This window comes from Dipodomys spectabilis, unplaced genomic scaffold (genome assembly GCF_019054845.1).
Source record: "Dipodomys spectabilis isolate Male_0828 unplaced genomic scaffold, ASM1905484v1 ptg000669l, whole genome shotgun sequence".
NCBI lineage: Eukaryota > Metazoa > Chordata > Mammalia > Rodentia > Heteromyidae > Dipodomys > Dipodomys spectabilis.
Window position 1 is genome coordinate 1,181,040 of NW_024871346.1, and position 123,908 is coordinate 1,304,947.

General features: G+C 49.3%; 3 protein-coding genes and 1 pseudogene across 3 annotated transcripts; 3 read left to right on the forward strand and 1 right to left on the reverse strand.

Annotated features, from left to right (window-relative positions):
* Window positions 1-12,371: 12,371 nt before the first annotated feature.
* Window positions 12,372-76,924, forward strand: Tram2 (translocation associated membrane protein 2). The gene is made up of 11 exons (XM_042671944.1): window positions 12,372-12,562; window positions 51,321-51,384; window positions 60,793-60,902; window positions 61,321-61,437; window positions 67,879-67,937; window positions 68,615-68,699; window positions 69,092-69,162; window positions 69,647-69,751; window positions 70,082-70,225; window positions 71,211-71,374; window positions 72,279-76,924. Exons 1-11 carry the CDS (start codon window positions 12,443-12,445, stop codon window positions 72,350-72,352), a joined length of 1,113 nt encoding a protein of 370 aa, XP_042527878.1. The 5' UTR covers window positions 12,372-12,442; the 3' UTR covers window positions 72,353-76,924.
* A 1,845-nt stretch (window positions 76,925-78,769) lies between these two features.
* Efhc1 (EF-hand domain containing 1) lies at window positions 78,770-101,449 on the reverse strand. The gene is made up of 11 exons (XM_042671986.1): window positions 101,297-101,449; window positions 96,166-96,387; window positions 93,258-93,545; window positions 90,029-90,178; window positions 88,768-88,960; window positions 83,857-84,077; window positions 83,282-83,422; window positions 81,712-81,925; window positions 81,241-81,388; window positions 79,970-80,180; window positions 78,770-78,955 (listed from the first exon to the last, which is right to left on the reverse strand). The coding sequence occupies exons 1-11, from the start codon at window positions 101,357-101,359 to the stop codon at window positions 78,884-78,886; spliced, it is 1,923 nt and encodes a 640-aa protein (XP_042527920.1). The 5' UTR covers window positions 101,360-101,449; the 3' UTR covers window positions 78,770-78,883.
* LOC122101600 (40S ribosomal protein S24) lies at window positions 85,815-86,327 on the forward strand. Its single transcript, XM_042671987.1, has one exon. The coding sequence runs from the start codon at window positions 85,859-85,861 to the stop codon at window positions 86,258-86,260; it is 402 nt and encodes a 133-aa protein (XP_042527921.1). The 5' UTR covers window positions 85,815-85,858; the 3' UTR covers window positions 86,261-86,327.
* A 2-nt stretch (window positions 101,450-101,451) lies between the features above and the next one.
* LOC122101530 lies at window positions 101,452-115,303 on the forward strand (annotated as a pseudogene).
* Window positions 115,304-123,908: the final 8,605 nt, after the last annotated feature.

Below are 123,908 nucleotides of genomic sequence, written 5' to 3' on the forward strand. Positions count from 1 at the left end.
TACCACTTGAGCCACAGCTCTACTTCTGGTTTTTGCTGGTTAATTGGATATAAATCTCATGGACTTTTCCGTCTGGGTTGGCTTTGAACCGTGATCCTTGGATCTCAGCCTCCTTAGTAGTTAGGATTACAGGTATGAGCCACTGGCGCCCCACAGGTTTAGCCCTCTGTTATGCATGAGGGATAGAACTAAGACATCCCCTAACTCAGAAAGAATACTGAAACCCAGGCTAGAAGTCACGAAAAGCTCATAACTGAATAATTGTATTCTTGTTCATTAGCATGCTCACCACCATTCCATGTGTATTAAAAGCAATGTTATATTGGAATCTAGCAGTAGTGCGAGAGAGATCGCTCAAGCCAGTTGGCAAGTCTACCTGCTCAATTTTCAGGGAATTTGTAAGCCCGTTGTTAACCATAATTATTAAAAATGAAATAATATTACAGTTGAAAAAATTAAAAGTTAAACCAGAAATGATGTGCTGGGTACCAGTGACTCACACCAGATCTGTCTCAGTAGTAGATAACTACTACTCAGGAGGCTGAGATCTGTAGGATCACCATTTCAGGCCAACTTGGACAGGAAAGTTACTGGATTCTATTTAAAAAATGGCCAGCAAAAAGCTGAGCTGGAGGTATGGCTCAAGTAGCAGAGTGCCAGCCTGAGTTCAACTCCTAGTACTTCCAATAAATAAAATAATAAAACAGAGACATTATATACCCCAACTCTTCACCGCCTAGTTAGTTCACTGTTGATGCTATTTGCTGAATGATATTTGTGTGATGGGAATGAATAGCTGGGATCAAAAAACACAGATGCAAAGTGTCGGGGGAGGGGGAGCTACCTGCTGTTAGTTAACTTACAGGTCCAGCAAGAGCATCTTCTATTTGCCTCTTACAGGAATACCATACACTGCTGTGGTGCTGTGCGCCTCTTCCCAGCGCCGTGCTCCAGGAGGCTCTGCTGATCTTACTGGCAGCTGGAAGCCAGCAGTGATAGAAGCATTTACCCCATGGAACTCAGAAGTATGGCTATAGCTATATGTAAAGGCATATTGGGCTTTCTCCTTCCTCAACAATCCATTGCTAACTGTTTGTAACAGCACGGGCTGTAGTCTCTAACAACGGAGGCTCTGTCTGCCCTCAGGGTGTTTGTAAGGCAAGTGTTCCAAGTCTTGGGCTAAAGAAAGGAGCGAGAGGAGCAGGAGAGTCAGAGAGACTCACCTCTGCTTCTCACTAGTGGAGTCAGGTCACCCTAAATAAGCAAACAGCATGTGTTCTAACCATCTGAAAAAGAGGGGCAATAGCATCTCCTCCCAAGATGTTCATGAGAATTTAGTGCTAATGACAAAAGGGGGCTGGGAAATTGCTTCTGACTGAGGGCTAGGAATGAGTAGAAGCATAAAAGTGGGAGGCCTGGATAGAACGATTTATCTGGTTTACTGGATATTAAGATGTATTGGGAACTTGAGTTTGGCAGAAGGGGACCCTGGAAAGGCTGGGCGTGGCCGGGACAGGATCGGGGAGACCGAGCAGCTGTGAAGGCAGCCAGTTCCCAGTAAGCATGTGCAAAGGATAGCAAGATCAGGCCCGTGGCCATCCTCAGGACCAGGAGGTCCCATCTGCAGGCAACATCCTGGGCAGTGGGAGCTCTTCTCAGCCAAGACACAGTCATAACAGGAAATCGAGGGGTCTCACTCAACCGCTAAAGACGCCAGCCGGAGCCAGGCCGGAGGTCAGAGCCTTCACTTAAAAGGTTAAAGCCTGCGATAGAAGTGGTATCCATGCTGTCTGGGAACCAACATACTGTGGGGTTGAATTTCAGAAAGGATGCATTTCAGCCACCAGTAACAGAATATTGGACTAAAGACACCTCTGGCAGATACCTCACAAGAAGCCTGCGGTGACGTTCTGGGGAAGGAGAGGCAGCTCGGTGTTTCTCCACACCGCCAACTGCTCCCTGTCACCTTTCACGCCCGTGTCAGGCCTAAGGTCTCGGGACAGCTGCCACAGCTCACAGTACCCGAGTCGACAGGAGTGGACTTGTCAGGCTCTCTCTCTTTATAATCAGGGAGCAAAATCTCTCCAGACTCCAAGAGATTCTCCATTCCATCTCATAGGCTAGAATGGGTCACTACTGTAGCAGACAGAATGACGCACCCGTTCAAAGGCTTCCGCCCTCTAGTCCACCTCACACAGCAGAGAGGCTCTGGATGAAAGGCCCGGCCCTGAGCTGAGCAGGCGCTCCAGGATTATCTGAGGTGTCCCATCGAAGCCTATCAGCCCAGCCAGCAGAGCAAGGTGAGAAGCTTACTGATCTGAGATGGGGGAGGAGGGGACCAACACGTGAGAATGGGAAAGAGGCCGCCGGATCCACTGGAGGCCGCTAGCAGACACGCCACAAGAAGACAAGGACTTCAGTCCTATAGCTTTAAGCAGCCAACACTTGCCAATGCCCACGAAAGCCAAGAAGCAAGTTATCTAGAGCTGTCAGGAAGGAACCCAGGCTTGCCCGCACTGACTTGAGCCAGAGGAGCTCCACACTGGACACTGGAGGTACCCCTCCATAACAATGTCAGACTGTGTTGTTTTAAACTAAAGATACACTGGTTTGTTACAACAGCAATAGAAGACAGAAAACCAGAGACCGCCCCATTATACATGGGGCCCGGTCTATTTGGGGGAGGAAAAGACTCAGAGATGAGCCTACAGGTTTTCAGCCTCTGCCTGAGCTGCTAGAGATGGAATCTAAGGACTGCTATTCGCACTCTATCCAATCTGAGACATCTTCAATTATTAGACACATTAGTAAGAAAGAGACAAAATGCTGTCCAATAAACAAGGGCATGCTATCAATCATAACATCAATGTTAAGTGACAACGATGTTAAGATCATAACAGGACTATATCTGGGAGTCTACCAGCTATCAGAGTTTGGCACCAAATGGGCGTAATTCTTGGGCTGCGGCTAGCTCAGTGGCGGTCTGGGTGCCTGTCAGTTCTCAGGAAAGCCAGCAGTCAAAGTAGAGAAAGAAGTACCCAAGGGAATTCCTTGCAGCACGCTGGGGGGTGTGGTGTTCTTCTGTACGCCACGGGCAATCACAGAAGGCGTCCTAGCAGAGCAGCGTGATGCTGGTGTTTCTGAGAATGTGGTCCTGGTTTCTGAAGCAGGGTTCAAGCCTTCCATTGCATTCCAAAGCCCGAAAGATCTCTCTTCCATCTCAAGGCAGTTGAGATGGAACCATTTCTGGGGTTACCTTTCACACTGCCCAGGGGTGTTTACCTCGGTTCCAAAAGAGGATCTGACGAAGGCTAGCCACCAACATCTCTTCCTCTGCCTCTGCCTCCTCCTCCTCCTCTTCTTCCCAGCAGCTTCATCCTCTCCCCTTTTCTTCAGTGTGGGAGAGCTAACTCAGGGCCTCAGGCTTGCTAGGAAAGCAATCAATCCTGAGCCATACCCCTAGCCCCTTCCTCTTGTTACCAACCAGAAGCTCTAACTTTGGCAATGTCAGAAACAGCCCTAACATGCAGATGTTACCTTGCTGATTCTCTAAGAGCATTTACTTCCTGACTGCTGCTCTTTGGGGCTCTTTGGGGCTCTGCCTGTCTTCGCTCTCCACACATTTAGTCGCTTATGACCCGGTCAAATCTATGCCCTTAACTTCCACACCTGCCTCATCAGCCTCTTCCCTGTCACTCTTTGTTTCTATGTTGGAGTTGCTGAGTTTTCTGTTCAGTTCCCCTTGAACTTGGAATTTCTCAGCAGCTGCTTGCTGAGCTAAGCCCTGGACGTTGCCTTCCCCCAGCTAAGCTGGGCTCTTGTAGACATTCAATTCTGCAGTGACGGGTGGTGACACTAGTACCCCTGTAACTATGAAAGACCACTTTGGACATTATCTTTCATACCTTCTTTTTACTCTGACTCTTTTGTTTTGCTAACTGGTTCTTCATCAGTTTCAGCTGCTGCGGCCCGCAGCAGGGGCAGCTTTCTTCCAATAACGAGCTCAGGTTTGCCCAGCTGGAAATACAGAGCACAAGTCACCAGATGATGGGCAAGCTCTCTGCACGCCTGCTTGGGGCTGCTGCCTGGGTCCCAAGGCAGCAGCAGAATCAGAGCAAGGGCTTGATCTGGACAGAGCCATGTGCTACCCAGACCGGGCCTGTGCGGCTCATCAGAGAGCTGTTGGCTTCCTACTTCATCCCTTTGCTTGTGTTTGGTCCTGAGTCCAGAAAATCTGTAACTCTTTCAGAGTTTTATAATTATATATATTTTTATAATTCAGAGGGGGAGGGGAATCACAGTGTTATCTGATGGAGAAGGCTCTTAAAAAAATCACCGCATGGGGCTGGGAAGGTGGCTCAGTGGTAGAGTGCTTGCCTAGCATGCATGATTCCTTAGTACCACATACACAGAAAAAGCCAGAAGTGGGGCTGTGGCTCAGGTGGTAAAGTTCTAGCCTTGAGCAAAAAAAAAAAAAAAAAGGCAGCTCAGGGAGAGTGTGTGGGCCCTGAATTCAAGCCCAAGGACTGGGAAAAAAAAAACCATTTTTCTGGTTAGAGGCTTGGGGAAAGAATATTCTAGCCTAAAGCAACTCACCTGCCATCCTTGGGCCAGGCCAGAAAGGTGTTGGTTGGGTGGTGAAGATGCTTTCCCACCTCAGGCGGGCACTCTGGGTCTGCCTTGTGAGAAGAGATCTTAGGCGAGGTCCTTGACTATAAAGAGGAGCTACGGACAGCACCCAGTGCACAGTGTTGTGAAATTCAACTTGAAAACTGATGAGAAGGGGGTACTGGAGCCACACCCAAAGGCTGAGCTCCGATGATGGGGTTCCAGGCCAGCCTGGGCACAGGGCTGAGAGATTTACCTCCAATTAACTAGCAACGAAAAAAGCTGAAAGTGGAGGAACGGCCCAAGCAGTAGAGTGACAACCTTAAGTAAAAAAAAGGCCAAGAGTGTGGGCCTCTGAGTTCAAGTCCCAATGGGGGCACAAACCTCCCCCAAAGGGAACAAGCTCGTGTGAAGGGCTTCCACCGCGGCGACCTGCGAGGGGCTTCTCTGCCGAGTGCCTGCCTCCTGTCCTGGTCTTGGTCTCCTCCAGCTCCTCGGGGCTCATGCTGTCACACTGGAGGGCTGAGCTTTAAGACTAGGGGACAGAGGCATCTGTGGAATTTGCTCTTCTTTGCTAATCTGGCAAAGTCAACAACTCATTTCTGTTCACCCCGCAGCAGAGCCTCTGGAGATGATGGCGTGGAGCAGTTTCACGCGAGGCCCAGCCTGGCTGTCTCAGCCCTGGGGAGCCGGTGCGTGTGGAGGGCATGTGAACAGGGTGCAGAAGGCGGGGGTGGGGGGGAGTGGGAGGTAGGCATTCGGGCTGGAAAGGAAGGAGCCTATGAAAAGAACTATTTTTCTGTGGGCTCAGGAAGGGCCCCTCGCCGGGGATTTCCTACACGGATCCCAGGCTTTGGCTGCCTTCTCTGGGAATGGTGGAGATGTACACACTGCAGGGCTGTGCTTCAGAGACAAGTGGTGCCTGCTCCCCTTCCTGGCCCTGCGGTGCTTCCCAACCTCCCCAGCCTTGTCCAGCTGAACACAAGCACATTCATTCTTCTCTTTTTCCCTGAACCACTCGCATCAGATACCTCTGCAGAGACACTGGATCAGGGCAGACGTGGACAGGAGGGGTGTGGAATGTAAGAGCAATGTGGGAGGAAAGGGAAGAGAGAGCCCCAGGGGTGGCTATTTCAAAGGAGCGGGGCTCAGCCACACCCCCAAGATTGTTTGGCCAGCCCAGACCTCCCTCAGGTCATGCTGACACGGCTGTTCAGAGAGCTCAGTGTGGCCTAAAGTAAGATCACCTTGGAGAGGAAGAATTTCACAATGAAAAACAGAACACATAAGGAAGCACAGCCCCCTTTCTTCCCTCTCCCCCAACCCCAATCACAACTACAGTACACAGTGAGTGAAAAATCTCATCTCAGAAACAATGTACACTTTCTGACAGTATCTGCCAAGGTTTCCGATGGCGTCGATTGAAATGTGTTCCATTTCCATGTCATCTAATGAGTGGATGGGAATCTTTGCACATCTGTTCAGGCAAGATAACGATACTATTATTACTAGAGGCTTTGTGCTGCAATGCAGTTTTATTATTATTTTTTTTAATCTCTCCAGTTCCCTGCTTATACCCAGCTATGTTCCCGCTCTCCCTCTGCTTCTCTCTTGACTGCTGGGTGCTTTCCTTCTTGTATTTCCTTCCTTATACTCGTCTGCATCCCCCCTCTCCTGGTTTTTTGTTTGCTCCCTTTCTGCTGTGCTGGGGCTTGAACTCAGGACCTTGTACTCTTGCTTGGCTTTTCTGCTCAAGGCTGGTGCTCTACCACTTGTGCCACAGCTCCACTTTCAGCTTTTTGGTGGTTAATTGGAGACAAGGGTCTCACAGAGTTTCCTGTCCAGGCTGGCTTTAAACTGCAATCCTCAGACCTCAGCTTCCTGAGTAGCTAGGATTATGGGTGTGAGCCACCAGCACCCAGCTCTCTCTTCATTTCTTTCTACACCTCATTCCCTTGTTCAGTGAGCCAAAGAGAAGTTTCCATGGAGTCAGGAGCAGGAGCTGCGGAGAAGGCATCGTGGAGATCAAGAGAGGGGGCATTTTGGGGCCATTTCTCACAGCTCTGGGGGCTCCTACAGAAAGCCTTTTCCTATTGGTCAACATGGGCATTCCAGTCAGAGAAACCTCTGGAATTGCCCACGCTCAACCTCATTAGCAAAGAAACAAGACAGACAGTAATGTGACCTGCTGATTCTTGCCAAGGGAAAAGCAGATGGAAAGGACTGAATGGTTGTTGCAGCCAGGAATATTTTGCAGCATAATAAGACTCTTAATTGATTTATGATGAGATTTCAGTGCTGGAGTAGGATCCAAAGAATCAGAATGTTGGGTTCAAGTTCAGGGTCCTTGGGAGCCACCTTGTGTTTTGAAAATCAATAAATTTACTTATTTTATTTTCCCCGTTATCATTTGTTCAGGCTGTTTGGCAAGGAATGATTTGGCTTGTGAGGCAGAGTTCGAAAGCTACAGTTCTCACCTTCCAGCATCTTAAAGTCTGCCCCAAAGGCAAACTGATCAAACTTAAGCAGGGTTTTGGTCCTGGACATGCCTTGTGCATACGCAGAATCCTTTGGGGCAGCTTCACTATGGAATTGCTTTGGCTATCAATATACTGATGAAATGGTAAAGATTCCTATACATTGATCCATTAATCCATTCAACCTTTCACCTTTCATCTATCCATCTTTCAATCACCTGTTTACTCATTCATTCATCCACTTACCCCAAATCTACTTATCTATTCATCCATGCCTCAATGTCACCAATTCATTGTTTATTTCTATCCATCTATCCATCCTTCCACTCATATATCCATTCACTCATCCATCCATTCACCAGTCTGTCCACTCATCCCTCCATCTACTCATCTACCTACTCACCTGTCCATTTGTCCATCCATCCACTCTTTCATCCATCCAATCATCCATCATTCACCTGTCCACTCCACTCATCTATCCACTCATCCATTCATCCATCCACTCATCCATCCATCCTTGGATTCACTTAGCCATTGCCCTTCGAAGCAGGTGGTAAGAGATGAATTATTAGTCCAGTAAGGGCCAGGACATACCTATCTGACTGCTCTGGGAAGGAGCACTGTAAAGACAGACCCAACTGAGAATTCACAAGTGAAGAGTTCCTAAACACAGGGCTGAGATTTGAGAAGCAGAGATGGATGAATTTAAGGTTGGTGGCCAGGTCCCACAGGAGGTGCCTGAGTGGAATCAAGGCAGTGTCTGTTTCTCCTAGTCTAGCATGGAGCTGCTCAGACAAGGAAGGCCTGACAGTCAAGTAACAGGAATTCTGGAGTTGCATTCTATCTCATGCAAATCATCTTTCCATAGCTCTTCCTCAGTGCATTCTAGCAGTGTCTTAACGCTATGTGCATTCTTGCTTTCTTCTTGTGCATGGCAAGACCTAAGAACAAACATTTTCATGGGCAGTTTAGGTTACTGATTTCTTTTTGTTGTTGTTTTGTTTTTTGTCAGCCATGGGGTTTGAATTCAGGGCCTGGGTGCTGTCCCTGAGTTCTTTTGCTCAAGGCTAGTGCTCTACCACTTTGAGCCACAGTTCCACTTCCGTTCATTGGAGATAGGAGTCTCACAGACTTTCCTGCCCAGGCTGCCTTTGAACTGCGATCCTCAGATCTCAGTCTCCTGAGTAGGGAGAATTATAGGTATGAGCCACCAGTGCCCAGCTGCTTGATATCTTTTACTATTCAAAAACCTGCTCAAAGGCTGGGAAGGTGGCTCAGTGGTAGAGCACTCGCCTTGCATGCCTGGGGCCCTGGGTTCGATTCCTCAGCACCACATAAGTAAAAAAGAAAAAAGCCGGAAGTGGCGCTGTGGCTCAAGTGGTAGAGCACTAGCCTTGAGCTAAAGAGCTGAGGGACAGCGCCCAGGCCCAGAGTTCAGGCCCCACGACCGGACCCCCCAAAAAACAAAAACAAAAACCTGCTCAAATTGGAGAACTCAGTGTGTGAAAATCCCTCACTTCCCAAAATATTGTAGCTTAGTATTTTCTGGAGGAGAGAAGGGTGACTGAAGTTTGCTCATCTCTAATGTGCACTTATGTCTCTTTCCAGAAACGTGGCCCTCTTCCCATACAGAAGTCAGGAGCATATGCATTAGTCCTCTGGAATTAATCTGGAAGGGGAAGTGGAGTGCAGTGGTAAGAATCCGGGAGCAATCAGGAGTCCAGGCTCCTTTGCCTCACTGTGCTTCTGCGTCACTAGCCCACAGGGCACAAGGGCTTTGTTTTTACCAGTGTTTGTCTGTCTGCTGAAGGAAAGCCACCAGAGTGTGCGGAGAGTGCCAGGAGCCATAGCCCTGGAGCAGGGGAGGGGGCTGTCTTCTATCCAATGCTCTAAGTCATAGTGACAGCTAATTCAGGACCTTCCTTCCTTTCTCTCTAAAGGGAGCAGTAGACATGTGATCTTTAGGGTAGCTTCTAACACACAAAATCCTAATTTCACAATTCTCTGTGCTTAGCATATTGGGTATGTGAAGACTTGCATCTCTCTCTATAACAAGCAAGCACAAATTTCCAGAAATAAATCATGCCATGAAACAAATATGAACACTAATGAGATTGTGCATTCTATTTCACTTTTAAATCTTCGATACAAATGAAATTGCGGTCACACAGAAGAGAGAACTAAAGGACCTCAAGTTCTGTTTTCCCATCTCCACAATTAAAATTGCTCAATTGTGTTTCTTTCAAATCTGTGGTTCAGACACAGCAGTACTTTATGTTGGAGACACAAACCCAAACAAAACTGGATAATTCCAATCAGATCCAAACAACGTGGGTGTCTGAGATTTCATGGATCAGGGCTAACTATATATATATGAGATTCTTAGGAAAAATTTGCCGGCAGATTACAGTGTGTACTAAGAGATAAATAAAAATGTGCTAAATAGAAAAAAATAAAAAATAAAAATGTGCTAAATTGAAGATTACATATCTATTACTAAGACTCAGCAGTTTTGACAGCAATTGTTTAGAAGTAAGATGGAAAGATTTGGGGGTGAGGAATTACTTTATCACTGACATTGCTTGTGTTGGTGCACAAAGATGAGAAAGAAGACCAAATCCCATGGCCAGCTCAGGCAAGTTTGAAAGATCCCACCTCCACAAAAAAGCTGGGCATGGTGGTATATGTCTATAATCTCAGCTAAGTTGGAGGCATAGATAGGAGGGATGTGATCCAGGGCATGCCCAGTCAAAACAGGCACGACTCTCCCTGAAAAACAACCTTAAAAGGGGGGGGGGGTTGGGCTGGGAAGGTGGCTCAGTGGTAGAGCGCTTGTCTGGCATGCATGAGGCCCTGGGTCCATTCCTCAGCACCACATAAGCTGAAAAAGCTGGAAGTGGTGCTGTGGCTCAAATGGTAGAGCGCTAGCCTTAAGCTGAAGAGCTGAGGGACTGTGCCCAGGCCCAGAGTTCAGACCCCACAACCGACCAAAAAAAAAAGGGGGGGGGGTGTTAAAGTGTGGCTCAAGTGGTAGCAATTCTGCGTACTGACCAAGTCCCTGTACTGACCAAAAAAAAAAAACAAAAAAAGGAGGGCAGGTTTTAATTTTAACTTTTTTGTATCTATTTTTAATATATATATTTATTGTAAAAATACTGTACAAAGGGGTTACAGTTATGAGTAAGGTAATGAGTATACTTCCTATTGAGCATGGTTACCTCCTCCTTTGTTTTTCTCTTATGATCCCTTTCCTTCCCACCTCCCCAGCTTCTCCCTCCCTTCGCCCCCCCCAAGCTGTGAATTTTTTTTTTCGTTTTTTGCTGGTCCTAGGCCTTGTCCCTGAGCTTTTGTGATCAAGGCTAGTGCTGTACTATTTGAGCCACAGCTCCACTTCTGGCCTTTTGTGCTTAATGGAAAATGAGTCTCATAGACTTGTCTGCAAGGCTAACTTTAAACTGAGATCCTTAGACCTCAACTTCATGAGTAGCTCAGGATTACAGGCGTGAGCCACTGGTGCCTAATCTAGGTTGGGTTATGGAGTTTATTACATCTTTGCCCAAGGCTTGACACCTAAAGTTTCAATGCTAAGAGACTGACAACAACTTCACTTTATGGAGGAAAATTCCCAGCACACTATCTTCATCTGTTAAGGCAAACAAGTGTGCTGTTAGGAGGAATCATCTGAAATACAGATACTCAGTTTTGACCCATATGAAGAAGCCAGATTCTTAGGGCTCAAGGTAACTGACGTGTTGCAAGTTGAAAATCTGGATTCATCTGCCTTCAGAAAGAGGAAATCCAAGTGTTGGGGGGTTCTTGATCTTTTGATTCTTCGCTGGACTTTGAGCCAACCCTGAGCAACGCACTCGCCACGGTCTCATATCCCTGAGTCAGTGAGGGGGAATGAAAGACCTTCCCCCAACGATCGTGGAAAATGGAACCAGGCAAGCAGGAAGGAGAGCAAGTGCAGAAGGAGCACCCCCGGCAGAAGGAGCACCCCTGCAGGAGGAGCTCCCCTGCAGAAGGGGCACCCCCACAGGAGGAGCACTCCTGTAGAAGGAGCACTCCTGCAGAAGGAGCACTCCTGCAGGAGGAGCACTACCACAGAAGGAGCACTCCCGCAGGAGGAGCACCCCCGCAGAAGGAGCACCCCTGCTGAAGGAGCACTCCCGCAGGAGGAGCACTCCCGCAGGAGCACCCATGCAGGAGGAGCACCCCTGCAGGAGGAGCACCCTTGCAGGAGGAGCACTCCCGCAGGAGGAGCACCTCCGCAGAGGGAGCACCTCCGCAGAGGGAGCACCTCCGCAGGGACGCCACCCAGCCTCAGCCGCGCGCCCCACGGCGGGAACTCGTGTGCACGCAGAAGTGACGGCCGCGGACACCGCCCGGCTCGCGTCCGCCCCGCGTCCCCGCACACTCGGCGCTGGCAGGACGAAGCCCGCCTTTGTCCCGCCGGCGTCGCGCGGGCTCGGCGTCCGGGGCAGGCCCTGCTCCGCCCGCGCCGCGGCTCCCCCGGCCCGGCCCGGCCCGGCCCCGCAGCCCGCGCCCCGGCGACCTCGGGCCGCCCGCGGCCGCCGAGCCTCCCCGGCCCGGCCCTTCCCCGGGAGGAAGAGGCGCGGAGCGGGCGGGGGACCCCGGACCCACTTCCGGGCGCCGCCGCCTCCGTCTCGGCCCCTGCCCGGCGCGTGCGGCGGCCGGCCCGGGCTCCGGGGCGTGCGGCGCGGCGCTGGCGCTGGCGCGGGGAAGGGGACCCCGGGACACCGGGCCCAGGCCGCCGCGCTAGGCCGCCCGCGAGGGCGTAGCGCGCGAGGGCGGGGCGGGAGGGGCGGGGCCCGCTGCGTGTCGGCCGCGGTTGAGGGAGGGGGCGGGGCCAGGAGGCGGGGCCTGGCGGGCCAGGCGCGCGGAGTGCGCGACGCGGCTGAGAAGGGGCGGGGTCGGGCCAGCCCGGCGCGTCGAGTGCGGGCCGCGGCCGGGGAGGGGGCGTGGCTTCGAGGGGCGGGACCTGAGGGCCTTCCGCGTTGAGCGCGTTCGGCGGCCGGCCGGGAAGGAGGCGGGGCCGGGCGCGCCGGCGCGCCGGGTGCGTGCGGGCCGCGGCCGAGGAGGCGGCTGCGGCCGAGGGCGGTTCCGGGCGGCGGGGCGGAGGCGGGCGGAGGAAGGGGGCGGGGCGCAGAAGTTGTTCCGCGCTGGGCGGGCGGACGGGCGGGCGCGCGGCGGGGCGAGCGGGCGGCGGGCCGGCGGGCGGGCGGACGGACGGTCGGACGGACGGACGGACGGACGACGCGGCCGGGGCTGGCGAAGTTTGCGCTGCGGCGGGGGAGCGCGGGTGCGGGCCCCGCCGGCCGCGCGCGCCCGCTGCCATGGCTTTCCGCAGGAGGACGAAAAGTTACCCGCTCTTCAGCCAGGAGTTCGTCATCCACAACCACGCGGACATCGGCTTCTGCCTGGTGCTGTGCGTCCTCATCGGGCTGATGTTCGAGGTGAGCCCGCGGCCCGGGGCCCCGCGCCGGCTTCGTGCGCGGCCCCGGCGGCCCGAGCCCGGTGCGCTCCGCCGCCGCCCGGAGCCGGCCTCGAACCCGCGGCCGCCCGGCCGCTCCGGCCCCGCGCGCCCAGGGCTTCCTCCCCCGGGCCCGGCCCGACGGCGGGCGCTGCCCGGCCCGGCGCCGCCGCCGCGTGGGGCCCGCCGGCGGGAGGGCCCCGGGCCCCGGCCCACTCCCCTCCGGGCGCCGCCCGCGGCGCCCCGGGCGGGCCTCGGCCTCTCCGCCGCAGCCTGTTGCACCCCGCGGCGGCCCTGCATCCACGTGCGGGGAAGGGGAGGCCCGCGATGGGCCGGCAGCTGGGGGCTGCGGGGCGGCAGTGGCCCGGAGCACCGCGCTCCTCCGGGGAGGAGGAGGAGGAGGAGGAGGAGGGCTGGGGAAACTTGGGTGTGGGTTGGCCGCGGCATATCTTGTCTCCCAGTGAGATATGTGGCGGCACTCCCCAGTCTCCCGGCCCGGCTCTTCGGAGGAGGCTCCTTGCTGGTCGGGAGACTTGCTTATCTGCGTCCTGGGGCCCGTGTCACCACGCTGCAACCGCCTAACAGCCGGGGTGGAGATGGAGGGGCCCTTCTCCCAGGCCCCCTGCCCCTTGGGTCCCTCATCTCCGGTCTAGGTCAGCTGGTGATGAGCTGTCCTCTACCTGAGGACATTCTTGTGGCCGGGTCGAGGTTGGACGGGGGCGTGCGTCGTTGGCCGAGCCTCAGGGTCTGTAGGAAATACCCTGGGACTGGGACTGGGGTCTCCGCTTGCTTCTCCAGGGAACCTCCCGCCCCCCCCCCCCCCACCATGGCTGTCCCAGGACAGGACTGTGTTCCACTCCCTAACCTCTGTCCCTCATCTCCCAGGAAAACTAATCACAGCCTCAGTTTCCCTATCAGTGCAGGAGTTGGCAGAGCCTGCCTTCCTCGCAGGGTGATTGTAAAGTTTAGCCCAGATCACAGCAACAAACGTTGTCATGCATCCTATCAACGTGAGAAGCAATTTCTTGCCTCTAGAACACTGTTACTATGAAGTTAATGAGAAATCAGAGGGTTGATTTAACCCACTCGGTATCTTTCTGTCTATATTTACCATCCTCCACTCCAGTGCCGGACCCCTAGTCTGGAGGATATGGTTACAAAGACACATGTGTTGGCCATGAACTTCATAGCCACCAGCTTGCAGCTCGCCAAGTTTCTCACCTGGTCTGTGGCTGTCCGTTGTACTGTAGTATTTGTTAAAGTTTTTGGCTATACCTGCTTTAGTCTGGTGCCAAGAGAGCTGCCTAGCAATTGAATTCCCCACCTCCTTCCTTTTCTGCCTTTCTTATGGAAAGCCTTGCGCTTTAAACCTTCCAACCTGTGGAAGTTGAGATGTGTTAGGAGGGAGGAGAAAGGACCCAAATGAGAAAAACAAAAAAACAACTGCTGTCCCTCAGCGCTAGGAATGGGCCAGGGAAGGTGGAAAGGCGCCTCTGTTCTCACAACACCTCTGCCCCATGGGACTTGTAGGGCTGGCATCTCCTGCGAGATGCCAGGGTGGTCAGGCTGTAATGTCCTGGCAGGAAGAAGGCTTTGTCTCGGATCTCCACTGGGAAGAACTCCTGCTCGTGCTGGGTGCACGGTAGCTCCTCACTGTCCATTCCTGCTGACCACCTCCGTTCAGAGATACTCTTTGAGGGGAGGTGTGGGCATGGAACTTTGCCACCCCTCCCAAATGAGAGCAGAAACATGTAGGAACTTCAGAGGGACCAGTGGTGGGGCTTAAGGGACTGGAGGGAGGAAGACTGAGTAGGTATTACTTAGGGTCCGCCAGGTGCCCCCTGGAGGTGTGTGTATGTGTATACAGGGAAGCATACCGTGGAAAGGTTGGTCCAGGACCTGATGTGGGGTTTCCTAGAAGTGGGGACAGAAAGAGGCGCAGGAGGAACGGGGAGAAAGAGGAAAGAAAACCATCCCAGCATCGGAGCTTCTGTCTTGAGCCAGGCTAGGGCCCCTTTATTCAGAAGCTGGGTGTGGAAAGCTCAGTTATGATTCTTCCCCTCTGGGGCTCCCGCCCAGCCTCTGCCAGTGAGCTGAGCCCCATCTCCCCCAAACTGTTCAGGGCCACGTAAGCCTTGCCTCAGTGATCTCTGCAGACCTTCACAGAGCTTCCGTTTCCCTCTCAGGACCTCTGGGGCTTTAGCTTTCTGTCTGGGAGATGTTGACTTTGAATTCCTTCCCTTGGGATCACTTCCTCTTGGGAACGCACATGAAAGGCTGTCTAGACTCCACAAATCACACACACACACAGAGGCACACACACACTTTTGGTTTAGTTTTGGGCCATCCAGTTCCCAAGGCAGGGGCAGGTTCTTCCCCGCAGCCTGGCTTTCTCTTCGTCCTGGGGATATTTGGAATAGAGCTGTACTGTTCAGCCACAGCGCTTGGCTAAAAAATGTCAGGAATGTGGAACTTTATTTCCCCCCCTCCTTTTCCAGCTTCTCTTTCTTAACTCTGCTTTTGGGAGAGGTGGTGGCCCAGGTTTTCTCTACCTTCAGTCCTCTCTTAGGTGGAGTGTGGCCTGCAGGTCCTCTCGGTGTGGGGTGAGTTGGGGTGTTGTGTAGGTGTCACACTTGAAAGTAGCCCTCCCCTCTCGTTTCCCCTTTGCTTTCCAGTGTCCTGTGCCACGTTTCCGACTGAAACAGGCAGGGAGAGGAGTACTTTTTTCATTAGCCAATAGAGAGTGAGCAGAAGAGGCCGTCTGGAAGAAAGAGGAAGCGATTTATACACTACCTTTAAAATGTCATTTTTCAGACAGAAACTTTTGTTGATTTTCTTCCTCCCGTCTCTGCAGCTGTGAAGAAATGTTGCTGAGATTCTGAGCCTGTCAGTTGTAGGTCTATGGTGACTTAAGGATTTGGGACCCAGCAGCGAGGGGAGGGAGAGGGAAGTGGCCGGCTTTTGCTTTTTAATTGTTTTGGAAGCAGGTTGGTTCTCCTTTGTCCAGCAACCACCTTCTTTCCCAGCGGGACTGTGATGGACTCTGGAGGATGAAGTGTTTGTAACTCGTACAATGCAAGCCCATCGCGTAGGTCACAGCCATTAGTCCACAGGGCTGGGGGCACGTTCACATCCTCCAGCTACCTGTGAAATCAACCTGTTCCCCTTGTACTGATGCTGGGGCTGCAACCCAGGGTGTAGGTGCCGTTCCTCAGCTTTCTCCCCTCAAGGCTGGTGCTTTACCATTTGAGACATAGCTCTTCTTCCAGTTTGGGTTTTTTTTTTTTTGCTGGTTAATTGGAGATAAGAGTCTCACAGACTTTTCTTCCCCAGCCTGGTTTGGAACCTTGATCATCAGATCTCAGCCTCCTGACTAGCTGGGATGACAGGCCCAAGCCACTGGTTCCTGGCTTGGTCCTGTCTTTTAATGTTAAGTTGCAGAATGATTGTGCTTTAGCCAGGAATGGTGGCTTACACTGGCTACTGGGAGGCAGAGATCGGGGGTTCTCAGTTGGAGGCCTGCTGGGGCCTCCAAGCCTGGCCTGGTGATTCCTGCCTGTGATCGGGCCACAGTCTAAGGGTGGCTTTTGAGCAAAAAAAACCCAAGAGGCTCTATCTGCAAAGTAGGAGATTAGAAAGGGCGAGGGGAGGCAGAATATGGCAGTAGAGTGTCTGCCAAGCAAGCATGAGGCTCTGAGTTCAGTCCCCAGTACTTAAAACACACACACGCACGCACGCACGCGCACACACACTTTTTCTATTGTGTTAATAGAAAAAGAATGTTAATGGAATGGACATATACATGCCGATGTAAGTTGTTTTTCTGTGACTAACTTGTGATACACTTCGAAGAAGTTCATTGGCTACCCCCCTGGTTGCAGTTCATTGTAAGATGACAAGTCCTCCAGAACTAGCCGTCTACTGTCTACTCTCCATATGGGACGGTCCTGATGCTCTTCCTCCCCAGGGAACGCTGGTCCAGCTGCCCCCTGCAGAGCACTGACATTCATCTTACTAGGACCCAGCCTTGAGTAGTGGGCAGGTCTTGGGGCTGCCTCTCGTCAGCTTTGTGGAGAAGTAGAGACCATGAGGAGACTGCCCTGCAAGCTAACTAGGTGCCGCTTCTCTTGCCTGCTGTTGTCTGCACCGAGTGGCTCGTTTCTCAGAGGCGGGATCCAGACTGGTCCCAACAGTGCGCCTTAGTCCTGACTGTTTGTAGAATAACATGTGTTGCTATGGTGAGAGTTTCGCTCTGGCAGGCACGAACTCTTTTTTGATCTGCTTCTTCACAGGCAGAGGCCCCAGAAATCACTCTGTTGCATAGCTGATGTACCTTGCATTCCCACCCTGATAAGTGATGTAGGCAGAGGGTTGATAAGAGCGGATTCAAGTTCCCAAATGACACAAGTGCTTTCTAATCAGCCAGAGTGCTATTAGCCGGGCTTTGGTGGGGAACTTTGCCGATCGTATCTCTGAACCTCTTTGTCCAGTGCTTTGTATCTGGTATCCATTCCTACCTAATGGTTAAAGAAAGGAGGAGGGGAAAAAAAAAGAAAACAGTAAAATGAACACAGTTCCTGAACAGCCCGTCTTATTTCAGGAGTAAACCTTTATCTGTTTCTTTTTTACACTCGGTTACTTTGCCTTGATTTACCTGCACTGTCTCAAGTGTCCTGCCGTAGGGGAGAGCCGGGCCTAACTTATTCACAGTTAGTTAATGTTGGGAATTCATCATGTGTTTTAATGAGCTTTGCAAGGGGCTCTTCTGGATGGTGTAAGTTTCTCCTGGCTTTCCTTGCTTTCTAGCACAGGAATTGGGCCTAGAGTAGAGAGCCCGGAGGCCTCTGGGCCCTCCACCCAAGCCATATTGTCTCCTGATGGCTTCATCATTTGGGTGGAGGCGTTGGCTGCGTTTTACGGCTGAGAAAGGCCTTACTGTAACTGGGATGGTTTATGGAAGGTGTCATGCCCATCTAGAACTTGGCTTCAAGAGAAGAGGCTTGGCCAGGGACCATCCACTCCACATTGAGAGTCTGAGCCAAAGTAAGCATTCAGCAGTGTCTGGCTCACGTTTAGAGCTCAGACCTGATGGCTTCCAGGCGTGAGGAGTCTATGGAATGCAGCCCCAGGTTGCTCTTCTTTATCTGAGTAGAATCTGTTTATTACCTGGAAGTAATATCTGGGGTCTGTTCCACATAGAGACTTTTCTGCCTGGCATAATAAAATCATTGAAATTTACTTCTCCAAGAAAGAGACCACAGGGAATGAATGACCCAGAGACAGGTCATCGGAAGTGAGCCTAGGCGAACGGACAGAGCTTTACCTACCACTGAAATTACTGCCTGCTGTTACCCTTCAGTGTCTGTCCAAGATAAGGGGCCTCTGAAGGCCCTGGGTCCACTGCCCTTACCAGGTTGATGTCCTGGTTGTCTGCAGAGCTGAGCTTCCAGAAGAGGGGAAGTTGGTTCCCTGCAGAGGGGGGGAGGTTTGCCCAGGACAGTAGAGTGAGTTTTTGGCAAAACTGGGGCCATGTCTTCTGATCCATCCTTCATCTACTTCCTGAAATCTAGACTCTCTTGGAATACCAGTCTATATGTGGACGTCTTAAACTTGGTGTATCTTTCTCCAGAGCTCTATGCTCGTTTATTCTGCAGCTGTTTGTTGGGTGTCTGTGCACTTGCTGTGTGCCTGTGTTGAGCCGTGGGAATGCAGAGGTGAATAAGTGGGGTCCTCACCCTCGGAGAGGTCACTGCGTGCCAGCTTGAAGCTGGGTAGGAGTCAGGTCTTAAGCTTGACCCGAGTAGCCGGTGCGACCTCAGACCCTTGAGTCTAACCTGAGCCATTGCTCCTGGTGAAGGGATGGTTTGCTTGTTTATCTATCGGTTGTGGGGCTTGAACTCTGGGCCTGGGTGCTGTCCCTGAGCTCTTCAACTCAAGGTTCTACCACTAGAGCCACAGCGCCACTTCCCATTTTCTGAATTGTTTATTGGAGATAAGAGTCTCATGGACTTTCCTGCTGGGGCTGGCTTTGAACAATGATCCTCAGATCTCAGCCTCCTTAGTAGCTAGGATTACAGGCGTGAGCCACCGGCAGCTGGCATAAGGGAAGGTTTATTAACTTGAGACTTAACAGGTTGTGCTGTCGAGATTCAGAAAAGAGCATTGGTCATTCCTAGAGAGCTTGCCAGGCGCAGCTGGTACTTTGGTGCATATATTACTTCTTAAAGGCAGTCTGCTGGAGTGACTGGGGTAAGTAACCAACATTTATTGCTTACGCAACTGGCATTTGTGCAAGTCTAAGACAAGGCCCTGGTGGATTCGGCATTGGGGAGCATTTACACCCTGCCTCTTGGTGGCCATCTTTTCTTCGCATCCTCTTGGACCACAGAAATGGAAGGGAGAGAATGGGGAAGAGAAAGATTAATATCCCAGCCGTGTTGTTTGTATGTGCGTGTGTCTGTCACCCCTCTCCCCTGCCCTCAGTACTGAGATTGAACCCAGGGTCTTATCAGTCCAGCCAGGCCCTTTAGCTCTTAGATTTTTTTTCCCCGGATTTGTTGTTGTTGCTGATGTTTTGAATTTAGGTAGAGTCTTGAGCTAGGTGCCTGGCCTTGACTCAAACCTTGATGCTGCTAGTTCTGCCTTCTGCATAGCTGTGTACCTCCACGCCAGGCCCTCCAGGGTCTCCGTTACAAGGACAGTAATCCCATTCATAAGTATGCTGCTCTCAGGACTGATGACTTCCCACTAATGTCATTGCATTGCAGATAAAATTTCAACCTGGGAGTTTGGGGAGTGGTGCCGTGCAAACACCGTGTCCATAAGAGGCAGTGTGTGTGTGTGCACACGCATGTGCAGGCTATTTTTAGTCCTGGCAAGCCCTTATTGATCCAGACCCTGGCGGAGGTTAGGAGAATTTGGCTGTGTGGTCTCTGAAGGTTTTAAACAGCAAGCCTCAGTGTGATCACAGCGATCCTCTTGGGTGGGTGAGTGATGATTGTACCACTGGGGTGGGGACATGCTCCCAGACACCTGTCCCACGTTGGAATAGGGAGAAGACCTCCAAATGAAGCTCCAGAAATTTGCAAGGGAAGAGCATTGTTTCAAATAGTTTGATATGCTGTCTTTGTTGGAAAGGTGTATAGACATAGATATAGATATAGATAGATAATCGCTCCTAGGGAACTGTTAACTTTTCTTTTTATAGGGAATTTGAAAAATCGTATTATTTGACCTAATATCATTAGGAAGACTTGTGTGGCCGTTGAGAAGGGAGAAGAACATGTCTCCTTTGGGACCGTGGATAGAGAGAGAATTCACACTGCTGACCTCCATCTCTGTGGAAATACAGCCTAGGACCAGGCTCCTCAGTCAGCAGAGGTGGGCATCTGGCGGGTGAGCTTCGTACAGTGCCAGAGGAAGTGAAGTTGAGTCTCAGTGAAAGTCTGCCGTGGGTTCAGAGGTGCCAGGGATGTCTGGGCACTCTTGACCTGGAAGTGCAATCCTTGCATAAATAGCCATGCTCCCAGCAGTCCCTGGAGCCCTGCAGGAAACCACAGGTCCTGTTCCACAATGCCTGGTTTCCGGCTGAGAAGAATTCCTTAGAACTTGGAGTAGAATTGAACTCTTAGACCTTCCACTTGTGCAGTTGGGAGTATGTTTTTTAGCTCACAGTCTGACTTTGTACTGGATCAACTTTTGACCTCAACGGGCAGGGAATGGCTTGTTTGTACGGATTTTGTGACTGCTGTTTGGAAGAGGGATGTTGAAGTGGGAAGGAATGGGGGATTTTCTTTTTAATAGCAGTTTTGTCTCTGGTTTGTCTGTGAAGGCTAGAACATGTGCACTTCTTCTAGAATCTTTCAAGATTCTGGAGTGAGAGCTAGGCCCTGGATTCTTTCAGTAACTTGCTGGGTGGCCTACAAAAGATGCTTTATTGCTTTGGACTGCTTCATGGGTATGTCTGTTCCCTTGGTGGGCAAGTGTAGCAGGGACCGGGAATGTGCCTGGGATTCAAGGTGCCGCCAGTAACAGGAGAGTAAGGGAAGAGCCTCTTCCAACACGCACACTGAGAGGTGCCGCTGAAGCTGTGCGCTACATCACATCTTGACACCTCTCTCTCAACTTAAAGTTAGTGCTGTGTCACTTGGGTTACAGCTCTGCTTCTGGCTTTTTGCTGGCTACAGATAAGAGCCTTTCTGATTTGTCTGTGCCAGCTTTCAGACCTGCAGATCTTAATCTGCAAAGCTGGGATTTCAGGTGTGAGTCACTGATGCTTACCTTGACTTCGTTACTTATCTGAGGTGAAGCCAGGTTTGAGCCTAAACTTGGGTTTGGCATCTACTTAGTGGAACCAGGGTTGATAAGGAGAAGATCCATTTATTAGAATTTTGTTTGGCTCGGGGATGGGGAATAACTTTGAGGCCCTTTAGCCTCTCCAAGGCTGACCAGGGGCCAGGGAAGAGGTCATACCTACCTGGGCAGATTGGGGAAGAGGTCATATCTACCTGGGCAGATCAGGGAAGAGGTCATACCTACCTGGGCAGATCAGCTCACGTCTTCTGGTCAGCCAGGTGAAGTTTTGTTACCTGCTCTCTGAATGTCTGATACTCTGGGCTTGAGATTCTTTTTTTTTTTTTTTTTTTTTTTTTTATTGTAAAGCTACTATACAGAGGGTCACAGTTACATGAGTGAGGTTATGAGTACACTTCCTCTTGAACATTGTTACCCCCTCCATTGTTTTCCCCCTACCATCCCCTCCCTCCCTCCCTTCCCCGAGGTTCTTTTTTTTTTTTTTTTTTTTTTTTTTGATTGTGATTAAATGATTACATAATTTCAAAGTCACAAGTTCATTCTAACTTCCCTGGAGCAAATTGTCTACCACAGTCTGTAATATATAACAGTGTTCACATGTTATATACCATATTTGTGATCAGCAGCATGAGGATATTTAGTAGTGGTTCAACCAGATGAGCGGGAGTTCTTTGTTTCTTAAGTCCTGTTAGTTTTGTCGTATCACTAACCTTTTGGATTTAGCATCCACTTATGAGGGAGACCATGTACCGTTTGTCTCTTCGTTCTTGGCTTACCTCGCTCAACATGATTCCTTCTAGCTCCATCCATTTCCCTGCAAATGCCATTATTTTGTCATTTCTAATGGCTGCATAATATTCCATTGTGTATAGATACCACAATTTTTGGATCCATTCATCTGTGGTGGGGCACCTAGGTTGTTTCCATATCCTAGCTATTGCGAACAGTGCTGCAATAAACATGGAGGTGCACGTGTCCTTGTATATTGGTTCCTGTTGTTCAGGGTAGATGCCTAGAAGTGGTATGACTGGGTCGTAAGGGAGGTCAATCTTTAGCTTTCTAAGGACCCTCCAGACTGCTTTCCAAAGTGGTTGTATAAGTGTACATTCCCACCAGCAGTGTAATAGGGTTCCTCTTTCTCCACATCCCCTCCAGCATTTGTCGTTGGCTGATTTGTGGATGTGGGACATTCTGACTGGGGTAAGGTGGTATCTCAGGGTTGTCTTTATTTGCATTTCCTTCACCACCAGGGATGATGAACATTTCCTCATGTGTTTCTTTGCCATTTTTATTTCTTCATTTGAGAAGTCCCTCTTTAGTTCCCTTGCCCATTTAGTAATTGGTTTGTTAGGTTTGGGAGGGATTAGTTTCTTGAGTTCCCTGTATATACAGGATGTTAACCCCTTGTCTGATATATTGCTGGTAAATATTTTTTCCCAATTAGTTGGTTGTCTTTCTAGCTTAGTTGCGATAGATTTAGCTGTGCAGAAGCTTTTTATTTTAAGGTAGTCCCATTTGTCGAGTCTCTCTCCAACTTGTTGTGACCCTGGGACTCTGTTCAGGAAGTTCCTTCCTGTGCCTATTAGTTCAAGTGTCTCTCCTACTCTGTCCTGCAGTAGTTTCAGAGATTCAGGTTTAATGTTAAGGTCTTTAATCCATTTTGAGTTGATGTTGGTGCATGGTGATAGGCTGGGGTCCACTTTTAGTTTTCTGCATGTGGCTGCCCAGTTTTCCCAGCACCAGCGGTTGAAGAGGCTGTGTTTCTTCCATTGTATGTCTTTGGCTCCTTTGTCGAATATCAGCTGGCTGTAGGCCTGTGGATTTATATCTGGATCTTCTATTCTGTTCCATTGGTCTTCGGGTCTGTTTTTGTGCCAGTACCATGCTGTCTTTGTGATTATAGCTCTGTAGTAGAGTTTGAAGTTCGGCATGGATAGCCCTCCCATATTGTCTTTATCCCCTAGAATTGTTTTGGCTATTCTAGGTCTTTTGTTGTTCCATATAAATTTTTGGACTGTTTTCTGTATTTCAGTGATGTACGTCATTGGGATTTTAATAGGAATTGCATTGAATTTGTATATTAATTTTGGAAGTATCACCATCTTTACTATATTAAGTCGGCCTATCCAGGAGCATGGGAGGTCTTTCCATTTCCTAGTGTCTTCTGCAATTTCTTTCTTTAACTTTTTATAGTTCTCATTAAATAGTTCTTTTACATCTTTGGTTAGGTTAATTCCTAAATATTTTATTTTTTGGGAGGTTATTGTGAATGGGGTTGCTCCCTTTATTTCCCTCTCTTCCTGTGCGTTATCAGTGTATAGGAAGGCAACTGATTTTTGTGGGTTTATTTTGTATCCTGCTATTTTGCCGAAGTGACTTATGATTTCTAAAAGTTTGGGGATGGAGTTTTTGGGATCGTGGAGGTATAGTATCATGTCGTCTGCAAAAAGGGATAGTTTCACTTCTTCTTTCCCTATGCGGATCCCTTTAATGTCTTTTTCTTGCCTTATTGCCCTGGCTAAGGGTTCTAGGACTATGTTGAAGAGGAGTGGAGACAGTGGACATCCTTGCCTTGTTCCTGTTTTTAGGAGGATTGGTTGTAGCTTTTCCCCATTAAGTATAATATTGGCTATTGGTCTGTCATAAATGGCTTTTATTGTTTTTAGAAATGTTCCTTCTATTCCTATTTTCTCCAGAGCTTTTAGCATGAATGAATGTTGAATTTTATCAAAGGCCTTTTCTGCATCTGTGGCGATAATCATGTGATTCTTGACCTTGGCTCTGTTGATATGCTGGATTACATTTATTGACTTACGTATGTTAAACCATCCCTGTGTCTCTGGGATGAAGCCTACCTGATCATAGTGTATTATTTTTTTTATGTGTTTCTGGATTCTGTTAGCTAGAATCTTGTTAAGGATCTTTGCATCTGTGTTCATCAAGGAGATTGGCCTGTAATTCTCCTTTTTGGTTGGGTCTTTGCCTGGTTTGGGGATGAGTGTGATATTGGCTTCGTAGAATGAGTTTGGGATAGCTCCCTCCTTCTCTGTTTCTCTGAAGAGCTTGAGGAGTATGGGTATTAGTTCTTCTTTAAAGGTCTTACAGAATTCTGCTGTGAATCTATCTGGTCCTGGGCTTTTTTTTGTTGGAAGACTTTTGATAGCTTCCTGTATCTCATTATAGGATATTGGCTTATTTAATTGGTTAACTTCTTCTTTGCTCAGTTTGGGTAACTTGTATTTCTCTAAAAATGCATCCATTTCCGCCAGATTTTCTTCCTTTAGAGAGTATAGCTTTTGAAAGTAGTCTGTTAGAATTGTTTGGATATCTTGGGTACGTGTTGTGATGTTTCCCGTGGCATCCCTAATCCTATTAATATGGGTTTCCTCTCTTCTTTTTTTAATTAATCTTGCCAACGGGCCATCAATTTTGTTTATTTTTTCAAAGAACCAGCTTTTTGTTTGGTTTATTTTGGTTATGGTTTTCTGATTTTCTAATTGGTTAATCTCTGCTCTCAATTTGGTTATCTGGCTTCGTCTAGTAGCTTTAGGTCCCATTTTTTCTTGTTTTTCTAGCTGTTTTAGTTGCAACATGAGATTATTTACTTGGTCTGTCTCCATTCTCTTGATGTGGGCACTGAGGGCAATAAATTTGCCCCTCAGGACTGCTTTTGCTGTGTCCCACAAGTTTCTTTGTGAGGTGTTTTCATTTTCATTGAGTTCTAGGAAATGCTTTATTTCTTCTCTGATCTCTTCTGTTACCCAGGCCTTGTTAAGGAGTGTGCTGTTCAGTTTCCATGTATTAGAGAAATTTCTGCGGTATGCTTTGTTATTGAGAGCTAGCTTGATTCCACTGTGGTCAGATAGGATACAGGGGATTATGTCGATCCCTTTGTATTTGCTTAAGTTCCTTGAATGAACTATGATATGGTCTATTTTGGAGAAAGTTCCATGAGCTGCTGAGAAGAATGTGTACTGTGTTGTTTTAGGGTGAAATACTCGGTAGATGTCAGTTAATTCCGCTTGAAGTATGGCCTCACTTAATTCGGTAGCTTCTTTGCCAATCCTCTGGTTGGTAGACCTGTCCTTTGGTGAGAGTGGCGTGTTAAAGTCTCCTAGTATTATCGTATTGGGATCTATTTTATTCTGTAAGTTTGAGAGCATTTGTTTAACATATCTGGGTGCACCGATATTTGGGGCATATAAGTTGATGATGGTTATATCCTCCTCTTGGATTGTTCCCTTTATTAATATGTAATGTCCGTCCTTGTCTTTCTGTACTGATTTTAATGAAAAGTTTATTTTGTCAGATATCAGGATAGCTACACCTGCTTTCTTATTGGGGGAATTTGATTGGTAGATCCTTTTCCACCCCTTCACTCTGAGTTTGTTTGTATGTTTGGCTGAGAGGTGGGTCTCCTGAAGGCAACAGATGGATGGGTCTTGTTTTCTGATCCAGTCCTCAGTTCGTTTTCTTTTAATTGGCGAATTCAGCCCATTTATATTAAGAGAAAGTATAGAGAGATGCATTGTTGTCCCTGCCATTCCGTTTTCCTAAGTTTTTCTTCTTTCCTTTCCTCCTGTGCTTGCTCAGTTAGACTTTGAGTAATGCCTGTTTGGGGCGGGTCCCAGTTCCTGGTTGCTTTCTTCAGGTTGTGTCCCCCCTCTTAGAATTCTTTGTAATGCTGGCTTAATGTTTATGTATTCATTTAGTTTTTCTTTGCTATTAAAAGTTTTCAGTTCTCCATCGAATGTGAATGCTAGCTTTGCCGGGTATATCAGTCTGGGTTGGCAGTTATTGGCTCTCAGGGCTCGTATGGTGCTTTCCCAGGCTTTTCTTGCATTCATTGTTTGTGTGGAGAGATCTGCAGTGATTCTAATTTTTTTCCCGTTGTAGTATAGCTCCTTCTTCATTTTTGCTGCATGCAGGATTGTTTCCTTATTATTCAGATCCATCATTGTTACTATTATGTGCCTAGAAGTGTTTCTCCTGGGATCTTGCTTGTTGGGTGTTCGATAAGCTTTTGTGATGTAGTTAAGATGGTCGTTTTTGAGGTGGGGAAAATTTTCATTGACTATCTTGTTAAATAGGTGTTGCATTCCCTTGCTCTGGAATTCCTCACCTTCGTCCACTCCGATTATGCGAAGGTTAAATTTTTTAGCATTATCTGCTTGCTCTTGAATTTCCCTTTGGTTTAATTTGAGTGATTTTTCCATATCTGTCACTTTTTGGTCCAGTTGGTGTATTCTGTCTTCTGTATCTGACACTCTACCTTCCATTTCATTCACTCTGTTGACCGTGGCTTCTATTGTGGTTTGCATGATGGAAATGGATCCCTTTATGGATTCAATGTTGGTTCTCAGAGTACTGATCTCACCTCTCAATGAGGTGATATCAGTATGCATTACCTCTAATTTGGCGTTTATCTCACTTCTTACTGAGGTTTGTGCAGCTTCTATTTTTGCATCCAATTTTTGTTTGATATCCTGTATATCTTTTGATAGTTCATCCTTGTGCTCTTTCAATTTCTGATCCATTTCTCGCTTTATTTCTTGAGTCATTGCCTCCAGCAACCCTTGGATGTAGTTTTTGTCTTCCATTCCTGCTTTGCTCCCACTGGGGCTCTCCCCTGCGTGGCTGCTGGCTTTTGAGGTGAGCTTGCTGTCCTGGGTAGTGGTAAACCTTGTGATTTTTCTCTGTGATTTTCGCATGGGGGTTCAGGAGACTGCTCTTCAATCTTGTTTTGGTGTGTCTGTCTTTGCTTGGTTGCTGATTCTCTATTGGTAGAGAGAGTCTGTGTCTGATCTGGATTCTGTTGGGAGCCTATTTCCAGCTGCTATTCACTTAGGATTCTCAGCTCTCTGCTGTAGCAATTCCCGCCTTTGGAAGGGTTGAGCAGCCTAGACTGCTTGTGTTTGCTCCTGCGGGTGCTCTTGGGAAGATCAGATGCTCTGGATGCACTCTCCCAAATACTGGAGTCTGCTATGGGCTCCTGATGTGTTTTTGTTTGTTTTGGGCTGGTTGTGGGCTTGAACTCTAGGTTTGGGTGCTGTCCCTCAGCTCTTCAGCTCAGGGCTGGCACCCTACCATTTGAGCCACAGCCCCACTTCTGACCCTTTTTGCTTTGTTCAGGCGCCGGTCCCCTGGCCTGGTTCCGGCCCCAGCCTGGAGCGCGCTCGTTAGGCCTGTGCTAATGTGTATACCACCTTGGTTATGCAGCCTGGAGGACACAGTTCAAATTTCTTCTACTGTTGGTAGTCTTGACCCAGGGGCACTGTTCCTGGCTTGAGCATTTAAGCTCCCTTCCCGGGGCGCTCTTGCTCTGGCCTGGCCAGCAGAGTGTGCTCCACCGGCTGGTGGGGCTCTCGAACAGTTCCCAGTTTTAGTGGGTCCTGTGGTCCGGGTGTTGGGGTAGGGAGTCTAGGTCAGGGTCTGGGGATTCCCTCCAGCTCTGGTCTCCCTTGATGGATTCCCTGTCCCCTGATGGGTACTCACCCTGTAGGTCGTCAGTTGTTGTTGCAGTCCGTCAGTTGTTGTTGCAGTCCGAGTTCAGTTGGGGTGGTTGGGGGCTGGGTTGGGCGGCCCCCCGCCGGGTCGTTGCGATCGCGACAGGTCCCTTTGTGGCGCTGCTGGTGCCGGGCGGCTTTGGCGGGATGGAGCCTCTCCGCTCCGGTGGAGAGTGATGGGTGGGGTGGGATCCTCCTGGAGACTCCCGGCTGGTAGGTTTCTCTGTTCCTGGCGATCCGCTGTTCTGCAATCCGGTACCTGGTGATCTGCAAGCAGCCCCCTGTGTCTCTGTGGCTCCGGCAGCCCCCGCCGGGCCGGCTGGCCGGCGGCTTGGCGCACTGCCGCGCGGCCAGTAAAGGTTGGGGGAGGGGTCTTCGCTCTTCTCTGTTCTGAAATTCTTCTTTTCCTCTCTTTCTTTTTTTGTTATTTTCCACCTCTGGTTTTTCTCTGAGTGTTCGTCTTTTTGTTGTTGTCGGTCTCTTGGGGAGATTAAAGGTTGGAACTCGAACTCTCTTTTTGGTTGGAGAGAGCTGTGGCGTTTCCCTACTGCCCCGTCGCCATCTTGAGAACCCCGGGCTTGAGATTCTTTTTTCTTCTTTCCATATTTGATGCTGCAGTAATCATATATGCACAGATGAACTTTATAGATATGCCTTTTTTTTTTTTTTTGTCAGTTGTGGGCCTTGAACTCTGGGCCCAAGTGCTGCCCCTGAGCTCTTCAGCTCAAGGCGAGCGCTGTACCACTCGACCCACAGCACCACTTCCGGTTTTTTGGTGGTTAATTGGAGATAAGAGTCTCACAGACTTTCCTGCCCAGTCTGGCTTTGAACCATGATCCTCAGATCTCAGCCTTCTGAATAGTTAGGATTACAGGCGTAAGTCACCAGGGCCCGGAGTGTGGCTTGTTTTTTGAGATCAGTAGTTGAGCCTAGCGTCTGAATCTGGCTGTGGCACACTTCCCATAGCACTCTGCAGACTTTGCTCACCAGTGAATAGTGCCATTTTGGTGAGTTTTCACCCTCAGCAGCCCTGGCCAGCAGTGGCATGCTTTCTTCTTCATAATACTGGAAATGCACTTAAAGCAACCTGTGGAGCTGTGTGGAGGTGTACCAGTATCCAGTTATGTTATTCTGCTGCCTAGTTTCAAGTAGGAATTGACCATTAGTTAATTCCCAAATTTATTCAATTTTTTTACTTACCTGTGCTAACTTGATACAAGGGATAGTAGGCCCTGTTTGGCTGTTCATTGCTGTAAAGGATTTAAACTCAAGTAGTAGATAGATAATTATTTTGATGACCACGGAAAGGTCTATTAGGCTGTGCTGATGTGCAGTCACAGATAGTAAGAGGCCCTTGTGATCTGGCCATGTTAGGAAATCGTAAAAGGATGTGGATTACAGAGGTTAAGGTCATACATTGCCTTACAGCTATACTGCCCAAGTCTCAATTTTGTCCTGGCAGTACCTCTTTGGCATATTATTTAAACACCTTTGTGCCTCAGTATCCTCATCAATAAAATGGAGTTAATATGAGAGATTGAGCTGAGAATACTGTAAATAAGAATATAAATAGATGGCTGGAAATGTGGCTTAGTGATAGAGTGCTTGCCTAGCATGCATAACCCTGTTTTCGCTTCCTCAGTACCACATAAATAGAAAAGGCCGGAAGTAGTGCTGTGGCTCAAGTGGTAGAGCGCTAGCACTGAGCACAGAGATGCTCAGGGGCAGAGCCCAGGGCCTAAGTTCAAGCCCCAGGACTGGCCAAAAAAAAAAAAAAATATATATATATATATATATACACACACACACACACACACATATAGAACATTTAGGAGCGGGGTTGGTACAAATAATGACCCATAGGGGCTGGGAAGGTGGCTCAGTGGTACAGCGCTTACCTTGCATGCGTGAGGCCCTGGGTTCGATTCCTCAGCACCACATAAGCAAAAAAAAGAAAAAAAGCCGGAAGTGGCGCTGTGGCTCAAGTGGTAGAGCGCTAGCCTTGAGCTGAAGAGCTGAGGGACAGCGCCCAGGCCCAGAGTTCAGGCCCCACAACCGGACCCAAAAACAAAACAAAACAAACAAACAAAAAAAAACCAAATAATGACCCATAGATGTTACCTATGGTTATTAAAATAAAAATTAAAAATATGAATAAAAATATGTAAAGTGGATATGAACTGTGCATGAATTTTGGACTTGGGTCTCCTTTTAGTATATCATATTATATATGTATGTGTGTATATATATACATATATATATATATATACACACACATATATATATATACACACATATATATATATATATACACATATATACATATATATATATATATATATATATATATATACAGACATTCCAAGTTCTGAAAGAATCTGAACCCAGAACACTTTATTCTACATATAGATTATTATAAAGATATATATCCACAGTTTGAAAGTTTCAAACTTATATCTGGGGTAATATGGAAAATTTGTCTATCTGGAATGATTCATCTCCAAAAATTTCTGGGGAGTATTAGTTTTATAGCCCTGACCCGAAAGACAGGGTTGATTTACTCTATAGTCATGTTCATTATGGAAGAAAATGGAAAAGAGCGTTTTCTACATTCTCACCTCAGTCTGCGAAATACCAACACTCTCCAGTCACCTGGCCTTTCAAAAATTAAAAAAAAAAAAAAAAAACAACTTTGCAGTAAATACACTTGCTCTGTGCACAGTTCTGAGATCTGACATGGAAGCAGCTGAGATATTTATGGGTATAGCTTGCTCTGTGTGGCCATCGTTGGAGCTTGGGAAGGGGAAAATGTCATGCCTCTTGGCCACTCTTCTCTGAGTTTCTCGGGTCAGGATCATGCCAGGCATGACAGTCACAGCCTTGTCAGATGATCACTGGCAGCCTCTACACCTTTAGCCTTTATCTGTAGGGGAGCGACATATAACTTGACCAGTGTTGCTGGCCTCTCCTTCTCACTCTTCCTGTTGTGGCTTACATGGCCTTAGGGGAGAGTTTGGACTGAGCTCATTCTTGCCCCTCATTCTATAAATATCGATCACATATGTTTTTGTGAGAGCTGTTCACCATGAGAAGAGCAGAGGGAAAAGCACAGTGCTTTATCTCAAGGATTTTCCTTCTGTCTAGTGAGCAAGACAGAGGACCAACAAGTACTGTCATTACAGAGGATGCTCCAATTGAGCCGTCATATTGGTCCTGTGTCTGGTATGCAGTGGTCTTCAGTAGGTGCTGAGCTTCTAGTGGAGATAGGTACTTTGGTGTGGGGCTCCTAATTCCAGATTGGGTTGGCAGATCCTAAGGCCAGAGATAGAAATTGTGGGAGGGTAGGGGAACCGTTTTCCTGACAGGAAACACTTGGATGTTTATGACATCATTTGAGGATCCTAGAAAATTATCCATACAGGCAGATGGCTGTGGGGAAGCATTGTATGTCTGTCCTGTCTTGTATCAAATGATTCCCCTGGCCTTTATGTGGCTCGAGGGCTGGATGCCCCCATGATGGAGGAAGCCAGGCCTTTCCAGGAGGCGCAGGGAACAGGGTAGAGCTGGTTGCCTGGTGGGTGCGCTAGGGTGGATGAGGCAGGAGGCTGTGGCATCGATCCATCTAAGAAAGTCTCCCCCACCCCCCACCTGTCTCCTTCACCTCCAGCCAGAAAGCAAGCCTGGGAAACCACTGAAGTCCACCCATCTGCATGCTGCCTGGTTGTTCTCCGCTCTTTTCCCCATACGTTGTGGTTAATGTGACACAGGTGAGCAGTGGGGCACAGGGCTTCAGTGTGCTGGGGCACAGGCAGTTTCAGGCGGAGGGAAGAGCAGCTTTTCTGCAGACCTAATTATAACCCTAAGGCTACATTGATGCGTATCTTACCCTTGAACATGAATATCTTCCTATCTCATTGTCTTGTGTTGCTTTTACATGCCTTTACCACCGAGGTATTCTTCAGACTTATTAAAAAGCTATTTGCTTGTATGTAATGTGATTCTGGATTTTTTAGAAGGGCGGACTTTTTTTGCTTGGGGTTGGCTTAGAACCTTAATCTTCCAGGTCTTAGCCTCCTGAGTAGCTAGGATAACAGACATTAGCCACCTATTTCCAGCTATAGTGCCACGTTTTGAACACACCATTATCACATTCCAGCCATGTCCATTATTCTCCCAAGAAACTTACTAGCATTACTTCTCTGCTACCCCTTTCTCCACTCCAGCAACCTCTTCAGTGGATCTACTTGTTCTAAACACTTTATGGAAGTGAAATCATACACTGGATGGCTTCTCGTTATGTTGTAGAGATTCATCCATGTTATAGCATATATCCGAACTTTACTCATTTTCATTACTAATCATTTCATGTGTGGAGGTCTCAGGTTTATTATGTGGAAGTCTCGTGTTATTTTGTGGAAGTATGTTTATGATGTGGACATCTCATTGTGTGGAGGTACGTTTGCTGTGTGGAGATCTCAGGTTTATTGTGTGTGAGTATTACGTTATTATGTGGAAGTCTTATGTTACTGGGCTGAAGTATTATGTTTATTGTGTAGAGGTCTCATTTTATCGTGTGGAGGTATCATGTTTATTGTGTAGAAGTAACATTTAGTTTGTCCATTCACTGATCAGTTGATTGACATTTGAGTTACTTCTACTGGTAATACAGCTGAACATTCATTTAACAAACTTTTGAGTAGATATCATGTTTCCAGTTTTCTTGGCGTACATAGGCATGCAACTGCTGGGTCATTAAATAATTAATATAGACAAGGAGCCAGGGCTAACTTATATTGAATTTTGCCTTTTTTAATCTTAAGTTTTATCTCACCGCAAGTATTATGAGTGTTGCTCATCGTCCTGGCTTTCCACAGCAGTTTTTGGAGTTATTTTTGATGGATTGTGGGACATAATCATCTGTGACTCAGAAGTAAATGTCAGATGACACAATTTACCAAATACTTGCCATACGCACTACGATAACTAGAGAGATGCCAAAACACACACCTTGCCCTAATGCAGTAAGTCTTTGGAATCCACCTAAATAGCCATCTGTATTGAACCAATTAGGGAACTTGTGGTATTGCCATGCAGTGGAACATCACAGCTGTTTAAAAGAAGATGAGGTCATCCTCTGTGTACTGACATCGGCTGATGTTGGAGAGAAGAGGTTACAGATTAGCATGTGCAGGAGGAGTCTGGTTTAATACAAAACTTATGTCTATGCAAAGGCAAAACTTGGCAAGAGCACAGTAGATTGTCAGCATGGGTTTCATCTCTGGTAGACAGCTTCTAGAAGATTTTAGCTTTTAATATGTTTCTTTTCAAAAAAGCTTTCTTTCTTTCTTTTAAGTAGGTGTGTATAACTTTGAAATTAATTTGACTTCCCCTAATTCTATTTCAGAAGGGAAAAAAAAAAAAAAAACACAAAGAAGGCAGGGCTGGGAATGTGGCTTAGTGGTAGAATGCTTGCCAAACATGCATAAAGCCCTGGGTTCAATTCCTTAGTACCACATAAACAGAAAGAGCTGGAAGTAGCGCTGTGGTTCAAGTGGTAGAGTGCTATCTTTGAGCAAAAGAATCTCAGGGACAGTGCCCAGGCTCTGAGTTCAAGCCCCACGTCTGGCAGGGGAGAAAAAAAGTCACGAGATAGAAATTACACCTGGAACAGTAGATACCAGTATTGCATCTGCATATGAAGAAATGCCAGCTGGGCACTGGTGGCTCATGCCTATAATCCTAGCTATTCAGTAGGCTGAGATCTGAGGATTGTGGTTCAAAGCCATCCCAGGCAAGAAAGTCCATGAGACTCTTATCTCTAGTAAGCCACCAGGAAACCAGAAGTGGTGCTGTGGTTCAAGTGATAGAGCACTTGCCTTGAGCTGAAGAACTGAGGGACAGTGCCCAGGCCCAGAGTTCAAGACCCATGACTGAACTCCCCCCCTCCAAAAAAAAGAAATTCCAACACATTTGTGGTAAACTTAACAATCAGGAATTTTTTGAAAGAGGAATGGGCCTTGGGTAGGCTCTGAGAGAGTAACATTTATTTATCTCAAAGCTGACGATGTGCGTTGTGTTTTGAGCACTCCTTTGGTCTGAGCACTGTAACCGACCCTTTGCCTGTATTCTCCTTCTCTCCGTCAGGCCTCCCAGCATCCCTTTGCATGGCATGGTGACCGTTCCCACAGTGTGACTACACAAAGGGGCCCAGGCTAGCGTGGTCCCGTGGGACCAGATGGCTAGAGCCGGAATTCAAAGCCACGTCTCGCTTCACAGCCTGAGTTTTATTTATTTAGCTTAAATTTAATTTTATTTTGTATTCTGTTTTGCATTCTGTTTTCTAGTCTCCTCCCATCCCAGCCTTTCCATTTATGTTTACTTGCTTTGCAGTCCTGGCGATTGACTCAGGACATCATGCTTGCTTAGGCAATTACTCTGCCGTTGGAGCCACATTGCCGTCCCTTTTCTTTCTGTTTGTTTTTCAGATTGGATCTTGTGTTTTTGCTGTGCTGGCCTCTACTTCCAAGTAGTAGGCTTGCACCCTGCCTGGCTTCTTTGCTCCACTATAGCGAGGAGGAGACTAAGCCCATCCCAGGCAGCTTACTTGTCCCAGGGCACACAAAGCTATGGATTGAGGAGCAGGCATGAACCTCGTGTCCTCCTAGTAACAGGTCGTGTCTGCCACATGGACATTTTCTGAGGTGGGTTTGCTGGGGTGGACAGTGGGAAGCCCAGCAGGTTATCTGGAACTTTTCTAAGAGATTCACATGTTGTATAAACTTGTGAAAGTAGTGGCCAAGTTTTCTAAGACCATCTCTTTCCAAGTGGTGTGTAGTCATATTCTGTAGGCCTCCCTGTGGAAGGAGGCATTAATGAGTGGAAGTTGTAGGGTGGGTTTTGGGCTTGTCTCTAGCCTCATACACCTTTTATTGAACTCGCTGCTTTGGAAGCACATGGACAATCTGGCATGAAAGTCACGTTTGCCATTTCTTTGTAGCTTTGCTTTTCTTGCTTTGTTTTGTTTTGTTTTTTCTCACTTTAAAAAAAGATGGTTATTATCAAGGTGATGTGCGAGGGGTCACAGTTACAAGTCAGGTAAGGAGCTCATTTCTTTTTGGACAATGTCCCTCCTTCCCTTGCTCTCTCCCAGTTCTTCCCTCCATGTAGCTTTTCTTTCAGAAAATTATGATTCACAGCTGGTAACAGTTTACCAGTTAATCCTCCCCAGAGTTCTTTAGCTCAAAAATTTCAACCTATATTCTGTTTAATTTCATATAGGGAAATATTATAAGCATCTGAGAACCGCCACTTTATTAGGAGCGTATCATTATTGTGTTTTGAAAAAAAAAATGTGGCAAAAACATATGACATCAAATTGACCATCTTAAGCATTGCAAGTATATAATCAATTAGTGTTGAGTGCATTTGCATTGCAAAGCAGTCTCCAGGACTTTTGATTGGTTACACAGCTATTTATTGAGCACCTATGGGAAGACGTGCTGCTCAGTCTAAGGAAGAAGGGACCGAGAGCGCTGGGTATAGTTCAGGGTGACTACCCGGGGTGGAATGCTGCTCCTCATGGGGTTGGATTGTTGGGGGCTTCGGGCCTGCTTCTCTGGCTTCCTGTTTAGCTGCCAGTAGAGTTTCTCACTCCGCCACTTCCTGGAATTGTACTATCTTCCTCTCAAGAGCGTTGGGGAGACCCTGAGCAGATTTTGCCTATGAGAGATTTTGCCTGTGGCTGGGCCACGTGGCCGGGGGTGGGGGCAGGGTAGGAGAAAGGCACAGCTCCAAGCCAGAACTTCACCAAACCCCAAATCAACGGTTTGCCCAAATATAGTATCCCAGACCTTCCACCCATCAAGTTTAAGCTAAATATACTATCCTTCAGCCTGCAAGCTCAGCGTCCTCTGCGGAAGACTTCTGTGATTATTCCTAAGTGCTTTCTCTCCATTTCATCTTGAAAAAGTGACCGTGGTGATGTGGCTCCAGACACAGGCGGGTCTTACACACGTCTGTTTAATTTACAAAAACGCAGCAGATTGCAGGGATCTGGCCCAGCAGTTAAGTCGCATTTGCTTTTTTTCATGGAAGAAAGTTTGTTACATTGGTTTACTCACAGGCCCTTTGCCCAGAAAAAGAGGCTACAGGTTGGCTCTGTTGCCTTTGTCTCTGAGTAAGCGCTTTGCTTCTTTGTTTCTTGTTGCCATGTTGTGTGGGGCTAATAAATTGGGTGATTCAGGAAGGCTCTCACTCTGTGTTACAGGCTAGCCTTGAACTCACTATGTAGCCTACGCTGAAAAGGATTCATTATTTGCTCCTTCACTTACTATGACACATACTTTCCCTCTTCACACTGTGAAGACCAGCAGGTTAAATTACATGGAGATCATCTGCTTGAAATACTTTATGCCAAAGCATGACCTAACCATCGTAGTATTTTAAAAAATAATAGCCATTTTGTACTTTATGAGTCCTTGTTAAAGGTCTTAGTTTTCTAAGTGACTTTTATAAGTAGATTTCTTGTAGTTTTTTCACTTAATTTAATTTCTACTCTTTTTTTATGCCCTGATACTATAGGTTTTCATGGTTGTGGCACAGATTGAATTCTGATTTTTTCTCAGTTAATATTATATCTAAATATTGTGAGATAGTAACATTCTTAAAAGAGGAGGTTGTTCCTGAATGCCTACTAGTAGGCATTAAAATGGTGTCATAAATCTGAATGCAATGTCATAGAACAATGTCTAAAACATAAAGTATATGTGTATAATGTGTATGCGTGTGTATTTGTGTGTACGTGTGTGTGTGTGTGTGTGTGTGTGTATGTGTGTGTGTGTGTGTGTGTGTGAAGCAGATTATGGAGTGTCACATTGATGTGAATGTCTTTCGCAAAGTTTGGATTTTTTTTTTTTTATAGAAATAACCATGGATGAGCCAGGCACCAGTGGCTCACGCCTGTAATCCTAGCTACTCAGAAGGCTGAGTGTGAGGATCATGGTTCAAAGCCAGCCCGGGCAGGAAAGTCTGTGAGACTTTTCAATAAAAAACCACAGAAAAGGGGCTGGGAAGGTGGTTCAGTGGTAGAGCGCTTGCCTTGCATGCATGAGGCCCTGGGTTTGATTCCTCAGTACCACATAAGCAGGAAAAAAAAAGCCGGAAGTGGCGCTGTGGCTCAAGTGGTAGAGCGCTAGCCTTGAGCTGAAGAGCTGAGGGGCAGCATCCAAGATCTGAGTTCAAGCCCCATGACTGACAAAAAAAACAAACAACTCTCCTACAAAAAAAAAAAAAAAAATTATGGATGATGAGCAGAATGAGACCAGTGAGGGCCGAGGATGTAGTTCAGTGGCCCAGGACTTGCCTAGCATGCAGGGAGCTCCAAATTTGATCCTCAGGGAGCAGGGATAGACAGAGGGAGGGAAGGAGGGAAGGGAGGCATAAATAGCCCCTGCTATTGGCTGTCAGTAGAAGGTGGAGCTCTTGGTGGTCGTGGTCAGTCAGTCCATGTGCATTTGTTAAATCTAGCTTTTGTGGAGGACAGGAGAAAAAACATTGCTTAGCTAAGGGGCATTGGTCTAGCAGACAGCGCTGAAGATCACCAGTGATAAATGTTATGTGCTCTAGTTGACCTTTTATTTATTTTTAATATTTATCTATTCATTAATTTATTACTGGTCCTGAGGCTTGAACTCTGGGCCTGGGTGCTGTCTCTGAGCTCTCTTTGCATTTTACCACTTGAGCCACAACACCACTTTGGGCTTTTTCTGTCTGGGTTGGCTAGGAACTGTGATCTCAGATCTTAGCCTCCTGAGTAGTTAGGATTACAGGCGTGAGCCACTGGTGCCAGGCTTTAATTGACCTTTTAATCCCTCTACTAAACCCCTCCTCAGTTCTTCTTTCTTAGATTCTGCTCTACACCAGAAAGTTGCGAAGACTCTTGCAGAGTTGGTGAGGGCAGAGAGGGGTTTGCACGCCAAAGCCAGCTCTTTCCCTTTGTGCCCCTGACTGTTCACCCAGGCCGGCAGGCAGCCCTTCAGGTGCAGGCATGGTGGCTGAGGCTGGGGTCCACATGGGAGGGAGAGCAAGAAGCAGCATTCAGGAAGTCAGAGATAACTCCTAACAAGTCTAACGCTGCAAAAGTGTTCCTGGGCCAAAGGGTGGTCGAAAGCGCCAGGAGACACAGGTTTCTTTTTACTACAGACTTTCTAGCACTTTCAACATAGTAGGAAGGAGTATTATATGTCTGTACCAACCATACTCATCACTGATCTTACAGAGTAGTTTAGAGAGTAATACCAAGTTATCCTTTAGGATACTCAGGATATTTGTACTGAGTTTGTTTAAGCCAGTATCATAATTTAGGATAGGAAGAGGGAAGGAGGCTCAGGAATGCCAGATTAAAGAGTTAGACATTGTCCCTTAAGCAGTAGGAGGCCATGGCAGGGGCTGGTGTGTGCGCGCGCATGTATACACATGTATACATATGTGTATATCTGTATCTGTATTTTTCCCAGTAGTTCTAGCTAGGATGGTGTCAGGTGGCTGGGGAGGTAGGCTGGGCTCTGAGGTAGAGAACCCAGCTTCTCCCACAGGCTGGTGAAATGAGGGTCTTTTACTCTCGAGTAGCACTGGGAGCGGAAACATGGACTTGAGAAAATAGCAGAGGAAAATCCCAGCATGGGGCTACAGGGATGGTGGGGGCTGCTGGACTGCAGCCTGGATGTGTGCATGCACGGAGCGCTCTGTCTCCGGGGAGCTAACGTTGCTTTAGAAAGGTCTGCACAGGAAAGGTAGATTTGCCCGTCCCTGGACCAGTGATGACTGCGGTGCAGTGATGGAGTGAGAGTTGCTGTGTCCTGGAGGCAAGTCCCTGTCTAGACGTCATGACAGAGTCCAGGGGAGCAAAGAGGAAGTTCTTCAAAAGACATCTGGCCGGGCGCCAGTGGCTCACGCTGTCATCCTAGCTCCTCAGGAGGCTGCGATCTGAGGATCGCGGTTCAAAGCCAGGCTGAACAGGAAAGTCTGTGAGACTCTTTTTTTTTGGGGGGGGGGGTCCAGTCGTGGGGCCTGAACCCTGGGCCTGGGCGCTGTCCCTCAGCTCTTCAGCTCAAGGCTAGAGCTCTACCACTTGAGCCACAGCGCCACTTCCAGCTTTTTTCTTTTTGCTTATATGGTGCTGAGGAATCGAACCCAGGGCCTCAGGCTCGCAAGGCAAGCGCTCTACCACTGAGCCACCTTCCCAGCCCCCGTCTGTGAGACTCTTATCTCCAGTGGACCACCAGAAACTGGAAGTGGCGCTGTGGCTCAAGTGGTAGAGTGCTAACCTTGAGCTGAAGAGCTGAGGGACAGGGCCCAGGCCCAGAGTTCAAGCCCCACGACCCAGATACACACACACACACACACACACACACACACACACACACACACGCATGCACGCACACACACACACATGCACGCACACACACACACATGCACGCGCACACACACGCGCGCGACATCTGGTAGGGGGAGGGGAGTAATCAGGTTGCCTGGTGGAACAGGCCCCGCAGCGGCTCTCAGCCCTGCCCCGCGTCCTCTTCTTGGTGATGATAGATGTGTAGTGGGTGTGATATTGCTGCTGGAGGAGCAGATGACGGTCTGCGGTGACCTTCCCATGTGTGGCCGCCCAGTGTCAGGACCTGACGTTCCGGTCTGTTCTTGACCCCTTCGCCTTTGCAGGGCAGTGGAGGGCTGGTGGCGGTCACACGGCCACACTGCCCACGGGGCTGGCCCCTGCATCCCTGTGCTCCGGGCCTTTGCGCAGGGAGCCAGAAGCCTCTCTCTGTAAGGCTGGAAGCAGGCCTGGCTGCCCGGCACCACTGTCCTCTCCCGTCCTCCGGGCCGGCTCCCCGCCCAGGGCCTGCTTGTCAGCGTGTAGCTTGGGTTTCCGTGTTAACGTTCCCAAACTGGGATCTCGAGGGATCAGGTGTCCTGTGCTGTCTGCTCATGCTGAGCCTCCTCAAGGCCAGCTGCAGACTTTTCAAAGGACGCTGGGTAACTGGTTTGGGAGATGCTGTGGGGGACTGAGACAGGGACAAAGAAGCCAGTTTTTAAAAGGACAAAAATAAATGAACGGCACAGCCTTGGGCCATGGCGTGGGGTGTGGTGCCCAGGCATATTGACCCTCTTCCTCTTCCCTCCATGTTTCTCCACTTGTACAGCCCCCCCCCATCCTTCCCAACCCCCGCAGACCCTCCTGTGTGAATCAGCCTCTGTCTCCCCTCCCTCATTATGCATTCCTTTAATCTGACCCATCTCCAGGTTGCCAGCTGGCAGAGACTCAGCAGATTCCAAGCCCCAGCTGGTGCCAGACTGTTTACACACAGGCGGGAAGCTTGGCAGACAACGTGCCTCCAGCTGCTCAGCTGTAGGAAAAGGTGGAAAGCCATCCCCAGAGAAGTGGCCGCTTGTTTGCAGACTTTCCCTGCCCCTTAGCCACCCTCCCTGGTGTGCACCCTCACTCCCGGGACTGCTCTGTGCTGGAAACCTACAGAAGAAGGCCTCTCTGTGGAGGGAAGTCAGTGGCTGGACAGTCCCTTCCCCATAGCCACCCGTCATGTAGCATCTGAGCTCATGAAGGCGCAGATCCTGTGTGCAAATCAAGTAGGATTTAAGAGACAGCATGGAAGACCAGTTCCCAGTCATGTGTGCGTGTGTGCGTGTGCGTGTGTGTGTTTCTATAGCAGTAGAATGGCCAGCAGTTCACTCCACTGGCTTCCTTGCTGCACAGTGAGGTCGGGAGGCTCTCAGGATCTTGCATCTCATTTTTGTCATCACTAAAGTTCTTCTGGGATAAGCAATGGGACTGCTGGCCCACACAGTGGTCTGTGCCTGAGCAAGTGGGATCATCCAGTTCTGGGTGTCCTGCAGAAAGAAAACCCTTCCAGACACTAGCGGTCAGTACTAGTCGTTCAGACTGAGGTACCTGTCTGTCTGCCAGCCGCTGGCTCTGCGTGAGTGCCCCAGCTGTGAGCTTGGAGGGAGTCGGTACTGTAGTGAGTCTGGAAGGGCATCGGTACCAGTTCCAGGCGTGGCGGGGGCTCTACCAGCAGTGAGTGTGGGATGATAGTCAGTACAGTGTTGAGTACCGAAGGGTATTAGTACCAAAGCGAGCCTGCAGTGGAGTAGTGCCAGCAGGTGGCATCTGTTCCCCCTCATTTTCTGTCCTTTGTCGGTGGGTCCTGTGACAAGGTTACCTCTGATCAGGTGTTGGTGTGAAGCCTTTTATATCAGGCATATGGCTACATCAGTAAGGCTCCCCAGAAGACAGACGGTACTGAGGACTGGTTGTGGAAGGCACCTGTAACTGACTTGGGTGTGAACGTAGTTAGGGAAATGGATGGAATGCCCAGAGGGTCTAGGTCTTGCAACCATGTTTCTATGCCTGGAGGGGCTGTGGGTTGAGGGGATAGAGAAGATGGAAAGGAGAGAGAGGAGGAGCACCAGTGAGAGCTGGGGATGAAGGAATGAGGAGCACTTGGCCTTCTAGAGAGGTCTGTGGTCACACCAACTCCTAGATCTGGTTCCGGGCAGGGGGGTCCAGTCATGGGCACCTCCTCATGCCCCAGTGCTTGATTGGAGCAAAGCCGCGCTCTGTGCTGGGTCTCAGGACGGGGTTCAAGGGTTACCAGGCTGTAGCTGCTTCCTTTTCAAATCCTGCCTCGTATATCTCAACAGGCAGGCAGACCCGACAGCAAAACTAAACTGCTTCTCCTGAAACAGTGACTGCAGACTTTTGGACAGACATTTTCTGGGTATAATACGAGGAATCGTGAAACACAATTATGTTAAGCTACCTACTGCCCTGCTTCCTGCTGCGGCCAGAACACCCTTACCTCTTGAACTGCCTCCCATCCGTCTCCTGCCAGTTCAGAGCACACACAGCACCACTTAACCCCATTTCCTTCTGGTGCCCAGGGCTCGGCACAGTCCCCCCGAGGGACCAGCAGGCATTTCCAGCACTGCACAAATGGGTTTCTGATAACCTCGTACAGTTACATTAGTCTTTGACTGTCTGTCCAACAGGAAATTGCTTCCTTGACTGCTTCACTGGGCGGAGTGGACCCACTTGTCCATTAGGCAGCTGGTTAAATTCAATTGGTAAATGGTAAAATGCGGGTGGTGTTCAGAGCTTTGTGGCCAGAGCAAAAGCCTTTGAAATGCGGTTGCAGTCTTTGCCTCTCTTACCTTGAGGGGAGCAGTCATGTTTTTTTTTTCAATCTATCTTGACTTGTGTTATTATGGGCTCCAGGTCCCAAGGGGAAGTGTTCCCTCAGGAGACAAAGTCCTCTCCTTTTGGCCTAGAAGATGAACGGGATCTGAGGGCTGCAATTCCCTTTTTCTTCCTTTTCTACTAGCTTGTTTGAGACTGAGGGCCACTGAGAGCTACAACTGAGCCCCACAGGGGGTGGAGGAGCAAGTAGCCCCATCCCCAAAGTCCTGTAGGCCTTCTTAGGCCCGTCAGCCCTGTGATGGTGCTGTTCACAGCCTTGCCCTCCTCTGCTTACTTGTGCTTAGTACATCACTTCCTTGGCTCAGCTCACTGCCTCCCAGAAGCCTTCCAGGGGCCACCCATGAGTCCCCTCCCCACCAGAGAGCACTAGTGGACGTTTGTTGAGTCCCTGCTGGGCGAGGACAGTGTGGTCACAGAGCTGAATAGATACATAACCCGCGCCAGGGCAGGCATCTGCACTTGCCCGGTGCCTGGTCTGGCCCTGACCTGTGACGGCTTTCTAACCTCCAAACCATCTCTTTCTACATGAAAGTTCACGTCCTTCATTAGGTTTGGGTACCTTGTTCAGGTGGTTCCATTCTGGGGTTCAGTCCACTTCTGGGGCTTATTAGCTGAGCCCTATGGAGCAAGTTTCTTGAGATCTTTGAGACTCCCTTTTCTGTACAGTAGGATTAAATGAGATAATTTTTGTAAGGGAGTAGAGCAGGACCCAGCCAGTGGCAGGAGCTCGGGAAAGAGGTGGTAATATAGTTCTAGAGACCCTTGGCGTCTGGGTATGTGGTTCCAAGGAGTTAATCATGGAGGAGAGACCTTACATGCTTATGGTAGACGGACTTCAGTTCTGTACTGCACATGCTCATGGTAGACGGACTTCAGTTCTGTACTGCACATGCTCAGGATAGATGGACTTCAGTTCTGCACTGCACATGCTCAGGATAGATGGACTTCAGTTCTGCACTGCACATGCTCAGGATAGGTGGACTTCAATTCTGCACTGCACATGCTCAGGATAGATGGACTTCGGTTCTGCACTGCACATGCTCAGGATAGATGGACTTCAGTTCTGCACTGCACATGCTCAGGATAGATGGACTTCAGTTCTGTATGGCAGATGCTGGATTTATTTTTCTCCAGAGGCTGCCCAAATTCTGTTAAAATACATGTTGCTCTTCAACAGATCTATTGTTTTCACTTTCTCGTTTGATTTAATCACACTTGCTTTTACCTTCCTTCATGGGTGCTGTTTGCATTGGGCGAAGCAGTTTCCAAACTTAAGAGCAGAAAAACACAGGGCATAGCTATCCCATCATGGGTGAACACAGCTCAGGACCGCCTGGAACAGAGAGATTATCTGCATCAACCAAGCTGTGTGGGTGTGCAAGAGCTTACAGTGTCTGGTTTTTAAGTTTATTTTGGTTTTTATTTATTTGTCTATGATACTTGGTCAAAATCGTATGTAACAAGTCTTGGAATAAGGCAGCTTTATAGAGTTGGCGGTTATAGAAGGTAATCTATGCGTGGTGTCCTGGGTGGTCCTCGTGTCCCCTGGGCCACCACATTATGTGGAATGATTATTCCCTGCATGGCTGTGAGCATTATTTGAGGTCATTATGTAATGAGCCTTTGCCTTGCCCAGCTTGCAGTAAATATTCAAAAAGGCATGGTTGGTTAGGTCATCTGTACAAGAAAGGGCGGGAGTCAGACTCACTTGACTGGTGGCTCTGGGTGAGGGAAGGCTGTGGATTTTCAGTGTTAGCATTGTGCCCTGCCCACAGAAAGTGCTCAGCAAGTATGTGGGATTGAAGGATTGATTCAGTTTTTTCTTTATTCCATTTTTCTAGAGACTAGATACATTTATTGTACTATGTAAAGATTGTATTTCGCTGGGCACTGGTGGCCATGTCTGTAATTTTAGCTGCTCAGGAGGCTAAGGTCCAGATGATCAGGGTTTGAAGCCAGCCTTGGGCAGAAGAGTGAGAGATTCCATCTCCAAAATAACTAGAAAAACAAAAACAAAACCCAAAGAGAACCAGCGTGGTGGTTGTGAGATCCATGAAGGAGCCGGGACTCACCCCCAGGGGCTGAGGTGGCAGCCATGGCCGCTTCAGAGCAGGACCTTGGCTCGTGGCCAGGCGCTTATCTGTGTGTCTGTGGGTTCTGATTCCAAACGAATCAGTTGGCCAAGAAGCAGTAAAAGCTGGTAGACTGACGGGAAGCTGGAGGCCTCCCGTGGCCCTCAGGACCTCGTGTCTCTCCTTTTGAGAACCAGAGAACAGTCATGCCTTATAAATCTCTCTCACTTAAAATTTGCGTTTTTTGGTTTTTTTGGGTCCAGTCATGGGGTCTGAACTCTGGGCCTGGGCACTGTCCCTCAGCTCTTCAGCTCAAAGCTAGCGCTCTACCACTTGAGCCACAGCGCCACTTCCGGCTTTTTTCTTTTTGCTTATGTGGTGACCTCCGAGCCCAGCCCAGTTCCAACACAGTGGAGCTGTGCCTGTCCCAGACACCTGGAGGGGCTGTGTCTTCCTGCGAGCCCCACCTCGGTCCTGCCGGCCTGCGGATTGGATTGGTGATGGCGGCGGTGCGCATTCAGCCATCATTTCCCTCTGTTGAGTGTGCCTAGCTCTTCCGTCAAAATACAGGAGTCCCACAGGCTGATGACCGGACCAGGCCAGTGGAGAGGTTTTGAAAATGGTCACTGAAGATCACTGTCTGCTTACCTGCCTCTCTCCAAAGTGCAAAGAGGCACATGAAGACAGGTGGACTGGGGCCCTGCCTGGCTCAGCCCTGCTGGGTCCTGGTGCCCATGAGTTACCCTTTCATTTCCTGCAGCCTGAGGAAATGCCAGAGTTCCCCGAGGAACCCACCTCAGACAGCTCTCCATGGCTGTCTGATTGGCGGCCGTCTGCCGTCCATAACATTAGAGCAACCTCTACCCTGGTACGCCCTGCTGTGGGGCTGCAGTGGCTTCAAGAACTAGGGTTGTTCCTATCTGTGACATGTCAGAGAGGCTGTTAATATCTGTGACATACCAGAGAGGTTGTTCATTTCTGCAGTCAAGTTCTCAATGTTAGCTCAACTCTTAAAAGAAGTCACCTAAACCTAACATCCTAAACTCTAAAGCCCCTTTTTCTGTTTCAATTTAAATTTATTTCAATTTTAGAGGATATGGTATCTTGCTAGATGGCTTTGGACTAAAAACGAAGTATTTTGTCATGTGTTTTACTAATATCCACACATAACTAGTGATCTGAACTGGCCCAGGTGATATGGGAGAAATATACTTAAAAAACACTGATAATCTTTTTTTTTTTTTTTTTTTTTTTGGGTCCGACGTGGGGCCTGAACTCTGGGCCTGGGCGCTGTCCCTCAGCTCTTCAGCTCAAGGATAATGCTCTACCATTTGAGCCACAGAGCCACATCTGGCTTTTTTCTTTCTGCTTATGTGGTGCTGAGGAATCGAACCCAGGGCCTCAGAGGCATGCAAGGCAAGCCCTCTACCACTGAGCCATCTTCCCAGCCCAAAAACACTGATAATCTTATAAGTTACTTAGAGTTGGGCATTATGGCTCTTTCCTATAATCCTACTTGAGAGAGAAAACGGGGAGGGGAGCGGGAGAGAGGGAGCGGAGGAAGAGGAGGAGAATGGAGAGGAGATGGGAGGGAAGAGAAAGAAAGGAAAAGACATAAAAGTCGTATTCCCCTGAAAATTGGGCATAACCTCCAGTGTTTTTCTGTCGGATTGAAAAGTTCCTGTGCATTGCTTCAGCAGAAAGACGCAAATCAGTTTTGGGAAGGGCTTCCTGGAAACAAGACGTGGCTGGGGGCAAGGGGCAGTATCCCAGCCGTGTCTTCAGTCAAGAGAAAACGGGGGTGCCCCACTTCCGTTGTGAGATCTGGGCCATTCTGTGTTTCTGTGGGACGTGGTGTCCGTGGGCGGAAGTGGTCCTGAAAAGCGTGTTGTGTGACAGGCCCTCGAACCCCATCCCAGTCCAGAATGGGCATTTGGGAAGCCTCGCTGTATCCAGTGCACGTGGCCCCAGGGGCCTGGCTTTCCTGCCCAACGGACGGGGATGAAGCACAGCCCTTGCCTCCGACGTGGAGAAGCAGCAATTCCTTACACTTGTGGAAAGACCATGGCAAGTCTGTCAGAACAGGGATGGCTTCTGGGAGGTGAAGATGAAGTGCAATCAGGAAGCGATGGCCGCCGCCCCACGCCCCATTCTTTCCATGTTATCTGTAGAACAGGGGACATCATTAGCACGAACTTTAGAGGCTGCCAGAAGTGATTACCTGTGGTGAATTACTGAGCAAGCACTTGATTACCTTAGCTGGCCTTATCGGTGGGTGAGGAAACTGGTCCGCGGAGGTGAATACCTTGCTCAGCTCTCCCAGCTGTCCACGGCACGTGGCTGCCCTGACCAGTTTACTCAGCTGCACCAGCAGTTTCACTTGCATTCTTTTTTTTTTTTTTTTTTTTTGTCGGTCATGGGGCTTGAACTCTGGGCCTGGGCGCTGTCCCACAGCTCTTCAGCTCAAGGTGAGCGCTCTACCACTTGAGCTACAGCGCCACTTCCGGTTTTCTGGTGGTTTATTGGAGATAGGAGTCTCATGGTCTCTCCTGCCCGGGCTGGCTTTGAACCGCGATCCTCAGATCTCAGCCTCCTGAGTAGCTAGGATTATAGGCGTGAGCCACCAGCGCCCGGCTTTCACTCGCATTCTTAATGAAGTTCTGTGTAAGAGTGTGAGTGTATGTGTGTGTGTAAGAGAGAGAGAGAGAGAGAGGACCCTTTTGAGTCATAGTGTCCCATGTTCTCTCTTTGCATTAGCACATGATCATTTTTAACCTTTCACCCACTGAGCTTGGCATTTAAAATGCTGAAAACTCAATAATGTTTCCTATAACAGCCTTACAGGGATGAAAACTAATTGGAATGACATTTGTAATACGTTCCTGGTTCTCAGGCCTCTCTCTATACCACCTTAACCGACACTTGCAGAGAGGACCTGAGTAGTTGTTTGGTCCCTGGCCTGAGGTCAGGAAAGGATTATGAAATGAACATGGGGTGCCCAAAAGGTTTTGAAACAAAGCACACAGTGGATTTTACCATGGATGAGAAGGATCCCTTCTTGGCTACTGTGTTTTCCTTGCACCCCCTCCCCCCATTTCCTAGTCTCTGTCCTTTACCTCCTCTTCTTCCTCCCTCCCTGGCCCACCCTCCTCCCTTGTTTACTAATGGGCATGATGAATTTAGGCGCCGAGCCCTTTGTCTCTTTCTCCTCCTTCAGATGATGGTGGAAAGCTTAGAGCTGGATTTGTGGCTGACTGAGATGATGAGAGCACTTCTCGATGCATTTTTACACTTCAGCCCCATGCCGGGCTCCTTCTTGCTTTTGGTACACGTTTTGCTGGTTTGGTTTTCTTCCAGTCTTCGTTGCCATTCTGCGTTACGTGCTGTTCTGTGCACATGATAAGCTTATCTGGTATGAGTTTGTAGGAGATTAAGTTAATTGCCGGCTTTTTTGCCTGGGAGTTGTGAGGTCTTGTCCTTTTCGGTGCCTCAGGTTTAACTTCTTCATCTAGGAAACAGGGAGAGTGAGCAAACATTTAAAAAGGATGCTTGGCTAGAGTTGGTTTGGGTGGAAAAATACTGGAATGTAGTATTTTTGCCTTAATTCAGGATCCTAGATCCTGTTCTCTTGGAGTTGTACTCAGAAAACGTGTGTTAAGCATTCATACTTGGTTATGAAATTCTACAGCTGTCTGTAGTGAGTTCATCAAATGGGTACTTATGAGACACCTACCATTTGCCCAGCACGAGAAAACAGTTACACAAAGTACGGGTGCGGGCAGGTGACAGGCCCCAGGTCAGATGACTGAACACAACTCTGGCTCTCCTGCGTGATTGCGCTGTCCATATCACGTGACAAGCGCTTGTTGCTGAGCCAGCTCTGTCCTTCGCATCTCTGAGGCTGTGCACTGATGATCAAGGCAGAAGTGCCCCCCTTCCCTGGAGCCTCGCTTCCACACGGGAAGAGGTCGTCTACACATGAAGATAAATTCCCTTCCTGGAGCTGCATACTTGAAGGAGAGAGTTTAATAAAGCTTTGTTTTGTTTTTAAGTCCTGGCTGGCATGGAACACACATTCAGATGTGCCCTAATACAGTCAGTCCTCTCCATCTATGGATTTGGTTTGGGGGACTTTGCTTACTTGCTAAAATTTGTTTGCACCCCCAGAGATCAGTACTTGGCTTCTGTTGTCATTCAAGCTGTGCACAGAGCGACGAAGACCTCTGGTCAGCCCTCACGCATGCTCAGGCAGCGCAAGGCTGCGTGCTGCCTTTGCGTCTCCTACTGAAAACAAATCTTTTTTCGCAGTTCATTTAGAGCCACAATGGTTGCAGTTTCGTTGGGATTTCACTGTGTTAAGGGACCCCCCCCCCCCCCGAAGTACTCAAGTACTATCTAGGGCTCCTGAGAACAAGAAAGCCAGTGGTGAGACTCCGGGAGGAAGTTCCTGGGTGAGGCTTGCGCTCCAGTGTTGTTGGCTGTGAGTCCAGTGTGAGGAATCAGCGTCATGGAAGGAAGGACACACAAAACAAGGGTGTTCTTGATTTGCTGGTGAAACGTGAGGAGTGGCGCAGGGTTCCAGCGTTCTCTCAGGGTCTCTCCCAGCCGTGACTTCCTGCGCATGACTCCCGTGAATAACGAGAATTGACCGTGTATGCAGGACTGCGTCTCTGTGGAGCCCACACACCCAGTGCCTGTCTTCCTGGGGAAAGCGTGTTGTGTGGTTCCCAGATGCAGCTGCACGTTGCCGTGCGCCGAGAGCGGCACAAGATGCTGCTCGCCCCAGGCTGTGGCTTACTTGGCTGGAGCATGGCTTGGGCGTAGAGATTCTAAAAAACGTTTTATTGTTGTTATGAAGTTGATGCACAGAGGGCAGTCAGGTAAAGAGTGCATTTCTTTGGGGACAGTGTCACCCCTTCCCTCACTGTCTCCCAGTTTTTCCCTCCCATCACCACCTGCCAGTTGTGTAGTTCATTTTCAACATAGTGTCCAGTGAGTGCCGTTGCTGTATTTGTTCGCCCTTTGCCCTCCATTTGTGTGCTTAGAAGCTTCTCCAGGGATTCTCGTTGCAGCCAGGTTGACCACTGGTTCTTTGTGTATTAATTTACAGTGTTTCTTGGCAATGGTTCCTAGCCAGCTCTCTGCCGGCACACACAGCTGATGACCCCTGCACTCCAGGGCCAGACAGAAACCACAGCACAGACCCCACCTCCCCTGCAGGTTTGAGGCACGGATGAGCATTGTTTCGACCTTACTGAGGAAGCCCCGCACCTAGGGGAGGGTAGCCAGTGGCGTAGGAAGAGGAACTCTTCTTCTTGTCACCAAAACTGACCCCATAATGTCCTGCCTGTGTGCACATGCACTTGGGGAAAGGCATTTCCCACAGGAACCCCAGTGCTCCTCGGAAGAGGAGAGTAGCTGTCAGATAGCCAGCACCCTGCAGAACTACCTCTGCCCCCCAGAAGACAGGTGTAAAACCAGGCCGGGTGCCACGTGCCTGGAATCCTAGCATGAGAAGGCTAAGGTGGGGATTCGGACTCTGAGGTCAGCTTGGGCCGCATAGAGAGCCCCGTCTCAAAAAAAGACGCGTGGATTTCCTGAATGACACCAAGGAGAGGAGACATAGTGGGGTACAGTGAGTAGATGCTTTCTGTCCGCCTCTGCCTGATACCAAACATCTCTCTCCTTCCTGCTCCCCATTTCTGTTAGCTCTCCTGGTCTTTCCTCCGGGAGTTGGGTATGTGAAGACAAAGCTGAACAAGTGTTAAGAATGGGTCCGGGTTAGTCGCTGGAGAGAATCGGAGGGCAGCCATTGAGCTTCTGTGGCCTGCAGGGGCTCTGGCTGAGCTAAATTCAGCGGAGCTGGGCGGGGCTGGAGCGCCAGTGCTGGCACCCAGGGCCCGCCCACTAGGGACTGGGACAGGGACAGCTGAGCGGAGCAGACCTGGCCTTTGGTTTTTCATCTGACTCAGAGTGGTTACCGAGCACCTACAGGAGGGCATAGGAGGGTGAACGGATGGCCCTGCCTTCGAGGACTGCGAGCTGACAAGCAGTGAGCCGCCGTGTAGAAAAGGTTCCGTGGCAGAGGACGGATGGCCTGCGTCCAGTGAGGGAGGGGTCCCTGCTGGACTGGCATGTAAAGGAAGGGGATTCTGATAGACACATTCCAGGTTGGGCTGTAGGAGGGGGCTCCAAAAAGAGAGGGGAAGGAGCCCCCCCCCCCCCCAAAGGAAGGGAATGGAGGATTTTGGTGCAAACCATGCACATCTATTCTCAAGAACAGGGGAAAGTACAATACGAGAAGTTGGGCTGGAGGAGAGGTTGAGAATGCTGGACAAGGTCTTACGAGATCAAATTCGAAGGACTTGGGGTGGGAAGGGGGAAAGACCTGTGTGTTTCCTCCATCGCCTCCTGCCTGATGTCATTTGGGGTTTTCCCCTTGAGCTTGATTGGACATGTTCCAAGCATTAGCACAAATACATGGAAGCTTCCTCATGACCACTGCTTGCAGGAGTGTCAGGTCTTGCTGACTGGAGAGGCTCTTTCTCTTGGCAGGGGAGGCTGAGGGAAGTCACTCCCCAGGCTCTGCCCAGAGGGGGAGGGGCTCTCCCGTGCAGCATCCACTTCCCCAGGCTGCTTTGCCCCCTCCTCCCCACATGTCTCCTTTCCACTTCCACGTTTGGAGGACTACAAGGAAGCTCTCATTGGAGGGGTGTCTCCGAGGCCCCCTGGGGGAGTACTTCCTCCTTATCCGGCCTTCATGCTCTGCCCAGGGCAGTGTGGGCATGGTGCTTAGCCGCCGCTGCACATCTGGGATGCTGTAAACAGCTCTGACGTGGGATCAGTGCCAGCTGCGGTGCTGCAGATAGATACCCCCGATTTTATACTCACGCTGTGAAATCACTTGCGCACGGCTGTGTGGCTAGCAGAACTAGCATTTGAAAACCTAAGCAGTTGATGATTCTGAGTCTAAACTTCAAATCTCCATTTTTTTTCCATCCCTCTCTTCTGGGCGGCTGTGTCACTAGTGATTTGTCTGTTAATTACCAGGTAACAGCCCCAAGTTTTCCTTTTCACAATGAGACTAAAAAAGGCAGCTTTCAAAATAAACAGCCCTTCGAGGTGCAATTCTCCCTCCCCACAAAGGACAGATATGAAATTTGCAGCTGGAGTTCTCTGTTTCGGAAGCTCCAGGTGTACACTGGGGCTGCGTCCACACTGCAGGCACCTGAAGTACTGGGGGAACCTCAGCCTGGACCCTTGAAGACTGTGACCCCATTTTCCTCAGTGCTGGGTGCTAGAGCTAAATCGCCACTCGAATGGGTGAATGAATGAATGCATGCATGATGGGTAGATCCATTCCATTCCCTTTGCTGGCTTGTCAGTCTGCCACGCATAGACTATTTGCAGGGCATACAAATCTGGATATCATCTGGGGCCTCAGGTTGTATTTTGTTTTGTTGTTTTTGTTTTTTGTACTGGGAGTGGGGCTGAAGCAGACTCTGTTGTTGTTTTGTTTGTTTGTTTTTCTGATGTGGCAAAAAAAAGTAAACTAGAACTTTCCCCTTTGTTTTCCAGGTCACAGCCAAGACTGCCTTCCTATTTATTTTACCTCAGTATAATGTTAGTGTGCCTGCAGCAGGTAAGAAAGGCCGAGCTGCCTCCCCGTCCTGCGAGCCCTGAAGGACCGGCAAACTCTCCTTGGCAACCTTTGGGTGTTTAAGCTCAGTGTCCAGTGGCCTCCCTGGTTGGGGCAGCTGTGCTGTTCACTAAAGACCACCAGGGTGTCGAGCTAGCAGGGCCTCCGGCTGGAGTTTTCCAGGGTGGGACTGGTGGATTCTGCTCTCGGAAACGCCTCCCGGCCTGGGTAAGGCTGCAATAGAGTCCATGCCTGGTGGGAGAAGGGTTCCGTTACTTTAGAAAGGAAAGATAAAGTATTGTTAAACAGTCTGTGTTGTTTAAATCTTGCTATTTGGGGATGTTGGCAATTTGACAAGCAAATAATGGAGAGAGACAACGAATTAGAGGAGCTGCTTAGTTTGTACTCAGCTCCTTAATCATCAACCCAGTGTGGTAATATTTGATTTGTAGGAACTGGAGGAAAGTAAACTTCTCATGGGGAAAAGAAAACACTTTACAAAAACAGTCTGTTACAGCTCTCCCCCACAATCTCTTTAGGGCCAGGAGGGCTTAGAAGTGTATCTTTGTTGTTGTTGTTGTATAACCAGGATAAATAAATTCTGACTTCTGAGCTTTTTTCTTTATAGAGTATATAACTTACTTAATTCAGTGTTTAAAATTGAATTTTGGTCGAGTAGCGACTGTCTCCACACAAAGCGTTCTGTGGCCTGCTCCACTGAGGTTTTCAAGTCGAGGGAAGATAGTGGCCAGGCTTGCGTGTGAGGGCTGTGTTTGCTGTAACTCCCTTTGACTCTGCTCTCTGCTCTCTGCCCTCTGCCCCGCAGTGCCCGCACTTGGGCTGCTGCGGCATAAGTACTTCCGGCTGAGTGGCTTACGTGACAGAAAAGTAATGTCTGGCCATTTGGAGGCTGGCAGTGCGAGGTTAAGGGACACAGGCTGTGCTGCCTGTGAAAGGCTTCCGGCCTCGCGCTGGCTTTGGAGGCAGTACACACATCAGCCTTCCATGGCGTGCTCTGCGTGAGGGTTCAGTCTGGGTCCACCTTCCGCAGCTCTCCTGTGGCCTGTTCTCATCTTCACTAACTACGTCTGTGAATACCGTTTCTGAATGGTCACCTCTTAGGGTACTGGGAGTTACGACTTCAACCTCGGCACCTCCAGCTGTAAATGAATGATCTTCCTGCATTGCAGTCTACAAAACGAGGCTCCAAGCAGAGGCTTGAACCTGGGAGTGGTGCTCATGCAGTGCTATCTTTGCTGGCTTTAAGGTCAGCAGTGATAGGATAAAGCCCAAGGTGCCTCTTTTCACTAAACCTTGTTTCTACTTGCTCTCCAATGGGATTGCCAGAATTGCTTTTTTGTTGTTGTTGTTTTGTAGCATAAGTATACCTCAAGATATGCACGGGACATAATTCTAACAAATTACTCATTGTTTATCTGAAATTCAAATGTTAACCTGTTGGGCTTTATCTGGTAACCATCCACCCTGCCAGCTCTGGCAAAGACTGAAATGTCTGTTTTCTGATCTTACCATTAGACCCGTGGAGTCTTCTTTCTGATTCAAATGGTGTTATGATCAGAAATACATAGGGACCACAGAGGCACTGTATAGAGACCCAGAGGCACACTCAGGCCTGCAGGCCTCTATTCTGGTGTGGAACAGGTGAGCCCCAGGGACCAAGCACTTCTGCACAGGGTTGTTTGGGTTGGACCTCTAATAGGCTGAATTATCTCAGGCAAACCATGAGCACCCTGGGCCCTTCCTCCTCTACACAATGGGCAGTGGTGGTCTCCACCTCCACGGTTTCTAAGGACAGGGAGCCTGGAGGAGTTCTCTGAACGGCCCGTGACTCAGACCAGGACCATTGGCAGGACTAGCCCTTGTGAGAAATATGCCGGGGCCGTCCCCAGCGCACCGAAAGTTCCACCTCAGAGAACACCTGTCAGTGCCCGGGGCCAAAAGGCCCCTTTGGGGTTCAAATAATCCTGTTTCCAAGAAGCTCAGAAGTAAGCTCAGGAGACCTACTATCCTCAGTAACTCATTTGTATGTTTCTATCCAGTTCCAGTTTTGTTTTTCTAGAGTTATTTGGTGGGGACGTAGGGAGTATCGGTGGGTAAATTCAGTATCCGTCTGGGGCCACAGCACCCTGAGAAGCTGTGGCACGTTTATAGCACAGCCTGGGCAGGAGTGGAGACTGATGGCTCCGTGCTGTAGCTGCACCCAAGAACTTTAAACGGGCTGAGGTGGGCAGAGCACTCTCCAGAGGAAGGTTTTGTTCTGCAGGGGTCTGAGCGGACAGAGTTCGGCTCCCAGGAGGTGGGCAGAGCACTCTCCAGAGGAAGGTTTTGTTCTGCAGGGGTCTGAGCGGACAGAGTTCGGCTCCCAGCTGCGCTGATCTCAGACGCTTTATCACTGCATCTGCTCTGTGGCGTTTTCAGTCGGAGGTGGAAAGCTGGAGAACGTCCTTCACCGTAGCTTGGCTGTGTTCTCCTGGCCTCTTCTAGGATAAGATGCCCTGCCAGTAAAGCCAGCCTCATTCATCTGAGGCCTTTGCTGGGCCTCCTCTGCAGGCAGGAATTACTGTTGTCTCCTGCTTACACCATACTGAAAGATTGCTGTCACGCAACAACTGAGCCCCTCTTTGTAGGATGAGGGGCCACCGTGGCTCTGGAGAACGAAGCGACCGTGATTGTAGATGGAAGCTATTCCACCTGGACCTGTGTCTGTTTTAGCTGGAAGCGAGTTAAGATGGGGCCCGTCCTGGCCCTTCCCCTCTCTGCCGCTCTGGGAGGCGGGTATTCCACAGCGCACTGTCTGTGTGATTTGAAGGAAGCGGAGTGGCCTGATGAAGAGTCATGGGCCTGGCATCCACAGGCCTGGCCCTTCCCTGTGGGCACAGCTCCTGCTTGTCTGAGCCCCAGCTGCTATGTCAGTAAACAGGGGTAATACTCAGGATTACAGGGAAGACTAATGAAGTTGCTCAGCAACTGTGCTCAATATATGGCATGGCCAGTAAATGGTGGCTTAGAATTGCCTGTGTGTGTGTGTGTGTGTGTGTGTGTGTGTGTGTGTGCGTGCGCGCATGCTTGTGCCAGTCCTTGGGCTTGAACTTAGGGCTTGAGCACTGTCCCGGAGCTCTTTTGCTCAAGACTAGTGCTCTACAACTTGAGCCACAGCTCTACTTCCAGTTTTTTGGGTAGTTGGAAATAAGAGTCTCACAGATTTTCCTACTTGGGCTGGCTTTGAATTGTGATTCTCAGATGTCAGCCTCCTGAGTAGTTAGGATTACTGGTATGAGCCATCAGTGCCCGGCGGCCATTTGTGTTTTGATAACATGTTATATACATAGCTTGAAGAGAATTTTTTTTTAATTTTAATTTTTATTTTTTGTGAACATACTGTACAGAGGGGTTACAATTACATGGGCAAGATAATGAGTACATTTCTTATCAAGCATTGCAGCCTCCTCCTTTGTTTACCCTTCACATCCCTTCCCGGCCTCCTCCCCCCCATCCCCCCACCTAATCCTCCCCCCCCACACCAAAGTTGTAAAGTTCATTTTCTTTTTTTTTTTTAATTTTTTTAATTTAATTTTTTTTTGTGAACATACTGTACAGAGGGGTTACAATTACATGGGCAGGATAATGCATACATTTCTTATCAAGCATTGCAGCCTCCTCCTTTGTTTACCCTTCACATCCCTTCCCTACCTCCCCCCTATCCCCCCAATCCTCCGCGCCCCCCCCCCCCCCCGCACCAACGTTGTAAAGCTCGTTTTCGACATGACCTTGTATTGAAGAGAATTTTATACAGTATTTTTATTATGTTTTTTGTGTGTGTGTGCTGATACTGGGGCTTAAACTCAGGGCCTGGACAATCCCTTAGCTATTTTGCTCAAGGCTGGTGCTCTATCACTTGAGCCACAGCTTCACTTCAGTTTTTTTGCTGGCTAATTGGAGATAAGAGTCTCACAGACTTTCCTGCCCAGGCTGGCTTTGAACCGCAATCCTCAGATCTCAGCCTCCTGAGTAGCTAGGATTACAGGCTTGAGCCAGCAGTGCCTGGCCCATGCTTGTGTTTGAACTGCAGCCTGTCACATGAGCTCAGGTATAGAATTTTTTCATTTGTGGTTTCATATTGCTTAAAATATTGCTTAAAATATTTTGGATTTTGAGCCTTTCAGATTTTGGATTTTCAGAATAGAGTTATTCAACCTGTACATTTATAGTTCGTTTACTAGTTTCCTGTAGTTTAAAATAACAGCATTGTTTTTGTGCTAGAAACAATGCTGTAGTACAAAGCCTTCAAAGCCTTGTTCATGGGTTATTTCATCTGTGGTGAGTACTAGCTACAAGATGAATTCCCAGAGCAGAACTGTGCATTGCAGGGTCCATGTGTTTGTAATCTCAACAGAAATTGCCAAACAGCTCCAAAGACGCAGTACTGTATATCTTCAGTCCCCTGACAGCATGTGTGAGAGCCCCATTCCCCATGCCGGGGGTAGGTGGTTTGGGGTGGAGAGCGAACCAGAAGTGGAAGAGTGGATGAAGAGAGGAAGAGTGGATGAAGACTGGATGAAAACAAAGAGTAGATGGATGGATGAAGACTGGATAAGTGGATGAAGACAAAGTAGATGGCTGGATGAAGAGTGAAGAGTGGAAGAAGGGATGAAGAGTGGAAGAGTGGATGAAGAGTGGAAGAGTGGATGAAGAGTGGAAGAAGAGTAGGTGAAGAGTGGAAGAGTGGATGAATGAAGAGTGAATGAGTGGGTGAAGACTGGATGAAGACAAAGAGTGGGTGGATGGATGAAGAGTGGAAGAGTGGATGAAGAGTGGAAGAAGACAAAGAGTAGAGGGATGGATGAAGACTGGATAAGTGGATGAAGAGTGGAAGAAGTATGGAAGAAGAGTGAAAGAGTGGATGAAGACCGGATGAAGACAAAGAGTAGAGGGATGGATGAAGACTGGATAAGTGGATGAAGAGTGGAAGAAGTATGGAAGAAGTATGGAAGAAGAGTGGGTGAAGAGTGGGTGAAGACTGAGTAATCACCGGCCTTTCAGGTTTTGCCCAGGTGATAGCTAAGAAATGGTATTTCAGCGCCATCTTAATTTACATTTCTGTTCTGTGTAAGCCCAAGCATGTTTTTCAATGTGTAAAAGCCATCTGTGTATTCTTTTTCTGTATTTTGTCTGTTTATACCATTTGCCCCATTTTTCTGCCGATTGTTATCCTTGTATTCTAGGAGTTTTTTTTGTGTGTGTGTTTTTTTTTTTTAATAGCAAGCTAACTGTCTCTAATCTGAATTGGGAATCTTTTTTTCAGGTGATGATTTAAATTTTTTACTTAATTTGTAATTTGTAATCATTTAATGTTTTTCTTTTGAAGGGGTGGTTGGGTAGGGTGGGGAGGAGAGCTGGGACTCTAAGCCAGGGCCTCCCTTCTGCTAGCAGGTACTTCACCGAAGAGCATCAGCCCTGGCTCCATTTGCCTCTTGGTTTTGTTCACAGCAATTTTTATTTATTTTTTTGTCGGTCGTGGGGCCTCAACTCTGGGCCTGGGCACTGTCCCTGAGCTCTTCAGCTCAAGGCTAGCGCTCTACCACTTTGAGCCACAGTGCCAGTTCCCCCCAGCAATTTTTTGTGTCTTTGTTTTGAATTGATACATGGTATAAAAGACTTGAAATAATAAGAGAAACAGCCCTGTCAGCACAGAAACCTGTGGAAGTCCGTTTCACAAATGCAGGTCCAGGTTAGGAAAGAACTAGCGGAGGGGAGATTGAAGGATGACAGGGGCCTCGTGCCAGGACTCGAGTGGGTCCTGAGGAGCAGACTGGACAGCAGCGTGCGTGAACGGCAGGGTCAGGAGCGGAGGCCGAGACTGCACAGCGTGTTTGGGCAGGACAGGGCTGTGGACAGGCAGGCAGGAGGAGCTGCTGGCGGGTGACGTCAAAAGCAAGGATGTCCTGTCCCCAGAGGCCGTGGTCACGGAGAAAGTCAAGAGCCAAGGCTCTTGCTCGTGATTCCAGGTCTCTTAAACTGACCTCAAGCAGATAGAGAAGTATCGCCGTTGATAGACGTGGAAGGGGGAGGATTATTGTTGAGGGTGCTTGCTTCCAGACTAGGTTGTTCTACGCTCAGTGAACACAAGTGTGTTGAGCAGTTGTGTAGGAGGAAGACACTCACAGGGTTTGGTGTTGGAAAGGGGTCTGGGTCGTCCTCCGGACGCTGCAGATTGGTGGCTCTGGTCACGGTTGGCCTGCCAGCGTGTTTTCTTTGGACCGGGTAGTGTTGGCTCATGCCGTGTTTTGAACAATTTTGAATTAGTCACTAATATTTAAAAATCCTATGGGTTTTTTTTTTTTTTTTGGGTAAAGATTTCTCTATTTGCTTCCAAAATACCAGGAATCGGCCCGCCGTGGGCCTTACTTTTCCCCCACCCCCCCACAGCCCCCAGGACACGCGCTCGGGAGGGTTCCACAGCGCCACTCCTCTGAGTGTGTCCCTGGGGCTGAGACAAGCCAGGCGCTCACCGCTGATCCCAGTGTAAGCTGCTGCATTTCTCCTCGGAGCTAAGCAAGAAGCGGTCACGTCTTCCGCTTGTTTCTCTCTCGAAGTGGAGATGTGAAAGGCCGGCTAAGGGGGTGACGGGTGGGAAGACCAGCAGTTACGGAGTGTGGCGCATGACCTGCTCCCCCAGGCTTGCGGGGGGGGGGGGCTGTGCCCAGGGCATGGCGCCCTTGGCGGCCTCCCCCATCCCTGCCGCCTCGTGCTGACTGTCAGTCACCCGGACTGACGGACCCGTAGCCAGCGCTCCAGCAGGCCCACACTTTCCCTTCTGTGTGGGTTTGTTGCGGTATTGTGGGAGGAGGGTCTCTCTCACTAAGTCCTTTTGTGATTGGCCCGGTTCCCCCAATGTAAGGTCCGGGCTCCGAGTGGAGTCCGCGTGGTTGCCTGTGCAGCCTCAATCTCCCAGTCTCCCTGCCTCAGCCGCTGCCTCCACTCCTGTCTCGATGAGTTTATTCTAGGATCCCACACCAGTGGGAGCCTACAGTTTTTGTCTTTGTATTTTCCTCATGATTAGAGATGGTAAGCTGCCATTCCTTGGCCAGCTGTATCACTTCTTTTGGGGGGGGAGGGAGGAGTCTATTCAAGTCTGTGACACAGTTTTTAAAAAATCAGGTTGTTGTTTTTCCTGTTGAGTTGGCAGTGGTGGCTCTTTAAGTACAGGAGGATTTGGTGTGCCCCGCTCAGCTCCGAAATGGCAGGGTCTGTGTGTACCACTCACCGCTACCTCCCAGCCCCAGCCCAGAGCCTGCGCAGGGCACGCGGTGAGCAGCCAAGTATGCTGCGCCCAGCAGTGAGGGGATTGAGGAGGGTGCTTGTCCATGCATTGGTCTTTTTGTCTGTGTGCTAGGCATTGAACCCAGGGCCACGCACATGCCAGGCAAGTTCTCTGCCACTCAGCCCCGTGCCTAGCCCCCACATGGTCATTCTTGTTTCAAGAAGAACTTGAAGCAATGGTCTTCTCTTTGGAACTGTAGCATTGGAAATAAAGAAAGGCAGATAGCCCCCAGAAAGCATTAGAATGTTTAAGGGGAAGTATTAACAAGTACTGTTTCACCAGTTTAGACTATACTTCCTTGGCTGAGTATAACATCCCATTTTGCCTAATAACAATGGCCTTGAGGATAAACCTGCATGTGTTTAGCTATTAAAACGTGCAGCCCTCTAGTGAGTCTCTTATGAAGAAGGCAGGGAAAACGTGAGATGGTGAGTGGGATTGGAGGCTGAGTTGTACCTGTGTTTTCTCCCTCACGGCTGTCTCTTCTCAGTCTGCAGCGCTTGGTTCCCACCAGTAAGTCAGCCGCCAAGCCTCCTCTGTCCTCCCTCCTGAGCAGGCCTCCTCCACCTTTCCTCTCTGTCTCTTCCTACCTGAATGCAGGTCCTGGGTGGTCCCTCACCTGGGTGACAGGGTCAGCTCTGAGGCAGATGCCTTACCTCCAGGACTCTCCCTGTGTGCTGCTAAGTAAACCTTCCAGAATACAAGTTGCATCATTTTCCTGTCTCATTAGGATTCTTCCACGTGTCCAAGTTGCCCTCAGGGTAGAGGCCACACCCTCTCTGGGCAGAGGCCACACCCTCTCGGGTGGCACCCGGCTGTTCCTTGCCGCGTGCAGCCTTTTCCCGGCGCCCTGGGCAGACGATGCTGCCTGGCCTAGGATGCGGCTCCATCGCCCGCCCATCCCCGGTTCCTGCGGCCCCATTCCCTCACCTCTGCCGCCTGGGGCCAGCCAGCCCCTTGGCTGTCTGCAGTGTAACTGGAGGCATTTGCGTTCATCTCCACGCTCCCACCCGGAGCCCAGGGCTTCTCAGGAGGAGGTGTCTGTGGGAAGGAGCCAAGAGAGGGAAGGGTAAAGTTTGTCTGGCTTAGCAGCTCTTATTCTCGGTGCTCTTGACAGTGTGAGCCACGCTGCTGCCCAGTCCAGGGTGGCTGGGGTTAGGGTGACTGCAGAGTGACCAGTTCCGCCCGCTGGGTTCCCCGGCCTACCTCTGGTAAATGGCTCATAACGGAGGGATGACTCGCGCGGGGACTCGAGCAGGCCGCGCCGCTGGAAGGGCAGCCGCGTGTCAGAGAGGAGAGGAGGGTGCTTACCTGGCTCTTGCCGCCTGCGGCCAGCTCGCCCCCCACTGCACAAGGAAGAGGAGGCCATAGTGGTAGTTTCAAGAAACTTCGATAGCTAGGATTCCCCCTAACTTATTACTATTTTTTGATAGATCCACCATTTCCAGATGCTTACTCTAAGTGGTAGGCACTGCAGTAGCATCTGGCGTGTAAAGCCGAACAGCAAAGTGAATAGCAAGCTCACACACAGCACCGCCCAGCGCCTGCCGTGCGGCGACTCATCTGCCTCTCACAGCAGCCCTGTATCCCAGGGGCTGCTAGCATCACTTTACAAATGAGGGGAGTGGGGCACAGAGCGCGGGCTCGCAGAGATCCCCCCCCAGTTGTAATGAGAAGTAAAGTACGGAGCGGTGACGCAGCCTTAGGCAGTGCGAATTCTGCGTCCACAGGGACCTCGCACGCCGGGCTTCCTGGGTGAGGTGCGGGTGTAAGGGAGGAGGAGATGGAGGAGGCATGATCAACGCGGTTCACTTGTCCTCAGTCCACACATTGCAGAGTGGCCCAGGGTGCTTACACGGTGCTCTCCAGGGTGGCACCCTTGCCTCTCCACAGCTCTCCCCGTGGGAACATCCAAGGACCACGTCCAGGGCTTGGATAGGATGCTAGGGCCCAGGCGGTCTGCTAAGTCTGGGGCTCTCGCAAACGGGGAACAATTGGATCAGAACTCCTGTTTCCCGTCGTTTTCCTGTGGGTTCTGGGAGTGCTGACGGAAGCCTCTGACCCCGCAGACAGTGAGACGGTGCAGTACCACTACGGCCCGAAGGACCTGGTCACCGTCCTGTTCTACATCTTCATTGCCATCATCCTGCACGCTGTGGTTCAGGAGTACATCTTAGATGTAAGTGACGGCTGGCTTCGGAGGTGAGCTAGCGCTGGGCCTAGCTCCGAGTCGCATGCCGCCTAGTGTGTACCTCCTGCTGACCGGACTTGGGACAGCAGTCTCACATGGGTAGAAAGCTGTTGAAATAGGACAGACCAGCATCTTTTTGGGTCTGTTAGACATAGGTTGGCCGGGGGGGGGTCGTGTTCTTTAGATGTAGGTTAAGACTTTAATCTTGTGGGTTTTGTAAAGTGTCTGTCTGGAGCTAAGCCGCAGGTTCACACAGTAGGCTTACGCTACACGGCGTGGAGGATAGCCTGGCTCCAACGTTTGTCAGTGTCTCATTTTCGTGGGGTGGAAACGGGGGACTGAAATCTGCCCAGTAGGCATGTCCTCACACCTCAGGTAATAGATGGGGTTTTCTTTTCTTCCTTAGAAAATCAGCAGACGGCTCCATCTCTCCAAGGTCAAGCACGGCAAGTTCAACGAGTCCGGACAGCTGCTTGTCTTTCATGTCAGCTCGGCGCTGTGGTGCTTCTACGTGGCGCTGACGGTGAGTAGCCTTCAGGCCTGCGGCAGGCTTCTCCCTGAGCCTCCGCGTCCCTCACATCACCGACACCGGGACTGTGAATTGCTGGTAGGGAAGAAAAAGAGGAAGAGTCATGTGTCTTAGAACTGAAATTCTGTGCCATGTTTACTAGCTGGAGGGAGTGATCGGATGGAAGTGAACACTTTCAGAGTCCTCTGACACTATAGTAAGGATCCGGGTGCGTGCATAGAGTGCTGTGTTTTGTGTTTGCAGGCCCTTTGCAAATGCAGGCCCATCAGGTAAACTTGGCGTTAATTCTGGTACCTGTGCTGGGGATGAGAAGAGTTTCAAGCTCTGTTTCATAGTTTGTCCACAGCCAAGTGCGAAGGTGGCTTGAATTTGGAGGTCTGACTCCCACTGTGCATTAGTCAGGTCTACACTGTTGTGAGTGAAGGAGGAAGGGTTTCCTTTTGGTTCGCGGTTTTACGAGGCTCAATCCCTGGGCAACTGGCTATTTGCTTTGGGCCTGCGGTGAGGTCGGAACTATATGTCTTGAGAACTTGTGGTAGAGCCAAGCTGCTCACCGAATGACAGGCAGGAAGCAGAGGGAAACAGACAGGAAAGGACCAGAGACCAAAGACACCCTGACAGGCAAGCCCCAGTGACCTCCTTCCTCCAGCCAGGCCCCACGTCCCAGCTTCTACCACCTCCCAGATGCTATCAGATGATGAGCTAACTCATCCTTGCACTAATCTGTGGATGAGGTCAGAGCTCTCGGAGCTGCTCACTTCCCCGAAATGAACATTTCTTATCTCTGAAGATTGCATCAAACACAGGAGTCTTGCGGGACATTTCACATGAAGTCGTAACAAAGGCCAGCACACTTTCCGTTTTGCAGAAAGTAAACATGAGGCGAGCCTCTTTCCCCGCACAGCAGATCTCCCCAGGAGTTCCCCCCCCCCACACACACACACACACCTCTGGGACCAGAAGTCCTCCCGACCTCCTGCTCTGCAGCACGACTCTTAATCTGAAACTACCTTTGACAGGCCACATTCCTTGGACTAAAGAAATGTAGGAGGTCCTTCAAGGTCATTGGAAGGAGACCCTTTCTGTTAGTGACACCCACCCTCACCTGAAGCCCCTCCCATCTTAAAATTGGGTCTCCTGTGGCTTGGAAAATTCGGTAGCCCTGTGATGTCTTTGAGATTTCCCTCCCTTGGTGGCTGCCAGGCTGACAATGGATGGAGTGGTGTCACTCCCGTCAGAGCCCAGCGTGGGGCACAGTCCTCTCAGCAGGAGTCCACGTAGCTTCTGTACACTGCCTTTATTCCACTACCATTTCATGGCAGAGCAGACTTGCTGAAGGACTGAAAACTTCGTCCCCTCTCCCTGGGGTGTTTCGCTTCTAGGGGACAGGGCATGATTGGGGTCCCCTGCCCTGGTGCGGCACACCGGGGTTTCCGCCTCTGCCCTCAGGCCTTCCCCGCTTCCTGAGGTTGGGTCTGTGCCCCGCGGGTGCCCCACACTGCTCTGAGGCAGACTGGCCTCCGAGAGCAGACACGGCACTTGGCTTTTTGGGGAGCATTGCCTCATCTTGAGTCACTTCCGCCCCTTCCCCCTCACCCCTACGTCCCACCCTGCGGTGCCATGTGGATCCCTCTCAGATCCCCTTCCAGCCCTTCAGGGGCTCAGAAGTGAAGATGGAACCTGGGCTGGGAGCGTGGAGGCTTCCCTTGCAAAGGTTCCTCCCAGATCCCCTCAGCCGAGGCTGGAGCTGCCCGCGAGGCTGGAGCCGCCCGCCCGACCAACTGACCGTCAGACCAGCGCCAGTGACTCCAGCTCCTGGTGACACCGCCTCCCTCCCTCCCGCCTCCACCATCCATCTGTGAGGAAGGAAGGTGGTGAAGAGGCGGAGAGTTAGTTTCCTTTTTTTATATTAATGTTTAAGTTGTTATTGTAAAGGTGATGCACCTTTACAAAGGCTACCGTTTCTAAGTCAGGTAATGCGTACGTTTCTTTTCGGACAATGCCATCCTTTCCTTTGCTTTCTCCCAGTTTTTCCCTCCCTCCCCGCCCACAAGTCGTATAGTTCATTTTCCGCAGGAGTTGTTGTTGTTGTTGTTGTTTTCCCAGTCAGTCGTGGGGCCTGAACTCTGGGCCTCCTGACGCTGTCCCTCAGCTCTTCAGCTCAAGGCTAGCGCTCTACCACTTGAGCCACAGCTCCAGTTCCAGCTTTTTCTGCTTATGTGGTGCTGAGGAATCGAACCCAGGGCCTCATGCATGCAAGGCAAGCGCTCTACCACTGAGCCACCTCCCAGTCCCAGGAGTTAGTTTTTGTGAAGGAAGAAAGCCAGCAGGTTTCTTGCTCATGGTTTTCTGTCATGCTGTGAGACGCGCGTCTTCTCTTGGGGAGCAGGGCCAGCAGGGCCGGCCGGGTCTGCCTGCAGCGTGTTACCTCCTCGCCACCCCGCTCCAGCGGCCTCCTCTCAGGAAGGTCACCCCCAGGGGACGTTGAGAACACACTTCTGGCCGCTGGTGCTGGTGGCTCACACCTGTAAGCCTAAAGGAAGCTGAAATTTGAGGCTCACAGTTTGAGTCCCCATGAGACTCTTATCTCCAATAAACTATTCAAAAAAGCCTGAGAGTGGTGCTGTAACTCAAGTGGTAGAGTACTGGCCTTGAGCACAAAGCGGCTCAGAGACAGCACCCAGGCCTTAAGTTCAAGCCCCAGGACTAGCGAGAAAAAAAAGAAAGAACACGTTCCTGGCACCTAGTGGGTAGAGGTGGGCAGAGCTGGTGCCTCCCGGTGTACAGCCATTCCCCCACGCCAGGGGGCTCACGCCGCCCTCATCCGAGGGCCAAGTTTCCATGCGGCTCCCCCACCCCACTCATCATCTGCGTGGCCAGATGGCTGTTAAACATAAACTGAGTCCTGCCCTCTCCTCTCCACTTAAAGCCAGGCCCCTCACAGCTGCGGAAACGTTCTCTTCCTCCGACATGTGACCCGGCCCCGCGGCCAGCTGGTCTCATGCAAAGGGATACAGCCCCGCTGTTCTGGCCTTTGCCTCTCTCGCTGCCCAGCCATTCCTCCTCCTGGGCTTTGCGTGGCTGGCTCCTTCCTGCCCTCCAGCCTCCACTCCAGCGTACCTCCTCAGAGCAGCTCCCCTCCTCCCCTCCGCACTGCTCTTCTCCGGCTCACGTGTGTGCTCCCTCTGACCCTCCCTCCGGACCCTGGGCTGCCTGTGGTAGGCACTGCACTTCGAGCCGATCCTCTGCACTCTGCCTGGCATGCTCTGAGCCCCCCTGAGTCTTGGCAGGGAGGATGACCCCCAAGCCACACATGCATCTTCTTTTTCTAGCTTTCCACAGATTTTTTTTTTTTTCAGTAATGAATTGATGGTTTCCCTAAGCATCACGGATGATCATTATTTAAAGAAGTAATACAGAACAGCTTTTTATAAAAAAGGAAGCAAAAAGTGTACCCCAAGTCTCAGCTGTTGGGAATACCAGTTGCCTTTGTGTGTTGGATGCAGATGATTTTCTTGGCCTCTATTCAGGTGTTGCACTAGGAGTGTGACTAGACCCTCCAGTGAGCATCTGAGCATGCCAGCCTCTAACTTTTAGTCTGTCTTTGATATATTATCCAATGTTCAAGGAAGAGAGGAAAAACAAACAAGGCCAACAACAGGACCTCGACTGGAGGATGAGGGTGGACAGGCCTTTGGACTTTCCTCTGCGGTGTCGGTCTTCGAGTTTTAGAACCTAAAGTCCACTGGACGGCAATGGCTTTGGGATGGTTTGTAGGGTGTGGTTGTTCCTGGTAAGCAAATGATGCAGGGATGTCCGAGGCTAGGTAGCAGCTACTTCTTTTCCCTCTGGATTCCACTGGGTTTTGTGGTTCTTTTTGTTTATGCACTAGAAGAGGAGATTGCTGGGGAAGCAGACGGATCTGCCATGCGTGGAGAGTCTGTTTAGCTCCTGGGTCGATTTGGAGATTCCACAGAGAACAAAGGATTTCAAGAGCCCCAGCCTCCACCCCCCGCACAGCCATCTGCTGGGGCCTGTCCGTGGCGGGGACCGAAAGGCTCCAGTGCGGGCTGTGCTGAGCTCGCCCTGGAACTCAGGTGCCTTGGCATGCCTGAGCTCGGAGGCCGCCAGTCCCGCCCTCCCTCAGACAGCTGCCCTGACCGAGGGCTGGAAAAGGCTGTTTTCAGAGCAGTGAGTCATTTTTCCTCTGGCTCCTCTGCTCCCCTCCCTCCTCCCACTCCTCCAGTCCCCGTGGACCAGACATTCACAAGCAGGCAGCATTTTTCTGGGAGTCTTCTTGGCTCTCTGTTCCAAAATCCTGACCTCTTTGTCTCCTAAGTGAAGAGGCCGCGCCAAGAGGGCCCTATGTAAAGTCTCAAGACCATGCAGGCAGCACCATGTTGAGTGCTGCTTCTCTTGGCCAGTCCTTTTATTTTGGCCTTGGCGGGGGAGGAGGGGGAAGGCCGGAAAGGCCTCTTCCTCCTCAGTCCCACAAGTCCTATTTTTCCTGCTCAATACATTGCTGCTTCCTGTAGGAAGGGCATCCCTTGGAATGAGACAGCCTTTCAGAAGACCAGGTGTCCCTGTGTCTGGCATCAGAGATCTCATGCGGGCCGATAATCCGAGCGCTCAGGAGGGGAGGGGGAACAGAGGGTAGCGATGTGAGCGTCTAAAGCTCACTGCCACCGCTACCCGCTCTACTGATCGAAAGTGTGACCTCCTTCCAATCTAATAGTCCCCATGCCTGCCCTGGTCCCTGTATCATGCTCCTGGGAGCCGAGCCAGGCTGAAACACATGCTGACAGGTCAGAGGGCATTTAGTAACTTGAGGGTCGTGGGTCAGTCAGCAGTTGGAAATACAGCTGCAAATCCAAGAGACAGTAGCCTAGAGTGCCTCCCACTAAACCAAGCCGAGCTCATTCTCCGAAGCAATAAAGCCTGCTCTCAATGCCAGGGTGAACTGTGGAGGGGTCCAGCGGGTTTTCCAACTTTCTCAAACAACTTGCCTGAAGTCCTAAGACCAAGAGGTTGGTGGCTCAGCTCACATTCCAGCTGTCTACTGGAAAACCATCTCACTTCAGGAAATCTCTCCTATCCATTACTTCATTGCTCATACTTCTCTAAGAGGTAAATATGGGCCCCGTGTTATTCTATTTGGAAGAGAAGTGGGTAGAGCATTCTCATGGCTGGAATGTGCTTTGGTGATAGAGTTTAACACACACAAAGCCCGGTTTGAGCTCCACCACTGAGAGGAAACGAAAACAAGAACTTTGCTAAAGCATTCATCATCCATCCATCCACCCCTTACTTTTGGTTCCTTCATTCATTCAACTGATACCTTCTCATTGGACCCGTGTGTCAGTTGACTTGCTGGAGCTGATGTTTCTCCTCATCTTGCATTGTAAGCTCGGGTCTACATCTCCGGGTTTTATCCTTGGGGGGTGGGGGGTGTGGGGTATGTCTGGCCCAGTGTATCTGGGAACACACTGGCCCACATCCCTGTTAATACTGACTTAGGAACCAGTGGTTACTGGGCCACACAGGTGTTCCTTGAGCTCCAGATGCTTTTGAGGGAAAAGCTGGTGCTGTGAGGTTTTACAGTACGTTTGTTTTCACGCTGGGCTTCGCTGAGCAGACTTCTTTCCTTTCCTGTGTTGGTCAGCAGATACTTTCCACACACCTCTGAGATTGCATCTCCTCCAGGGTCTTGATTTGATACTAGGGTCTTGGGTTCCACCCCTGGCCTCAAGATTGATGCCTTCTGGGCTGCCACCATGTCACCATTTTGGCTTTTGGCCCCTGTTCCTTGGGGACCAGGCTTCCCTTCCTTACCATGAGCTCAGCTTTGCATTGGAATAGTCCCTAGAGGCCTGGTGGGGGGTTCAGGTTACGTCCCCATTGCTCACAGGGCTGAGTCCTGCACACTCGAGGCAGAGAGCACGGCAACCAGGACCCTGGTGTGGCGGAGCCAGCGACAGTGGCTCTGCTGGGCGCTGGAATCCAGCCAGTGGCTCCCGCCTTCCCGCTAGTGTGACAGCTAACGCAGACTTTGGACTTTGCTCATGGGCTGGGGTTCTGTAAGCATCTCTCCTGCATACGACAGGTGCTGCCCTGTAGCCATCTCGCGTGCCCCCATGTCCCTCGCTCAAGGACGGACTCTGACCCCGTGTTACAGGGGCCCCAGTGGGGGCTCAGGGGGGTGGCGTAACCTGCTCCGTGGGGCAGCTGGGTCTTCAGGCCCCGGGGCCGGGCACCGTGCACCGCATCATGATACTTACGCAAGTACATGATGTCCCTCACCGAGCGCCCTCTGTTCTTAACGTGTCCTGATCTTTGTCCAACAGGTGGGGGCCGGGCGCCTCCCGGACCTGTCCCGGGACCCCGGCGCGTGGCACCCGAGTGTCTCTAAATGCCCTCTCCTCTCCCCCACCGCAGGAAGGATACCTGACCAACCCGAGAAGCCTCTGGGAGGACTACCCGCACGTGCACCTCTCGTGAGTACCGGGCGACTCAGTCCCCACGGGATTCTCCTCCCAGAATATGTCCAGAGTGCCCGGGCCAGCCGGCCTGAGGACCGTCATGCCCCGGGCCCATGAGGCCCCGGAGGGACGGTCAGGCTTCTGTCTGGGACCAGAGAAACCCCAAACGAAAAGGCCATCCACACGAGCTCCTTGCAGAGGTAGACGGCAGACGCAAAGCAGACAACTCAGAAAAAGCTGTCTGGCTTTGTGTCTTCCTGGCGACGCACTAGAGGGCAGAGCACATCCTCCCTGCGGTCTTCTGCTGCTGACGCTGGCTGGCTGGGGGGTGGGAGGGGGGACCTGGGTCTGCTGGCTGGCTGGGGGGGGGGGGGGACCTGGGTCTGGGTCTCGAGAGACCCCTTCACCTCTAGGCAGAGCCTCGGTAGCAGAGTCCGTGTTGCGAGCTGGGTGCTCCTCGCCGCCGCACAGCCGTCTGGTGCTCAGTGTACTGGCTTGTGGCTTGTGATCCCCTTCCTCCCGCGCTTCCCGTGCGCCGGGAGGCCACTGAGTGTGCCCGCTCCGCTCCCCGCAGGCCCGCACGCTGCCAGCCTCTCCCGCCCCTGGCCGGGCCCTTCCCTCCCCAGCCTGACGAGCTCCTGAGAGGACGTTTTACCCCGTCCCACCCGTGTGACCTTCTCTCTTGTCTGCAGCTTCCAGGTGAAGTTCTTCTACCTTTGCCAGATGGCCTACTGGCTGCACGCACTGCCAGAGCTCTACTTCCAGAAGGTGCGCAAGGTGAGCGCGCCCCCCCCCCCCCCCCCGGCCTCCCCTGCTGTTCCCTCCCCTTCCTCTGGCCCTCGTGCCAGGGTGGTCGGAGCTCATGTCCAGTCTGGAGTCGGCCCTGTAGACGCGCTGCGCACACGCTCGTGAGCCTTGGCGTGAGAGTCCATCTCTTGCCTCCCCCTGTGGCTCTGGTGGTTCCCACCGGCTCACCTCTCCGTTTTTTACAAGCACTTTCCTTCTGAGTCGCTTCCAGAGCCTTCTTCCCCAGCCCCACACGCTGTCCCCACACCCAGTGCCGCCTCCTCCTGGCAGTCCCGTGCCCAGCCCCAACGGGGGGTGGAGGGGCACAGCCTGCATCCCCAGCTGGGAATAGGCCCACTCATTGTCTTCCATCTTGTCCTCAGGAGGAAATTCCCCGGCAGCTCCAGTCCATCTGTCTGTACCTGGTCCACATAGCTGGAGCGTACCTCTTGAAGTGAGTGAGACCCGGCACTGCTCAGGTTTCTTTGCCTGTGTGCGCCACGCATGTGTCCTCACTGCTACTTGCCTAGCGGCGGCAGGCACTTAATAGACCGTCTCCGTGCACGGGAAGAATTGAGAATGCCAAGAGGGACACCAGTAAGGAAGAGGGACACCAGTAAGGACGGTTTACTGTGATAAGCATTGTGATGAGAAACGGACCCCAAGCCCTGGGAAGGCTGGTGACCTCAACCCAAGACACATCTTCCGGCAGATGTAAAGCTCTTGGCTCCTTGTCCGTCCTTGGTTCTGGTAGCGTGGTGTGGTGTGCGAAGGCACTGCCCGAGCGAGGCTCGCTGAGGGGGCAGGCAGGCACAGGCACCCGACCAGACAGGCCCTGTGAGCGGCCGGGGAGGTGTCCTAAAGGCAGACAGCCAGGTCTAGTGATGAGACAGTCCGCATGGAGCAGTGGAGAAGCTAAGGCTGACTCTCCTCCCCAGCCTGAGCCGCCTGGGCCTGCTGCTGCTGCTCCTGCAGTACTCCACCGAGTTCCTCTTCCACATGGCTCGACTCTTCTACTTCGCAGATGAGAACAACGAGAAGCTGTAAGTGGGACTGTGGAGGATGGAGGGGGGGGCTCCTGACCTCCCCCAGGCCTGGCTGGTGGAGGGGGCAGGCTCCTGACCTCCCCCAGGCCTGGCTGGTGGAGGGGGCAGGCTCCTGACCTCCCCCAGCCCTTGCCGGTAGAGGCCCGGCTGGGGTGTCAGCTGCTCACTTGTCTGCTGGGGGCAGAAGTTACCATCTTCTTCTAGATCGCCCTGGAGCAGCCTGCTGGGGCCTGGCCGGTCCTCTCTCCTCTCAGGGTGGGTCTGGAGAAGGGCAGACGTTCCTTCGGGAGCCCTGCAGGCCTCGCCCGTCTCTGCCCCTGCTCACAGGTTCAGCGCCTGGGCCGCTGTGTTCGGCATCACGCGCCTCGGCATCCTCACCCTCGCCGTGCTGGCCATCGGCTTCGGACTGGCTCGTGTGGAAAACCAGGCATTTGACCCTGAGAAGGGGAACTTCAACACCTTGCTCTGCAGGTAGGTCAAGCAGAAGCCGGGCGGGGTGTGGGGGATGGTCCATGGCTCCGAGCACTGCCAGCCCCTTGAACTTGGCCTACCTTCCATGAGGGTCAGGAGGCAGCCAGCCCCATGAGCCCTCACGCTTGGTTCCTTAGCTAGAGAGCTGTGGGTGTGTGGTGAGAAGTGGGGGGACCAGCCTGCTGTCCCTGCCAAACCCTGCACTCCTGGTTCGCCAGATGGCAGCGGGAATCTCAGTGCCAGTGTCGGGCAGCCACTTCCTTTGTGTGGCTTATGTCATCGTGTGTGAGCAGTGCTTATCCAGTCTTGCACTTGATCCTGACAGCCACATGGGGACTCTCAAAACTGTCCTCTACAGCTAGGCCAGTGGCCTACCCTGCCATTAAGAAAGATAGCAGAAGGGCTGGGAAGGTGGCTCAGTGGTAGAGCGCTTGCCTCACATGCATGAGGCCCTGGGTTCGATTCTTCAGCACCACATAGAAAAAGCCAGAAGTGGCACTGTGGCTCTAGTAGTAGAGCACTTGCCTTGAGCTGAAGAGCTGAGGGACAGCGCCCAGGCCCAGAGTTCAAGCTCCATCACCGGCAAAAAAAAAAAAAAGGCAAGCAAAGGAGCCATGTGTTTCCCTGAGTGCACGGAGCAGCGGGTGTGGGGTTCTAGGGCTGCTCGGCTTCAAGTGGAATACTAGATGGCAGCCGCTCGCTCAGTGGTGTCAGCGAGATCGTCCTTCGCTTCTTTTGAATTGCCCTGATACTTGGGGCACATTGGCCTCACCCGGGCTGTGCTGTGGAGGGGACGCTGCATTCCCGGGCGGGGGAGCACTGGGGAGCACTGGGGCCATGGAGCTGCCACTGCCTCCTCCCCCGGCGCCCGCTCAGACGTGGCGTGCTGGCCGGAGCAATGCGGGACGCACTCCCTGCTGGCGGCGTCGGGAAGAAGGGCCCAGGCCGCGGGAGGCCCGCCACGAGCCCCCTGTGCTCCCCGCAGGCTGTGTGTGCTGCTGGTGGTGTGTGCTGCCCAGGCCTGGCTCATGTGGCGATTCATCCACTCCCAGCTGCGGCACTGGCGGGAGCACTGGAACGAGCAGAATGCCAAGCGGAGAGTTCCAGCGGCTTCCAGGCTGCCAGCCAGGCTGCTCAAGAGGGAATCTGGTGAGTGCCAGGGCCTGCAGCAGGGAGGTGCGGCTGAGGCCTGTCTGGAAGGGTGGGCAAGATCCAGGCCAGCCGGAGGCCTCCACGGCCCTCCTGCATCCTGCGGCTCCTCCTTCCTTCCTGACTGCTCCCCTCCGCCTGCCCGCCCCACCGCCCGCCCCGGGCTCCTGCCTTGACGCGTGGCTGGGCCTGAGCCAGAGTCAAGAGTGGGCAGGGCCATCCCCGAGCGGAGTGGCCGCCTGGCCACTGCGGGGCGGGGTCACAATGGGTGGGGACCTCTGGCGGCCAGCCTGCCCTCCGGGTGGCTTCTGGTGCCCAGCCAAGTCCTGCCACTGCCGCCGCCCACAGCCAGGCTGCAGAGTGGCCGCGTCCTCACCTGCCTTCGCTGCCCTGGCGGAGCTGCTTGGTGACAGCGCGGGGAGGGGCGAGAGCGGGCGTGGGACCCCCACTTCCTCCCGCGGCGACCCCTCTCCCTGACTCTCCTGCCTTCAGGGCGCGCTGCTCGGCCAGGGCGTGTGTGGCGGAGGCTGTGATGGGGGGGGGGGGGGACGCGTGAGGAGGTGCTTCCGCCGTGATTTTGTCCCAGGACACACGTGTGGTCCCACAGCCTCCCGCCCTCCAACCCCCAATCCTGGGAGTTGCTGCACACACGGGTGCCCCTCCAGAACCCGGCGGGAAGCGCGGACTGAGATGGCACCCGGGAGGTCCCAGCCTGTTCCTGGGCTCCGCAGACACCCCTCCGAAAGAACAGAGAACAGCACCTCAGAGGGGCCAAGTGCCCAAGACCCCGGGAGGGCAGGAGAGCCTGGCGCCCCCACCCCGGGGTGCCGGCGCACGCGCGGCCTCCTTGGTCTCGCCTGGTCCCTGCAGAAACGCCACGTGTGTGTGTCTCTCCCCTCTCCAGGTTACCATGAAAATGGAGTCGTGAAGGCAGAGAACGGAACCTCCCCACGGACTAAGAAACTCAAGTCTCCCTAAGGCCAAAGTGCTGCGACCAGGAATCCTCTGGGTGTGGGTCTCGGGAGGAGGGGCGGCCACTGCCCCCGCCCCACCCGCCCCACCTCCACCGGCAGAACCTCCTGTCTTCAGACGGGGCTTCTCTCTCACTCCTCGGCTTTCTCTTCTTTTTCTTCTTCTATAAACCGTTCTCAATAAAGCCAAAAATCTCCCTCTCTTGCTCAGTCGGGCCACCTCTGCCTTGCCTCTGTCCTGTGTGGGTTTTCTCCTTGCAGCCTGGATTTCCCATGGAATCTTTCTCTGTCCTCTTCTTCCGCTTCCTCCACGGCTGCTGCTTTTCCTCCTCATTCGCACGCGCAGTTTTTCTCTGTGTGATTCTTACGATGGACGGGCGCCGAGACCGCGGTCCTGGCCGTCGATCGCGGGTCTGTCGCTCTGCAGCCCGCACCGAGGCACCGCGGCACACCGCGCCTCACCTCGGCCGGGCACCTCGGCCAGGCACGTCCTCCTCTTGCGGACGGCAGGAGCAGCAGAGGCCGGCCCTCTTGGATCATCGTCTTCTTGGTGCTGATAGACTGATGAGATGCATGATTCCGGTTCTCTGCCTGGCGCCCCGAGGCACAGCCTCCACCCTCGGGCATGCCTGGACACGGCAGCTTGGCCGAGAAAGGACAGTGTTAACCCCGCTGGTCCCGCGGCTCCCCACAGCTCACAGAGCAGCGCCCCGAAACCAGCCTCCCGCGCTCAGAGGACACGTCTTCCCACGTCTAGAGCAAGAGCAACGTGTTGAGCAGTAGGCTGGTCCAGAAAGATGATGCGCTGGGGGTGCTGTGGGAGCCAGGCTGGGCTTGTCCTCAGCCATGCCAGTTGCTCCTGCATCAGCCGCTCGCCAGAGCCCACCAGAGCCGGCGCCAGCCGCTCACCAGAGCTCACCAGAGCCCGCGCCCCCGCCAGCCGCTCGCCAGAGCCCGCGCCCCCGCCAGCCGCTCGCCAGAGCCCGCGCCCCCGCCAGCCGCTCGCCAGAGCCCGCGCCCACCCTCCACTCGCTGTTTTCAAGTCCACCCAGCCAGCCCTGCCCACGGCCAGCTTGCTACCTTGTCTTCATCTCTCGATGCTGCAGAAACATGAAGCCTCACGGGATCAGCCCCTCGCCTGTCCCCAAGCATCCCAGGGAGGGTCCCCTGCACCTCCCCTTGGACCTCGCTCTTCAGGTGTTCTTTACACATCTCCGTCTGACAGCAGGTGACTCTGTGTCTCTCCTGCTTGGAAGAGCAGACGTGGGGTGTCCATGCGAGTCCGGAGGCCCCTCCCCCAGTGTGCCTTCCTCTCCCCTCCACCTGGAGGCATGATGCCAGGCCCTTGTGCAGCCGGTGAGGGCTTCCGGAAGAGGGGAGGGCGCGGAAGAACTCGCTGTGCTGAGGCGAAAGCAGCCGTTCTGGTGGCGCAGGCGTGTTCATGTCGCTGGCACCTTGTTCTGTTTCTGACGTCCTAGTAGTGCCCAGACCTTGGGCCTTGACCCACGAGAGAGCAATGCTCTTTTCTCCAGGGCAGTTTCCCCCAAGCGGGGGCGTGTCTTCACACACCACTGTAGAATCTCTGCTTTATTAGGAGAAAGCATGAAGAGAGGGAAGTGGACTGCAGGCTGAGCATGTGTGTTTCCCTCCCTCCCTCGCTTCCCTCCCCCTCCCTCTCCTTACCCCGGGAGGACGCAGCAGAGCTGACCTGGAACCTCCCCTCCCCCCCGTAGCTGTTTCACCCTGATAGAGGCTGAATCGTGCCCGCTCCTTGCCCTGCCCAGGGCTCGTGGAGGGCTCGTGCCCACCAGCCACCTTGGTCCCACGCCCCCCTTCCTCCCCAGGTAACCTGGGTTTCCCCCTGGGGTCTTGCGTGCCAGCTCCGCGCAGGGGGCCTCTCCCCTGGGGTCTCGCGGGGCTGGTGTCTGGGATCCCGTGGCGTGGTCCCTGTGTAGGTGTGTCTTGCTCTGTCCCCGGTCCCTTGGTGCCCTCCGGATGTGGCCGCGTGTTCGTTGAGTCTCCCGTTGGCTTTCCACTGCCGACGGCTGGTTCTGGCTTGGATGGGTGTCGGGGACCCGCTGGCGGGTCAGCTCAGAAGGAGCTGTTTGTCCTGTGCTGGGAGTTAGTAAGATCTTGTTAAAAGAAAAAAGCCCAAGACCAGGAGTAAGGCTGGAGTCTCCACAGCCCGGGGCCACCCCGCCGCACCTGCGTGGCATCTCGTAGCCGAGCTGGGCCTGAAGGTGGGCAGCAGCTGCTTCTAGGGACCCTTGGAGCATGGCGGGTGGCCTCGTGCAAGCCCCGGCGCTTTAACCCTTCATTGTCGTGCAGTCTCCCATCTCCACACAGTGCCAAGCCCCGTGCCAGGACCAGCCGCTCGCTCTCGAGTGTGAGAACCTGGCTGGCTTGGCACCATGGGCCCAGAGCAGACGACACTAATCTACCTCAGCAGCCCCTGCGCCTCCCTGCCCCCGGTGGTGCACCTGGGTGCGATGCCAGCGGGGGTGGTGGCGGGAGGAGGCCCCGTTCATGGGTGGAGGGGGTCTCTGCTGCCTGTGCTCCAGAGAGTGAGTGAGGGGAAGGTTTTTACCCTCCAGGCTCTGATAGCTGTGCTGTAAATAAGCTAAGGAAGGGGCGGTTCTGGGGGAGTGGGGAGGGGCCGCTGTCTTCCGCTCTAGTCGGTCCTAGCCCAGCACGTGTTCCTGGCCACCAGTCCGAAGTGGTTGCTGAGAACCTGGCCTCCTCCTGTTCCCGGCAGAATTTGCACAGCTGGAAGCCAAATGATACCTGTGCTCACTCTGGCCACTGTCCCACGGATCTCCCGACGTCCTGGGACACTGGGCCGGGCACCCGGCGTAGGGGTGTGCGGGGTGCGCTTCTGGCTTCCTTTGGGCTCTTCATTCTCAGTCCCCCTGGGCCTTTCCAAGTGGCAGATGAGAAAATGGCGGAGGCCAAGTGCCTGGCCTCCAGAAAGTGCAGAACGTAGCTCCAGACGGCATAGGTGCTCCAGCTGCGCTGGTGGCTGGGCCTGGGTTTCTTGTTTCCGCCTAGGAGGGGAGTCGGGACCAGCTTCCTCCCCTTCCAAGGGTCTTGGTGTCCCAGGTGGCTGTGTCGTATCTGCAGGAGGGCCGGGCCGGCCCTGCCCTGCTCCCCTCTCTGGGTCCCCTGGCCAGCGCTGCTGTGGACAGCAGCGTCGAGCCTGGCGGGCCCTGCACGGCGGGCGGGCGCCCTGTGCTCGGCGCTCCTGGTTCTTTTGGTGTCACAAGTGCCTTCCGTGGCCGCGGCCTTGCCTTGTGCTGTGTGGCAGGCTGCCAGCAGGCCCGGGCTGCCACCCTTCAGTGAATAGGAAAGGGACACAGATGGCCAACTCCACCTCGTGTCCTGACGCCCCTCCCATGTGCGCACAGCCGGGGCGCAGCGGCTGCTCCCTTCCTTCTGTTTCTTGCCTGGCGGGGTGGTTAGGGAAGCCTGTGAGACGGCTCGCCCGCAGACACCTGTGCCTCAAGGGTACTAGTGCGCATGCTCCCCGGCCTCTTCCGGCCTCCTCTCCCTTCCCCACCCTACTACATCCTGGACTCCATGCAGAAGGCACCCTGCGCTGACCTCTTCCCATCCATTCTGCCTCCTGTTCAACAAGCAGTGTGAACAAGGCGTGTGCTCTACTTCCCTAGTCCCTGTGTGAGCGAGTGGCCTGTGTGGCAGAGGGCCTGGGCCGTGGTGGACAGCCACGTCTCCCAAGCCAGGGTCACCTTGTGTGGGCAGTAGCTCCCCCCACCCCGGCCTTCCGGCCTGTGCAATAACCCTCCGGCCAGTGGTCTTTCCCACGGGCCTGGCTGTCACCTGCGGTGCCCTGCAGTGGGGGAGGGGACGGGGGGGGGGAGTTGTCACCCTACACACAGGCCAGCCCCTTCCCTTGGTTGCTGCCATTATCCTGACCCTGGCTGGTTCTGTGGCCCTCTTGTAAAGCATGTAGAATCTTAGAAGTCTTATGTTTTGTGTTTGTTATTGTTTTAAAATCGGTTGGAAAAGAAGAGAGCCATCCACAGATGGGATGTCGGGTGGTGTCTAGGAGTGAGACTGGCCGTGATGTCTGTGCGACACCATCACTGAGAGCATTCCAGAGTTCCTGGGAGAGGAGGAGGAGGAGGTTTTCCTGTCTCTCAACAGGACGGGCTGTGGGAGTGCCACCCCGGGCTGGTCACACCAGTGCAGTGCTGGAACTAAACCTCTCTGTTCAGATCCTCTGTTTAAACTGGGTGGAGGCTGCCGGTGCCCTGAGCAACTCATAATGCAAATGTACACAAATTGTTTTCTTCTTTAGCCTGTTCTTGTTATGGACCAAATTTTAACAAGGAACTCAAGGAAAATTTGTACCTGCCGTATTTATGCTTTCGTGTAAAAGGGTTGGGGGGAGGGGTGTCTTTTTACTTTCTGTGAACTTTTTTCAAAGTCCTTTTCCCACTTTCTGTCTGGTTTTAAAAACAAATTACAGTTTTGTATGGATTTTTTAAAATGTACATTTTGAAAAAAATGATCAAATATTTTCTCAAATACCTGAATAAAAGGCATAGAATTATCCGTCTTAACTGTCTCTGATATAATTCCTTGACATGCTTTTATATGATGTATTTTAGTTTGCATACTTCATGTTCTCTTACTAAAATTTTTCACTAGTCATTTATTTTTCTCCCCTCTCCCCTCCCTCTCTCTCCCCTCCCCGCTCTCCTCCCCCTGTACTGGTGCTTGAACTCTCAGCCTCACATTCTCTCTTGAGCCATAGCTCTGCTTCTGGCTGTTTGCCCAGGTGTGAGCCACCTGCACCCAACTTCATTTCTAAGATTTCTTGACACACAGTTGTCCATGCTAGCAATGTGAATCGGGGAACTGGACGGAAGGATGGAGAGTGATCTTGACCTGACAGTAAAGCGGGAAGAGGACCTTGCTCGTGGGGCCTGCGCAGGGCAGTTGGGGAGGAAGCCCTCTTGTTTGATGGCTGCTAGCATGTGATGCCATTTAGCTTGCAGAAGGGGCTGTGCATGCAAGGCCCTAGGGGTGTGGTGTGTGCTGACTGGAAGATGTCCCAGAATTAGTAACAAGGGTGGCAGAGGGCATTGCTGATGTCATGGAGCTGGCCAGCGGCGACCTAGTGGCAGCTTGTCCAATGGCGCAGGAGAGGAGTAAGTTACAGGTGGCAGTCACCCCCACCTGGGAATCGGCTGTTTGCCTGAGGTGGCGGTGAGTGGTCCTGGCAGATGGCGGGCTCTGGTGTGGGCTTGGGCTGGAGTCGTGCTCGGCGGGGCTCTGCCGGGTGACCGCTAGCTGCGAACCGTCAGCCTGTTTCTCAGGGATGGTGAGTGGAGAGTCAGTGGCTAGGATCCTGGTCCAGGTGACACGGTCAGTGAGTTGGTTCTTAAGTGAGCACGCCTGTGTGCAGCTGGTGTTCAAGAACCACGGGCCCGCAATTCTCTAGAGGCGTGCACATAGTGACCCTGTACCCTTAAAGCCTATAGGACCCACGCACCCATCACGAGGCCCTCTAGCGGTGCTGCACGCTGGGTCCAGGCAGGGCTGGGAAGTGGTTAGCAGGCAGATATTATTAGCCCTAAGCCACCTGCCTCCTATCAGCCTTGGACGCAACCTCAGAGGGGTGCCGTGGCTGTGGCTACCGTGTAGCGCAGATGGCACTGCTTCACGTCCCTAGAGGCTGTTTTGAGAGGCTGGGCGTTTCTTCTCGCAGAGCGTGGTGCTGGTGGCACCCCTGCTGTGCAGGCCAGCCACCGTGGCCGGAGACGCTGAAGGGCTGCGTGTAGGGTTATGCTAGGAACGTGATTTGTGTGAAGTAGCAGGTGGAGCAGAGGGGGCACTGCCCAGGAGCGGCCGCGGTCCACCGGGCACCTCAAGCCTGTGAGGGCTGTCCCGTCTCAGTGTGGAAGGGGCGCAGGGTGAGGGAGGCCTGGACAGCCAGCACAGGGAGTAGGTGAGCCTTGCCAGCCTGTGGCGACTGGCAACTGACAGTGGGCTGCCAGCACTTGGATCTTGAAGGTGAGTAGAATGTTGGTTCAGTGAGAGCTCATGGTGGCCAGGAAGGACTAGTGTCTAGTTCAGGAATGGAGGCAGGGAAAAGCCATGTGTCCGTTTGAAGGCAGTCAGGCCAAAAGATGCTCTCTTATTCTGGGGAGGGTCAGCTTCCCCGCCCCCCCGTTCAGCCTTCAAATGAGTGGGTGGAGATCACCTACTCCAAGAAGGAGAGTGTGCTTGACTTTGTCTGACCGGTTCAAATGTCACTCTCATCCATGAAACCTGCCCACCCCATGGCACAATCAAGGTGATATAAAATCAGTCATCAAAACACACCTACCACCACAAGTAAGGTACAACCTTAGGTCCTACAGAAAGCAAGTTAATGTAGACTTCAGGACAGTGAGCATTAGAGCAAAAAATACGTTTATATGTAACCAGAGCACTGCAAATGCCTTTGGAAGCATGCAGGGTGGGCTTCAAGTGTAGGATCAGTGTTGAAAGTCTGTATGTCACCAGCCCATCAATTTGAGAAAATACGAATGAAGCTGCAGTAGTCAATCTTGCTGTCTCCGTGAGAGCACATCTTGATTAACTGTGGAAGGAATGAGAGCTAAGGCCGTACCATTCTGCGGCTTTACTTCAGCTCAGCTACAGAGCAACCTTGTGTGTCACCATCCCCAACTTCACGTTCTACATCCCAAGGCTCCTGGAAGTTTGGATGGCAGACCTTTCCCCCGTCCCCTAGTGGAACCAAAGCTGGGCAGAGTACGTGGCCTGCCCAAGATCCTAGGACTAACAGCCATATGTATGGGGCATTGCCATTTTTCTAAGCACTATCATTGTCTTGATACTCAAATACAAGAGTTGTCTATGAGGAAATAAGACTTAAATAACAGGCTTCCGTTATCGTAGCCTAATGGAATCTAGCTGGGTGACTGCAGCAATCGTCAGCTGTGGTTACAGTCTACGAGCTGCAGACCTGCCTTGCTCGCGGCGGGTCCTTGTCTCAATTCCCACTGGCTGCCGTCCCCTCCCACGGCCTGAAGACAAGCAGTGATGCTTGCTGCCAGGCCAAGGGTCTGGGCTCGCATCGCCTCCCTCCTGAAGAGGTCTGCAGAACCCCGCTGCCCTCAATTGGGCCTCGACGGGGAGGCTTTGTTCTAGCTTCCAAGGCAATCCTGGCCAGTGCAGTTCGCCATCAAGGAAAGGCATGGCCCTCCTTAACTCCCTCAAGAAAACTCTAGAAGAAAATCTATCGTGCCTTCTCCCCATTTGCAATGGGCTTGAAGGCAGGCTTCAGAAGCTCTTCCTTGCTGGCCCTCCTGACGGGCTAAGGTAGGTGTCAGCTGCAAAGGGCACCAAAGGCTGCCGGCCATCAACTTAACGAGGGTCCCTCCTGGGCAGCTGCCCTGCGTCAGCCCCAGCGTGCCGGCCTATCAACCACGCTATGCTGCCCAGTCCCAACCTGCTTGAAGAGATGCCCTGCTGTGACAGAGAAGACTGGCATTGCTAGAACCAAGGGGAATGGCACCGCGGGGCGCGCCAGGAGATGTGAAAGGCGATGGTCCAGCCTCTGCCGTCAGCCCCGCAGGCAGCGCTCACTGACCTCTTTGACCAAGTAGTCATCTACCGGGATGTCCAAAGACTTGCAGATCTTGAAGAACAGCTCTTTGTCCACACACCCTGTGCCCTGCGTGTCATGCTTGTGAAACTCTTCACAGATGCTGTCTTTGCCTGGGTGGTCTTTCAGTTGCTTCTGGAGTGTTTCTATTAATGCTTCCATTTCTTGTGGGCTGAATTCCTCTCTAGCTTGCTCACTGTAGAGCAAGGAAAGAAATGGTGGTTTTTTGTTTTTGTTTTTGTCAGTTATGGGGCTTGAACCCTGGGGTCTGGGCACTGTCCCTCAGCAATTCAGCTCAAGGCTAGTGCTCTACCACTTGAGCCACAGTTCCACTTCTGGTTTTCTGGTGGTTAATTGGAGATAAGAGTCTCACGGATGTTCCTGCCCCAGCTGGCTTTGAACCACAATCCTCAGATGTCAGCCTCCTGAGTAGCTAGGATTGCAGGCGTGAGCCACCAGTGCCCGGCACTGAGATGAATCATCTCATCTCAGTGTCTGGTATGAAAATACATGCACGATGCAAAACAGCCCACTTCCCCATCTCCCAGCCCACCCAGCATCCCTGGCACCTACCCTCTCCTGCAGTATTCTCCTCCTGGTCCACTTCAACCCACCAGCCAGGCAAGCCCTATGAACGCATGCCAGATCTTGCCACACCTCTACTCAGAAACTCAGCAGATCTGTTTCATTCCTTCCCGGGACCGGGTGGGTCCTGTAGGGCCTGGCCCTTGTTAGTCCTTGTGGGGAAACCTTCACGGTCCCATTCCTCTCTTCCGTCTGTCACCCTCACCTGTCTCTTCTTGCCAATGTGGGTGCTCTAGGCTGGTTTACCATGGCCCAGGGCATTTGCCTTCACCATTCTCATTTGTGACTCCTTTCCCTTCAAGTGTGTGCTCCAGGCCACTGCACCTGGGCTTCACAACCCATTGCCACCCTCCAGAATCCCTGGGCACCCAACTGGGCTTCACCGCCAGGGCAGGGGTCACCCCACAGGCTGTCTTGTTTACTTCTGTGTGTCCTGACTACCGCCCGCTGCTGAAGGGAACTCACGGAGGGCTGTGACTGCTTGACATTCAATCATTGCTGGCTAGACTCTACACCACTGCTTAGCACGCTGAGCCCAGGGGACACTGCGTACGTGGGGAGGGAAACCGGAAGTGGAAAATGTGGTAATCCATGTGTGATTGCTAAGCATGCCTTCCTAAATATCTTGCACATCTCAGAGTCAAAAAGGACCCTAAGGCAGTCCAACCTACTTTTCCACGACGGGTGCGGAGGCCTCCTGCTTCTGTGTGTGGCTCTGGATGGACGCCAGGGCTTCCTGGGTGTACTGGGCGGCGTTGCTCTCCATGTACTTCAGCACATACTCGTCTGTGTCCAGGATGGTGAACCGGTGCCCAAACACTCGGGAGAGGGGAGCAGCACCCTTAGTTTAATGATGTTTCTCTCATGCAGTCAGAAGTAAAATGCTATCAACCTTACAATGATACACCACAGAATGTTCTCAAGTTACACAAATTATTATGTTTTCTTCTCTCAAGGAAGTTCGTGTCAGCCTCTAACAAAAGCAACCAACTCAGTGCCAACATTTCAGAGTTTCATTGATAAGGAAGGCAATTCAGATACTAATCCAAGTATGTAAGCCTATTAGCTCTATCTCAGCTGTGATGCAATCTAACAAACGGATGAATGCTCAGCCAGTGGCATTCAGCTGTGCTGAGACTTACCATCGATGACCGCCCCGATGTAGAAGTCACTAGGGCTGTAGTAAACGGGGCTGTCCGCAGTAGAGTTGGGCTTAATAATTCGAGTCCTGCCAAGGTACTTGCCTCCAATGATACCAGAATTTCGAACAGGAGGCTCAAAGATACTAATCATATCAGTGGCCAGAAAATAAGAGAAGATGAACCGGCGCTCTTTGTCTTCTGCAATGGGGGATTCCTAAAAGGGTGAAGGAAAAAGCGCATGAAGGACTGGTCCGCACATGACCTGTCCAGGGGGCAGGTAGCCAACAGACGTGATGGCAAGCTGGGCCGCCTGACACAAACCAGCATGGCTGGGGACCCGCGGGGGCCCGGAGGGACGGGCCCTGTGAAGCCGTGTGAGGCAAGCCTCTTCCTCTAAGAACTGCCCTAACTCAAATCAACTCCACTGTGGTTCCTTGTGGGAATGTAGGCCAATATGTTACATCGTCCAGTTCTCTTCTCTTCTCTCAGACAGAGGTCTGTTTTTGGACTTTAAAAACATTGAGTTCAACCCTGTGAAGGCAATGTGCGGTCCTGGTACATGAGGCACTTCCGGGGTGCGCTCTGCCCAGGCACAGTTGAATACCATTCAGTTGACCCCATACTCTCCTTCATGGACTTTAGGCAAGGGCTTGTTTTTAAAAAACAAACCCATTCATATACACAATTTAAAAATAAGCTTTAAGGCAGAAGGAATGAGAAATGTAAAATCTCAAACTTGAAAGTTATTCTCAAAAGCAATCTTTTTTTTTTTGGGTCTGGTCGTGGGCCTGAACTCTGGGCCTGGGCGCTGTCCCTCAGCTCTTCAGCTCAAGGCTAGCGCTCTACCACTTGAGCCATAGTGCCACTTCCGGCTTTTTTCTTTTTGCTTATGTGGTGCTGAGGAATCGAACCCAGGGCCTCAGGCATGCAAGGCAAGCGCTCTACCACTGAGCCACCTTCCCAGCCCCTCAAAAGCGATCTTATAAAGAAACCTGGAGTGAATCACGGGCCTGGCAGAGTGAATTGCTAAGCCTCGTTGCAGACACGTTGTTCCTCACTGAAATACCACATGATGAAAATAAACTATTTTTCTATTTTGTAATAACTTATCGAGCTCATAAAACAGTGCTCGTGTACAAACTCAGAGTTTCCAAAACATGTCCTGGGTTTCTGTTATATTCAGTTTCCTAAGGACGCACTCAAATAAACGGTGAAATGCGGAGATGATGTGATCTCTCGTTATCTTTGGTACAGCTGTTCTCACTGTTTTGTCTGCGCTATGCAGGTTGTGCAGGGTCTGCTCTTACTAGGATGTCAGAAACACACTAAGGCTGGATCTACAGCAGGCAAGGGTATCCAAAGCACAGCAGCAGCCCCGGGCCCTGCCCCACTTCACCACCAGTCCATCCCACAGATGGGCATTGGAAACTAAGTTTAGCTTACGGGATAGCTGCTACCTAACTCTTTTGATGGCTGGGGCCAGATCTAGGGTGAGGAATGGACAATTGAGGGCCAGGTGCAGATCTAGGGGAGGCCCCGAGCGAATGCTGACAGGAGAAGTGGGTCTCACCAGGGCAGCCAGGTAGCGGAGCACTTTGTTGTCATTTATCAGCATTTTAACAATATCTTTTCTGGGAGGCTTCGGAATGAGAGCAAAGCAATTCTGAATGGAATCTTCAACTAGCCCGTAGCCATTATATGGAGGCAATTCCTTAAAAAAAAAATACAGGAAGCAAGAGGTGAAGCAGATGCTGTTTGTATTCAAATGAATTCTTAAAAAAAAACCTAGAAAACACTTATTCAAATTTTTCTATATACCCAAATATAACCAGAAAAATAACGTGTTGCTTATTATTCCCTTTCTTTATGATTTTACCCTTGTTCACAGGTCATATGAGAGTTTCTGTTTCCTCACACAGGGAAAGCACTGGATGTTGTGAATCCTTCCCAATGGAACAGATCGCCATTCTATGCCTTGGCTGTCAGCGGACAGAGGTCCCCTCCCATGCCGGCAGGCTATTCGTATCCGCTCTTGTGAACCACTCTGTTTACCTATGCTTCGCCTGCTTTTTACTGGGTATACACAGGAATTCCTTTTTTCTTTTCCTTTCATTTCTACCTAAAAGCATTTTTTCCCACCATTACCTGCTTCACAGGGGGTGGTTCTTTCTTGCTCACGTCAATACGTGGTAAATCTATGATTCCAAATTTCTCTTTGTAGTACTGGCGAGTGAACGGGTCACAGTCGTAGATGAAGAAAGTTCTCCCAAGGATGGTGAGTGTCTTTCCGACAATGAAGTCTTTGGCCGTGTACCACTCCAGCACCTCTTGATCAGAGATCTCCAGCACGCACTGGGGGAAGTTCTCTAATGAAGACGGAGTAGGGGGAAGAGAAGGAGTGAGTGTAGAAAGCCTGGCACACAAGAGCGAAGTATTCGTGAGAACTTGGGGAGTGCAGTTTTCTGTTCCAGTCAAGGGTCAGCTTTTCCCTGGCATTCCCACAGAAAATATAAGGCCATGTGACAGGGCCAGCTGGTTTCTGTAAAATCTTCTGCTAGTCAGCTAGAACTATAACTATGAATCACTAAGCTTGGCAGAATAAATGCTTAGAAGCAATTATTATAGAAGGGCAAATGTCCCTCCATAAGACATAGAAGAGCCTAAGGTCTAGGAAGGATTTAAAGTATTTGCTTCAATTTCCCATCTACTGAAGCATTCATCCAACAATCATTAATGTCTACCCACACACCATTCTGTAAACACTGGGCTCACAACAAGTTCCCGTCTTCATGAAGAAAAGCTGCATAGTTAATGGCTGCACTTCAGGAGTAATCACTGGCATTAGGACAGTAGGCCCCATCCCGGAGGCCAGCAGCAGGGATGGTTAATGGGAGATTATAATAATCCACTGTGTGAGAGCAGACGCGAGCAGGAGTTGCATTTCTGGAGTAAGTCCAGTTTTACCACAGTGTTTGATCAGAACTAATGGTTAACATGTGTCAGGTTGACTTCCTGCAGCTTTGCTTCCGCAGGCATCCTCCACGCACCAGAGGTTGAACGCAGAAGCCTGGCAGCACAGAAAATGAGAAGCAGCCTGGTTCTTTTCTAACCTGTCTGCTAAGAGGAGAAATAGAAAAAGACTGAAGTTTTCTACAGCAGAAATGAAGGCTCGGTCGCCAGCCTTTGTAGTTTTTTTAATGATACAAACAGAAAAAGTGTGTGTGTATATATATATATGTATATATATATACACACACACACACACATATATATATATATGAGGTATTCTGTAGTATTTAACACATGTATGTGTTCTCTATTGACCACATAAGGTTAACATGTCTGGCTCTTGAATATACATTATTTCTTTGTGGCAAAACATTTAAAATCCTTTGATCTCGCTTTGTGAAACACACAATGCATAATTGTTTCCTGTCATGTGTAAGAGTGTACCAGAACTTATTTCTACCTAATTCCAAGTTGGCACTCACCTCTAACTCATGGACATGTGGTGTTTCACACCTCCCATGTTTTATCATCTTCACTGTAGAGATCTCTCACTTCTTTCATTAAACTTAGTACTAGCTATTTTAATTTTTGTATTTGATTTCTCATTCAGATAATTAGCTGTTAGCATACAGCAATGCAACTGATTGTTGTATATTTATCTTGTACTTTGCAACTTTGCTGAATTCATTGACCAGGGTTTCCTCTGTCTTCTGGCAGTTCTAGGGACTAAAACCAGGGCCTTGTGCATGACAGGCAAACACTCTCCCACTGGAGCTGTGCTCCTGACTCTCATTTATTCATTTTTTAGTGTGTTGTATTTTTTTTGTTGTTGTTTTTGGGGTCCGGCTGTGGGGCCTGAACTCTGGGCCTGGGCGCTGTCCCTCAGCTCTTTAGCTCAAGGCTAGCGCGCTCTACCACTTGAGCCACAGCGCCACTTCCGGCTTTTTTCTTTTTGCTTATGTGGTGCTGAGGAATCGAACCCAGGGCCTCATGTATGCAAGGCAAGCGCTCTACCACTGAGCCACCTTCCCAGCTGTTGTGTTTTTTTTTGATGCTATGGGGGGCCGGGGGCATTGCTATATATAAGAGCATGTCATCTCTTTTTTTCTCCCTGGCTGTCTGAAGGTCTGCCGCCATCATGAATGACACAGTAACTATCCGGACCAGGAAGTTCATGACCAACCGACTACTTCAGAGGAAGCAGATGGTCATTGATGTCCTTCACCCTGGAAAGGCAACAGTACCTAAGACAGAAATTCGGGAAAAACTTGCCAAAATGTACAAGACCACACCCGATGTCATCTTTGTATTTGGATTCAGAACCCATTTTGGTGGTGGCAAAACAACTGGCTTTGGCATGATTTATGACTCTTTGGATTATGCAAAGAAAAATGAGCCCAAACACAGACTTGCAAGACATGGCCTGTATGAAAAGAAGAAGACTTCGAGGAAACAGCGAAAGGAACGCAAAAACAGAATGAAGAAAGTCAGAGGGACTGCAAAGGCCAATGTTGGAGCTGGCAAGAAGCCAAAGGAATAAAGATCCTGCATTGCCTTGACCTGCAGCGGTGACGAATTTTTCACGAAGGGATTAATAAACTGTAAAAACCTGAAAAAAAAAAAAAAAAAAGAGCATGTCATCTGAAAGCGATGACTATTGGACTTTCCTTTTAAGAACCTTTCATTTCTTTATTTTGCCTGAAATAGACCTTCCATGACTGCAAAAATGGATATCATTGTCTTGTATCAGGTCTTTAAAAAGAAAGCTTTCAGCTTTTTCCCATTCAGTATAATGTTAGCTAGGGTCTTATTATAAATTACGTTGGTTATATGGAGATACATTCCTTAAGTACCTTATTTGTTTAGTGTCTTTCTTATAAAGGGATGTTGAATCTAATGACATGCCTTTGAGATGAATGTATGATTCTTGTCCTTCATTCTGCTGCTGTGGTGTATCTCTTTCCTTGATTTCTATGTATTGAACCATTCTCCTATTTCTAGGATGAATTCACTTGTCTTTGTAAATAATGGTTTTACTGTGATATTGGATTCAATCTGCTAGTTCAGTTTTGAGAATGTTTTTGTCAATCATGAGGCTTGAACTTGGGGCCAGGGTGTTGTCCTTGAGTTCTTTTGCTCAAGGATAGTGCTCTACCACCATGAGCCATAGCTCAAAGTTTTTGAGCGGTTACTTGGAGATAAGAGTCTCATAGACTTTTCTTCCCTGGGCTGGCTTCCAGCTGCGATCCTTAGATCTCAGCCTCCTGAGTAGCTAGGATTACAGGTGTGAGCTACCAATGCTTGGCTGATTTTTTAAAAGAATTTTTATATCTATGTTCATCAAAGGTATTGGCCTGTGGGTTTCATTTTTGGCTTTGTCCTTGTCATGGTATCAGGAAAGGTAATGATTAGCATAATAGAATATGATGAAGAATCTCTTCTTCTTCACTTTCTTTTTGAATAATTTAGCAAGAATTATTTTTTATTTTTCTAGTGGTACTGAGGATTAAACTGAAGACACTGCATTTGTGAGGGAAACATTCTACCATTCGAGCAATGTCTCCAGATCCTTTTGATTTCAGTTTGCTTCTCAGGCTTTCTTTATGCAGGCCAGTCTCAGACCTCAATCATCCGACCTCCATTTCCAGTCAGCTGGGACCCAAGATGTGTACTATGATCATGCCCAGCTTGTTAAGATAAAGACTTGGTTGGGGATGTGGCTTAGTGGTAGTGGGCTTGCCTAGCATACATGAAGCCCTGAATTTGATTCCTCAGCACCACATAAACAGAAAAGGACTAAAGTGGTGCTATGGTCAAGTGGTAGAGGGCGAAAGAAGCTCAGGGACAGTGCCCAGGCCCTGAGTTCAGGCCCAAGTACTGGCAAAAAGAAAAAGAAAAAAAAATATAAAGCCTCATTAAATTTTGTTCAGGCTGGCCTATCTCTATCTCTACCTATTACGCCTATCTCTACCTCCCAAATATCTGGGATTAGAAGAATGGATCACCCAGAGTGGCCTATTTATAAATGTTTGGTAAAACTTAGCAGTGAAGCTAGTTATGGAATATTCTTTAATAGAAGACTTTATTATTATTATTACTGATTCAAACTTGATCTTTGCTATTAGTTCAAGTTTCCTGTGATTCACTTGTGGAAAGATGTGCGTAACAGGAAGTTGGTCCACTTCTTCTAAGTTATCCAATTTCTGACATTGAGTTGGTCATAGTAATGGCCAACAGTCATTTATATCTCTGTGATATGCAATATAATGTCTCCCTTTTCTTCTCTGATCTTATTTGAATCTTCTTTCTTTTCTTAGTCTTGCTAAGCACTTGGTAGTTTCACATTATGTAAATGCTACTGCATTGTCTCACTTATTTTTCTGTGTACGCAGACCTGTATTTCTAAGATTTGCTTTGTGTACACCTTGTTTGCTGTTTCTAACTCCTGTATATTAATCAATACCTTTACCACATTATCCACCCTAACAGTAATAAAGCTCCAACTCTTTGCCCACAATAAAATTGCATTTTGAAAAAAATTAAGCATTGCAACAGCATGTGTGAGTCGGCTGGATTTGGTCTTCAGTCCAGCCAAATTGGGCTATAGCGTCTTAATCTAGACAAACTGTGCTCAAAGGAGTTTTTCTGGTTCCCTCCAAAAGTTACACTGCATAGAAACTAGCTATTTAGTAGACAGAGGAGGTGAGAAGCAAAGTCAGATTATCATACAGAAATCCTTAGGCTACACCCTTAAGTGAAAACACGCTTGTTTGAAAGCACCTTTTAAACTAATTGTAGATTAGTAAATTGCGTTGGAATAGAAGCCAGATTCTACCTTTCTTTCAAGTTAGATCCTGCTGCCGCCTTTGTGTCATTCTCCTCTCTAGCAGCTTGTCTGAGAGGTGTGCCTGGTCCAAGGCAGGTTTTAAAGAAGGGAAGTTGTATGAAAAGCACCTCGAACATCACTGGAGACTCCCAAGGGCAAAGATAACTCCCCTGAGATCCTCTAAACATCCCAAGCAGCAGGGATACTGGGAGGGAACATACTTGCGTCTTTCACCAGCACCTTGGGCATGCGTTGACGATTCATCAGGAGTGGGAAGGGATCTCTCCCGTCGTTCCGCTCATGCACCTCTCGGATCTCCACGGTGTCATCCATGAGATAGTAGTGAATGACATAGGTGCGACACTCACCAAACATGCTGTCGGTATCATCCCAGATGGCATAGAATCGAAGAACCTTGGTGGAATCCAAAGGAAGACTTAAGCCAGACTCCCAGAACCAGAGGAACCTGGCCTGATGAAAAGATTAGCTGGAAAGCCTGAAATCCTCTCAGCCCACAAGCAAACGTTCACCAAATTTCACTAAAGATACCGAAACATCTGAGATTCTGTATCAGATACCAAAGCTGGAAAAAACAATGTAAGCTTTATAGGTTTGTGGTAAGAAAGAACTTACTTTGACCCAAAACATTAGTCACTCAACAGAAACTGAATTAGAAGGACAATGGAGTTCTTTATAAGGTAGTTCATCAGGATGAACAGAGAGATTCATGGTAAGTAATGGTGTATATATAACCGGCGTTATATATAGTCTTTTTTTCTAGTTGCACTAGGAAACATTCTCTAAATAGTATCAATATAATCTTTAAAAATGAAGTAGTAGTAGTTATACGAATGAATAAAAATATCTTTAGAAGGCCATGCTAGCATAAGGTGAAATTTTGTTGTTGGTCATGGGGCTTGAACTCTGAGCCTGAGTGCTGTCCTTGAGCTCTTCAGCTTAAGGCTAGCACTCTACCACTTGAGCCACAGAGCCACTTCCAGTTTTCTGGTGGTTAACTGGAGTTAAGAATCTCACGGACTTTCCTTCCCAGGCTGGCTTTGAACCGTGATCCTCAATCTCACCCTCCTGAGTAGCTAGGATTACAGGCGTGAACCACTGATACCTGGCATGAGGTGAAAAATTTTGAAGTAAAAGATGTTATCTTTCTAGGGGACAAAGAGCAGCAGAGATAGAGTAAAGGTGATCTCCATCTTCTCTTTTACCCTCCAGTAGGAAAGAAGATGCTATCTGTGTACATAACATCAGCTCGCAAGAGGGAGAATTAGGAAGGTTGGATCAGGGTTAGAAAATGTTTCCAACATTCTGTACACCAACATTAACATAACACCAAACAAGAAAGCAATTCTGTTTCTGTAAAGCCATTTTAACATTAGTTAATTATTAAAGACTTAAATGTAGACAGTGAAAAACATGTTCCAAACGGTTACCAGTGTAGCTCGTGCACACACATGTGTCACGCACCTGTTTGTCGAAGGTTAGGAACTGTTTGAGCTGATCAAAGTCAGAAGGGGTGACGTACTTCCGCAGAGGCTGTTTCCGGAGTTCAATGTAAGGGTCCAGAGCCATCTTCTCTGGCGGATTTAATTCTATTCCTTGACTCTCCAAAAAATCCTAAATATTTCAAAATAAATATCCATTTTTAAGGGCTTCTTTTCACTTTGGCTGCAGTGGGACTGGAACTCAGCCACTTTTCAAATAAGATCTCGGGGTGTTGCCCAGGGCGGGCCGGGCTGCAGTTTCCCAGGAGCACCTCATGTAGCAGGGGTGGGGTGGTGGGCACACACTGCCACGTGCCAGCTTATTGGTTAAGATAAGTTCTTGCAGCTGGGCATGGTGGCTCAAACTTGCAATACAAGCTCCATGGGAGGCAGAGGTCAAGGGGATCAGGTCTGAGACCAGACTAGGCATAAAAGTTGGTGCGACTCCATCTCAACCACTGGCTAGATGCAGCGGAGCATGGCTGTGAGCCCTGCTATAAAGGAAATACAGTGAGTGCACAGAGTGCATGACTGTCAGTCCCAGTGGTCATCCCCAGTGACACAGAGAAGCACAAGTAGGAGGACTCTGCCTTGAGAAAAGGGCCTGCAGCCATGGTTCAAGTGGTAGGGCACATACCTGGCAAGTACAAGGCCATGAGTTCAATCCCTAGCTCTACCACCAAAACCAAAACCAAAATAAAAACAGTCCCCACAAAATGCCCTGGAATTACCATCTTCTCTGGCCCTCAAGTAGTTGGGATTACAAGTGTGAACACTACCATCTTAGAGCTTATTACAGTACAGATAGATTGATGATATAAAAATACATTTACTAAGTTTTATGTCATTGCTCAAATTAGTCTTCGGTTTGCAGCTTCTTCATGTATGGAAATAGTATCTTCAAGTTAATACAGCTCTATAAGGCAGATAGTAATTTATAATTATGTTAAGCATTCTATGTGATAAAATTGCTAGATATGCTGGGCACTGGTAGCTCACCTCTGTAATCCTAGATTCACAGTAAGCTGAGATCTGAGGATCATGGTTTGAAGCAAACCCAGGCAGGAAAATCTATGTGACTGTTCTCTCCAATTTTTTTTTTTTTTTTTAGTCAGTCGGGGTCTTTACTCTGGGCCTGGGCACTGTCCCTCAGCTCTTCAGCTCAAGGCTAGAGTTGTATCACTTGAGCCACAGTGCCACTTCGGGGGTTTTCTGCTTATGTGGTGCTGAGGAATCGAACCCAGGGCCTCTTGCATGCAAGGCAAGCACTCTACCACTGAGCCAACTTCCCAGCGCTTGTTCTCTCCAATTTACCACCAAAAAGCCAGAAATGGAGCTGTGACTCAAGTGGTAGAGTACCAGCCTTGAGTTAAAAAGGTCAGGGACAATGTCCAGGCCCTGAGGTCAAGCCCCAAAACCAACACACACACACACACACACACACACACACACACTGCTAGATCTGTTAAGGTAGCTGGAAAATATGATGGTAATAAGATGCAAATAAGAATTGAGGCTGGGCGCCGGTGGCTCACGCCTATAATCCTAGCTACTCAGGAGGCTGAGATCTGAGAATCGCGGTTCAAAGCCAGCCCGGGTAGGAAAGACCGTGAGACTCCTATCTCCAATAAACCACTAGAAAACTGGAAGTGGCGCTGTAGCTCAAGTGGTAGAGCACTCGCCTTGAGCTGAAGAGCTGAGGGACAGTGCCCAGGCCCAGAGTTCAAGCCCCATGACCGACAAAAAAAAAAAAAAAGAATTGGGTAATTGCTAGGCTTGCTTCAATACCGGAATCTAGCCAAATTTCAAACAACATGTAGTTCATGTTTGCTAGGGGAGCAACCGCACAATGTCAGAGTAAGCTGAAGTCCTATTCCAAACTCCTAAACTCACTTAAGTTCTTCCCCTAACTGAAAAGAAAGCATGTCCCCTGGCTACTTCATTTTATTTTATTTTTTTGGTTATGGGGCTTGAATTTAGGTCCTACGCTCTGTCCCTGAGAAATTTTGCTCAAAGCTAGTGCTCTACCACTTTGAGCCACAGTGCCTCTTCCGGTTTTCTGGTGATTAACTGGAGATAGATAGGAGTCTCTTGGACTTTCCTGCCTGGGCTGGCTTTGAACTGCAATCCTCAGCCTCCTGAGTAGCTAGGATTACAGGCGTGAGCCACCGGCGCAAGGCTCCATGCTGGCTATTTTAGACTAGGATGTTTCGGCATGAGAGGAAAGCTAAACCAAGTGCTCAGATCTCAGCAGAAAAATCCAAGGAAGGTATCTGCATTTGACCACATCTCCAAATTTATTTTGCTAATGACAAATTATTTTCAGAGTCACATTTTGTTTGGGGGGGGGGGGTCAAACTAAGGGTTTTTAATTTGACTTTCTAGGCAAGTACTCTTAACACTCTGCCACACCTCTAGCCCTTTGGGGTTCAGTTGTTTTTCAGATAGGGTTTTACCAGGGCTGGCTCTGGACTACCACATACCTACCTTCGCCTCCTTTCTCTCCTGGCCAGGCATATGGGGCATTCCTGTAATCTCAGCTATAGTAAGTATAGAAGAGCTGAGGGACAGTGCCCAGGCCCAGAGTTCAAGCCCCATGACCGACAAAAAAAAAAAAAAAAAATAGAATTATTGACAGACATTCAGTGAGCCTCAACTTGAGGGACACTTCCTGGGAGGAGAAAAGATGGCAGCTGGTAGATCTCAGCCGCACCCCCACCCCCACCCGCGTGTGCCTTGCGGGACTCTGGCCCACGGGCAGCTAGGGTCAGGGCACCGTCAGGCCACAGTCGGGACCGTCCAGTCTCAGGATTCCAAGCCCTGGGATTGACCTGTGTCAAAGCATCGAGCAGACTTCCTCATCCCTGGATGCTGTAAGCCCTGTGACAGGACCTCCTGACCCAGGGCTGGGCTGCTCCCTTACCGTCCTCCCTCTCTTCCTCACTGCCTGAGCTGCCATCAGAGGAACAGGCTGAATCGCCAGCCTGGACCTGGTTTCTTACCAGTGTGACTACTTGTGAGTAAGGCCACTCTGCAACAGTGCTACTCCATAGGGTGACACGAGGTCACACACGGTCACACACACACACACACACACACACACACACTTAACAAGCAGTTTACACAGGACAGATTCCCAGTGCCCTCCTCGGGCCCGCCACAGGCCGGAGCCATGCCTCAGATCCCAGGAGTCGCCGAAGTGCGTACTGTACCTGTGTGAACCGGTCACAGTCAACGAGGCGGAAAGTTTTGCCATAAATGGTGATGTTGATTCCTCGGTTGAGGTCCTTCCAGTGGTAGTGGTCTCCCACGTCGTTCTTGGCCAGCCGCTGGCGTTTGATGAGCTTGCCCTGAGGGATCCCAGAGTTCTCCACGATGGGTTCCATGACAGACATGCTGTCATCTTCTAGGTAGTAGTAAATCTTCACCTGGCGGATTCTGTAGTGCTCCTCCATTGACATGGGGACTTCCTCTTGGAAATATGCCTCAAATTTCAGAACCTGCATTGCACAAGGGAGGCAGCAATGGTGTCATCTAAAACTTGGCAGGCATCCTCCTGAAGAGATGCCAACCTTGTCATCCTCAGTCAAGAGATGGAAACCGAACACTCCCCAGGGCTAATGTATTCTGCTACCTCCTATTTTTATATGACCTGCAAGCTAAGAATGTTTTTGTACATCTTTAAATGGTTGAAAAAGTTGGAGGAAGAAGGATGTTTCGGAAGTTGTGGGCATCATAGAGAAATTGTATGAACACATGAAAATGAAATTCAGATTTCAGTACTTACCAGTTGTGTAAATATGTAACACGTATTAGTTGCTGCTCCTCCGTTCTTTGGGTGACAGGGATAGGTTGCTACTGGGGATTGTATTCAATCCAGATGGACTGAGCCTTAGTGCCCAATGTGACTGTAACTGGGACATGAGGAGTTTGGGAAGTAACTCAGGTTCAATGATGTCTTAAGGTGGGGCCAAGTCTAATAGGACTGGTGACCTTGTTGAAGAGGACACCCAGGAGGTAAAGACCACGTGAGGACATTATGGGAAGGTGGCTCTCTGCCAGACAGAGAGTTATTGGCTGGATATTTGATTAGAGTTTAGGCTTCTAGCCTCCACACTGTTAAAGAAATAAATGTCTATAAAATACCCGAGTCTGAGGTATTTTCATTTTTTGTGTCAGCTCTGGGACTTGGACTCTGGGCTGGGTGCTATCCTTGAACCTCTTTGTGCTCTACCACGTCAGCCATAGCGCCTCTTCCAAAGTCTGAGGTATTTTATGCCAGACTCACACTGCTGCAATGCTCAACATATTGTCTGTTTAGCTCTGACAGAGAAGTGTGCAGATATCTTCTGTAAATAGTGTGTGTACATTACACTAGTCCCTGCGTGTACATTGTACTTTTCTAGCTTTGTCTTGATGTAAAAAATCCCTCACTAGCTTTTGAAGAGAATAAAAAAGAAGGACAACACAATGACTTCTGGTTTTTAAGTGAAAACAAAAGCTCCAGGCTGTTAATTTAGAAGCAGAGTCCCTTATGAGAAATATTAATGACACATTCATCTAATAGGCTTTAAATGAGCATCTCTGAATCACCAAACCACCAGTAAGTGTCAGAGAGAATGTAAATGCCCTGGCTGTGCTCAGAAACACACATGTTACATAGAGAAAGCCGTTAGGCCTCTGAAAAATATCTGCAGCAATACCAGGTCAATTAAAATTAAAAAGGAAAAAAACACTAGGGCTAGATTCAGGCAGCTGATGTATAATGTCTAATCAGTGTACTTCTAAGACACAATTACACAGAAAAGCCATTTGGAAATTCAAATCCACAAGATGAATTACACTGGAGTTTTTTTTTTTTTTTTTTTTGGGGGGGGGTCCGGTCGTGGGGCCTGAACTCTGGGCCTGGGTGCTGTCCCTCAGCTCTTCAGCTCAAGGCTAGCGCTCTACCACTTGAGCCACAGCGCCACCTCCGGCTTTTTTCTTTTTGCTTATGTGGTGCTGAGGAATCGAACCCAGGGCCTCTGGCTTGCAAGGCAAGCGCTCTACCACTGAGCCACCTTCCTAGTCCCTTACACTGGCGTTTCTTAAAGTCTCACCAGTGACATCATCTTAGTAGATACTCATGGATAAGGAAAAACAAGAAGCATGTGCAAATGTCAAAAGATGGGAATGAAGCAAGTCACACTTTGAAGGTGGAAGGGAACATGAGAAATGAGCAGATAGCCCGGCACCAGTGGCTCATGCCTGTAATCCCGGCCAAGCAGGAGGCTGAAAGTTGAGCATCATGATTCCAAGCCAGCCTGGGCAGCTGTGAGACTTTTATCTCCAATTGAATCACAGAAAAAGCTGCAAGTGGTGCTATGGCTCAAGTGGTAGAGCATTAGCCTTGAGCAAAAGGAGCTGGGGGCAGTGCCCAGACCCAGAGTTCAAGCTTCAGGACCAGAGGTGGGGAGAAAAGGCAGTGGTTGGGGCCGGGGCGGGCGGGGGGGGGGGGGGGAAGAGGGGCACAGATATTTAGTGTTGTCGATATAAATGTCCCTGAAAAACATCTTACAAGCTTGTATAGTTCAGTGACAGGTCCTGGGAAAGAAAGGGGGGGGGTGAGGGAGTGAGAAAGTGAGAGAGGGAGGAAGTAGAGAGAAATAGAGAAAGAGAAAAAGGAGGGATGGAGAGGGGGAGAAGGGAAAAGGAGAGAGAAGCAAAAATAAAAATGCAAATGAAGATGAACTCGTGGAGACAGTCTGGAGAAAATGGACAGAAGGCAAAGCCATCACTTCATGATGGTATTCTGTATTTCATAGAGATTACTTACCAAATATTTCAGAACATACTGCTTTGAAAAATCAGAAAACACAGAGCAAAACACATGCAGTATGAATCTAAGAATTTAGGGTCCATCCAATTTTTCTTTTAAGTGTATTAGGAAAATATGCCAGGGACGCCTACCGGGAATTATTTTTTTCTGTAATCGGCTTTCTGACTAGAGAAAGCCTCTTTTAAAGTCTAAGTTCAGCTATTTATGGTTGAGGGTTGAGGCATTTGGACAGTTTTCTGCTCAGAGGTCTCTAGAAATCAGCCATCTGGATTGAAGAACTCCCCTAAAATTCCAGGCGATACCTTTTTGTCAAAAGCCACATGTGCGGGAATAAAGTCTGGAGGTGGGGGATGCTTTGGTTGGCCGTAAGTTAGGACTGGTGCTTTGTTGGCCATCTCATCCAGCTCAGCCTGGGATGGCTGGTTAGACTGGAGCTGGTCCCCGCCTATCCCCATGGCTGGACGTCGGATAACCGCATAGCCATTCCTGTAGTCCAGTGTCTGGCATCGATGGAAGCTTGTTTTCTGAAGAAAAGAAGGATGGTGTTAATCACATCATTCTAATATTTGTTAGGTCAAAGAGCTTTCCAAAATCTTTTAACTTAATCCTTTACTTATAGACAAGGGTCTGTGTTTAAACTAACACATTTGGACAGGACAAGAAGGGATACATAGGAGGTACCTGAGTTTAAGATGCTGACTTGCTCTGTAATGCCCAATTTAACTACCAAGTCACACGAGATCAGAGTCGACAGTGTTCTCTCATTAATGATCTTTTCTTTTTGATCATACTAGAGTTTGAACGCAGGGCCTCATGCTTGCTAAGGCAAGTGCTCTACCACTTGAGCTACTTCACCACCCCCTTTTTGCATCCGTTACGGTAGTTCAGGCTGGCCAGGACTGTGATCCTCCTATTTGCACTTCCTCATATCACTCCTGGACTGCGATCCCTGTGTTTGTACTTACATCACTGAATGACAGGAACACACAACTGACAAGCTATCAGTTATGATGGAAGCTCACAAACTAATTTTTTTTGTCCTGGCTAGGCTTAATAACCGTGCCCAAATCCATCTATACTGTTAATTATTAGCTAGTCTTCCCATCTCATCTTCCCTTTCTTCCCTTTTTATCTTCTCTGGTGGCCATGAAGCCTAAGAAGTCTGTTCTACAAATGAAAGCTCTTAAAGGGGCTGGGAAGGTGGCTTAGTGGTAGAGCACTATCCTCAAGCTGAAGAGCTAAGGGACAGCGCCCAGGCCCAGAGTTTAAGTCCCATGACCCACCAAAAAAAAAAAAAGTTCTTGTGGTTATAATGACATTAACACATTCATTTAACTTTGGAGACTAGATAGCATATATTTAAAATCTTGACTCTAATAATTCTACCTTGACCATTTTTAAGGACATTCTCTAAAAATATGAAGCTGCCCATGTCAATGGTATTTATGATGGTAAAACATTGGAAATAATCTAAAAGACAAATATATAAAGACATGAGTAAATAGTAGAAATCTTACTAATGGACTATTATCCAGTCAGTAAAACAATAATTTTTTAAAGAGTATTTAACAACTGGCCAGTGTTTGATGTGAAAGGACCAAAAAACATGTAAAATGAAATGTACAATTATAAGCATGCAAAAAAATCATATGCACAAAAGCAGAGAATTCAAAGCATGTCTTCTATATTATAAAATTAAAATTTTTTTATTATCTTGAAGTAGTTGTACAAACGAGTTGCCATTTAACAAAGCAGTATATGAATACGTCTTGGTCCATGTCACTTCTTTCATATTATACATTTCTGAATTGTGGGGTTTTTTTGTTTTTTGTTTTGTCGGTTGTAGGACTTGCACTCTGGGTCTGGGCGCTGTCCCTTAGCTCTTCAGCTCAAGGCTAGTGCTCTACCACTTGAGCCACAGTACCACTTCTGGTTTTCTGGAATTTTTTTTTTTGTCGGTTGTGGGGCTTGAACTCTGGGCCTGGGCGCTGTCCCTCAGCTCTTCAGCTCAAAGCAAGCGCTCTACCACTTGAGCTACAGCGCCACTTCCGGTTTTCTGGTGGTTTATTGGAGATAGGAGTCTCACGGTCTCTCCTGCCCGGGCTGGCTTTGAACCTCGATCCTCAGATCTCAGCCTCCTGAGTAGCTAGGATTACAGGCGTGAGCCACCAGCGGCCGGCAGGGTTTTCTGGAATTTTATTGTAGATTAAGAGTCTACTTTCTTGGACTGTCTTTTTTTTTTTTTATTATTGTGAAAATACTGTACAGAGGGGTTACAATTACATGGGCAAGATAATGAGTACATTTCTTATCAAGCATTGTAGCCTCCTCTTTCTTGGACTTTCTTTCCCAGGCTGACTTTGAACCTTGGTCCTAGATCTCAGCCTCCTGAGTAGCTAGGATTACAGGTGTGAGCCACCCACACCCAGCTGTTTTGTTTTTTTTTATAGTGAGTATATTTTTATTAGTAGTTGAAAGAAATTAAACCAAGAGTTAAAAAGAAAATTAGAAAAAAAAGCAAATTAGAGGTAAATGTTTTTTTTTTCTGTCCTTTGTAATTTGGAATTACTTTCAAAACTTTATGCAGCAATTATAACTACATGTGTAACTTAGAATTAGGCATAAAAGCTCACACCTGTAAATATTAGCTACTAAGGAAGCTGAGGTCTGAGGATTGCAGTTCAAAGGCAGCCTGGGCAAGAAAGTCTGTGAGACTCTTATCTCCAATAAACCACTGGAAGTAGCGCTGTGGCTCAAGTAGTAGAGCCCTCGCCTTGAGCTGAAGAGCTGAGGGACAGCACCCAGGCCCAGAGTTCAAGTCCCATGAATAATATAAAAAAATCATAAAATATATTTGATGAGAAAAAAGTAGACTTATTGGCTTCCCTCCCAATTTCTTTGTGCCCAGCCTAGCAATTTTCAAGATCTGTACAAAAGGTACACTAGAACAAACTTCTTTTTTTTTTTTTTTTTTTTTGGGTCCAGTCATGGGGCCTGAACTCTGGGCCTGGGCACTGTCCCTCAGCTCTTCGGCTCAAGGCTAGCGCTCTACCACTTGAGCCACAGCACCACTTCTGGCTTTTTTCTTTTTGCTTATTTGGTGCTGAGGAATCAAACCTGGGGCCTCAGGCATGCAAGGCAAGCGCTCTACCATTGAGCCACCTTCCCAGCCCTAGAATGAACTTCTTTGGCTGAAAGAGTTATGGACTGTGGGACTCTTTAAAGCCCGTGGTGTGTTTTAGGGGCACAAGGGAGTGTAGAGGAGCTGCTTTGGGCACTGAATATTGAAGACAATAAAATAGGCCGGCTGACATTCTCGCAGAGTAACTTCTATGGCTTCCAATTCTCCTGTCTCTAAAGACAGAAGCAATGTCAGCAGTTGCTGTAATTTTTTTCTTGAGTTTTACCTAAAGAAAACACAATTGAGGGCTGGGAAGGTGGCTCAGTGGTAGAGCGCTTGCCTTGCATGCCTGAGGCCCTGGGTTCGATTCCTCAGCACCACATAAGCAAAAAGAAAAAAGCCGGAAATGGTGCTGTGGCTCAAGTGGTAGAGCGCTAGCCTTGAGCTGAAGAGCTGAGGGACAGCGCCCAGGCCCAGAGTTCAGGCCCCACGACCGGACCCCCCCCCCCCCAAAAAAAAAGAAAACACAATTGAAAATACTTAAGATTGAGGAAAGGAACAAAACCTAAACTGAGCCAGGCACCTGCGGCTCCCACCAGACACCCTAGCTACTCAGAGACCCTGAGGTCTGCTGTTCAAAGACAGCTCAGGCACAAACCTCCACTAGACTCTTGGCTCCACCTAACCAACAAAAAGGCAGAAGTGGAGCTGTGGCTCATGTGGGAGAGCACCAGACTTGAGAGAAAAAGTTAAAGGGCAGCGCGTAGGTCCTGAGTTCAAGCCCCAGGACGGGTGCATACGCACAGAAAGCAGGGGCACACACACAAATAAGACACTAAAACCAAACAACAACAAAAACCGTGGAAAGGAGGGACTGGGTGGAACCAAGCACACACAAGAGGGAAATGGGGCTGGACATGGAAGTCACTGGCCTGGGGTCGAAGAGAGGGAGTCTTGGGGACAGAGATGGGCCTGGGGAGGAAGATGGTGGGGGCTGCCTGGGCGGAAGGACGCAGATCCAGGGGGCACAGAGGAGGGGGGGAGGGGGAGGAGGAGGGAGGGAGGAGGAGGAGAGGAGGAGGATGGAGGGAGGGAGGAGGAGGCTGGGAGGAGGAGGAGAGGAGGAGGATGGAGGGAGGGAGGAGGAGGCCGGGAAGGAGGAGGATGGAGGAAGGGGGAGGGGGAGGGGGCCGAGAAGGAGGAGGAGGGAGGAAGGGGGGAGGAAGGGAGGAGGAGGCCAGGAGGAGGAGGAGGAGGAGGGGGCCGGGAGGAGGAAGAGGAGGCAAGGAGGAGGAGGAGGGGGAGGCCGGAAGGAGGGGGAGGCCGGGAGGAGGAGGCAGAGAGGAGGAGGAGGCAGGGAGGAGGGGGAGGAGGCCGGGGGGAGGAGGAGGAGGAGGCCGGGGGGAGGAGGAGGAGGAGGCCGGGGGGAGGAGGAGGAGGATGGAAGAGGAGGAGGAGGCCGGGAGGAGGAGGGGGAGGCCGGGAGGAGGAGGAGGCAGGGAGGAGGAGGCCGGGAGGAGGAGGAGGCAGGGAGGAGGCCGGGAGGAGGAGGCCGGGAGGAGGAGGAGGCCGAGAGGGAGGAGGCCGGGAGGAGGAGGAGGCAGGGAGGAGGAGGAGGCCGGGAGGAGGAGGAGGCAGGGAGGAGGAGGAGGCAGGGAGGAGGAGGAGGCCGAGAGGGAGGAGGGGGAGGCCGGGAGGGAGGAGGAGGAGGCTGGGGGAGGGGGAGGAGGAGGCCGGGAGGAGGAGGAGGCAGGGAGGAGGAGGAGGCCGAGAGGGAGGAGGGGGAGGCCGGGGGGAGGAGGAGGAGGACGGAAGAGGAGGAGGAGGCCGGGAGGAGGAGGAGGCAGGGAGGAGGAGGCCGGGAGGAGGAGGAGGCAGGGAGGAGGCCGGGAGGAGGAGGAGGCCGGGAGGAGGAGGAGGCCGAGAGGGAGGAGGAGGAGGCCGGGAGGAGGAGGAGGCAGGGAGGAGGAGGAGGCCGAGAGGGAGGAGGGGGAGGCCGGGAGGGAGGAGGGGGAGGCCGGGAGGAGGAGGAGGCCGGGAGGAGGAGGAGGCAGGGAGGAGGAGGAGGCCGGGAGGGAGGAGGGGGAGGCCGGGAGGGAGGAGGGGGAGGCCGGGAGGGAGGAGGGGGGAGGCCGGGAGGGAGGAGGGGGAGGCTGGGGGAGGGGGAGGAGGAGGCCGGGAGGAGGAGGGGGAGAAGGTAGTGGCGGGCGGCCCGGAGGAGGCGCACGGAGGACCGGGGACTCGCGGTGGGCTCCGGCCCGGAGCGGCGGGCGGGGTCGGCGGGGTCGGCGGGGGTCGGGCGCCGTCCTCACCGTGGACTCCTTAAAGGACGAGCCCGGCAGAAGAGGCAGGCCATGCACGGGGTTGGACACCATCGCTGCGGCTGCTGCCGCCGCCACTTGGGTCCGGCTTTGTCCCTTCCGGTTGCCCGGGAGACGGGCGGCGTCCGCCGTCCGTTCCAGGCGCCATGGTAACGGCGGACGCCGCCCGCCGCCCGCCGCGCGTCGCAGCCAGCGCGGCAGACACCTCTGCGCAGGCGCCGCCCGCGCGTTCTCGCGCTAGGTGGTTACGCGATGGCGATTGGGTGGTGGGCGTGGCCGGCGTGGCCCCGCCCCCGCGGCTGGGAGAAACGTCCTGGCGGGAACCGCTCGCTGGAGCGCGGTCAGTCCGCCCGCAGGCCGGCGGGTGTGGCCCGGCGCTGCTGGCCCCGCCACCGGGGCTGCAGCTTCTCCTTGAGTGTGCTTCCGTCCCTCGGGGCGCCCGGACCTGTGCGTGCTGGGGACCCTGGCCGGGCCCTGCGCTGGGCCTCGCACCCCCCTCCCCCCTCCCCCGGCCCTGCCCTGGGCCTCGCACCCCCCCCCCCTGCCCTGCCCTGGGCCTCGCACCCCCCCCTCCACCCCCCCCTCCACCCCCCCCCCCCCCGCCCAGCCCTGCCCTGGGCCTCGCACCCCTCCTCCCTCCCCCATTCCCCCTCCCCCGGCCCTGCCCTGGGCCTCGCACCCCCCTCCCTCCCCCCATTCCCCATTCCCCCTCCCCCATTCCCCCTCCCCCGGCCCTGCCCTGGGCCTCGCACCCCCCCACCCCCGCAGCTCGGGGCTCAGCACCCGGCCGGGGCCTCCCCGCGGCCCCTCTATCCCCACTGAAGACTGGGGAGCTCCTGGAGCACGCGTGTCTCACATGCCTGGTGTGTGCCCCGATCCGAACCACAACTTCTTCCAAGAGTAAGACTAGGTCGTGAACAAGAAGTAAGTGCCCCGAAATTCTGTCAGGACATACCAATTTCACAGTGGCTAAGCAGCCCAGTTGGTCTTAAAGCCAGGGTCCTGCCACCGTCATACCCAACTGCATTTGTACTTAAAAAAAAAAGTGTAGATTATTTTCCCTTAAAAATGTAATCCTGTTTGTGCAATTTTCAGAGGAAAAAAGAAATAGCAGAAAGGTTTGACATCAACACAAAAGCAAAGGAACTCTGGTGCCCAAAGAGTTGGATCTAAAGTGTGTCCTAGGAGTCTGATTTTTCTAACAGGTGTTTTGGGCCAGCCAGTTTAGGTCCATAGTAAGCCTGAAAGAGAATGCAGATCTCAGTGTCATGAAGCGCTTGCTGCCAACACAGACAATCATTTTTATTGCTATTTGTCAGAACAAATCCTGTCGGTTTCACTAATTGGCATGAAGCTCAGGGGGCCCGGGGACATGAATGCAGTGGTGGCAAATAAAGCAGTTACTGGTGACTGTTGGCCACACTTTGCCCAGAGAGTTTGTTTTCCACTAACTCCTAGCTTCCTATTTAAGCCCCTCCCCCACCCCCCATTTCTTTTTCTTTTTTTTTTTTTTGGCAGTCGTGGAGCCTGAACACTGGGCCTGGGCGCTGTCCCTCAGCTCTTCAGCTCAAGGCTAGTGCTCTACAACTTGAGCCACAGTGTCACTTCTGGCCTTTTTCTGCTTATGTAGTGCTAAGGAATCGAACCTCATGCATGCAAGGCAAGCACTCAACCACTGAGCACCTTCCCTCCTCCCCGCCCCCCATTTCATTTTGTGCTGGTGCATTACCTGAATGTTAACTCAGGAATGGAAAACATTGAATGGATTAGCGTTGTTGAAAACTTTTAATGAATCTGTCTGTCCATTGTATTATATCATAGCCACTAAAGTAGGGTGGGAATGAGCTAGGCAGGGAATTAGTCAAAATGACAAGCTCAAGATGTCACTTCCCTTCTCCTCATTGTTAGCTAAATCACTGATAACTATGGTAAGTATAACACTGATAACTATAATGTTTATGGACCTCACAGCCAGACAAACTTGGCCTTAGAGTTGCATTATAATAAAATTGAATTCCATGACACAAAGACACATTTGGAGGAGCCATTCTTGTCTCACTGTCTGGCTGCTGTAGCATCTGTTTCTATTTGAGTAGTGACTTCTGCCCAGATACATTTCTTTCCCAGAAGAGTATACTAGTTTTAAATGGTTAATGAACTATTTTTTAACTACTTTTGGACCACAGATAGTTGAAAATGGATGAAGTAAACTTGGTGTATAGCCTCATAAAAGTGCTATTGTCTCAGAGGAAGGGAATCTGAGCAGTTTTGTTTTTCTGCTGGTCCCGGGGCTTGAACTCACAGCGTGAGTGCTGTCCTGGAGCTTCTTTTGCTCAAGCTTAGTGCTTGCTCCACATATCTATTGCTGGCTTTTTGGTGGTTAATTGGAGATTAGTGTCTTACGGACTTTCCTCCCTGGGCTGGCTTTGAACCATGATCCGTAGATCTCTGCCTCCTGAGTAGCTAGGATTACAGGTGTGAGCTATTGTTGCCTGGCTAGGTGACTGTTTTGTCTCTTCTGAAACTCATGTTGAAATTTGATAGCCATTGTGATGATGTTGGAAGATAAGATCTTTAAGAGCTGTTTGCACTGGTGAATAGCTTGACTTTCTCTGAAAAGGCATTTTTCACAGGATTAAATTAGTGAGATTGGATTGTTATAAAGTAGGGTAGCATGCTCTTCCACTCCCACTGTTTTCCTAAATGCTTGGCTAGTGTCTAGAAATGAGAACTATATCTTTAGATTTTTGGGGGGAGAGGGGAGCTGTTCCTAAATTACATTTTCCTTTCACTTTTAAACTTCTTCAAGTTCATATAATGTCAGTAAGGAAAGAAGCTCCTATGTTCATTCAATTCTGGTGGTTAAGAATATGGTCTTTGGCGCCTTGAGCTGAAGAGCACAGGGACAGCGCCCAGGCCCAGAGTTCAAGCCCCACAACAGACAAAAAAAAAAAAAAAAAGAAAAAAGAAAACAATATGGTCTTTGGATACCAACAAGACCTGAAATTCCATTGCCTGATTAATAATCAGGTAGTCTGGGTACACGTACTTTTTTTCTTTATTGTAAAGATACTATACAGAGGGTTACAGTTACATGAATAAGTTAATGAGTACACTTCCTCTTGAACATTGTTACCCCCTCCTTGTTTGGTACATGTACTTTTGATTTATGTGTTTCCTCCCTTGTGAAACAGGGTACTAGTATGATCTACCTTAGTATTTGCTATGAAAGTTAGGAAAACAGCAAAGTTAGGAAAGCTAGGAAAACAGTTCAGCTTAGTACCTGACAAGCACTGTGTAGGAAATGGTGAAAACTGTGACTTGTTTGTAGACTTTGTCCTGGGAATGTCATTACACTTCTTCCGGGAGTATTACCCAGAACACACACCAGTGTCCCCAGAACGAGGAAATCATCTGGTGAGTGATCAGGTAGGGTGCTGCCATCCCCAGACCGGTCATCTGGAAGGCAGAGACTATGGGGCCAGACCCACATCTAGAATAACTTTAATAACCTACTTTTGTGTAGGGGACTTTACTGCTGGGCTGGCTTTGAACCTGGATCATCAGATCTCAGCCTCCTGAGTAGCTAGGATTATAGGCATGAGCTACCAGTGCCTGGTGAAACCAAATTTTAATATGCAGTTATTCATTCATATAGGTTGACGGCTGTTCATTTCCTTGGTCAGAATTCTTCCCTGCAATGCCCTTTGCTGTGAATGTCAAAGCCTTAAGCAATCTGCCCTCACCTTCTGTTCCTGTTCAGGTGGCTTCCTTGCTGTTCCTGGCATGCTTTGGTCTCAAGGCCTGTCTGTTTTCCCCCTGTACTTGGAGAGAAACAAAGCTGACTTCTGCACCCCTCTTTCTGTGTCCCTCCCTGGTCCTGTTTACAATGGTATACTCCCACAGCCCTCCAGCCAGCCCCCTTTCCTGCTCTCTGTTTCTGTTTCTGCTTCAGGGCAGCGGGTCTGCGTGTTGTATCATCACTGCATCCTGCCTCTTAGGCACGAGCCCACTCCCTCGCATTGCTCACTGTGCAGTGGTTCTCAGCGAATCGGTGCACTCCCAGTCCAAGAGGCTGGCTGGGTCTCCGTGAAGGCCTTTCTAAGAAAACACGTTCTTCTCTTGGGCCTTGATTCAGAAAAGGCATCTCATGCAGTTCTTTCAACATGAGAGAGAATGTGTTGTTGGCTTAGTTTTATGCGCTCATATTTCAGCCACAGCATCATCAAATTACCTCCATCATACAGCGTCGGAGGGGAGTGTAATGTAACTATCATGGTATTCCTATAAAGTGAACAAAAGACTGTTGAGTTCGTACTTTATGAAGTGAAAGTACTAGATAACAAAAATTTAGTTCCTAATTTCTGGTGGTGCAGGATGCATTGCATGGGCCTGCTAATTTACTTTTTGTGATTAATCATGGTCTTTTTTCTTTTTAGTGTACAAAGGAATTTCCCTAGGTCTTTTACATATGCACATATTGTACATTGATCAGATTAACCCCCCTATTGTTGTCTTTTTTCTATGAACAATATTTTGACAAAAGCTTATTTTTCCCCTAAGGAGGACTTTATTGTAATGATGGCCTATGGATTATCTTTTCTTCCTAGTTTGCTAGATTTTAATAGGCATTTATGGCCTTAAATGAGAATCAAGACTTTTCTACTAATTTACCAAGTCTGTATAACTTTATTTTTGCAAGTCCTGGGGCTTGAACTGTAGGCCTGGGTGCTGTCTCTAGGCTCTTTTTGCCCAAGGTTAGCACTGTACCATTTGAGCCACAGCACTACTTCCAGCTTTTTCTGTGATGAATTGGAGTTTGCCAGGCACTGGTGGCTCTAGCCTTTAATCCTAGCTATTCAAGAGGCCAAGATGTAAAGTTCATGGTTCAAAGCCAGCCTGGTCAGAAAAGTCTGTGAGACTCTTATCTCCAATTAACCACTCAAAAACAGGGAATGGAGCTATGGCTCAAAGTGATAGAGCACTAGCCTTGAGCAAAAGAGGTTAGGGACAGGGCCCAGGCCCTGAGTTCAAGCCCCACAACTGACCCTCCCCCACCCCCCAAAAAAGTCTCATGGACTTTTCTGCTGGGGCTGGCTTCAAACTGCGATCCTCAGATCTCAGCCTCCTGAGTAGCTAGGATTACAGGCATGAACCACTGGTGCTCGGCTCACACATAACTCTTGTAAGACAGAAGAACATTTTTTAAAATCTCATCTTCAAATTCTTATTTCTTGTCAGAATGTAAAGGAGAAGTAAATGTTTGAGGAACTGACAATCTAGTGAAGGATAAGAGGGAGGATTTAGGATTAGGCGAGATTATCTAGGCTCCATGCCTTTCTCATCCTAGGGTTCAAAGGCGTTTTCAAGAAGCTGACTCTTGGAGGGGCCTGACTTTGTACTCTAGGCCAGTAATGGACAGTGGACCTTTGAGGCTCTGAGAAGCCTTTGTACTACAAGAATGCTTTATTTGGCATCAACCATAGATAGGGTATTGGAGTAAAGTCACTTTAACTTCAAAAGCTATAATGAAAACTTGGCCATTTGTGGGGTATTTAGGATCAAAAGTTATATTATGTAAAACTGCACATAGTAGAGTAAAAATGTTATTAACTGTAAAGGACTCAGAAGGTATTTCTGATTAATGTTTTTGATTATAAATGTTTCTGATTAGCTGATCCTCATCTGAAGGAAAATGAGTATAGACATTACAACAAATATGACTTCAAACGAGTCACTCTACCTTTCTAGTGTTTCCTAAGGCAGTGGAAATCTTTTGGGTTTACTTACTTCATAGTCATTTAGAAGCTCAAAAATGGATTTGGAAATGATTGGGAAAACAGTGCATGATAAAACCTGAGATGTTATCCTGTAGCCTTTGATTTGGTCATGGTCTTCTGGGGTCTTAGATCACTAGCACTTTTCCTTCAACTGTACTCTTCCCTCAATTATACTCCCAAAGTTAATATGTGCATAAACTTAGTTCAGTGAAATGGTTTTCCCTTCATACTCCGTTATTTCCATAAAATATAAGGGACATTTTTGTTGGTTTTGGGTTGATTGGGTGGTCTTTTAAAGCGGTATAACATGCTGCTTCTAACATAAAATCAAGAGATTTTAAGGAACCAAATGTAGGACTTTTTACTACATCCTATTCCTGAAGGATGAGACTATTCCTGAAGATGAGACTTTCTACACCAGAGAAATCTATGCTGCTTGGGGAAACTTTGGGCTACCTTTGTTGACTCTAAGGTTCCCAAGATCTGAAGTTAAAACCACCATAGGACAGTGGAGAGAGTTGGAGGAGCAGGTGGTTGAGATATCTTTAAAATGACTAACCAATGAAGATGCGTCCAGCCTCTGTCCTTGTGGAAGGTCAGGTTCCAGATTCCCCAGGCCATTTGGTGATGAGGCTGTGATTAGAAAGAGAAGTTTGTTGTGAACCCCAGGGGATAGATGCAGTCCTCACTTAGACTTCAGACTCTGCTTGTGGATTTTACCTGTCCTCACTCCAGAAGATAAATCTTCATAACTAATATGGTACCTGCCACCAATAGGTGCTCAGTAGGGTTTTTTTGTTTTTGTTTTTTTGGTGTACTGGGACTTGAACTCATGGGCTCTGGGCACTGTCCCTTACCTTTTCTGCTCAAGTATAGTTCTCTACCAATTGAGTCACATCTCCACTTAAAGATTTTTTTTTTTTGGTCATTAACTGGAGATAAAAGTTTCTTGGACTTTCTTGCACAAGCTGGCTTTGAACTGTGATCATCAGATCTCAGCCTTGTGAGTAGCTAGGATTACAGGCATGAACCAGCAGTGTTCAGCTCTCAGTAGATTCTTGAAGAATGGCTAAACGAGTAACTGAAACTAGAAACTACCTATGGCCTCTGATGGTGGTAACCATAGAAATGCTGGGTTCTGTTTACTATTTTTCATGATGATACTGTAGCCTACCATAGTATGAACTCAGTGAATCACCATTTGTGCAACTATTCAAATCCGAAAGTGAAATCTGAAAAGGTAGTAAGGACAGCTACAAAACCATTTGGTTTACAGAAGTCACACTTTGCAACATAGGCATGCTTGTTACAATAGAATACAATATATAGGCTTGTTACATTAGAATTATAATTTGTAAGTTTTAGATATCAAAGTAAGCAATTCCTTTTAAATTGCTAGAGATATGATTCACATGTTAGACTGCCTGCCTACCAGCCATGAGTTCAAAGCCCAATACTGCAATTTTTTTTTTTTTTTTTTGGGTCCAGTCGTGGGGCCTGAACTCTGGGCCTGGGCACTGTCCCTCAGCTCTTCAGCTCAAGGCTAGCACTCTACCACTTGAGCCACAGCGCCACTTCTGGCTTTTTTCTTTTCGCTTATGTGGTGCTGAGGAATCGAACCCAGGGCCTCAGGCATGCAAGGCAAGTGCTCTACCACTGAGCCACCTTCCCAGCCCCAATACTGCAATTTTTAAAAGAAAAATGGAAATCTTTATTGTCTGTGAAAGTAAGAGTATTTAATCATTCATAATGAAATCCTTAGAGAAATGAATTCCATAGCTTTTTAGAGAGGTTTGTTCTACTCACAAGTAGGGATGAGGGTGTTATATATTGAGAATTTCATTATAGAAAGGTTGTATTTTTATGCTTTTATACTTTCCTGTTTCTGGATGGATGTGAAATATCCTGGCCTTCTGACGGTGTAAAACCTAGTGCCTTGTCAAAGAAGGTAGCTGCTGCTTTAAACTGTTCACACCACAGAAATCTATGTACAAAATCCATTTAATGGTATTTATATAAACATATTTATAGAGACAAAAATAGCTCCACTTTTTCTTTACCAAGCAATCAAGCAAAAACACATGACCAATACAATTAGTGGACAGAAGCCTTGGAAATGCTATATTGGCGCCATCTGGAGGATACATTTGGAACTTATACACTAACAGAAGACTTTCAAAAATTTAGGTACAATTTATGAACTGGTGGGCAACAGAGGCAGGAATAGACTATTTTTGTTTCAGAGTTTTGAACCCTTATTATTTCACACTTCTGATATATAACTCTAGAATATTTCTTTTAAGATACTTTCAGCCAGAATTGGGAATGAACTAAGATCTTAAGAGCATTAACATCAGTTCATTGGAGCTGGGCACAGGGTGCAAGCCTATAATCCCAGCCACTTTGGGAGGCAGAGGTAGGAGGATCTCAAGTTCCAGAACAGCTGGTGTGACAACAAAGACACATCTCAAAAAAAAGTACAGGTTAGGAAGAAGTAAGCAGGAGAGAAACAGGCAAAGGTGTGTCCTCAACTTGCTATGTTTTGAGTGGCCTCAGCCAGCGCCCGTGACTCACACCTGTCATTCTAGCTACTCAGGAGGCTGAGATCTTAGGATCACGGTTCAAAGCCAGCCTGGGTAGGAACATCCATCAGACTCTTATCTCCAATAAACCCACTAGAAAACTGGAAGTGGCGCTGTGGCTTAAGTGGTAGAGCACACACTTTGAGCTGAAGAGCGCAGGGACAGTGCCCAGGCCCAGAATTCAAGCCTCACGACCCACCAAAAAAAAAAAAAAAAAGAGAGAGTGGCCTCATACAAATCCATTAGAATTTCCATTTGCCAGATGTGACTGATAGCTTGGCTTATCAAAGGCTTTTACACTAACATGATGAAGTTCTTAATTAAAAGAGGATGAGAGGAATGGATAACTAGAATTTCTAGTAGAAGCCAATTGTAGAGGAGGTTATTGTGGATTAAGGCAGCCATTCCTTTTATGAAATTCTTAATTGCTCTTTTCTATTTATTTTATTTTATTTGGTTGTGGGGCTTGAACTCTGGGCCTAGGTGCTGTATTTTTTTTTTGGGGGGGGGTCCAGTAGTGGGGCCTGAACTCTGGGCCTGGGTGCTGTCCCTCAGCTCTTCAGCTCAAGGCTAGCGCTCTACCATTTGAGCCACAGCGCCACTTCCAGCTTTTTTGTTTTTGCTTATGTGGTGCTGAGGAATCAAACCCAGGGCCTCAGGCATGCAAGGCAAGTGCTCTACCACTGAGCCACCTTCCCAGCCCCTGATACACTCATTTTAATGACATGGCTTTTAAAGGAGTATTAACCCCTCAAATATCTGAATAGTTAAGCATCATCTATACGTCCCATCTTTATACATTTATAATTAGATGCAGATATTTTGAGAGCATATCATAGTCCTTTAGCTCAGTGACTCTAAATAATCTCATAAAATACCTTTTTCTGGGACTGGGAAGTTGCCTCAGTGGTAGAGCGCTTGCCTTGCACATTATAATTACATCATTCTGTTGATTTCGAACTTGACTAGTTGCCATACCATAGAAAAGCATTGTGAGTCAGCTGACTGTTGTAAGCAGGAGTTGGGGGGGTATGTCACTTCTGTTAATGCAACAATTGTGTTCTCTTAGACTGGGAAAGCTTATATGCCCACTGTTTTTTTTTTTTTTAAACAAGAGGTTTTCCTTTATTATTGTTGTTTTAATGTACTATGTGATTTTTTTTGTCCCTCCCTCCCCCCCACCCATGGTTTATCCTTGATTGTCACAATAAAATTTTTTTTATTTTATTTGTGAACATACTGTACAGAGGGGTTTTATATGCCCACTGTTGCCAAAAGATTTCCATAAAGCACATACACCCAAATGGCCCTAGTAATGCGTAGGTCAGTCTGTGACCCCGTGGGTTTGTGGGAAGTACACCTGTCACAGATATGGCAGGGGTGTGTCACCTTCTGATTTAAGTGATCTCTCTACCTCCAAATGCTTTTCCTCTGGCTCCTTATATAATGTTCATAAGGGGAGGAAGAAAAGACCTTAATAAGCAGCCATGCTCCCAGGAGAAAATTCCTCTGAGTGCCTTTTTCTCTTTTGCCTAGCTAAAATTTCTGATTACTCTTTGTTGACACTTCTACCTCACACATCTCAGTGAATCTCACTGGAGCAGGTACTGTTCTCACAATATATCATTACAGACAGTGCATAAATAGAATCTTTGTCTAATCGCAAGGTTGGAGAATTCAGGGTCTGCAGACCATTTACAAGAACACGTCGAGGGCTCCAAGGCCAATCATTAGTCCAACTGGGTGAGGATCATTTTTTTCTTCAGAGACTTCTTGTTTGTGTAAAATCCTGCTAATTGAAGGCTAGGGACAAGAATCTCCCCAGACTTGCCATATGAGTGTAACTGCCAGTCTCATTATGTGTGGTTTGGCTCCAGTCACACAGCCTTTAGCTAGTCTAGCCTCTTGCAGGCAAGAAGCTTCTTTCCATTGATCCCCAAATCTGCTGGGACCTGGGCAAGCCTGGGTCAATCCTAAAGAGAGCTGCCAATTTCCATGGGCACAGAATCAGTCTTCGGGATGACCTTTCCATAGCAGAAGAATCTGGTTAACAAAGCAGCAGTGAAGAGCACCACATAGATGGCTTTGTTCCCTAGCAACTTTAAGGTTAACATGAACCCTTCTGCAGCTAATAGGTTTACTCGTTTGAGGAACCCTTACCTAGCCTTTTTATTTGCTACAAATTCAAGCACATCATTTCTTTTTTGTAACAAAGCTTGTGTTTATTAAGAATTTAAAAAGCCATACTGCTTATTTCACAGTAAGCCTTTTTTTTCTTTTTGGCTTCCCCCCTTGTTTTTTTTTTTTTGTGTTTTTTAAAAAATTTCTTTTTCTCGGTAGGGCAAGATGGCCAAGAAGGAACAATGCAGCTCAAAGGGAAGGAATACAGCAATCAATCAGAGAGAAGAAGTATACAGATCCTCACTGACAGATGGGTGTGCCCACAGCAGACCCCTCCACCCCCAACAGACCCCCTTCACCCTCATGGAGTTAAAAGATTCAGCCTACACTCCCCATTCTTGTGTGGACATCTCTTAACCATTTCTCAAAAGCCCAAAGATTTTCCTTCCTATGTGTTGTTGAGGGCCCCTCATAGGAGTTGACGCAGATTGGCGGCCACCTGGGCCCAGGTGGCTGGGTGCTGTACTCTCTAATTCACAGCCATGACCCAGGAAGGAAAGTCACATCTTGGGGGTGAAGCCCACGTAGCTGATTTTTTTAAAATAAGCTAAGGGGAAGGGGGAGGCATTTCCCTTCCTCATTCAGAGCTGACACCTGTGAATTTGAACCAGGAGAAGACATGTGAAAGATACTTCATAAAAATTTCAGCCAAAAATATAAAAAAATATGTAGAATCGATTTTCCTTAAAGACGATTAGAAAAAAAAAAAGCTCCCCCTATTTTTTTAACTTGAAATCTGCCTGCCAAACAGTATTTTTTTTTTTTTGATGTTCATGTGCTTCTGTTAATCCTCAGTTGAAGCCACTGTCATGTTTCTGACAGAACACACATCCTTTCTAAAAGACACCTCAGACGGGGCGGGGCCTTCGGGAAACCCAACCCAAAGCAGAAGCAGAGACCTTAAGAACTAGCTGTGGGTAGTAATTACAAATAAGTTAACCAAGCACAGAATGGCTTGGTGTTCAGATGGCGTTTTGTGTTCTTCAGTGGAGAGAAGAAATGAGACAGAGCTGGGCGCTGGTGGCTCACGCCTGTAATCCTAGCTACTCAGGAGGCTGAGATCTGAGGATCACGGTTCAAAGCCAGCCCGGGCAGGAGAGACCGTGAGACTCCTATCTCCAATAAGCCACCAGAAAACCGGAAGTGGCGCTGTAGCTCAAGTGGTAGAGCGCTCACCTTGAGCTGAAGAGCTGAGGGACAGCGCCCAGGCCCAGAGTTCAAGCCCCACGACCGACAAAAAAAAAAAAAAAGAAATGAGACAGAGCACGTGGGAAGAAACTACCACTTTTTTTTTGGTCATGAGAAACTGGTCTTGGAATCAGGGCGCACCGTGCACACAGTTCATTTAGATATTCTTGTGAATCTTTTCAACTTTTACAAACAACCATCCAGATCATTCCTCAGGTCATCTAGCAAATGCTTGGCTGATTCTAAATTGTTCTCATTGGTTTCAATTTTGACTGAGTAAAAGACCAAGCTGTCCACGGCATTCCTGAGCAGCTTCAAGCCTGACTCCACATGACTCACCGAGGATTTTAGGTTATCTAGAGACACATCAAGCAGAAGGTGCAGTCTCTGCAAGCCACATTTGGGACCTTTAAGTTTACCTTGAGAAGCTCCCAGCATAAGCAGGACCTCACGGAGAAGGTGGTGAAGCAAGGAGAAAGAGAGATCAACCACATCAGTGAAGTCCTACAGAAGCTACGGAACGAGATCCTCCAAGACCTCTCAGATATCATCCGCGTGGTGAAAGATGCCCTCAAGCAGGACTTCAGTCCCTGGAGAACACGGGGAGGAGTGGCTGACAGAGCGGAACAAATCCATCAAGGACAACATTGCCATCTTCAGTGAAGTCTAGAAGAGGAGCCAGAAGGAAATTAATGATGTCAGGGCAAAGGTCGCCTCTTTGGAAGAATCCAAGGGGTACAAGCAGCAGCTGAAGGCCCTAAAGGAAGCAGTGGAGGACATACAGACCGCTGTGAGGTCCAGGGACAGGCACAGAGGCCCTGCGGAGCTCGCTGCAGATCAGAGTCTGACGTCTACACAGAGGTGTGGGAACTGGTGAGTCTCAAACAGTAGCAGCAGGTGTTTAAGGAGATGGTAGACACGGTGCATGCCGCCCTGCAGGCCCTTTCTGAGAAACTCTTCCAATCCGAGGAGTCCACCTCCTGCTTCCCCAGCAGATGAGGAGGCTGGAAGAAGAGCTATGTCAGCTGAAGGCTGAGTTTTAGAGGCCCCAGGAAAATGGTGATTTCCGAAGCTTCCATGCCTTACATGCACTCCAGAAGAAGAACCAGGGACTGGACTCCAGGCTCCAGAGTATTGAGGCTGGAGTCCATTCAGTTCAGGTGGCTTCTATGCGCCAGAGAGCCTAGAGTCACTCCTAGAGCCAGGAGCACCAACAGTGCCTGGATGTGCTCCAGGGATGCCTGGAAGGCCTGGGGTCCTCCCCTGGGGCAGACAAGGACGCCCTGCCTGGCCCTCCACAGTGATGTGGAGGACCTGAAGAGGAGTGTGGGCAAGCTGCCCAGCACCCTGGAGTCACTGCAGGAGGTGCAGGAGCAGGTGCACACGCTGCTCAGCCAGGACCAGGTCCACGTTCCCCGTCTGCCTCCTCAGGAGAATTTTTGGTGGTATGGTTGTTTTTCGGGCTCAAATTCAGTGCCTAGGTGCTGTCTCTGGGCTTTTTCCGCTCGAGGCTAGTGCTCTATCACTTTGAGCCGCAGCTCCACTTTGGGTTTTCGGGTCTCACGGAGTTGCTTGCCTGGGTTGGCTTAGACCCGCCGTCCTTAGGACTCTCCTGCCTTAGTAGCTAAGATCACAGGTGTGAGCCACCAGCACCTGGCAGCTTAGAGAATTTAAGCGACCTATTCAAAGTCTTAAACCAAGCTATCAAAAATGTATGGGCAGACCTCACTGCTTTGACTCTTGTTCTAGCTAGTTCACTGTGCCATAGTAAAAGAAAGACCATTGATAATGAACCTTCATTAGCTGAGCTAATGAAGGCTGAGGGATCCTCCCAGGCCTCCCAGGAGCACTGCCCCTCAGGAGCACTATCCAGCACCTCTTCACCCTGTGTATTCCGTGAGGGTTCTCCACCACACCCCCGAAGACCTTATTCCATTTGCTAGGATGGGCATTCCCAGTTTGTGGTAGTAACGCATAAGTAGTTAATCTGGCTAAAAATTATTGTGCAGAGGACTTTCAAAACATTTCCAAACAAAAACTTTCAATTCAGACCACTGAGAACTGTCACACAGCTTTATCTTTTATCTCTATTATATTACAAACACCCACCTGTCTTTCTACAAAAGTAGTGTTTGTTTAGCTCCAAGATCCAAATGTGAAAATTTTCCTTCTGATTACGGAAGTCCTGATTTCCACCAATGATATTCCTCATGATGGGTGAACATGCACTGGCCCCCCCTCATAACCTCCAGTCCTCCTACCTCTAACCCCTCTCTCTTAGTATACTCACCCCAGTTGACTCCATCCATGGCCCGTCCACCACAGACCTGACCCAGTGCCAGCCATTTCACTCTAATTGTAGGCGGCACCCCTTGCCCTCTACCCGCCACACCTGACTGGGTTGACTTGCTTAGACCTCACCTTGATCCCATCGAATTGTCCTTTGTACAGTCTATGCTATGGCAAGTCATAACAGATTTTTGAGGTCATTGTGACTTCATGCCTTTCAACCTCCACCAAGCTTCCTCTGCTCTAGAAGTTTCTATTATTAGTATGGCCAAGCTCAGAGACACAGGCCTTGAAATTAACAGTGAAATTTGCTAATCTCCCTCCCCCAACACTTCTTTCAAAAGCCCTGTTATTAAATCTTTCCCTTTTTAAAGAAATCACAATTTATCTAGAACCTGTTTCCCTTTTTGGGGGGAATAGGATGCAGTGATATTTGAACTCAGCGGTAAAGAGAAGTTGCTATCATTAGCAATGTATGTTAGAAGAAACTCGAGTTATGGGTGGCTCCCTATGACCTTAATAATTAAAGCCTTAGCTTGGAGAGAGTTGAAAACAGCATGTTCTGAATGGCTGCTAGTGTAGCTTGAGAATCCTTGGCCGGAGGATGGAAATGTAGAAGGAGCTGCCATCCATCCATAGACTATGTTAATCTCCTCTTTAAGTTCAGTGGGAGGAAAAAGGGGAGATACTTTCCTAATTCCAAAATAAAGATTCATGCTTGATATCTTCTTTCCTTTTTTTGTTGTTGGTTGTGGGGCTTGAACTCAGGGCCTGGGTGCTATCCCTGAGCTCTTTTGCTCAAGGCTAGTGCTCTACCACTCTGAGCCATAGCCCCACTTCTGATTTCTGGTGGTTAATTGGAGATACGAATCTCATGGACTTTCCTGCCTGGGCTGGCTTTGAATCACAATCTTCAGACCTCAGCTTCCTGAGTAGCTAGGATTACAGGTGTGAGCCACCACCATATATTTCTTTAAAAATCTTTTTAAAAAATTAGAGCTACAAAAGTGAGGATAAAAAAAATAGGAAGTTTAGTTTAAAGAATCCAATGGAGAGGCTGAAAAGGTGGCTCAGTGGTAGAGCGCTTGCCTTGCATGAATGAGGCCCTGGGTTTGATTCCTCAGCACCACATAAGCAGAAAAAAAAAAAGCTGGAAGTGGTGCTATGGCTCAAGTGGTAGAGCACTAGCCTTGAGCTGAAGAGCTGAGGGACAGTGCCCAGGCCCAGAGTTCAGGCCCCACGATCGGAGCCAAAAAAAAAGAATCCAATGGAAGCTGGGCGCCCACTCTTATCTCCAATAAACCACTAGAAAACTGGAAGTGGCGCTGTGGCTCAATGGTAGTATACCTACCTTGAGCTGAAGAGCTGAGGGACAGTGCCCCAGCCCAGAGTTCAAGTCCCACAACCGACCAAAAAAAACAAAACAAAACCAAAAACAAACAAAATCCAATGGACAAACCTCTGAATTTTTTCCTGAATTGGCCTAAGTGATGGAGAGTTGATACCTGTTTATCGCAGTCTCATAAATTCGTAATAGATGGTGTATAGGTCACAGATTTTATAAGCAGCTCGGCATTCCGTGCCATGTGACCTGTGAGATAGAATACCTGGAAGAAGTCGTTTGAGCTGGCCTCTCTACTTCAGGTCAACAGGATGGTTAGCTGAAGTTTGAAAAATTCTGGTCTTGTAAAGGAACTTAAATTCATGTGGAAATGCTTTCTCAGCTCCCCAAAACAAGACTCCTCAGGTAAATAACATTCAAACTTCGGAAGAACTAAACACACTTGTTTTTTTGCTTATAGGTTATCGTTTGGTTTTAGAAAGAGCCACATATAAAAACAACCCTTTGGGCTGGGAAGGTGGCTCAGTGGTAGAGCGCTTGCCTTGCATGCCTGAGGCCCTGGGTTCAATTCCTCAGCACCACATAAGCAAAAAGAAAAAAAGCCAGAAGTGGTGCTATGGCTCAAGTGGCAGAGCGCTAGCTTTTAGCTGAAGAGCTGAGGGACAGCGCCCAGGCCCAGAGTTCAAGCCCCATGACCGGACCCAAAAAAACAAAACAAAAAAACCCCAACCCTTTATAGTAACACAATCTCGAGTCTCAGATGGCATCTGATTATAACCTGTGCAAGTGTTACCTGAGTACCTAGATCGTTTTTCCAATCAAGTTGAATGCTTAACTTTCACCTACATCTATATCAGATACTGCCTACAACGTGTACTGTACAGATACACTCCACCTTACCATGTGTGGGCACTGCCGCACTACCGGGGGTCCTGGAAGACCTGGCCACAGGTCGTAACAGCAGCCAGGAGACAAACCTTTACAACCCTTGCTCAAATTCTACCTTTTCCAACCCCCTCTTCACTAGTGCTGCTTTCTGTGCCCTTGGCATCCTGGAGCCCCTTCCCCGGCTTTGCTCCAACTTTGTCTTACACACTACAGATGACTTGTGACCTATTTTCTTTTACTTTTCTTACTGTGCTGAAATAACACATAACACAAAATTTGATGTAATATAAGCACTTTATAGTTCAGTAGTGTTAAATAAATGCACGTGATCGTGCAACCAATTTCTGAAACACTTTTCATCTTGGAAAACTATATCCATTAAACAATAACCCCTTCCCCCTCCTAGAAAGACTACTTTGTCTTTCTAGACAATTCTAAGGACTTTATATCCTTGGAATGATAGAGCACTTGTCTGTGGACTGACATCTCACAGCATATTTCCCCTTCCTCCTCCTTCATGTAATGGCGTGTTTCAGAGATTATTTCTGAAGTCTTAATAATATTCCAATGTATGAATGTACTACTTTTTGTCTACTCATTCATCTGTCAATAAACAGCTGGATTGCATCTTTTGGCTGTTGGAATAAAAGGTGCTGTGAGCAGGGTGAATGGCTATGTCTTGAAGACAACTTTCAGTTTGACAAGTACATGCATATCCAGAGTGGAGTCATTGGATCATATGGCAATTCCCTTTGTAATCTTTTTTTTTTTTTTTGAGAAACCACCATACTGTTTGTTCCACAGTAGCTGCAACCTTTATTTCAATAATAGACAAATGTCTTAATTTTCCCACATCCTTATCAATATTTATTTTGTTTTTATTAGTACATATTTGTTTTTATTTATTATGTCTGTATCCTGTTCCTTGTAGCCTCCCTGATGGATGCAAGTAAAGGTCCCATTTGTAAAGAAATCTTTGTCTGTTCTGCTCATTGTTATATCTTCTGCACCTAGAATAGCCCTTGGCATATAGGAAATATGTGCCTGGTAAACAATCATTGTAAATGTATAAATGGATAAAAGAAAGATACATAGAAATAGATTGACCTTTCCTTTCTTGGTTTCTGTGTCAAAAATCTACTTGGCTTTGACTGTAGTGCATTTATATTTTTACACAAAATGTAGAGCTAGATGTGGCAGCACATGCCTGTGTGAAGGCGTGAGGATTGTGAGTTCTAGGCCAACCCACACTACACAGAAAGAACCTTTCTAAAGAGGAGGAAAGGAGATGAGAGAATTCAGAAAAAGGAGTAAAGAGAGAAGAGGAGGAGGAACTGACCTCCCCCCCCAAATCGAATCTACTTACTGTAATCACCATTTCTGGTGATTAGAGATTGACCCAAATTCTTCTACTGCACATTATACTAGGCAAAATAGTCATAAATACAAAGAAGTCTTCAGTCAAGGAAGTCTGTTAATACTATCAAATTTCTTCAAAAGTAAAGAGAACAATGATGTCAGCTGCAAATGAGTTAGCTGTAAGCACTGACTTTATTTTCTCATCATTAAAATACAGTGAATCTAAATTTAGCTTAATACAATAGCTATCTCCAATCTGGAACTCCTTGAGGACAGGCTCTGAGTTTTGATTTCCTTTTATTCCCTTGGGCACTGCATTAAGCATTCCTTTTCTACACACAAAAGAATGGCTTTATTCTTAACCAACCACCCCAACTGAGCTGAAGCTACCCACTTTGAGCTGAAATCTTCCATGAACCATCAGCGGTTAAAATATCTTCTTGTCCTGCTTGTCAAGGTTTGTCATCCTTGAAGGGATCCTTCCCTTTCCTTTTTCTGATTCTTAGTAAAAGAGGACAACCCCTCCGGCTAAGGACCTAATGGGATTGTACGCAAATGGCTCCTGTTAAAGTTAGTGAGGGTAAGGCTTTACGAAAACCCCTTAGTTAGGAAATGGCACATACAGACCTTGCCAGCCCTACTGCTTGCTAAGGGGTTCCTGGGGTAATGCAATAAGGGGCATTCTAGAGCTGGCCTAGGCCTCAGGGTTGGGACTGATAAACAGTGTGTGCCACAGCTTCTTGAAGAGGACAAACTCGAGGAAGTAGTGGTACAGAGACATAATTTGCCATCTCTTGCTTGCTCCCACTCTACAGCACTAAGTGACTTGCATGCCAGTATTTTCCCACTAGATTCCCCCCCCCCCCAGAAGTTGTATCATTAACAGAAACTATTTGAAAATATCAGCAATATCAAATAAAGGAAATATATGTTCCCTCCTAAAGACATTGACCAAGATCTTTATTGTCATGTCCCATGCAGAGATTTCTGGGCTTTTCCTCATCTGTACCATGGGTTAGGGGATTAAGGAGCTGTCAGTACTGTCTTCTGTCAGTGAACCTGGGGCAGAAATGAAGAAGGAAAAGAAGGTTCAAAAATCACGGAAATGTCAGTGATTCCCAAGGTCACAGGAAAACAAGAAGAGCTGATGTGATGCCTTGTTAGTAAGAAAAATGGAGACATGATTTCTTGAACTAGCAAAACTCTGTTGTTGTTTGGTTGGTTTTGTTTTTTTTTTTTGCCAATCCTGGGGCTTGAACTCAGGGCCTAGGGTACTGTCCCTGAGCCTCTCTGTGCTCAAGGTTAGCTCTCTACCACTTGAGCCACAGTGCCACTTCCAACCTTTTCTGTTTATGTGGTACGGAGGAATCGAACCCAGGGCTTCATGAATGCTAGGCGAGCACTCTACCACTGAGCCATATTCCCAGCCCTGCTCTGGTCTTAAAATTGTGACGTACCAGGTGGATACTTAGGAGGCAGAGGACACGGTTCCTTTCACAGTTGAACTGATCTCTCCTGTAAGAGCTTGAACATGGAGTGGAGGCAGGGCAGCCAGGTCAGATCTCTGGAGAGGCACGGATAGCCTCCCAAGACGGTTTTTGTTGCTAGACAACTGGCTCCCAAGTGAGGAGAGCACCGCTGGCAGTAAAAGCAGACATAGCAGGCAAGAGGTCTTAGAAAGGCAAGGGAGAAAAGGCACCCTGGGATTCTGGAGACATAAACACAATTAGCTGTGCTAGAAACACTGGGAAGGCTCTGTGGGAAGACTGGCTCCTTTTACCAAGAAAGAAACTGAAGAAAAATTCTTAAAAGAAACCTTTTAGTTCCCTTGAGAGCTGCGGCCCCGTGAGTGTCATGTTGCCTGCTAAGCCCCTTCCCGCTGTGGTCCCCTCACCCACCGCAGACGCTCCACCATCATGGTTCAAATGCTTATCACTTTCCTGCTTAAATGGCATCTGTTAATATTTCAAGCTGGTCCTTTCTTTCCTGGAGATGACAGCGTGGCCATTTCACAGGCATTATGTTCCTATGTACTAAATAAACCCAAAGGTCAGCCATGCTCACGACTGAATTTACAGAACTCAATAGTCAGGGCTGCAAGATTTTTCTTCTGTCCACATCTCCAGTGATTGGCTCAGCTTCAGCAGAGGTCAGCTGTCTGCACTGTTTCACAGGGCAGGCTCTGCCACGTACAAGTTGGGTGACCCAGGCATGCCCTTCATCCTCCGTCTGCCTCCTTGTCTTCATCAGTAAGACACTGTAATGTTCCTCACTACCAGGGCTGTTGAAAAGTTTAAAACTGAACAACGTTCTGACATTTTTCACAAATAATGACATCTAAGATTTGCTTCAGAATAATATGAAGTATCTATAGAAGTTGGCCAAAAGTCAATTATTCAAACTAGTCGAGCATCTAGGGGTTTGTTATACATTTTGTCTACTTTTGTCTGTTTGCAAATTCCTATAATGAGAGTGAGACAGAGACAGCGAGGACAGATAATACAGTAAACTTGTAAGCACATGTTCAGTAAATGTAATCTGTTATAGATCATTCCCGAAACATGCAGAGAGGAAGTATTTTCCTTCGGCCTGAGGCCTCACTCAGCCAGCTGTCCAACTCAGAGCCGCACTTCCTGCCTTCAGGGAGGGGCACATTCTGTCATCCGAGATGCCATGAAATTGAATCCACCCATCTGAAGCTCCTGTGTATGTGTGACAAGCTGTTGCCCTCCTATTTACAGGTAGCCTAAGCCTTGTTTTGGCCTGATGGTTTTAGTCCAGGTAGCAGCATTTTCCCATCTTTTCATTTCATCCATGAACTTTTCATTTCTCCATAACAGCAGGATTACATTTATGTTCATCATCCCATCTGTATTTAGCATAGACCTTGGCCATTAATATTTGACGCCCGAGTCAGTGACCGGACCGTGTATCCTTTGGTGTGCAAGCCACTGGGAAGTCTGTCTAGATCTCAGTGCAGAAGAGTTAATGTTCAGGTTTCTTTTCTGCCAAGACTACCCAAGCCACACCGTGAATTCCACTGATTACAGCATTAGTTATCACCTGGACAAACTTCCACAGGTTAAGTGTGAGCAGCAGAGGGCAGAAGACTCCAGCCATATACCCAAGGAAACAGTATTGGGGCTCTTTCCCTCCTACTTCAGTGTAAGAAACAGGAGCTTCTTCAGTTTAAGAAATAGACTACTACCGAGGTAACAGAGAACACACGTGATAGCAGAGCCACTCTGCTGTGTGGGCAGATGACCACCTGTGTGCCTTACAAGTCAATGGCAGTCACTTCACAGTAATGAAACGTGACCACATCCCCCTCACAGTCCCTTTCTTCTCATAGGATCTGCTACATCAGAAGAGCAGGAAGGTGTAGCCATCGTAAGCCCTGGGGTTAAGTCCCTCAATCTGCCGTTTTCTTGCTGTGACCATGACACATTTCTTATACCCTGTAATTTTAAGTTGGAAATCATTTATTTAAAAAAAATCAATATGGTAATATCTGTTGTCTGTTCTTCATAGGATGAAATGAATTGTATTTGACAAGGGATATAAAAGCACTTTGAAAGCTGTCTAGCTGACATACACACAAATATTGAGCCAGGTGAGATTATCAGTATTAAACACTGCCACGTCTTAAACCATGGTTTTCAAACTTTTCTCACTGCATGTCACCACCACTAAAGCACAAGTTGGACAAAAGAGAACTTAGGTTATTTTTATAGTTTTAATTTTGTTCTCTTTTCTTTCTGCTTTCTATTCACTTACTTTTTTTTTTTTTTTGAGACAAGACTTTGTAGTCCAGCCTGACCTGGAAGTCACTGTCCAGCTCACACAGGTCTTGAACTCATAATTCTCCTGCTGGCCTCTGAAGTTCTAGGATTATAGGCCTACACCATCATGCCCAGATCTTTTTGTCTTTTTTTTTTTTTCTTGTCACACAAGCCATTAATTTCACAAGGCAGTCATCCCTGGCCTTCAGCTCTCATTGGACATCAGAATCATCTGAGATTTTTTTTTTTTTTTTGGTTGGTTGTGGGTCTTGAACTAGGCACAGCCTGGGCAGGTCCCTCAGCTCTTCAGTTCAAGGCTTAGCACTCTACCACTTGAGCCACAGCACCACTTCCGGTTTTATAGTGATTTATTGGAGAGAAGAGTCTCATGGACTTTCCTGCTCGGGCTGGCTTTGAACCGTGATCCTCAGATCTCAGCCTCCTTAGTAGCTAGGATTATAGGTGTGAGCCACCAGGGCCTGGCCTGAGAAGATTTTTTAAAAAATCAGATTCCCAGGTCTTACTGAGATTCAGAATCAGTGGTCTGGGGTAGTGCTGGAGCTGGGACAGCCCCAGATGAGTCTATTGTACAACCGGACTGAGAACCACAGGGTGAGTGGTTTCAAGAAACCATCGTTATTTACATCCTTGTCTGCTAAACACGTTGCCCCAGCCTGGAATGTGTCCCATCTCCACCCCTCCTTAGCCCTCCCAGTGTCTGCTTGTGCTGTGGCTTGTTCACTCATGCGGCTCCATTGAGAATACATGTGACTTGACTAGTGTATTCATTTTAGTGCATGAAAATAAGAGGCTAAACAGCTTTATGCTATATATCCTGGAAAAAATGGGGAATATGAAGAAACAAAAGACAGGCAATATGTGTGACCTGGAGTCAGTCCTAAAGGAGAAGTGGATTTTCAGAAATCATTCTCTTACACTTGCTTCCATATAAATCCTCTCATATCAAAACTCAAGCACTAGGAACCACCTACATATGGGGTGTGTGCGCACACATGCGTGTGTGAAGTCTCTTGTTCACTTTGCTTTCTGTAAATTCTGCAGTAATAAAACGGCTAAGCAAAGAAGTATCAAGGAGAAAGACTTTCTCCAGCCCAGTATGCCATAAGGTGCCACAATAAAGCAATGGTTTTCTTCAGCACATATACTAGAGTCTATAGATTGGACGGATGGCTGTGCTTTTGTGTGAATCTC

Coding starts and splice junctions, on each gene's coding strand:
- LOC122101600 (XM_042671987.1), top strand. CDS start 85,859: ATGAATGACACAGTAACTATCCGGACCAGGAAGTTCATGACCAACCGA.
- Efhc1 (XM_042671986.1), bottom strand. CDS start 101,359: ATGGTGTCCAACCCCGTGCATGGCCTGCCTCTTCTGCCGGGCTCGTCC. Junction 88,961..90,028: donor TCCTAACCTTCGACAAACAG/GTGCGTGACACA, acceptor GATTCCACCAAG/GTTCTTCGATTCTATGCCAT. Junction 81,926..83,281: donor TCCGCTACCTGGCTGCCCTG/GTGAGACCCACT, acceptor TCACCCTTTTAG/GAATCCCCCATTGCAGAAGA.
- Tram2 (XM_042671944.1), top strand. CDS start 12,443: ATGGCTTTCCGCAGGAGGACGAAAAGTTACCCGCTCTTCAGCCAGGAG. Junction 61,438..67,878: donor GCTTCTACGTGGCGCTGACG/GTGAGTAGCCTT, acceptor CCCCCACCGCAG/GAAGGATACCTGACCAACCC. Junction 69,752..70,081: donor GATGAGAACAACGAGAAGCT/GTAAGTGGGACT, acceptor CCCTGCTCACAG/GTTCAGCGCCTGGGCCGCTG.